General features: G+C 32.0%; 14 protein-coding genes across 17 annotated transcripts; 10 read left to right on the forward strand and 4 right to left on the reverse strand.

Moving 5' to 3' along the window:
• Positions 1 to 2066: 2066 nt before the first annotated feature.
• LOC129903309 (uncharacterized) lies at positions 2067 to 3094 on the forward strand. Its single transcript, XM_055978831.1, has 2 exons — positions 2067 to 2223; positions 2668 to 3094. The coding sequence occupies exons 1-2, from the start codon at positions 2101 to 2103 to the stop codon at positions 2914 to 2916; spliced, it is 372 nt and encodes a 123-aa protein (XP_055834806.1). The 5' UTR covers positions 2067 to 2100; the 3' UTR covers positions 2917 to 3094.
• A 7037-nt stretch (positions 3095 to 10131) lies between these two features.
• Positions 10132 to 22740, forward strand: LOC129902435 (AUGMIN subunit 3-like). Its single transcript, XM_055977669.1, has 18 exons — positions 10132 to 10443; positions 11679 to 11715; positions 12357 to 12460; positions 13267 to 13462; positions 14841 to 14907; positions 15427 to 15530; positions 16508 to 16592; positions 16780 to 16834; positions 17166 to 17297; positions 18952 to 19021; positions 19287 to 19344; positions 19434 to 19489; positions 19722 to 19874; positions 20467 to 20578; positions 20652 to 20793; positions 21602 to 21677; positions 22150 to 22245; positions 22431 to 22740. The coding sequence occupies exons 1-18, from the start codon at positions 10268 to 10270 to the stop codon at positions 22560 to 22562; spliced, it is 1851 nt and encodes a 616-aa protein (XP_055833644.1). The 5' UTR covers positions 10132 to 10267; the 3' UTR covers positions 22563 to 22740.
• Positions 22741 to 23140: 400 nt separating this feature from the next.
• LOC129902436 (vacuolar protein sorting-associated protein 41 homolog) lies at positions 23141 to 25991 on the forward strand. The gene is made up of 8 exons (XM_055977670.1): positions 23141 to 23227; positions 23325 to 23415; positions 24065 to 24142; positions 24231 to 24350; positions 24443 to 24523; positions 24634 to 24719; positions 25081 to 25161; positions 25267 to 25991. Exons 3-8 carry the CDS (start codon positions 24095 to 24097, stop codon positions 25286 to 25288), a joined length of 438 nt encoding a protein of 145 aa, XP_055833645.1. The 5' UTR covers positions 23141 to 23227; positions 23325 to 23415; positions 24065 to 24094; the 3' UTR covers positions 25289 to 25991.
• A 9921-nt stretch (positions 25992 to 35912) lies between these two features.
• On the forward strand, positions 35913 to 41475 carry LOC129902681 (uncharacterized). Its single transcript, XM_055978047.1, has 9 exons — positions 35913 to 36363; positions 37178 to 37364; positions 37783 to 37916; positions 38017 to 38129; positions 38813 to 39053; positions 39805 to 39960; positions 40372 to 40451; positions 40555 to 40604; positions 41227 to 41475. The coding sequence occupies exons 1-9, from the start codon at positions 35956 to 35958 to the stop codon at positions 41373 to 41375; spliced, it is 1518 nt and encodes a 505-aa protein (XP_055834022.1). The 5' UTR covers positions 35913 to 35955; the 3' UTR covers positions 41376 to 41475.
• Positions 41476 to 50569: 9094 nt separating this feature from the next.
• LOC129904315 (uncharacterized) lies at positions 50570 to 56110 on the forward strand. 2 transcript variants are annotated; one of them, XM_055979872.1, is made up of 7 exons: positions 50570 to 50776; positions 51975 to 52015; positions 52509 to 52572; positions 52661 to 52849; positions 54369 to 54440; positions 55408 to 55586; positions 55679 to 56110. In XM_055979872.1, the coding sequence occupies exons 1-7, from the start codon at positions 50627 to 50629 to the stop codon at positions 55800 to 55802; spliced, it is 819 nt and encodes a 272-aa protein (XP_055835847.1). In that variant the 5' UTR covers positions 50570 to 50626; the 3' UTR covers positions 55803 to 56110. The 2 variants fall into 2 exon arrangements, with proteins under 2 accessions (XP_055835847.1, XP_055835848.1); XM_055979873.1 differs by having other exon boundaries at positions 50591 to 50776; positions 52504 to 52572.
• Positions 56111 to 70108: 13998 nt separating this feature from the next.
• On the forward strand, positions 70109 to 75696 carry LOC129904698 (aspartic proteinase 36-like). Of its 2 annotated transcripts, none has more exons than XM_055980276.1 (10): positions 70109 to 70581; positions 71942 to 72071; positions 72178 to 72425; positions 72523 to 72750; positions 73673 to 73835; positions 74012 to 74085; positions 74195 to 74291; positions 74576 to 74642; positions 75010 to 75081; positions 75234 to 75696. In XM_055980276.1, the coding sequence occupies exons 1-10, from the start codon at positions 70337 to 70339 to the stop codon at positions 75404 to 75406; spliced, it is 1497 nt and encodes a 498-aa protein (XP_055836251.1). In that variant the 5' UTR covers positions 70109 to 70336; the 3' UTR covers positions 75407 to 75696. The 2 variants fall into 2 exon arrangements, with proteins under 2 accessions (XP_055836251.1, XP_055836250.1); XM_055980275.1 differs by having other exon boundaries at positions 70187 to 70581; positions 72175 to 72425.
• A 181-nt stretch (positions 75697 to 75877) lies between these two features.
• Positions 75878 to 83567, reverse strand: LOC129904700 (uncharacterized RNA-binding protein C1827.05c-like). Its single transcript, XM_055980277.1, has 9 exons — positions 83456 to 83567; positions 82326 to 82445; positions 80683 to 80797; positions 80505 to 80560; positions 79521 to 79568; positions 79320 to 79417; positions 78365 to 78434; positions 78060 to 78170; positions 75878 to 76268 (listed from the first exon to the last, which is right to left on the reverse strand). The coding sequence occupies exons 2-9, from the start codon at positions 82428 to 82430 to the stop codon at positions 76221 to 76223; spliced, it is 651 nt and encodes a 216-aa protein (XP_055836252.1). The 5' UTR covers positions 82431 to 82445; positions 83456 to 83567; the 3' UTR covers positions 75878 to 76220.
• A 5907-nt stretch (positions 83568 to 89474) lies between these two features.
• LOC129902989 (agmatine coumaroyltransferase-2-like) lies at positions 89475 to 91169 on the forward strand. The gene has a single exon (XM_055978461.1). The coding sequence runs from the start codon at positions 89578 to 89580 to the stop codon at positions 90898 to 90900; it is 1323 nt and encodes a 440-aa protein (XP_055834436.1). The 5' UTR covers positions 89475 to 89577; the 3' UTR covers positions 90901 to 91169.
• Positions 91170 to 96833: 5664 nt separating this feature from the next.
• On the forward strand, positions 96834 to 103180 carry LOC129904203 (uncharacterized). The gene is made up of 5 exons (XM_055979742.1): positions 96834 to 97191; positions 98710 to 99690; positions 101678 to 101725; positions 101857 to 102282; positions 102669 to 103180. Exons 1-4 carry the CDS (start codon positions 96979 to 96981, stop codon positions 102271 to 102273), a joined length of 1659 nt encoding a protein of 552 aa, XP_055835717.1. The 5' UTR covers positions 96834 to 96978; the 3' UTR covers positions 102274 to 102282; positions 102669 to 103180.
• LOC129904204 (magnesium transporter MRS2-11, chloroplastic) lies at positions 102903 to 114690 on the reverse strand. The gene is made up of 14 exons (XM_055979743.1): positions 114118 to 114690; positions 112763 to 112835; positions 112275 to 112345; positions 111948 to 112033; positions 111776 to 111866; positions 111086 to 111154; positions 110584 to 110664; positions 110345 to 110510; positions 110200 to 110245; positions 107575 to 107655; positions 106333 to 106415; positions 104706 to 104749; positions 104483 to 104601; positions 102903 to 103420 (listed from the first exon to the last, which is right to left on the reverse strand). Exons 1-13 carry the CDS (start codon positions 114484 to 114486, stop codon positions 104506 to 104508), a joined length of 1356 nt encoding a protein of 451 aa, XP_055835718.1. The 5' UTR covers positions 114487 to 114690; the 3' UTR covers positions 102903 to 103420; positions 104483 to 104505.
• A 4015-nt stretch (positions 114691 to 118705) lies between these two features.
• LOC129904597 (uncharacterized) lies at positions 118706 to 137253 on the reverse strand. Of its 2 annotated transcripts, XM_055980160.1 has the most exons (5): positions 137031 to 137253; positions 135819 to 135936; positions 135102 to 135163; positions 132778 to 132846; positions 118706 to 118970 (listed from the first exon to the last, which is right to left on the reverse strand). In XM_055980160.1, exons 1-5 carry the CDS (start codon positions 137157 to 137159, stop codon positions 118866 to 118868), a joined length of 483 nt encoding a protein of 160 aa, XP_055836135.1. In that variant the 5' UTR covers positions 137160 to 137253; the 3' UTR covers positions 118706 to 118865. The 2 variants fall into 2 exon arrangements, with proteins under 2 accessions (XP_055836135.1, XP_055836136.1); XM_055980161.1 differs by lacking the exon at positions 118706 to 118970 and having other exon boundaries at positions 132565 to 132846; positions 137031 to 137250.
• LOC129904595 (zeatin O-glucosyltransferase-like) lies at positions 123865 to 125429 on the forward strand. The gene has a single exon (XM_055980158.1). The coding sequence runs from the start codon at positions 123926 to 123928 to the stop codon at positions 125330 to 125332; it is 1407 nt and encodes a 468-aa protein (XP_055836133.1). The 5' UTR covers positions 123865 to 123925; the 3' UTR covers positions 125333 to 125429.
• On the forward strand, positions 127811 to 129751 carry LOC129904596 (zeatin O-glucosyltransferase-like). Its single transcript, XM_055980159.1, has one exon. The coding sequence runs from the start codon at positions 128077 to 128079 to the stop codon at positions 129478 to 129480; it is 1404 nt and encodes a 467-aa protein (XP_055836134.1). The 5' UTR covers positions 127811 to 128076; the 3' UTR covers positions 129481 to 129751.
• Positions 137254 to 137949: 696 nt separating the features above from the next.
• Positions 137950 to 142429, reverse strand: LOC129902848 (GDSL esterase/lipase At5g22810). The gene is made up of 5 exons (XM_055978276.1): positions 142105 to 142429; positions 141189 to 141319; positions 140179 to 140412; positions 138998 to 139253; positions 137950 to 138545 (listed from the first exon to the last, which is right to left on the reverse strand). The coding sequence occupies exons 1-5, from the start codon at positions 142349 to 142351 to the stop codon at positions 138352 to 138354; spliced, it is 1062 nt and encodes a 353-aa protein (XP_055834251.1). The 5' UTR covers positions 142352 to 142429; the 3' UTR covers positions 137950 to 138351.
• Positions 142430 to 143655: the final 1226 nt, after the last annotated feature.

Raw genomic sequence — 143655 nt, forward strand, 5'->3', positions numbered from 1 at the left:
TAAAATAAAAAAACTAGTTGAGTTAGAATATGAGGATCTTTATACAAATAATCCGTTGGATTTATTATTTATTTATTTTTAATCGGTATACATAGATCGATTATATATGATTATATATATGTTATACACAGATTATGTATATATTATATATTTGACAACTATCTTTAATTGAAACGAGTTGAACTTCTATTTAAGTTAATTCTTTTTTAATAATTTATTACATTCAATTTTTAAAACAGACTCAGATCTAATGTTTACACCATTTTTTCCTTTCAATTGACCTCTAAAAATATGGTAAGTTCTTAAAAACCATCTTATTCTTTAGAAGTATAGTAACCGATTATATTTGTCTATGGTTTCTCGGAAACAGCCGTCCTACTTTGATAGAAGTAAAATTTGCGTATATCTTACCCTTCTCAGACCCCACGTTATGAGATTTCACTGAATTATTATTATTATCGTAACTGATTAAATTTATTTATCTCTAGTTTCCCAAAAAAATAATTAAAAAATAGACAACTTACTTTTAAGATGGAGAATTTTAGTGGATAATAATTGTGAGAAAGAATTAAAAAGAGTCAAAAAGTAGAGGTATGACTCGAAGATGATTGGCCAAAATAGTTGTGTGTTTTAGGAAAAGTCTCTGTTTTCTTAGCTCACGCCATTAGACCGACAATAAGCATAACAAATACTCCTTCCGTCTTATATTATTTTGTTCATGTTAATTTAATATAATGATTAAATTTTTTATAAATACATTTTAATAAATTAATTTCATTAATAAGATATCAAAAAATTTAATTTAACTATTATTAATTTATATAATTATTTAATATCAAAAATATATAATAAAAAAATTGTTTTTAATACATAGACCAAATAATATGAAAAATATGAAATGTACAGTCCTACTAAAATAATAAAACATCATGGACCCCAAAACACGTGAGTATTCCCAAATCCCAAGTATCTTGGTGAGAATCCTTGGTTTGGACTAGTTTGTCAATTTAAATTGAAAAATAAATAAATATTCACGCTTTTATATTTATGCTGAAATATATTTAATACACGTGATTACCATTTTTTATTTTTCTATCACAAAAAATCATCATAAATTGTCAAGTTTTACCCTTTTCTTTCTTTATTTGGTATGATAATTATGTGATATGAACTTAAATGAAGAAGTATAAATTCATATTATTCAATTTGTTTAGGATTAAGACATAATAATAATTGTTGTTGATTATCATTTTTTATTATTTTTTGTGATATTTGATTAATTACTGATAAGCTAATAACACTTTTGAATTTTAATTTTTTAATTATTGGTAAATTGTTATTTTAGTGTTTGTGATATCTGACAAATTCTTTAGTGAGTTAATCGTAATATTTTTGAATTTTAATTTCTCAATTATTAACAAAATTTTAATCTTAGTACTTATAATATATAATTAATCATATTTAATTTTAATTAATTAAAATATGCACCTTTAATCTCTTTGATGATGAATAATTTACAATTTTTTCATATTCATTAATTGTCTCACCGCTAAATAGCTAGTTATTTTACTGTATTTTTATCCATATTTATATATGATGTAATTTTAAAATTTGTCTAAATATAGCATATATTTTTTATATAAAAAAATTAAAAACACATATTTTAATCAATTGAAGATTATGTTATATTACGGTCACACTTATAAGTTATCACAAGAATGAAATCAAAGCTTACCAATTAAAATACTTAATTATAAATCTTAAATTACTCATATATCACAAGAATGAATTCAAAACTTACAAATTAAAAGACTTAACTATAAATCCTAAATTACTCACATATCACAAGGATAAGATCAAAACTTACCACTTATAAGACTTAATTATAAATTTGAAAACAAAAGAAAGTAAGACCAAAGGAGTAACATGTAGGTAACACGTGAAACAAAACAAGGGTGTGGAAACAGGTAATAGCCGGTTTCCGGTGCGGTAAACAAGAAAAGACTTGTTGTGTTTTTTGGTCTGGTCGATGTTAATAAATAGTAAAGCCAAAAAGGAAAAGACTTTGTGTCTCTGTTTTTGTATTTGTGTAAGTCTTCAATGACAGGGGAAGAAGAAATGAGTAATGTAACACTTGATCTTCTTAAGAAGAAAATGGATGATTTTGCTAAAGAAAGAGATTGGGACAAATTTCATAGCCCAAGAAACCTTCTTTTGGCTCTGGTACTTAATACTTATTCCCTCTTCTTTTATATATATATATATATCATTTCTTGATTTGTGCGTGTTATATTTGTTCTTATTATGAAATAATCATGTTAATCTTCTCTGCATCGTTTTGTTTGTTTTCATTCTTGGGTTTTTTAGGAATAGTTACCTTATTTATACTCTTCCGTCTCAATTATTTATGTGGTACCAATTATATTTAAAAATTAACTTTTTACTTACTCTTGTTTTTCTTACTCTTGTTTTTTACTCTCATAAAATATCAAAACAAATTTAATATGACACTTTTTGTATTCATTTAATATTGTGCTCACTTAAATATCGTCATACGAAATGAAATAATTATGTAGAATAATATTTCCTATTACTTGGAAAAACATGGCTCCTGGTAGTTATTTTTTTAAAATTTATGTATTTTACTATTACTATTATTACAAACAGGTTGGAGAAGTTGGAGAATTGTCAGAAATATTTCAATGGAAAGGAGAAGTTCCAAAGGGCTTGCCAGATTGGAAAGAAAATGAGAAATTACATGTTGGTGAAGAACTTTCTGATATTTTGTTATACCTTGTTAGGCTTTCTGATATTTGTGGAATTGATCTTGGTCAAGCTGCTCTTCGTAAAGTCCAACTCAATGCCATCAAGTACCCTGTTAACAAACTCAATCAACAAGAACAAGTTGATAATTAAATAGTCCAGCTCCGTACTAACAGGAGGTCTAGTTGGATGTCTTCATAGATAATAGTTCTTTTGGTTTCTCAGTCATTAATAGATTTTAATTTTACTTCATATGATATTTGATTTCAGTTACTTGAAATGTGCACTTTTAATCTATTTGCTTATCAATATATAGATATAGGACTATTAACTATTTTACTGTTTAATAATTACACGTGAATTATGTTAAACTTATATTGTTAATCCATATTTGAAGATGATATACTTTTAAAAATAGTTCAAATATAATGTTTTTTTTACGGATGTGAAGAGACCAAAAACACATATTTTAATTAATTAAAGTTTAAGTATATTGATTCATACTATATCAATAATAATAGCATGCTCATTAATCAGTATGATATCACAAATTGAATCTGAAGAGAAAGGGTATGTGAAAATCTTGCCCCTATCTCGTATGAAGTAAAAAGGATGTGTAAGATAGCTTTGGACTCAAGGATATTGGTTCATATATCTCAAGGACCAAAATTTGACTTTACCTATAATCGAAATACCAAAAGTGTTACTAATTCTTTTGGTATAATCATTTGGCACTCGAAAGTTGGAGCTTTCCAACGGAGTAATATTCATGTTATGTAGGTCTCATAGAATAGAGAATTATCATGATTTTTTTAAATTCAAGGATCGAACCGAAGAACTCTTTACCGGGAAGGAGGGGAAGGAAGGAATTAACTTTTTATGTTATGCTTTTTATGTCATAGGAGTTTAGAGAATAGGGGAGGTCTTTTAAGAGCTACTAGAATAGGCATTTACCATGTGGCTGTACTATATAAAAGCAGCAATATACATTTTGTACAATTGCATTTATTTTGGCAGTTGAAACTCATATCCTTCTTTGCCAATCCATTCAATGTGCTCTCTCAATTATCATAAAAGTTTTTCCTACTTTTGAATCACAAGATTCTTCAGTTGAATTTTAGTAATTTCTTCTCCGGATTGCAAGGGATTTCCTTTCACACGTCATCAGTTTACCTTTTTTTTTTTCTATGTTTGGACTTTTGTATTGAACTACGACTAAATTCAAATTCACGTTGTAAAGTTTCGCATTAGGGTAAATTCTTGTTGTCCATATATTCAATATAGTAAAACAAAAATATTTTTAAGATGAAAAAAAAGACAGTATCCGAGTCCACAAAATTCACTGTGCGTGCTTAAGAAATTTAATCTCCTCACCGAAGTTATGGATTATTTCCTCCCAGAATAAAATGGATAAACTATTAAAGAATAGCAATACCCCTCAAACTTCAATAATTTCAGCGAACTCAAAAGTAAACTACGAAATCACATAAAGACTCAACTTTGTTTGTAAGAAAATAAAAATAGAAGAGGGACAAAAATTGATGCAGAAATCTAAGAGAAAACCTCTCTATTTATAGCAAGCAATGGGTGTGAATTCCCCTATTCAGAGCAGTCTCACTATTCAGTACAGAAGTCATGTCTTTTGAAAAAAGAAATATTTGTTCGGAAGAAACATGTCCTTTAAGAATCCACGAATTTCAAATTAATTAATTCTGTTCTGCAAATTAATTAGTTAATTCTATTTTGCGGGTGATTTAATTAATTCTGCAAATTAATTAATTAATAATTCATCTGATTAATATTAAGAAAAAAAGAAATTAATTAATGAGATTGATAAATAAATTTTGTCTAAAAAACTATCAATCAATCACATTATTTGCCAAAGCGCCTAGAAGGCGACGACGGCGCGAGGGACACCCTCTACTTAACCCTTTAAGAGCTAAATAAAGTGTTTTCTAATATAAGAACAAAACTTTTCTTTTCTTCTGCCAATGAGAGGGAGAAATCACTTTTCTTTTCCCCTTGGTTCCCCCCATTTTTCCTATTCTCATTTCTCAATTCACACCTTACTTAAACCCAACAAATCTTTCTAACTAAGGCAACTCGATATCCAAGTGGTCTCACATTCGAGACTGACTAAGGATGAAAATATATTTACCACTCAACCATAGTCTAAGATTGTGATTAACGAATTTCAACTTCTAATATTTATGGACATTCTCTAAACTCTTTTTATTATTAGTTTATTATAACGTATTATATCAGATAACTTGATTTATTTAATTGTATCTACAACATTTGCAAACAAGATCATATATATATAAGGTAATTACAATTTATTTAGTTATAGAATTAGACGACATCTTGGTAAAGAAAACGATAACCAGTGTGGCACTAGGGTGTTGTATTGTAGTTAATTTAGTTTATTTCAATTGTCCAAGCTTTGCTGATAGAAATTAGTCGAGGATATGCAGAAATTAATCAAGACACAGTTACTTACAAAAAAGAAACTACAATAGATTAAATTACAACGATAAATGCTATATATAATAGGATTCAAATCTCTTTTTAAAAGAACTAAATAAATTTGCCAGATATCATTCTAAATAGGAAGGTCCATACATTGATTAAGGTGATATTATTATTATTATTATTATTATTATTATTATTATTATTATTATTATTATTATTATTATTATTATTATTATTATTATTATTATTATTATTATTATTTGTGGAATCGAATCCTAATTAAGTTTACCTAGTTATTTAATTTATCGATGATGTTTTCTTAAATGGATATTTAGCAAAAATCCAACACAAACGACGTCATTAGAACTGTTTAGCACGAATATAAGAAGCCAGCCAAAGATAGGATGACCAAATCAAATAAATAAAATAATGTATAATGTGTCCTGCTAGTACTATTTTTTTTAATGACTTGAAAAACATTGCAAGTAATAGATTAAGATGTATGGAAAATTAATTGCTCCTTTATATATGGAGAGACTCGTATCCTCTAGACTGATGGAAGATGTGGGTCTGATATATTCGATAAAGTTTTCTTATTCGTAAGATCTTTAATTATGATTTTGATTATATATATTGACAGTGTGATAAATTTCTTTTAAAAATAATTTAATTTTGTAAATAGTTTTTATACAGTCCAAAAACTTAAATTCTTAATCCATCTAATTTCCCTTATGCTAATTAACTGTGTAATTTAACTTGTTATAATATATGTTGTTGATTTAATATTTCAGTTATATAATATAGCAAACTTGTTATGAAGAATTACGTATCGTTATGAGTCAATATTATGTTATAGCGTAAACAAAGTGAGATTTATCTCATTGTAAGAAGTCAGGGAGAGCATAGATCATATATAGTAGCGTCAATATTATTCGACAAAAAGGCCAGGAATTTCACAAGGTAAGAGTAAGATTTGCATACACTTTATCTTCTTCAAATTTCATGACTTTGTAGAATTTTACTTGGGTAGGTTGTTGTTGTCCTTGTCCCACGCGCAAAGAAAACCTAGGAGCTGAAAGACTCAAGGATTAACATATGTTTGACAATGCCAATTGGTTCCATTACATATATACTAGGCAAACTTAAAAGGATGAAGACATGTGTGTTGCTTAAAATAGTAGAATGTGGGGTTATAAGAGCCTAAGATGATAGAAATATTTCATATCTTGTCTCTCTCCAAGATAGATTAGGACAAAATTAGTAGTCTCTTTCAGGGCTGCTAATTATCGGATGGATTGACCGGATAATTATGTTTAATGATTTGGCTTATTAGATATTAATTTTTAAATATATTAATTTGTTAGCCAATTATAATAAGAGATCGGTTGATTCGGTATCGGATTGGTAATTATCAACGATTATTGAGCTGTGTATTGACTCAATTATTCCATGATCCATTCTTTCATTTTCACTCACCAATATATTGATCTCCTATCAAATAAAATAATTTTCTCTGGCTCTATAAGTTGGTAATACTGTAGTTGTGAATCACAATGAGAAATATATGAAAACCTAAATTTTCAGGATGCATGTAAATAAGCATTTATTTAACAAATATTCTCATGTATAACAACTTAACATTTCAAGACCAAAATATAGTTCAAATATACATTTTTATATACAAGAAATGAGAAATCCAACTCACAAATATGTATCAAGTCATATAAGGAGAGACAAAATATTAAATGGGGCTTTAGGGTAAATAATATGAACTTTATATATTAAGGGGTGATAATGTAAGTACATAATTTTTAATGGGTAAACAATTTATCCAATAAGAAATTTGAGTAATCTGTTCTTGCACCGATAAATTATTAAGTAAATTTTTTTAATACGTTAATCAATCGTTAATCCAATAAGTCAATAAGTCAATTTCTTAGTTAGCTAATTATTAGTTATGGTTTGATTTTGAACAACCTTAGTCTCTTCTCAATGATCATATATGAATTTTGAAATGCCAAACTTAAATTGTAAATTTTTGCACATTAATGCTATGAAGACTGTTTAAATAAAAAAGAAAAATAAAAAACAGCACAACGGAATGGACAAGAGGGGTTGCTTAGATGGTAAGCACCCTCAGTTCCAACCCTAAGATTGTAATTTTAATTTGAGTCACTTAGAGAGCAAAAAGGTGATAGAAACTCCTAAGAAGGGATTAAAAGGGAAATTTTCGCACATAGCAACTCAAAAATATCTTAATTATGGTTCATAGCTATAGTTTGCTAATTACAATTCGTATCTATAATTATAACAACGTTTGTATAATTCGCACAACATTTGTATATGTTTATATAATTCGCTATACAATTCACAATTTTTGTATAACGTTGGTATATTTCACTATACAATTCATGCACAACGTTTGTATAATTCGCTGTACAATTTTTAGTGTTTGTATATTTCGCTATACAATTCGATTCGCACACAGCGTTTGTATAAATCGCCTGAATTTTACAAAACTCAACTGTATAATCGCGTGAATTATACAAAACTTAAACTGTAATTGCAGCTAGATGTTTACCACAAGCCATAATTAATTTAAACTATAGCTATATTAGCAAATTAACTAGTATATGTTTGTTTATCCGCATAATTTTTCCTTAAAAAAATGGGATAGACATGATGAGTGTGTTGATTCAGAGCGAGAATACACAACAAATCCTATACACTTTTGGAGGTGCGATGATGGTAAAATAAAATAGACGATTTACATTTTTTGTTATTGTTTTTATCAGTGATATTTTTGGTTGTTCACGTGACGTAAGAAGATCTAACTTTGATGATTTCGTGGCTATGTAATTTGTGAATGCAAATCCTAAATAAACATAATACTAATCCACAAATTACACTTATAAATATGCAGTAAAATTATCTATTTATTATATACTTCTGTCCCTATTGAAAGTAGTTGCTGAAAACTGTGATTAACTCATCCATCCACATCTACACAAATATAATTCACGCACAAATTAGTAAAGTTTCAACTATTTAACATAGTTGTTAAATCATTATTCCTTGAGGAGGTAGAATCGTTGATGACTTTGGAAAAGAGCATAAGGCCTTGCACGTGACCATTTCAAAGCGCAGACTCATAATCAAAATATATTAGCTAGAAAAGATGAATTTATACACGTAAATAATATACTTTTAGAGATGATATTATTTAGTATTTACTGGTCTCTAATATTAAAACACTAATTTCATGGGGACTGTTTATTGATCGCCAACACATTCTCCATTTTGAAAAAAAATTCTTTGATCAGAATCCACATTATGCAAATAGATAGCTGGTTGCACACCAAATTTAATGCTAATGGTGCCACCATCACTTTTCACGTAGAGAGTTCGGTTTCAAATGCTTGAGGAATTGAGGATTGTTGCATAAGGTGAAGTTTATTTTTCACCTTTAAATAAATTTCATGTTGCCATGGAACAAGTAGTGGTAGTGAAGCTTGCATAGTAGTAGTAGCCTAGACTGACCGCTCAAAAATGGGTCAATCCATATATTCTTTTCAAATCATTTAGTGGCATTGTTTATCTTTCATTCTCGAATTTCTTTCATTTCAAATTTATACATTTTTTCATCTATACTTAACAAATAATTAGAACTAGAATCAAGATGTTGAGATCTCAATAAAGAAGCAAAAATAAAGTATTAACACATAACACATAACACATAATGTCAGAACATATTTTCATATGTATCAATACATTCATCTAAATATAAATAAAATTTAAATTAAAGTTGAAAATGCCTTTCTACCTGTGGAATTTGATAGTTAGGAGGTGGGCAGGACCACGATAAATACCTATCAGAAATATATGGTCCCATGCCCAAGTCATTATCAATAAGACCCGAAATCCCCAAAAATATTAATTGGATCTCATTGAAAGGATCAGTTAGTATGTTGTTGTGTTCGCAATAATTTCTAACAAACACTACTATTTCCTTTGTTGTACCATACCAGTGATTCTCCTGCATTTCACAGTTTTCTTCCGAATTCAAGTTGCTGACATGGATCAAAACATTCAATGGAACTATTTAGTTTAATTTCACTAACCTAATTGTCTGTTTGAGGATTGTATAAACACTGGACATATATACCCTCTAGTTTAAAGGTATTGTTCACCCTACTAAAAATATCTTTTTCTGTACAAAGTTCCAAATTGTGGGTGCTCCATACAACCATAATGCGTCTCTAAAATAATAATTAAAACAAATTAATAAAATGACGAACAAAACGAAATGAATGAAAATGTTTACATGAGATTCTCCCTTACTTGAAATGATTCGAGTTAAGAAAGTAGTCGAACAATTCATTTAATTGGTCAACTTCAACAAGCTAAGTATTTATTGTTAGCAGCACTGTAAACTTTTTAAAATCTCTGAAGTCATTTTTAAGACTCCAAAAATCATCTACAAATTTCAACGTAAATAATTATTATAAAAACAAAAATTATAAATATATTCTTAAATTCAAATATTCAAAACATACCATCAAAGAAATTAAAGTTGCTCAATCGAATATTTCCGTCGGTTCCTACGTAAACCCCATCAAACAAATCTCCATGGCGATAGGATGATTTGTGAATTGCCTTTAATCCCCACGTTATTTGCCTAGAAAAAATTAAAGAATAGAATAATGAACAAAAATCTTTAAAAAATTAAATCAACTTAAAAGTATAAATATTATAAACTTACTAAAAAAAATTTTCAAATCGCATTCCACACTTACCTGAATGGGAGTTACAAATGTTGAAAAATAAAATAAAATTGGAGTTACAACGTATATTCAGTTTAAAATTAAAATTTAAATGAAATTAAAAAAGAAAAAGAAGTGGGAAAAAGAAAACAAATATCATTTGAAGCAAAATCTCCCAAATTAGGTCATAGCCAGCGGCAAAAGGCATTTCCCGGCCGGCGGCTTTTTTAGCCAATTGACAACTCCGAACTACACAGCAGCAGTGAAGTATGAGCAGTGCGCAATTATGCACATTGCTTGGGGAATTGGGATACGAAGGTCACGAATCACTTGATCCTGATAGTTTCGAGTGGCCTTTCCAGTACGACGACGCTCGACCTGTCCTCGATTGGCTTTGCTCCAGCCTTCGCCCTTCTAATGTCCTTTCCCCTTCCGAAGTCACACAGTGAAGTCTCTCTTTCATTTTCTTTCTCTTCCTACATTCTGGATAATTGCGTTTGTTTGGTTGTATAATTTAATCTAAGTATCGAAATATGAGATATAATGCAATTTAGAATTCGATTCATTTGTGGATCGGAAGCTGTATTAAGTGTCAAGGTTGTTCTTAAATTTATTTTTTTGTTTTTTCATTTTAAAGTTACTAAGCAATGTCATTTGAGCTACAGTACGTGATTTCTTCGGTTTTGTGTAAATTGAACGTCTCAAGAGATAAACGGGAATTTTACAGTTCTATTTGTTATATCAGATTCATCGGAAGCTGTATTATTTATCAGTTTATTGTGTTTTCTAATTTGCAAAGTTACTAAGCTGTGCCATTTTAACTCTTATGTTTAATCTTTTACATAATTGATTTAGTTGTGTGATAATTTAAGAAGTGTTGAAAAACGTCTAGAAATTCTATCTGGAAGCTGGACTTACTATCAACCTTGCAATCGAATTTGTTTTATATTCAATATTCAATGTCATTTCAGCGTCTTCGCCATCATTAATGGGGATGTTAACATAATTGTGATTAGTTATGCTTTGGCTTTTACTCTTGAATGAATAGGAGAATATCTGCAAGACTCCATCTTCTGTAGTGGACTTCCCTTCTCTCCTTTCTTTAGAACGATATGGCCATAGAATCTTTAGGATATATTGGCTAGATGTAATTGATGCGTTTATAGTTCAATGAGTTTACACAGTGATAATTGTTAGTTTTCTACTGAAAAGCATTTTCAACTTTCATTATCTCTTTAGCTTGCATAGGATTGAGGCGTTACAGTATTAGTTGTATAATCTCTTGAGCTTTCCTTTAGGAATTGCTGTATGCTTTTCATAGTTACTAATATCTTTTAATTTAGTCTCACAGTCATGATTATTTTAGTCCTATGTTCGTTTTCACTTCTTTTCCCTTTCTTGATAAAAAAAACTAGAAAAAAGAGGAAAAAAGTAAAACTGGTCAATATGACTCTATTCTCGTCCTCAATCATTAGAACATGAAATGTTTCAGTTGCTTGAAATGACATCTCTGGACAATGTAGTACTTATAGAATTAATCTTGACTTCACTATATTAGACTCTGTCTACTCTATCCTATCCTTCTAGACAAGTTTTTTCTTGCATTTGTCAGAATTCTCTATTTCTATTGACGGAACACACAATTCATCCTTTTAAATATCATCTTCTCCTGTAACCTAGGTACGAGCATCTTTTACATGAGGAGAAGCTGTTGGAGGTACGTTGTCATACACCCCCACCCCACCCCACCCCACAACAAACAGTAATTAAAGCTGAGTGAAACTATCATTTCATATAAAAATAATTTGCTTCAGTCTGGTTGAAACCTCAAGAATTTGGTGGTATAGTTAAAGGTGCCTTCATGCCTCCAATGGTTTATCTGACAAATGCTGATATATATTCGTTAGGATGTTTGCATTATGCATGCCCCTTATCTCAATTGTTAAGAAAGCTTATACCTGTGGGTATGATGTTGTTTTACTTCGGGTGCTTTTCAGAAGAGAGGAAAAAATTTCCGGAGGTTCATTAAAGTTGCAAGATGAGTTGTAATATCTAGAACCTTTACTATTGATAATTACTTATCATTTGTCAACCTTTAGATTTGTTTACCTCATTATGTGCTTTCATCGTAATTATTTTGGGTTGTTGTTGTTGGGGGTGGGATGGGTGGGGGGACCACTTGACACTATGTATCTACCGTATGTACTTATGTGTATATGCTTATGTTTATAATATATGTACAGATATATATTTTATTCACTAAGAGTTTTCATTTAATAAAGTTGAAGATGTTTGCGATCATGTCCTTCTTGCCACTATGTATATACAATCATCCTCATATGTGCAATGACTTTGCAGGGAGAAGATCTAGACTTTGCTTATGACAGCATTTCAGCCTTCTCAACGAGGAGAGAAAACCAAGAGGCGGTTTTTGGAAGCGAAGAAGGATTGAAGGATATAAGGTGATGACTATTGTCTCTTAGATCTATTGTTCATTATTGCTAAACCTTTTCTATTCTATCTCGAAGTTTGAGTGAATTTAAACTCAAAATTACATTGTTGACGTAATTCTAGTTTCTAAACGATTCACATTCACATTGTGATGTACCTATACTCTCAACTGGATCACTGATCCAGCATTGTATCTACTCATGATGTAACAATAAGTTAAATAGTTCTTAAAGAAATTAGTCAAACATGTTTTTTATCTCATCTCTACTTTTTCTCGTGGTCTGTTTCTCTTTTACTATTTTTTGAGACTTTCTGTGCTCCCAATCAATACCTTCGTTTGGGTACACTTAATAGAAATCTCTCAGATTGCGGGAGTTAGCAGACCCTTAGAAACAGTTATCTATAATTTCACACCTCAGCTGTTATGTTGTGTTTCTGGAAATATTGTGAATGATGCATCGGGGACATGATCATAGGTATGTGAAGGTCAGTCTTCTTGTCCTTACCTCGAATGCAACAGCTGTAGTTTATATTTCCCCATTGATCTGATCAATCATCAGTTCTGGATTATCTTTATTCCATAATTAGAAACTGCATATGAAGAGGCAACTTAGATACCAGAGAGTTGATAAAGGCAATTTAGTGTGCACAAGATGGTGTATCTTTCTCTGAATTCTTTTTTGGGAATAAGTAAAATATAACATTCTTAGAACCTTATCTTGGCTCCTTTGTATATTAAAATGAATTGGTCTCAGAGTATTTTGTTTTTCCATTTTCTCTGTTTTTCTCTGATATTGATGGTTTGCTTAATCATCAGAGATGCAACTTTAGCATTAAAAGCTGAAGAATTGGAGTTACAGAAACAGCTGAGACGATTGCAGTCTCAATATGATATGCTCACTGGGCAGGCTTCTACATTGATTCAGGGAAGAAGGGCTCGAGTCGCAGCAACTTCTGTTCTTAATGGACAGCAGGCTACCACAGACGATAGCCTTTCAGCAAGGAATTTAGAGGTATGCCAGTTAAATGCAACTTATTTTATCTTATTTGCATAATTTACATGCAGTCTATACAAAGAATATCATCTCCTATAATGGCACATGTAAGGTTGCTATTGATGGTAAATCAGTTAATGTGAGGATATTTTAAAGACAGTGAGGCCTGGTGATTATGTAGGCAGGTTCACAGTAAATTCTTCTTTTGCTTTACCTACAACTAGACCAAACAAAGCTTAAATGTTATTTTGACGGCAGACAATGTGGGAAGAGGATCAGAATATTATTAATCTTGGCTTGTTTAAGTGGTAGATTGAAGATGTTAATCTGATAACTGGTTTGTGGTTTTCATCTTCTTTCGCTTGGTTGTTATCCATGATTATTTATTTAAGATGCTAAAACTCCTACAGGCAGATTAAACATATGAGAGATCAGGTGAGAGATAGAAGCAAACATGGAATGTAACACCTTCAAGTGTTTTTAGGAGAATCTGGAAACGGATAAGCGGATTGACTTCTGATAGGGAAAGAAAAGATGCACTTGAAGGATTTGGAAGTGTGCTTGGAAGATCAGGAGTTCTTTACTATTACATATGAAACTTTCCCTATGTATGGGTGCTTGGGTCAAATAATTGGAGGGCTTGAGCCTTGTAGCAATTCCATTTGGTACTTTTCTGGTGCATTAACAAAAATAAATGACATTGATGAAGTAGGTTACCAAAAAAAATGTCATTGAAGTATTGAGCAAAGTGACATAAAAAGAAATTCTTCCGAACAAGTGTTTGTCGTTGAATTACATAAACTCTTAGCTCTTCGATTTATCATTTAAGTTTGTCTTTACATCATATCTCATGGTGTTGATTAACCAGCTGTGCTATGTTTATGGCCATAATGATCAAAATTTATATTTTGCATCAGTGGAGTTGCTTTTAGGAATATATTACGCTGCGCTATTTTCCATTTTTGTAATGTTTGGCACATTAAATGTCTGCATCAGATTTGCCCCTTTGCCTATATTTTTTTGCTATTTCCATTTTTGTAATGTTAGCACATTAACATGTCTGCTTCAGATTGCCCCTTTACATATTAGGCTGCCAATTGTTAGTGTATATTCTGGGCTGGTTTTGGCAGCATGAATGCTATGCAGCTTTTTCAGGGAAAGAAGATAAACTTCGCCAAAAAGTTGAGTCATTGTTAAGGAATTCTGAAATTCTTATTGCCTTTCCATAATCCATATATTTAGCAAATGTATCCACTAAAGAAACTTGCCCACTCTCCAAGTTGGAGGCATCCTATATTTCTTGTCTCTATAATATATACTTCCGTTGAGAAATGTACCTATATTGATACTGTGTAATAGTTTTATATGGCTTCCTAAAATGCTTCACTATACATAGATGAATGCAGTTCTTGGAAGGATGGCTTCTACTGCGCAAGAGTTGGCACACTATCATTCAGGGGATGGTACGTCAATTTTTTTCTTATGACTATTTCAGAAAATTTCTCTTATTGCTTAAAGGGTATGTGTGGTGAATATATTAATTAGAAAGTTTTTTATTGCTTTGAATGTCAACTCACATTCCCACAGATCTTTTGTAAGTTCTAATGCTTACTATGTACATAATGACTACTAAGATCTCCAAAAACAAATGGGATTATACTTTTTCAAGATGAATGCTGGTTGCTGCTTTGCTTTTAAAATGATGTGTTTGTGCACATGTCTTGTGTATACTCTATCAATATGCTGCATAGTTTAATTAGACTAGCTGTAACAGTCTATTGCTTAGCTCACTTGGACGTCTAGGTTCCAACTTGATTAAGATAGCAGGTCAAATGAAAATCTTAATTGAGCAAATTCTGTTTTCCTCTCTGTGCTATACTCCCAGACCCACATCTGGAACTATACTGGGTATGTTGTTGTTATCTATTTCTTTTTACTATTGCGACTATTTCCTTGATATTCCAAATTCTTTTGTATTGTAGAAGATGGAATATACCTTTCTTACTCGGACTTCCATGCATATCTGCTGGCGGATGCATCTTGTGTAAAGGAGTTAAATCAGTGGTTTACCAAGCATCTAGATACAGTACGTTTGAAATATTATTATTTTACTTGGTTCTTTCCCTTGTGAGCATTTTTATCTTCTTAAACCTAGTAATATCACGTATATTTGGAAACTCATCAAACCTTAGACGTAGGACTTGGGTTGTGGAAGCAACATAAAAGGTAAAGCTTGCACACAATTTTGGTATAATGCGTAACTGTGAACTGAATTTGCTTAGTGCTGATACCTTTTGCTTTTTACCTGTTCATTCATCCATGAATTCTTTTAGGTCTGACTTACATAACGCTAAAAAGGTCACTGTAATCTTGATCATTGAATTGTTAACCTCTAAAGTATCAATTCCTTCCTTGGAACTTCTCTTATTTTTAAGATAGAATTCTTGAAATGAGCCACTAAGCATTATATGCTCTTGTTTTGAGTTATATCTTTAATGTTGAGTTTTTTCTCTTCAGCTCTATGAATTTAGGAAGGCTTACTCTGGGACTTGTGTTTCTTGCTGTATAGTACATGATTTGCAATCTTACTTTTAGATGCTGAATTTTATAGTGTCTATGCATATTTAATACCGTAGACCAGTCTGTACCCTTTCTGCCAACCTTTTAAATGTCCCTTTGCCTGGCCAAAGCCCTGATCCGTCCCTTATAATCTGCTCTTCAAGATTATCTTGGATCTCAATGGCTTAATATTTTGTGCATTTATGGTACAACTTGATTTTAGGGTCCATCTGATTGGTTGCTGAGGAAGCTAAGTCAAGTTTTTACCTAAATGACATATCAAATATTTTACTTTTAGTCCTCAACTTTTTGCACACGTAGTGATTATCCCATTTGGTGGGCTTGGCCTTAAGATTGGAAGGCATGTGTTGTCCAGCCAACCATTACAATGGTAATCTGCATAGCTGAAAACTTTGGCCCTACCCATCTGATCTGCACTTTCCAGATCTATTTTATAGGATTTCAGTGTCTTGACTTTTCTATTATTGGTTTATTGTGGTTTAGGGTCCCTACAGATTAGTTGCAGAGGAGGGGAAGTCAAAATGTTCATGGGTTAGCCTTAATGACATATCAAACGTTTTACTACGAGGTATTTACATTCATACACCTCCTTTCACATCAGTTTTTTTCTGCAAGTCGAGTATATGTTTGTATCTGATTTGCTCGTGTACTTATTGACGGAGAGATTTGTTCTCCTTAGAATTGGCGAAAGCTTCCTGGCTATTGTGTCTGGTTGTTAGGTTGATTTGTAAATATTTTTCCTTGTGACATGGCAGATCTGGAAAAGTCTCACCACCAGCGTGTTTCTGAATTGCAACGCCTTCGCTCCATGTATGCACCATTTCTTTTGCTTTAATCTAAGCAATTTATGTTCCTATCAAATGTTTTGGCTTTTATTGGGATGTATCCTTATATTTCGTGACATTCCTGAAACAGGATGCTTGGCCATGTACATTAATTGTCATATTACATCAGAAGTTGAAGAGAGTTTACTTTTTGGTTCCTATAGTATATAAATATAGAATATTAGAATTTAAACTACTTGGAAATACTTCTCCTGTATGTCAATCATGAATCATCTCTGAGAAATTGTCAACCCAGCTTCATGGTTGCCCTTCTGAAATTGTCAACCCAGCTTCATGGTTGCCCTTCTTTGTGACAGATTTGGTCCAAGTGAGAGGCAATGGATAGAAGCTCAAGTTGAGAATGCTAAACAACAAGCTATTCTTGCTACGTTCAAGGGTCAAGTGACATCAGATGAGGCTCACATTCATCTGGACCTTCATTCTCTTCGGTATATGTCATCTACACTCTTCTGCACCTAAAACTGATATATTTTTTGCTGTTCATGTTCATGGTGTATTCTCTATTTGGATTATTGCATTATGATATTAGTGACATATGTTCGTTCTACGAGGCTATGGTGCTTGTCATATGAATGGTTTTGTATCTCTAAGGGGTAACAAGGTGACATCACATCTTAGAAGTGTGTCATTCTTTTTGTAACGGACTAAGTAGGAAATTGTGTCACATAAACATAGCGTTTACTCGTGCATTTTTGTTTAAACCTGCTTTGCAACTCGATTTTTGCTTGAGCCAAGTGTCACGGACTTAGACTTCAACTAAGACCTCCGTGCGGTACTTGACAACTTACTCACGAATCTTTCGCGATCTTGCAGGCTCAAGTAAGCCTTTAAGACTAGATAGCTAAGGGAATGCTAGATTATAAGAAAGACAAGAGAGCTTTTATGAAGAAGGCTTTGTATTACTTGGAAGAATGCTTGATTTCTGGATGGTTTGTTACAAATGAATGCCCCCTCTATTTATACTACTCCTAAGGGGCTTAAGTGTAAATAAAAATTGCTATACAAGTCCTTCCATATTTACAAAGAAGTTCCTACTCTAGAATTCTCTACACACTCTAGAAAATTCTAGAGAACTCTATGGCTTCCAAGACTTCTCTTCCATATTTTACAAGAATCTAGAGTCTTTTATAAACCTCTCCAAGACTCGAGGTTCTTCCTCCTTCAAGATCAAGTGGTGGGTCATAACACAAGGGTCTATTGGTAGCAACCTCTCTACTCCACAAAGATAGGGGTAAGGTCTGCATGCACCCCACCCTCCTTAGATCCCACTTGTTTGACTACACTGGCTATGTTGTTGTAGTAAACATAAATGGTAATAGAGGGAGTATCAAGGATTGTGATCATATCAAGACAATACATGGAAATTTTCATGTTTCACTTCTACAAAATGATTGGTGACGTTCCAATAGAACTCAAGTCCCCTTCCCTCCAAATTCCTCTCTCTTCCGAAAAAAAGAAGAAAATCCTTTGAAACTGGAACTGGGTGTACTTAGAGGGTTAAGAAGCATCATTTTGTTCTACAGATCTTGGATGCTTAGTTATTTACTTATTTTACATTGCTTACGCAATCCCGAATAAATTTCTGATGTCTGAAATGTCATTGCGTGTCATTTGTTGTTCTGTACATCAATCAACTATCACATTTGTGCAGGAGAATACTAGCTTCTATCTGCAGGGAAGTGATTGAGAACTCTCTTTGCTGTATCCATCATAGTTACATTACAATTTCCCTATTGGTTACAATTTCGAGCTTCCCAAGATGAAGCCATCGTATATAAAAATGATCATGATAATTCAACGAACCAAAGAAAATCATAATAACGAGGAATAGATAGAAAAACTTGCAATTGTAAATATGCACTGAAAGCTAGTTCTTGTTCTTTTTTGTGACATCCCCAAATAGTTCTTATTTTGGAATATTGTGGAACGTACTTATCTATAACCTGTTGATAAACTTTGTAGCTGTTGGTATCTCTTTATTTAATGATACTCTGCTGCTTGGTAAACATTGTTGTTCTAAAATTGAATGTTATAACCTTATTTGTGGGCTACTTTATCATAAAATTCGTTATCTCTTTGCAGGAGAAAACATGCTGAACTAGTTGGAGAAATCTCAATTTTATATCGCAAAGAAGAGAAGTTATTATCTGAGGTTTGTCTAGCACTCGTGGAATCTTTTCTGGTTATATGCTAGCTATTTATTACTTAGTCGTGAATCAAGAGAAGATGTCAGGTAGCACCCTTAGAGATAAGAGTTATCATATTGTTGATTAGGTGTTGCTTCAATATCAGCCAAGGTGATCGATTCAGAATGAACAGACATTCTATATTTCAAGACAACTTCAAGAATTCTTTGATGTCTTTAGATTTTGATGTCATTGTTGGGTATATTACCTACTGCAGTTCTTATTTTTCAGACTATTCCTGATCTTTGTTGGGAGCTGGCTCAGCTACAAGACACATACATCTTGGAAGGTAATAATATTGTTGCCTGACCTTGTGATCTTAAAATTTTAGTTAGCATATATTTTTCTGATGAATGCTATTTCTTGTGGAATATGTAGGAGACTATGATCTAAAGGTCATGCGCCAAGAATTCTACATCAACAGGCAAAAAACGGTATGAGTAAGAGGGTGATGTGTTTCCTATACAGTTATTTTCTTTATTTCTTCTACTAATAACCATCATAAGGAGCACATATTAATGGCTCGCTTTTGCTAATTTGGCATGCAGCATATTCTAATACCATGTTGTTCTTGGTTCCAATTGTTAGCTACCTTTGGGTATCTAATTTAGTACATTGATGTCAAGAAATTCTTGTAATTCTTACTTAATTATGGTTTCTCTGCAGTTCATAAATCATTTAATTAATCATGTCGCAAGGCATCAATTTCTGAAAGTAGCATGTCAGTTGGAAAAGAAGACCATGCTTGGGGCATTTTCATTGCTTAAAGTTATTGAGTCTGAGCTGCATGGATACCTGTCAGCAACAAAAGGCAGAGTGGTAAGTATATTCGTAGAATGAGTCATGTCACAGACTTGAATTAAACTTGAAGAACCTTCACCAGCTTGATTTTGTTCTTGTTTTTCCCTTCTCCTTTTTAAGCCTTATTCAACTTTCCATAATGTCCTTCGTCATCCAAACGTCTTTTAACTTGCGTAAATTGAACAATAAACTCATAAAAGGGATGAAGCTGGATTTTTGGATACAAAATTTTCTTTGCAACAAAAATGGCATGTTTGTGTGGGTCTTAAAATTTGACATTTATGGAACAATTTAAAACGTAGCTGAAGATAGTTGAATAGATACAAAGGGTTCATATAGATGACCCCAATTAATTGGGGTTGAAGGTTGTCGATTGATTGTGGTTGATTGAAGTACTTGATTTTTAGTAAGAATCTTGGGAAGTCAAGGTGGGGTTAGCAGTTGCTGCATGTTTAAGAGGCAATGTAGGACGCTGATTGAAATATGGACACGGGATGGTTATACCTTTGAGGCCTCTTAAAAGAAAATTTTCATCTTTAATTGGGACATAGGAGTACAATATTTATCTTTGCTTTCTTAGTTGTCCACTCATGCAACTTTTTTGATTTAGGGTCGATGCATGGCACTGATCCAAGCTGCATCTGATGTTCAAGAACAAGGAGCAGTGGATGATCGCGATACATTTCTTCATGGCATCAGGGACCTTTTAAGCTTATATTCAAGTAATGGATCTGGACATTGAAATATTACTTCACCATTTCTGGATTATTATTCATACTTAATTCGTTTCTTCAGACATTCAAGCTGGTCCATCAACATATGTTTCGGCACCTGGCATTGTGCAACATATATCAAGCCTCCGTTCAGATCTGATGTCTTTACAATACGACCTTGAACACACCCTTCCTCAGGATAGAGATCAATGTATAAATAAAATGTAAGTTCTCAACTCTGTCGAATTATACCAGTCTCTATATAACTCCTCTCCAGTATTCTGACATTATTAATCATATGGGGACAGCTTTGAAGCTTTAGAATAAGATCTCTGCACAATACTCTCTTACGTGGCCCTATATATCACTGCCAACGCATTAGTTTATTCACATTTTTATATTGTTTTTGATCTAAGCGAACACCAACTTATATGAAAATGAAATCCATCAAATATTAGTTTTGTCTACCTATTGATCTGTTTCTAGGTCATTATAATTGTATAAGTTATGTTTGGAACACACACTTGCAAAATTGTCAAGTTGTGTAGTGTCTCTTTCTGTTTTTTATTTTTGACAAGTGGTCAGCCATGTCTTCATTTACAAGTGATTACTTGCTGGAACTACAAGGCCCTGTAACTAGATCCAGTCAACATATTAGTTTTGTAGGATGTATTTGTGAAGTGTCTTGAAAGATCCGTGAGGTCGTGTTTGTAGTAATTGTTCTTGGAAGATGGAAGTTTTGAACCGGATAATCTTTAAGAAAACTGTGTTGAAATTAATACTTCGAACAAGTCCCCATTTTGCATAAACCATATTTCTTTTATCTTTCATGATCTGTTTTGTAGGTTGAGGTCTCCCTGTTTAGTTAATACTTCAAACAAGTATATGTTATCTGAATTCTGAGTTTGCCTTTGCTTTTACAATCTGCACGGAGTTGTACTCCTTCATAATGGCTTTTCATCAACTTAAAAATCAATACTGATGGTGTCATGGTGTGAAAACATCTTATACCTTTCTTACATCATATATTAGGTGCACTCTTCTTCAAAGTTTGCAGCAGCTATTGTTTGCTTCATCAACAACTGCTCAACCAATTTTAACACCTCAGGTAAATTATTTGTCATTATGCGCTTTGCTTTATGTAAATATGGTTTCTATCTCTCTTTTCCCCCTCTTTCTATTTGCTCAAAGGCTTTTGAGGTTTATATTTCTTCCACTGCTTAACTTATCACTGCATCCAAATTGGACTTTTAGATTCTTCAGCTTGGAAATAATACATGGAGAACAATATATCTTGCTTTTGAATAGGAGTATCTGTTTACTTTAACAAAGGAGTTTTTTCACTCTGCCTTTCCATAATGTATGGGTCATAATTGAGTGCCCCTTTTTCTTTTTTGTGGACTTTGATGTACCACTATCTTTTGCTTCCTGGAAAAACATATGTTCTTGATTGCTTAACTTACCTCACTCTTTTGAGTTATATGAATAGTCATATACGTTATAATGAGCACTTCAGTCCCTTATGTTTAATTTGAAGATTTTAATCTCTTACTTCTCATTTTATGTCCTTCCCTGTATAGACACTAATGAAGCAGCTAGCAACATTGGAAGACTACAATAAGAACCTATCCCGTGCCATTGAAGACGTGACCAGTGAGCACTTGAAGAAGAATGAGGTAAGCTTTCAGCTCAAGTCTTCTTATTTCTGTCCCTAAATAGACACCATTGTTAATTTCTGGTACCGTTTTATGTCTCAGATGGTCCTCTGTATTTATTATGGTTTAAGATGTGTTCACACTCTTTTTTATGCTGTATTTCTTGAAGATGTAAATTAATAAATGATATACTCGTCATAAAACAGATTTACAGACATCAAAAAGCAGAGAAGACTATTGAGAGGCGAGTTTTTGTAGATTTCTTCTGCCACCCTGAGCGCTTAAGAAACAAGGTCATGGAACTTGCTGCAAGTGTCGGAGCTTTGCAATCTTCATAGTCGCTCTTCTTTGTATATTGTGCTTTGTACGTAGTCAGTTTCTTCATTTGTGATGTATTTTGTGCATGTATGTAAGCCATGTTTCTTCTTTTTCTACTTTCAGTTCAATATTTTCATCAATAATTTTTGAAAGGCCAAGCTCATACTAACTTCATGATTCATAGTATCATTAACTAAACATTAGCCGTGCACTAATTATCTTGTGTGCAAGTCATGAAAGTGTGCTCTTAAGATTTGAAGAAATATTAACATTTTTTATTATCGAGGGGAATCAACATATATAGTATAAATATATGCAAATATTACCTATCTAATGCTGTTTTTTCAGCAATTGACACCCGTTGAACAAAGGTGATTCTGCCACTATTGATATCTACTGATAAATTTGGAAAAAATGAACTTGGTATATTTAACTATTGGTAAACATAGTTATCGAAGACAAACAAGATATGCGTTGACCATATTCTAAATATTATCCTTGGTTCTTTGAAATTAAAATATTCCTTCTCATGTTGCACGGTTTAGACTATGGAATTGCATCTTATACAAAGTTGTGAACAATTTTATCAAACTAATAGATGAGCTCGCTACCAATGCTCTCCCTGTACATGGCTTTGAGCATTACAAGGCAAAAGATTATTCACTTGCACATGCTCCATTTTCAGGTAATCATTCAGTGTTTATAAGTTTTCATCACTTTGTATTCATTTCGCGCACTTAATAGATTTTTACGAGTCAATATAACATAACCATATGATATAGGTAGCAGCTATGCAGGGGGTCAGTGGGCTGCTGGTGATGAACCCTTATACTACATTGTGTCCCCAAAAGATGTGATTATTGCAAAGCCAAGGTTGGTAAAACTCTTTTCTAATTATCTTAAGGTGTCAATTCCTATGTGATTATGCATATATGCACCAAGCAAAGTAAGGTTCTTGTATGTTATTTGCTGCATATGGTCTGGTTTTTCTCTTTTTTACCAGGATCAATCTCTTCTGAATAATTAGTGCCCGGTTTTGCACTTTTATTTCAAGTGTAACCCATCATGCATGATGCATATATTCTGTGTTGGACAGTGCCATTTTGGTGATCTGTCTTTAAATTTTACAAGTGAAACTTTGGTGATTTCAGGAAGGCATTCAAGTAACTCCTAATATTATAGTAATTCTAGATTCCAAGCATGTTCATTTACCAAAAAGCCATGCATTGTGGAGCTATAGTAGGGCTGCAATGTGGCGTCTTTCATGTTCCATCAGAGAAGCATAACATTTAACTAGCCTAGAAGATATAATTTTGGAAGTGACAAGACAAGTATTTCCTTATGCCTTAAGGTTTTTATGCCCCATTTTTGTGTTTTTTGTCTATTATGTCCATGCTTTCTAATGCATATGCATTTACTTGGTGTATGGACGCCTTTGTTTTGTTTATTTAATTCTTAAATTTTGTGGATTCTATACTGGCATCCACTGATTTTAGTTACTCCTTGTTTATGATTTTCATAGGTCGAGCTTTATGCTGAATATGATCCAAAGATGATGCTTCCCTTTCTCAGAAGTAGCCAGCATTATACACTTGAGAAGGTTTTTGTGAATGAATGGATGACAAGTACCGGTCTCTGGGTTATTTGTTCTTCTTATTGACCTTCTCTTCTTTAATGAACTACGGTAGGCTTATGATATCTGTGTGAAGAGAGATTTATTAAAGGAGCAAGTTTTCATCCTTGGAAGAATGGGGAATGCAAAGCAGGCCCTTGCTGTTATAATAAATAGAGTGGGAGATATAGAAGAGGTGGGTTCTTGCTGATTTGTAGTATTAATATTGCTTTTTTAAATTTGGAATTCAACAGACTTGCCTTATAAGTTATAACTACTCACATGCAGGCCATAGAATTTGTAAGCATGCAACATGATGATGAACTCTGGGATGAGCTGATTAAGCAATGTCTTAATAAGCCTGAAATGGTAAAGCATCACCTTCTTTGTTCCCCTCTTTGTTAGAGCACAGTAGACTGTATGAACATTGTTTTAATGTTTTCCGTTTTGGATTAAGTTGCCTTATTTTTTATTTACAGGTTGGTGTATTGTTAGAGCATACTGTAGGGAATCTTGATCCCCTATATATTGTAAATATGTTGCCCAATGGCTTGAAAATACCTCGGTAAGTTTGTTGATCAAGTAAACTCTCACATTTTCATAGGTATGACGCTTAAACAAGATACATGAAGTTCATTGCTTTTATTCTTTTGGCACAAAATATTTTTATTGCTGGCAAGTCTTCTTGAATAGTGAAATAGGAGGAGGTAATATAATTGTGACTCGACCTAATATTGCTTTTCCATGAGCATCATAAGTTAATTTCTAGATTCTTTGCGACATTTATTGGATGTTGTGGTCAGTATTTATTATGTAATGAGTTAGTCAGATTGGGTTTGAAATTTATGATGCCAAGTGCTGTTAGTTAATCTTGAATCTCTTTGCACATATCTGAATGTTTTGCCATATTGCATTCCATTTTGCAGTCTGAGGGATCGTTTGGTCAAAATTGTCACCGACTACAGAACAGAATTTCTCTTAGACATGGATGTAATGACATACTCAAGGTACATTATTTGTGAGCCTACCTTCCATGGTATCTTACAGAAGATATGCATTTGTTTGCAAGTTGTGATGAAGTAATTCCCTTAACGATTTAATTTCACTGCCAGGTTGATTGTGTCAACCTGCTAGTCAAATACTACAAGGAAGCAAAGTGTGCAATATGTTTGAGCGAGGACGTTGATCAAGCACGCTCCAAAAGAAATGAGCAGAGGGCTTCACATTTAGGAGAGAGAGTCATGAGTATGAAATCCATGGAGGTCTAGTCAAAAACCAGAGGAGGTGGAAGGTGTTGCATATGTTTTGATCCGTTTTCTCTACAGAACGTATCTATTATTGCCTTCTTTTGTTGTCATGCCTACCATACAACTTGTCTCATGGAGTCTACAATTTCTATTGGCGGCGATAAGAAACAGACTGGGGCTTCTTCCAAGGGGATTAATTCATATTATGAATTTGATAATGGTATTGATGACGAAGATGACGACGACGACGATGACGACGAAGATGCTTCTTCAGGTACCCCTCGGATGCGTTGTATTCTCTGTACTACAGCTGCAGGTTGACTATCTGTTGTTTTTTCCGTTTGTTTGTGGTGTACCATAGTTTTGTTTGGTGTGTGCATATATCATGAGCATGTGTTATTATTTATTAGATAGATACTGCTTTCTAATGTTCTATATCTGTATTTTAGGAAATTGTTCTGTATTTATTGATCTGAGTCAAATTCTCTGCTATCCCTTCAATTATTAGGGACGGCTTAACGCATAAAATTCTCCAGATTACTTGTAAGGTGCTGTTCTTTTTGGTTTAATAATTCACATTTCTTCGTCTTCGTCTTCATCTCCTCCCTCTCCTCTTTTTCGGTTTTTGACATTTAGCATTGTGAAAACTGATTATGAAGCTAACCATATCGATGACAGAACAGTACGAAAACACAGTGCTAGTAGTTAGGGTTGTACAGGGCAAACCGATAAACCGCACCAAACCGAACCAAACCGGAAAAAAAACCCAACTAGTGGTTTGGTTTGATTTGATTTGGTGTTTGGAAAAAAAACCCGACCATTATAGGGTTGGTTTGGTTTTAACTAAAAAAAGTCAAACCGAACCCAAACCAACCCGATTATAGATATACTACTTTTAAATTATGTTATACATAAAAATATTTATTAAAATGTAATTTATAAATATTTTTTAAAATTTTTTCATAATTTTTGTTTTCTTTCTTACATTTAGATTTGGATTTGAGAAGCTCATCTAAATAATATACAAAAAAAGCTCATCTTATAAAGTTATATTATAAAGTTAAAACTTCAAACAGTGTTTTGCCTCCATCTTATATGTTGATATTTTGTACTAGAATTCTTTTTAAGAAGTACTTCTCTGTGTTTTTTATTAGATACTATGAAAAATCCGAGAAACCCCAAAAAACCCGAAAAACCGAAAAACCCAAAAAAATCGAAAAACCCGAGAAAAATTGATATCGAAAAACCCGACTTTTATTGGTTTGGTTTGGTTTATAGATTTAATAACCCGACACAAATGGTTTGGTTTGGTTTGTAAAAAATCTGAACCAACCCGGTCCATATACACCCCTACTAGTAGTAATGAAGTTGAATACTAAATAAAATTCCTACATTCGGTGTCCATTGGTATTATTGGTCATATGTATGTTTGGTACGAAGGAAAATATTTTTTTTTATCCATTTACAGGAATCACATGATCATCGGAGAATCATGTCATTCCCGTCACATATAGCCATCAGAGTCTCAAGGGGCTAACAAGCGACTATAGTGCTTATGGTTGTGGGTGTGGTAGCTTCGAGCTTCCCGGGTCTTGCTCGTCATTTTCCCCTTTACTGACCTCTTTTAATTGACTATTTCTTTTGGGAAACATACACAAAATAGATTCAATTTTAAAACTATTTATTCAAATTGGATTCAATCCAAACTATTTACATATCTATTACTCAAACTATTTATCCTCTTACCTCACTTTTTCTTTTCTTATTTTGCGCATGACGTCAACATGATGCGAACACCATTGTAATGAATGAATCCTCTGTAATACTCCATTGGTATATCGATACCATATCGGTATCATATAAGACTGATTTTAATTTTCTGTGATACTCCATCGGTATATTGATACCCTAACGGTATCATATAAGATTGAATTATTTTTAAGAAATAAAAATGAAACAATTAAGAGAAAATTATTAAAGTCACAATCTTATTTATTAAATTTTAAATTAGTAGAAAATATTTATTTGTGATATTTCGTCGGTATATTGATATTATATCGATATCATATAGGTCTGCGTTTAATTCTTTGTGATACTTCGTATCACATATTCATTTTAAAATAAAAGGAGAGTATGAAAATAATGAAGCATTCAAGAGAAAATATTTTCAGTGAAAACCCATTTCTTTTCCGCTACACCTATCCATTCACCAATTGACATCCATAGTGGCTCATATTTAGTTTTTGTCACGAGAAAAAGGGAACATTACCATATATTTTTTAAATATAATTTATTCAGAAGTTCATATCTGACGTGGAAGGTGGAAATAGCATTTATTTATCACTATCCTAAATTGGAGTTTCTTTTATAGTACAAAGATGAAATTGGGGAGGTGCAACATGTTTTTGAGTAAAATTCAATATAAGGCCACACAAAAATACAAATGTGAAAGGCAATTTGGCGAACTATTTAATGACATATTAGCAACAAATTTCGTAGCTAATTTCTATTCTTTTAGTGATTATTGTCATAAAATGGTAAGGTTAATATTAACTACATTCTTTCCTTTTCTAATTAATATTCTGACATATTTTTCTTTTGACAAAATTTTGTTACAGAATTTGTTCACAGCTGGTACAGACACTTCATCTAGTGCAATAGAATGGGCACTTGCTGAAATGATGAAAAATCCCCAAATTTTCCAAAAAGCACAACAAGAAATGGACCAAATAATTGGCAAAAATAGACGTTTAATTGAATCTGATATTCCAAATCTCCCTTATTGGGCTACACAATGTGGCCACAATCTATTGTTTGGCCCAATATGGTGACCTCAATTTTTCAAGCTCACATTGTAATATTGGGCCAAAAATTCTGACCCACATCTATCATTACGGACCCAAAATGGTGATCTCAATTCTCAAGCCCACTTAGATGAAGAAGCACTTTTTGAGTTAAGCAATCTCTCTGGGCTTCTTAAGCATCACCCCCCCCCCCCCCCAAACAGAATATAGACACATCAAAAATTAAATTTGGATAAAAAAATGGATGAGATAATTTTTAGTCTGATATTATGAGTGTACCATGAGGTATGTGTTCACGATAATGAAATATATACAATAATTTATGATAATCTTAGTTAAACATGTAATAACTCTTGTATCTATTTCCAATTAGGTTGAATAATTATTACTTGTTTTAATTCGATTACTCGTTATATATGCAATTAGTTTAAATTAACGTGCATTCCTTCACAAACTATATATGTTGGTTTTTTGGTGTTACATCACAAAGATAACAATATTTGAAAAAATGGAAAAGTCATGATTCTAGAATTATACCTAGATCCAGATTAATTTGATACATACATTATTGGTCCTTGCCATAACCAAAAGGAATATTTAGGTCGTGGACAAAGGGATCTATTTGATTGGTGAGAATTTTTGATGATCAGTAATGTGAATCGTGGTTGCTGCAGATCCGCTTTTGCTGAGAATAAAATTATAATTCTCCTAAACTAATATTTACATGATCGATAACAACCATATATAATTTGAAGTAAACATTGAAGTTTTTATGAAATGATTGCTTGAAAATTTGCTTCATTGCTAAGCTTAGGAACAATTTTTCAGGCATGACTTAGACAACATTCTATCAAATGATTAAATTTTTTTGCAATGTTGCTTTTTTTTTTTATAAAATAAATAAATTGATTAAAATCTGCAAGCTTTTTTTTTTCTTCTATGATGAATGTTCCAAATATATTTTTGGAAAATCCCTTCCAGTCAAAATTTTGAAAACCTCAACCAAACAAGCAATATTTTGCAAATCTTTTTTTCAATAGAACTTCTTACAAAATAAATGAATCGTGAACTCAGTTATTATTGTATGTATTAACTTAACTTTGTTGTAAGAACTTTGTAAACTTTAAATTCTGAATTCGCTTCTATTCTTTGTAGCCCAAAGAAGTACAATGTATTTTTATTTGTTTAAATTACATATATAGCGTGCAATATTTAAATTCTAAATCGGTTACTATTTACTTGTTGTGATTCTAAAGCAACAGTGACTTCCATTAGAATTCTAATTTTTGAGTAAGGGCCCTCTATGCTTTGAATTTATTAATGTGTATAGTGCGCACGTTATTAGACCATCAATTCCAACTTTTGTTATTTTATATAAACGTGCTTTGTTTTGGTCCAAAGATGTATGATATTATTTCAATTGCAACTTTGGAAGAATGCTTTGATAAAGATTGAAATATATGTATCATTATTTTAAAGTTCTTACATCATCACTATTAGTCAAGACGACTTCGAAATGAGTTAAACTATGTTTAACGAATGGTTCAGCCACTTCGTAGGGCCTATGAGCAGTGGTGGAATCAGAAATTTTATGAAGGGGGTTCAAAAAAAATTAAATACGCTAATCAGAAAAAAAATATGTACTTATTAGGATTCGAACCCGCGAGCTGAGACAAGCTAAGGTGAAATATTGAACCTCATTTACCACTAAGCTAGTCCTTTGGCTTATGCTCAAGGGGTTCAATGTTAAATATATACACATAAATTAAAAAAATTATCTTATATATACAGTGTAATTTTTTAACGAAGGGGGTTCGGATGAACCCCCTCACTTGCACGTGGGTCCACCCCTGCCTATGAGCTAGCAGTGGTGAATGAAGCCGATTCAATTGGAATTATTGAACTAAATAAAACATTAAAGAGTTTTATTTGTGATACAAATCCAAATAATTATTTTTCTAATATTTTGTTATGGGGCATGCAATTTTTTTAAATTTAGTTTTAGTTTTTCACTCGATGTCCGGAGTCTGTGGAGCCCGATTAAATTCAGATCGTGCACTGCAGGGCCCATTCGGGGGTGACACTTCCAACAGGATTTTTTTCCATACCTAGGGCTTGAACCCGAGATTTTTGATTAAGGGTGAAACAATTTCACCACTGCATCACAATCAATGTTGGTGGGGCATGCAATTTAATTTAATGCAAAATATAGAATTTTATCAGACTTGAGATGCTGCAAATTCTCTTGAAGGAGAGATGTGCCTTCTAGAATGCATGCAGAATTTTATCAGACTTAGATGTTTTGAATTCTCTTGAAGGAGAGATGTGGCTTCTAGAATGCATGCAAAATTTTATGAGACTTGAGGTGCCGCAAATTCTCTTGAAGGAGAGATGTGCCTTCTAGAATGCATATATATATATATATATATATATATAACGTTAAATTAGTTGATATTAATTATTATTTAAATTTGTATTGTTTGTTCTCAATAAAGATAAATTTATATATTTAAATACTAGAAAATAAATGATCTATTATAAAATAAATTAACTTAGCAATTTAATAAGAAAAAGAGATAGTAAGAGAATGAGAGAATTTCTTGTATTTTTTTTCATTCTGCGCTGCCTTATTTATAGGCAGAAGATAATAATTGAGAGAGGGGACACCACATGAAGGGAGGAAAAGGAAAGAAAAAGAAGTAGAGGAAAAAATGAAAAAAGAAAAGTAAAAAAAGAAAGGGACATTCACTTTCTTTTACAACACTGCCCCTTGGATGTTCATAAATAAAAATTTTAGTGAAAGAACAAATATATATATAGTTATTCTGAACCCCATAGATGTCGTGCTTCATTAAAATCTTACTAAGAAAAACTCAGTGGAAAAAAGTCTAATGAAGGAAAACGAACAAATCTGGTAATACGCCTTGATTGTTGGCTCATTAAAAACCTTACCAGGAAAATTCAGTGGTACAAAACCATGGTTTAGGGAAAAAGAGTACAACGCGTATTTTACTCCCTCTGATGAAAACTTCATTTGATATTTTGGAGACGGCGTATTCCAATCTTATACTTTAGCTTCTCAAAAGTTGATGTTGGTATTGCTTTTGTGAATAAATTTGCAAGATTATCACTTGAACGAACTTCTTGTACATCAATATCACCATTCTTCTGGAGATCATGTGTGAAGAATAATTTTGGTAAAATATGTTTCGTTCTGTCTCCTTTTATGAAGCCACTTTTCAATTGAGCTATGCACGCGACATTGTTTTCGAATATAACTGTAGGTACTTTGGTATCATTTTTTTGAATGCATCTTTCTTTGATGAACTGTATCATCGATCTCAACCACACACACACACACTCTCTACTTTCTTCATGAATTGCTATTATTTTAGCATGATTTGAAAAAGTAGCAACAAGGGACTGTTTTGAAGATCGCCCTGATATAGCAGTTCCTCCGTGTGTTAATAGATAGCCTATTTGCGATCGAGCTTTATATGTGTCTGATAAATAACCTGCATCTGTATAACCAATAAGGTTTGCACAACCTCTGTTAGTATAAAACAAACTCATATTAATGGTACTCTTTAGGTATCGTAAGATATGTTTGATACCGTTTCAATGTTTACACGTTGGAGATGAACTATACCTTGCTAGTAAATTAACAGAAAATGTTATATCAAGTCTGGTTGCGTTAGCAAGATACATAAGTGCACCAATAGCACAGAGATATCGTACTTCAGGACCAAGAAATTCTTCATCCTCTTTTGGAGGTCAAAATAGATCTTTTTCCACTTTGAAGTGATCGAACAATCATTGGAGTACTTAATGGATGTGCTTTATCCATGTAAAATCGTTTTAAGATTTTTTCTATGTAGGCAGATTGGTGGACAAAGACCCCATCTGCTAAATGTTCAATTTGGAGACCTAGATAAAGTTTTGTCTTTTCAAGGTCTTTCATCCCAATTCTTTCTTTAGATATTCAATCACCTTTTAGACCTATTCAGGGGTTCCAATGAGATTTTTGTCATTAACATAAACAGCGAGTATAACAAATTTTGATTCCGTTTTCTTAATAAAAACACACATGGACAAATGACATCATTTATATAACCTTCATTGATCAAGTACTCACTAAGGCGATTATACCATATACGTCCTAATTGTTTTAGACCATATAATGATCTTTCCAATTTGATTGAGTACATCTTCCGAGACTTAGTACATGCTTCAAGCAATTTTAATCCTTCTGAAATTTTCATGTAAATTTCATTATCAAGTGAACCATAAAGATAAGCTGTAACTACGTCCATTAGATGTATTTCAAGATTTTTATATACAGCTAAACTGATAAGATATCAAAAAGTTATTCTATCCATAATAGGTGTATATTCTTTTTCATAATTGACTCCGGATCTTAACATGTGTATATTCACTTGTTATGGATGGAATAACTTTTCGATATCTCTTCAGTTTAGCTGTACATAAAAATCTTGAAATACATCTAATGGATGTAGTTACAACTTACCTTTATGGCTCATTTGATCATGAAATTTATATAAAAATTTCAGAAGGATTAAAATTGCTTGAAGCAAGTACTAAGTCTCGGGAGATGTACTCAATCAAATTGCAAAGATTGTGTTGAAAGTTATATAAATAATGTTATTTTCATGCGTTTTTATTAAAAAAACGAAATTAGAGTTTGTTATACTCGCCGTTTATGTTGATGACATAAATCTTATTGGATCCTCTAAAGAGATTCAAAAAGCTATTGAATATCTAAAGAAAGAATTTGAGATGAAAGATCTTGGAAGGACAAAATTTTGTGTGGGTCTGCAAATCAAACATTTAGCAGACACGGACTTTGTCCACCAATCTGCTTACACTGAGAAAATCTTAAAACGATTTTGCATGAACAAAACACATTTATTAAGTACTCCAATGGTTGTTCGATCACTTGAAGTGGATAAAGATCAATTTCGACCTCTAAAAGAGAATAAAGAACTTCTTGGTCCTGAAGTACCATATCTCTGTGCTATTAGTGCACTTATGTATCTTGTTAACGCAATCAGGCCTAATATAATATTTACTGTTAATCTGGTGGCAAGATATAGTTCATCTCCAACGCGAAGACATTGAAATGGTATCAAGCATATTTTGCGGTACCTAAAGGATACCATTGATATGAGTTTGTTTTATACTAATAAAGGTTGTGCAGACCTTATTGGTTATGTAGATGCAGGTTATTGATCAGATTCACATAAAGCTCGATCTCAGATAGGCTATCTATTTACATATGTCGAAACTGTTATATCATAGCGATCTACAAAGCAGTCTATTGTTGCTACTTCTTCAAATCATGCTGAAATAATAGCAATTCGTGAAGCAAGTAGAGAATGTGTGTGATTGAGATCGATGATACAATTCATCAAAGAAAGATACGGTCTGGAAAATGATATCAAAGTACCACATTTATACTCAATTAAAAGGTGGATTTATAAAAGGAGATAGAATGAAATATATTTCACAAAAATTATTCTTCACACATGATCTCCAGAAGAATGATGAAATTGATGTACAATACATTTGTTCGAGTGATAATCTTGCATATTTATTCACAAAGACATTACCAACATCAACTTTTGAGAAGCTAAGATATAAGATTAGAATGCGTCGTCTCCAAAATATCAAATAATATTTTTATCAAGAGGAGTAAAATACGCGCTGTACTCTTTTTCCCTTAACCAAGGTTTTGTCCCACTTGATTTTTCTGGTTAGGTTTTTAATGAGGCGGCACTCAAGGCGTATTATCAGATGTGTGTACTCTTTTTCCGTCATTAGATTTTTTTCCCACTGACTTTTTCCTAGTAAAGTTTTAACGAGGCACAACATCTATGAATGTTTAGGATAACTATGTATATTTGTTCTTTTACTAGAATTTTTTTTTACACGTGGACATTCAAGGTGGAGTGTTATAAAACTTGTGGATGTTCCACTTTCTTTGTGGAACCCACTTAAAGAAAAAAAAATATACCCTCTCCTTTATCTTTTTGCTCTTGAGGCTATAAATAGCCTTCTTTAGTGAGTAATACAAACACACTCAATTTTCTCAACTCTCTCTTTCTCTTTTACTATCTCTCATTCTTATTAATTTGTTAAGTTAATTTATTTTACAATAAGTAATAATATCTTAATATATATTCACACTTACAAATCAACTATGAATAATGAAAATTTTCATTTTAAAATGATAACCAACGACTGGCTGCATTAATCCACTTATTATCAAGAGATGTAATCCTCCACAATATTTAATGGATACAAAACTTTTAATTTTGAAAGTGGGAGATACACATTCCCTAATTATGATGAAATTGAAGTGGTCCACTTATTTTAGACTTTTTTAAATTTATTTGAAAATTAGTTTTGGATTATGAAATTTCAAATATAACTTCAAATTGTATAGTTATATTTTTTGAAAATTACTCAAAATTTTGTATTCACTTTTTTACTTTCACTATAAATACTTTTTCGATAATATATTTTGCTTACTTATGGAACATCGTAGATTTTAGTAACCAATTCATTCTTTTGACCGTTTACTATATATCTAATTAATTTTCTAATTCAGAGCAAGTATTTATGTGGAAGATAAAAAAAAATAAGTTGCTTATTTATTTTGGGCTATAAAATTAATAGTTCTAGCGGTTAGCTTGTTTCTTTCAAAATTGTTTCTCATAACTAAGAAAGATCATAAAAATAATATACAAGGTTGTTTTATTTAATTGTTATTATTTCAAGATCAATCTATTACTTGTATCATGTATGGATGAAGAATTTCCTTTTTTTAAAAAGGTTTGTTATTCTTTTCTTTCAAAATTTTGTTTTTCTTCCAAATTGCAGTGGCATACTAATTGTGTATATAATAAAGCCAAATTATTGTAACAACCAGACAGTTATATATAGTAATGAACTAATGATAAAGTTATAAAAGTCTCTTAGCTTTATTCAATGAAACTGGAATAGTGGTCATAAAAGGACACACTGAGATTCATGATTTAAAGTCACCTTTTTTGCACAAAAAGAATCTTTTTTTATTTTTAGAAAAAATGCACTTAACCATAAGTATAACATGTTTGACCAAGGTTCTGAGAGACCAAAAAAATTCATTTTTTCCACATAAGAATCCACTTTTATGACAATGAAGGCTACAACAATAATAACATATTCAATAAAATTTCACATATCAATGAGATTTGAGTAGGGTAAAGTGTACAGCCTTATCTCTACCTCTGGAACAGAGAGACTGCTTTTGAAAGACCCTTGATTCATTCTAGGTATGACATTGAATTATATTTTCGAAGAATGATTGTTTGTAATTTTTACTTCATAATCTCTCAGGTTCAAGCCCTAGAAAATAAAAAAAATCCAAATAGACAAAGAGCTTTGCCAACCCCTTCAATGGACCTTAGATATCGCGAATCCAGATTAGCAGGACTAAATGAAAAATCCTGATAGAGAGAGTTATTCCCTTTAATGGATCGTAGCTAGGCAATCTGAATTCAGATTAATTAAATTTCAAAGCAGATATCAGACGACGGATAAGAGAGAAAAAAGAAGAAATTTGTTACACAAATCATTGAATTATGACTCACATGGTAGAGTGAAACACTTATAAATATATCCACAATAAGATATATAGAATCACCAAGAAACATTCTTTTTCTTTACCAAAGTCATTTTTGTTCTAATGAAGATGAATATACTTTTCTTATTCCAATGGCTTCTCTTATTGATCTTCACAAAAACCTCATTAATTTCTTCTAAACCCCATAAAATCCCAAGACTCACACCACTTATTGAAAATATACTTCAAGATTCTAATACCCTTTCTTCTTCAACAACAAATGATCTTCCAAAAGAATTTGAGACTTATTACTATACACAAACACTTGATCATTTTAATTATGGACCAAAAAGTTATTCAACATTTAAGCAAAGGTACATAATTAATTCTAAGTATTGGGGTGGTTCCAATTCAAATTCTCCAATATTTGCCTATCTTGGTGCTGAATCTTCTATTGATGGAGACCCTCTTGGTATTGGATTTCTCACTGAATTTGCCCCTCAATTTAAGGCTCTTCTAGTTTACATGGAGGTAATTAATATAAATTCATTAATTATATTCCATCAGTATATGTATCAATTAAACTACAACTCTCTTATTTTGCTTTGTTTTGTCATGTGTTTTTGGTAACTAAAACTCAGTTAGTGTTTGAGCATAAATTTTTTAAAAAATTATCTTTGAATATCTGTTTGGCCATAATCTGATCTCATCAAATATTTTCGAGTTATCAAAAGCTGGCTAGCCCAGACTAGCTTTTGGGACTTCTCTCACAAAATCTTAAAAAAATTCAAGTAAAATGCATGTCTAAAAACAACTTCAAAAACTCAAATAATCAAGTTTTAAATTTTAATTTTAAAATTTATGATCAAATGAAAGCGTCTTGAAAATGGAAAAAAGTATTATGAGTACTGTTTCCTTATGGTGGAGCCATCCTTACTTAGAGGTGGTGATGGAGTCGGAATTGGCCTTGTTTATATCTTCGATGCAAGAGCACTCGATCAGTGAGCTATATATATATATATATATTAGAATATTGTCCATAATTTAGTCCAAATTGTGGTGGTATATATTCTTGTTTTTGGGGTCAAAATGATTTATTATAAATAGATAGTAGATTTTAAATTTCGTTAACTTCTATCACTGTATATACTATATGTATATGTTACGTTAAATTCTCTTAGCTTCTCTATGCATTTCCTTCTTTATATTTTGATTTCACTCGCTGAAATTCTTGGTTCCGACACTAATACTTTTATTAGTGAATTTGTTAGAACACGAATTTTGATTAGTCGGACCAAAGACTTTTGTGCCTTATTTATTTATTTTTTTGCATACTCTTTTTCAGCATAGGTATTATGGAGAGTCAAGACCATTTGGGACAATGGAAGAAGCTCTACAAGATGAAGATACTAGAGGATATTTCAATTCAGCACAAGCTATAGCTGACTATGCAGAGCTTTTGTTACATATTAAAGAAAAATATTCAGCAAAAAATTCTCCAATTATTGTCATTGGAGGATCCTATGGAGGAAGTAAGAAATAAAAACAAATTAAGATATTTTTCAGAAAATATTTTTTTAAATTTCTATAGACGATTGATCAAAAATTTTATAAAATATTTTCTCTAGAAAAATTATTAAAAATGAGGAAAATGACTTTTTCAGTGAAAATATAGGAAAAATAAATTCAAATTAATTAGTAGCAGTTCAGATTGATTTTGTCATTCCAACATTCAAAGCAACACACTTCATTTTCACCCTATCCTTACCCCAGTACCCCCAACCTTCGTAATATCTATCTAGATTATATACAAATATTTGTAAATTCAAGAAAACAATTTTCATGAAAAATATATATTTAATTTTCTTTCGGTAAAGCACACCCTCTTAAAGTTTGAATTTAATTAAAACTCTTTCTATATTTTTTTTCTAATTATTTATTATTTTGCAGTGCTTGCTTCTTGGTTTAGAATGAAGTATCCACATATAGCTCTTGGTGCTTTAGCTTCATCAGCTCCAATTCTTTATTTTGACAATATCACTCCACAAAATGGATATGATTCAATTGTGTCTAGGGATTTTAAAGTAAGAAAATTATTTAATTTAAATTTTTTTGACTTTTAATAAGTCCTTTATTATTTTATTTTTTGAACTAACATGTTAATTAATTTTTTAATTATTTCAGGAAGCTAGTAAGAGTTGTTACCATACTATAAGAAAATCATGGCCAATAATTGACAAGATTGCTTCTAGAAAAAATGGACTCTCCTATCTCAGTCGGAAATTCAAGACTTGCTCGTAAGAGTTTAAGTTATATATATCATCAGAATTTTTATATTAGTATGTTATTTTTATTTGTCGTAGTAAATTATTTTTCTTATTTACGTGTAGATATTTTTTGGATTGTTTGATGGTGTACTCAGTGTAAAGAGTTTTACATCATTAGATACCTTTATTTATTGTAGTAACCAGTGTTAATATTATGATAATACATTTTTTGTGCACGAATTATTCACACTATCAGCGTGAAAATATTTATACTATCAAGTTATTTTTATCTGTTGTAGCATGCAACCTATTTTATTTTGATCATCAGAAATCCTACATTTTTAAAATACACATCCTTTAAGAGTATAGGAACTTCTTTTTTGCACGAATTATATATATAAACATGCATGTATCGTTAATGTAAGTAATTTTTATACCATCAGTTCTAATTATATTTATTATAGCATGCAATACATGTCTTATATTCAAAAGTACAAATCTCACATTTTTTTAAAACTTACCTATATGATATCATTTGAGTGATCTAATATGGTAATATCTTTTTAGTTCATAAATTGTATATATGCATTAATATTGTTAGTATAAGTAATTCACCATCAAATCACTTTTATATATCTGTTTTAGTGTAATTTTTCTTTAATTCTTTTTTTATTTATATATATTTATTTAGTCTTGATTTTTTGGAATTTCAGGAAGTTGAATGATTCATATGAGTTGAAGGATTATTTAGATACAATATATTCTGTGGCTGCTCAGTATAACAAGCCACCAAATTACCCAGTGACAGTAGTTTGTGGAGGAATTGATGGTGCACCAAAAGGAAGTCATATTCTTGATAGAATTCAAGCTGGAATTGTTGCATTTAAAGGAAATTCATCTTGTTATAACACAAATTCCATGCCTAGTGAAACAGGTTTGGGATGGAGATGGCAAGTAAGTAACACTAATAATTAACACTAATTTATTCGAAAATTTAAGTTATAAACACTGATTCTATAAAGATATATATGTAGTTTACATGTACTATATCAGGATAGAATAGGTTAGTTAGTTACTATTTTTATCAGGTTTTCAATTAAACATATTTATAATTACTTTATAAGTGATCTGATTGTGAACGCCTGAAAATTTGACCTATTAGTCATTTAACGTGGATACTCATGACTTTGGAGATTAGGGTTCAAACTACAGTTAAAACAAAAAATATAGATGATTTTTTTCCATCTGTTGAGTCTTGATAGGGCCAGAGTTGCTCGAGACCTATGATGGGGAGGCAACAGGTACCTAATCATGAGTACCTAAGGCTTAAGGGTGTGGCTTAGAGTGATCAATGAAGTCGGGGCAAATTTTGGATAACATGATCCTAATTAATTTCAGTAGAAACAAAAATATTTGGTGATTTTTTTTATTTGTATAAATCTTGACGGAGCTAGTAATAACCACTTGATTGTATGGACCTAAGGCTACGTACGATAACCTCGAGGTCAATGAAATGGATGCAAATTTCGGAAATTTAGGGGTTTAAACCGTAGCAAATACAAAGAATACTTTTTGATGTCTTCATATATTTGTCTATCTCTTGATAGATAGAGTTATATTTGTTATTATATTAATTAAAAAAATAAGTACTGCATAATAAAATAATTGAGATATGAACAAACTGACTCGTTTTATTATTTTGTAGACATGCAGTGAGATGGTGATGCCTATAGGGCGTGGGGAAAATGACACAATGTTCTTTCCAGCTCCTTTCAATTTGAATGAGTTCAAAAAAGATTGCAAGAGCCAATATGGTGTCTCACCTCGTCCACATTGGATCACAACTTATTATGGAGGACACGTATGTATACTTATTTCTCATACTTTAATTAGTTACATATTGTAATCTCATTTTTTTTTATTTTCGACCTAATGTATAATTATAACACGTGGTGATGCACGTGCAATTCGCATAATTCAGATTCGTGTTATTAGAAAGCTATGTTGCTTGTACTACTACATAATAACGACGGGTGTATGTTAGATTTTTTAAAGATAGTGCATTTTGTAAAGATTTTTAAAAAATTCGAACAATATAGTCAAAAACTTTTACTTTAAAAATAAAATACATTCTATTAAAGGAGACTTTATTCTCATCAAGGCTCGAATCCAAAACCTCTTACAACAATCTTTCATTAAGCTTGTTTTGTCATGTTACTTTTTCTTATACTATATTAGATTTGTGAACTTACTAAATGAGTGAATTTTGCAGGACATAAAATTAATTCTTCATAAGTTTGCTAGCAACATCATTTTCTCTAATGGGCTAAGAGATCCTTATAGTAGTGCAGGGTACGTACACCCCCACCCCTACGTCCACACAATTATTTTTTTCCTTTTTCTATTTGGTTTTATTTATTCTTACACTAATATTTTATTTTATTTTCTAATTTAGGGTTTTGCAAGATATATCTCCTAATCTACAAGCTGTCTACACACGTAACGGTATGCCATTTACTTACTTTCCAAAAAAAGAAATTAGTAATAAAGGAACTCATGTTGTTTGTTTTGGTAGAATTGGAAATGTTATTGAAGGCATCAACATCAATAATGAATTTTACAATTATGTGAAAAAGATATTTACTTCATTATTAGATTACTTATAAGATAATAATAAATAATTTTTTAAAATATCACGTATAAATAAACAAAACTTATGATGAAATGGATAGAATCCTTAATTAGCTTTCACCTGTAATAAGAGATTTTGGATTTATGAATCATGGAAATAATCCTAATAGCAACAGCTTCATAGGAACAACGCCTATTGGCCACTTTTTTGCCAAGTCTTTAAAAAATAGTCATTGTCATAAAATTCAAAAATTTCACGAGTAAAACTCAATGACAATGACTAACTTTAATTTACAAGGGCTGAAAAGTGGCTACTTTGTTAACGTTGCACGAGCACTTCCCCCTTTAATGTGCAAAAAAAAAACGTGAATCTAGATTAATTGAGACCTCCATATAAGTAGTGAACGTCGAGTGGAAAATAAATAAAAAACTTTTTTTTTCTTGGAGATATATGTTGACTCTAATTTCTTCTTATTTCCTTTTTTTGTGTGTGTAGGTTCTCATTGTCTAGACATTCTTACTAAAAAACCAACTGATCCAGAATGGCTAATCATGCAAAGGAACACAGAAGTTAAAATCATGGAAGGATGGATAACAAAGTACTATGCTGATCTTAAAGCCCTAAAAAATGGCAAAATGCACTAATTAATTAAAAAAATTAGTCCATTTATTGTATTTTCAAAAGTATAATTAATATAAATTAAGAAATAAAAAGGAGAAAAAAATGTTCTCTAATATTGATGAATTACATGTTTGAAGCAGAACTAGCAAAGTTGTTCTCTTTATTCCTCTCTAAATTTTACTTCATAATCATCAAGAAATTAAATTAATATATTATCATAGTATTTAAGTTTTATGTAATGATAGTGCCAAAAAACAAATCACACGAGAACTAAATTTTAATTTGTGACCGTAGACTATAAGTGTCACGTATAACGAGATTTAATTACCTATATAATATTGAATTGATCAATTATCTAAATATTTTTTAGGATTTAACTTACAATTTCAGTAGAACTTGATAATTTTAACTCAGACTTTATATTTTGTGTCGAAAAAAATATAAACTACTTTAGGCCATCTGTCACAGCACACATGCACACATAACATTATTAGATGTAATACAATGATATGCTCATGGGGTTTGTCAATTGCACGCCCGCATTCGCACTCAATTAAAGGTCCCAATACACTAAATTTTCACTATGCGCAGAATTTGAAAAAAAAAAGACTATAAAAAATTATGATATGTATTGTAAAAGAAAGTGAATGTTCCTTTCTTCTTTTACTTTTTTTTATTTATTTTTTCCTCTGCTTCTTTTTTTTCCCTCCCTTCACGTGTTGTCTCATCCCTCAATTATTATTTTCTGCCTATAAATAAAGCAGCACAGAATGAAAAGAAACACAAGAAATTCTCTCAATCCTCTCAATTCTCTCACTCTTACTATCTCTTTTCTTATTAAATTGCTAAGTTAGTTTATTTTATAACATGTTATCAGCACGAGCCTCCATCACTTTCAGCAATTTTAACAAGGTAACAAAAGAGTAAGGATTTATTTTCTTAAAATGTCGAATATCTCTAAACTTGAATTTGTTCCTCTTGATATATCTGGAAAAGGCTACTCATCATGGGCACTAGAGGCCGAAAAACACCTAGAATCGATGGATCTGGCACACACCATCAAAGATGACAATACGGCATATAGTCAAGACCGTGCCAAAGCCATGATATTTCTCCGCCAACATCTTGACGGGAGTTAAAATTACAGTACCTCACATTAAAAGACCCTCTTAAACTATGGAAGAATCTAAATGAAAGATATGACCACCTGAAGTTGGTCATCCTTCCACATGCACGTCATGATTGGTTAAATCTGAGATTAATGGATTTTAAAAATATAACTGAATATAATTCTGCCTTATTTAGAATTATATCACAGTTAAATTTATGCGGAGAAGAAATCACTGATCAAAACAAACTTGAAAAAACATACTCCGCATTTTCACCCGCACATATGCTCCTGCAGCAATAATATCGCAAAAAAATTTTTAAAAATAATCTGAATTACTTTCTCACCTTCTTACTGCTGAACACCACAACGAACTGTTAATGAAAAAATCATAATAGTCGGCCCGTTGGTTCTTTGTCATTTTCTGAAGTGAATCAGGCAAACTATAATCAACGAGAAAGAGGTCATGGCCCCATCGTGGTCGAGGTCATGATCGAAGAAGAAATTATAATCATGATGCTCGGCTGGCACCGAAAAAGGATCAGCAATATAAAGAAGAATGAAAAGTCAGAAGCTATACCAAAGAAAAATTCAGAAAGTATATGTCATAGATATGGAGGTATGGGGCATTGGTCACGGACCTGCCGGTCATCAAAACGTCTGGTTCAGCTTTATCAAGCATCCTTGAAGAGGGTAGAAAATAATCTAGAGACAAACTTTATCTCTAAAGATAATATTGAGCCTATGCATCTAGATATAACTGATTTCTTTAATTTTCCAAAATAAAATATGAATATTGATAACTCTAATAATATTTAAATAATTTTTCTTTCATTTGGTTTGTACTAAATAATATGTTTGTATTTTTCTAATCCATGTAAATAAATAAAATTTGAGCCATGTATTAATTATAATATTTGCCTTATTTCTTTTTGAAGAAAAGTATGGATATGCCTCAAATTTTATTTGGATCAATAATCAACCACGAGGATATTTGTGTAATTGATAGTGGAACAACTCATGCCATTTTTAAAGACGAAAAATATTTTTTCAACTTGCTTAGAAGAAAAGCAAATGATACTACAATTTTTGGTAATTCAAAAAAGATTGAAGGCTCCGAAAGAGCTACTATATTTCTGCCTAAGGAGACAAAAATTATTATAGAACATGCATTGTTCTCTTCTAAATCCCCTAGAAACTTATTAAGTTTTAAAGATATCCGCAAAAATAAATATCATGTTGAGCCACTAAATGAAATACATATTGAATACCTTGGTATAACCAAGAGTGTCTCAGGCTAGAAATATATTTTGAAAAAATTATCAACTTTGTCGTCTGGCTATATTATGCAAAAATTAGTGCAATTGAAGCACATTTGATCGTAAATCAGAACTTTACTGATCTAAATACATTTGTGTTATGGCATGATCGGATAGGTCATCCTGGATCAATAATGATGAGACGAATTCTTGAAAATTCAATTGGACATCCGTTAAAGAATCTGAAGATTCTTACGAATGATGAATTTTTATGTGCTGCTTGTTATCAAGGCAAATAAATTGCTAGACCATCAACCTTGAAGGTTGGCATTGAATCTACTGGCTTTTTAGACCGTATACATGGAGATATATGTGGACCTATTCATCCACCTAGTAGATTGTTTAGATATTTTATGGTCCTAATAAATGCATCATTTAGATAGTCTAAAGAGTGCCTGTTATTATTTCGCAACCTGGCGTTTGCGAAGTTGTTAGCACAACTAATAAGATTAAGGACGCAATTTCTAGATTATCTAATTAAGGCTATTCACCTTGATAATTCCGGAGAATTTACTTCCCAAGCTTTTGATGATTATTGCTTATCAATTGGGATAAAAATTAAACATCATGTTGCTCATGTTCATACTCAAAATAGCCTTACAGAGTCATTTATTAAGCGCCTACAATTGATAGCAAGACCTCTACTATAACAACAACAACAACCTAGTGAAATCCCACAATATGGGGTCTAGGGAAGGTGAAGTGTACGCAGACCTGACTCCTACCAAGGCAGGACGGTTGTTTTTGAAAGACCTTTGGCTCAATAAAAGCAAAAAAGCATAAAAGAGGTTAGATAAGGCATATATGAGAAAGCAAATAACGAGAACGACAGGGATAAAATTACCAATTACTATTTGAGGTCAGTCTCAGACTGACAAATTATAATAAATACTCTCTGTCATAATTAGTATTTGGTCATGAGCCAAGTATAGCCCATCAATAAAATTTTGGTTGTGCGGTATACGTGCCTGTATCACTACCACAATAAATACTGTTTGAGATCATAATAAATACTATTTGGGGTCATACTATCTTACATGCAGCAGCACTTGTACATCTCAGACTGATAAATTATAATAAATACTCTCCGTCACAATTAGTATTTAGTCATGAGCCAAATATAGCCCATCAATAAAATTTTGATTGTGCGGTATACGTGCCTGTAGCACTACCACAACATACAAAGATGGGCCCTCAATAAAGGTTAGGTATATATGTTGGGTTTGACTCACCCTCCATAATTCAATACCTTGAACCGTTGATAGAAGACTTATTTACTGCTTGATTTGTAGATTATCAGTTTGATGAAATAACTTTTCCGCAATTAGGGGGAGAGAAAAAAGAACCCGAAAGAGAAATTGCGTGGAAAATTTCATCATTATCTCATTTTGATCCACGTACCCGCATGAGTGAGCAGAAAATCCAAAAGATCATCCACTTACAGAAATTAGCAAATTAAATATCGTATGCATTTACTAATTTGAAATGAATAACTAAGTCACATATCCCTACAGTGAATGTGCCTATCCGGATTGATGTCCCAAAAGAACCATCTACTAGTATCATAACTTCTGAATTCCAAACACGCCTTAAGCGTGGTAGACCATTGGGTTCAAAGGATAAAAATTCTAGAATGAGAAGTGTGTGGATTAATGATCTTGGGAATATTTACGTGCCAATAGCAACTAAAACTCATATATTATTGCTAGATTTGAAAACAAAACTTCTAGAGTTCATATTGTGCATATTTCGTATTATTGTAACTAAATAGCATGTTTAAAATTTTGCAGGTCTAAGTGAGTACAAATGGACATAAGAAGCATAATTTAATGGAAATTAAAACTCAAGGGAGAAATAAAATCACAAGGCAACTAAAATACACTGCAACAAAGCAAATCGATATCACGGAGTAAGAACCTACACTTTTTATTCCAAAACATGAAATGTATTTGCCAAGACAGTGTAGTCTACACCAGGTCCGCGTCGTGGACCTAGTCATGAAGAATCAACAAACGAAGAAAAGGAATTATTTCACGAAACAGTGTTGTCTGCGACAACTCTGCGTCGTGGACCTTGGAATTATGTTTATCAAAATCAAAGCGTGAAAATATTTGACAAAACAATGTGGTTCGCAATAAGTCCGCGTCGCGGACCTTGGTAATATGTTGATCAGAAATTAAAATGTAAAATTATTTATCCGGCAGTGTGGTCCGCGACAAGTCCGCGTCGCGGACCTTGGACATGTGCAAGCTAAATTCGCCCCAAAAATGAGAAAATGAAATGTTATATTGAAGCAAGACAAGTCCCCATCGCACACTTTAGTGCAATTACTTTAACAACGCATTTTCTAGTATAAAGAGCATTTTTACATTTTTATAGGGGGCACTTGTTCTTGTCAAGAGGAGTCTGAAGGAAGACAAACCAAGACCTAGTTTGGTGATATTTTCTCCTTTGTTTTTCATCTTAGATTCAAGTTTATGTTAGAAATGTTTCATGTAATTGTCTCACAAACTATGAGAGGCTAAATTCCCTTGTTCTTGGGTTGTAGCTATAAGATGAAAGTTTAATTCTTGTTTGCTTTGGTTGAAAATGGGTTTCATATGAAGTTACTCTTATACTCTTGTTTTAATTGTGTTAATGCTTGATCACCATTGAAACATATTTGTTGTCTATCATTAACTCGGAAAATGAAAGGAAGATAGAACACTAGAATATAAGGAGCATGTTTGTTTTAGAGTTGTCTAGAACAATTAGTGTATAGAATGATTGTGACACATATCTATACACCTTGTTTGGTTGCTAAACAAGATGAAAAGATAGAGGCATTTGTTTTGGTTCATGTTTATCCCCGCTCAACGATGTAGTTAAGTTGTCAACAAAAATAGGCATTTAGAGATTGGAAAATCATAATTATAAAATAAACCCTATAAATCAGTAATTGGGAACCTCTTGGATGCCAAGGTAATGGAGATTAAATTGGAAATCTTAAATTGCTACAACCCAAGGATTCTTCTTTAAAGTTGATAATTCTATTTGACATCTTTTAAGTAGTTTTCACCTAGTTTTGGTAATATCATTCGTAGATATAAACAAACTCAACTCTTTGAGAAACACACTAATAATTCAATTCATTACAAAGTTAACGAAGCCTAGTTGCATATTCCTTGTGGGTTCGACATTCGACTCTAAAAAAGAGTCACTATATTACTTTTGAGACCACGTATACTTGCATATACGTTTGGAGAGCAACAAATAACAAAAATGATACTACAAAAAAACCTCCTGAATAATGTCAAGATTTGAGTAATCCTGATATTCTCGAAAAATCAGTGAACTTAGACTCAAGTGAATGAAGAACTTTTAATAAGTTCTACCAGTGATGAGATAAATCTAGATCAATCAAAAATTATGGTGGATAATATTTTTGCATCTAATGTTGCAATTAACCTTATGCAATATAGCGAAAGTCTTGAGCCTAAATCCATCGAAGAATGTCGACGTAGATGTGATTGGCCAGAATGGCAAAAGACAATTCAATCAGAATTAGACTCACTTGCTAAACATGAGGTTTTTGGACCTATAGTCTAAACTCTTGAAGGTGTAAAACCAGTTAGCTATAAATGAATTTTTATGCGAAAACGAGATGAGAGAAATGCAATTGTAAGATACAAGGCACGCCTTGTTGCACAAGGATTCTCTCAAAGATCCGGAGTCAATTATGAAGAAACATATTCACCAGTTATTGTTGAAATAACTTTTCGATATCTTATCAGTTTAGCTGTATATAAAAATCTTGAAATACATCTAGTGGATGTAGTTACAACTTACCTTTATGGTTCACTTGATAATGAAATTTACATAAAAATCTAGAAGGATTAAAATTGCCTGAAACATGTACTAAGTCTCGGGAGATATACTCAATCAAATTGTAAAGATCATTATATGGTCTGAAACAATCAGGGCGTATGTGGTATAATCGCCTTAGTGAGTACTTGATAAATGAAGGTTATATAAATGATGTCATTTGTCCATGTGTTTTTATTAAAAAAATGGAATCAAAGTTTGTTATACTCGCCATTTATGTTAATGATATAAATCTCATTGAAACCACTAAAGAGGTCCAAAAGGCTATTGAATATCTAAAGAAAAAATTTGAGATGAAAGACCTTGGAAAGACAAAACTTTGTCTAGGTTTGCAAATTGAACATTTAGCAGATGGGGTCTTTGTCCACCAATCTTCCTACAATGAAAAAAAATTAAAACGATTTTACATGGAGAAAGCACATCCATTAAGTACTCCAATGATTGTTCGATCACTTGAAGTGGAAAAAGATCTATTTCGACCTCCAGAAGAGGATGAAGAACTTCTTGGTCCTGAAGTACCATATATAAGTGTTATTGATGCACTTATGTATCTTGCTAACGCAACTAGACCTGATATAACATTTTCTGTTAATTTACTGGTAAGGTATAGTTCATCCCCAACGCATAGATATTGAAATGGTATCAAACATATTTTGCGATACCTAAAAGGTACCATTGATATGAGTTTGTTTTATACTAATAGAGGTTGTGAAGATCTTATTGGTTATGGAGATACAAGTTATTTATCATACCCACATAAAGCTCGATCGCAAACATGTTATCTATTTACACACGAAAGAACTGCTATATCATGGCGATCTACAAAGCAGTCTATTATTGCTACTTTCTTCAAATCATGCTGAAATAATAGCAATTCATAAAGCAAGTAGAGAGTGTGTGTGGTTGAGATCGATGATACAGTTCATAAAGAAATATGCGGCCTGAAAAATGATGCCAAAGTATCACAATTATATTCGATGACAATGTCGCATGCATAGCTCAATTAAAAAGTTGCTTCATAAAAGTAAACAGAACGAAATATATTTTACCAAAATTATTCTTCATACATGATTTCCAGAAAAATGGTGATATTGATGTATAACAAGTTCGTTCAAATGATAATCTTGTAGATTTATTCACAAAGGCATTACCAACATTAATTTTTGAGAAGCTATGGTATAAAGTTGGAATGCGCCGTCTCCAAAATATCAAATGAAGTTTTCATCAAGGGGAGTAAAATACGCGTTGTACTCTTTTTTTCTTAATCATGATTTTGTCCCACTGGTTTTTTCTGATAATGTTTTTAATAAGGCAGCAATCAAGGCGTATTAACATATATGTGTACTTTTTTTCCTTCATTAGGCTTTTTTCTACTGGATATTTTCTAGTAAGGTTTTAATGAGGCACGACATCTATGGGGGTTCAGAATAACTATTTATATTTGTTCTTTTCCTAGATTTTTTTTATGAACATCTAAGGGGGAGTGTTGTAAAAGAAAGTGGATGTCCCTTTCAGGATGTCCCTTTCTTCTTTTACTTTTCCTTTTTCATTTTTTCCTCTGCTTCTTTTTCCTTTTCTTTTTCTCCCTTCACGCGTTGTCCCCTCCCTCAATTATTATCTTCTGCCTATAAATAAGACAGCGCAGAACGAAAAGAAACACAAGAAATTCTCTCAATTCTTTCATTCTCTTACTATCTCTTTTATCTTAATAAATTGTTAAGTTAGTTTATTTTTATAACAATATGCAATTTTATTCTGTATTTAACGAGTAGTTTTCAAAATTTGAATATGAGATTTCATGGTCACATGATAATAACTTTACTAATCGTTCAACTACTCCAACAAAATAAAAATGGATGCAACTAAGGGTGTGTTTGGTACGGAGGAAAATATTTTCTATGAAAATTATTTTTTTAAAAAAATATATGTTTTTTGGAAAACAAGTGGATCTCTTACTTATTTTCAATTTAGTAAACAAATAAATATAATCCTTAAAATAATTATACGCGTAATCTAGCAAAATAATATGGGGGTGGAAGGGGTGAGGAGTTTGGGCCAGGAATGGGTGGATTAGGGCCGGATTAACTTGAAATGTTCCTTATGAACTTGTTTTCTATACTTCTATTAAGAAAGTCATTTTTCAATTGATGAGAAATATGATTTATTTTTTTCACCATCAATTCCTTTCATTTTTGATTCGGGATGAAGAGCCCAACCTTGTTGGATGTAGTCTTAACCGCCTGGAACTTGAATTGGATAGACCAAAATCTTATATATATACACACACACATATATATTAGTTATCCATTTGTAGACATGCTAATCAAATTATTATAGAATCGTTAAGATATTAATTTTCTGTTATCGATTTAATTTCGTTTAACTGTTACAATTTCATAAAAATAAAATTTTTAATAAAAAGCACTTAGAAACAAAGTGACAAATTAAATGAACCACGTACATAAGTAATTGGCAGATTGCATCTTACTCAGAAGTAAACACTGAAAATATATAAAATAACTAATAGTTTGAGACGGTGAAAAGTAAAAATATGAAACTAAATCCTAAGTGAAGAACTTCATATATCAAAGGATATGATCATAATTTATTAATTTATTATCGAGTTATCAGTTAACCCATTAAGAAAAAAAATCTCAAACAGTTATAGAATCAATAAACCGATAAAAAAACTTAAACCATTATCGAAATCGTTAAATCAAAAATCCATTGTTGATTAACCACTAACATATTTTCAGTTCAGACTGTCGATTGGCTAGTGGGTTCTGTGAATTAAACTATTGTTTTGGGCTACTAGGCCCTAAATATTTGGATTTTTGAGAGTTCTCTAACTTGGGCCTGGCCCGTATGATAGAAAGCCCACAAAACTGACCCGTTTCCTCGTTACTTCCTCAGTCTTCCCCATTTCCCCATTCCCTGTAACCTATTGAAGAAGCACAGAAGAAGAAAAAAATCGCCATTGAAAATGTTGAAGCTTAAGAGATTTAGCTCAGCTGTAACGCCTGCAATTTTCAATTCAAGGAAAAATTTCTATGGAGAAGAGAAATTGATTTCTCTAATAGCTTTACAGAATCCATGTCGATGGACTTCCAAACGCTTCCTCGATATTTACCAGGTTCGTTCAGTAAAACTTTTTTTTTTTTGAGTTCTCTCTATTGCTAAATTAATATACAAAAATCTGTAAATTTAGTTATAGCTTGTTTTAATGATTGTTAAGTATTGTTTCATGAATGTATCATGTTGTATTGGCACCCGGGGATGCGGCCTTGTGGATAATGAACTGGGTCGAGAACTATGAGGTGTCAGGTTCAATTGTCAAAAAAACTAGGTGATTTTTTTAGGTGCTTAGTGGAATTAGTTGAGGTGGTGCAAGCAGGGGCGGACCAAGGCAAGTTCAAGGGTTCATCCGAAACTCTTTCGTTAAAAAATTACACTGTATATATGATAAATTTTTTAATTTATGTGTATATATTTAACATTTAACACCTAGCATAAGCCAAAAGACCAGCTCACTGTCAAATGGGGTTCAATATTTCACCTTAGCTTATCTCAGCTTGCGAGTTCGAATCCGAATAAGCACATTTTCTTTCTGATTAGCGTGTTTAATTTTTTTTAACGCTCTTCGTAAAATTCCCGAGTGCGCCACTGTGTGCAAGCTGGCAAGCTGGCTCAGATACCACAGTTATATAAGAAAAGTATTAGTATATTGTATTATATTGTATTGTATGATTTTATTTTGATGAATATAATGTTTAGATAGATTGTATTGTTTCTCGTTGTTTCATGATGTCAAGAACTAGCAATCTGAAGAATAAGCTTACAATATTTGGAAGCTGAAGTTGTGTTTGAACATGAACTTCAATTCAGAAAATAGCCTACGCAAGTGGAAGATTTCTGATTGAAATCATTAATTCACTTGAAGAAATACTACTTGAAGCATCATTTCAAATTCAACTTTTCTTTTTCTAGTAGAATTTGAAATACCTAGCAAAATTATATCCAAATTATGAAATGTAAAATTATGGTACTGTATTTCAACTTTTTGGTGGATGGGAATTCATATGTCTAATTGGTTGTGGATTCATTCCTGCTTAATTGGGATTCAAAGGCTGTCTAATATTTCTCCCTTTTCGACTTTCCAAATATTAAAAACTATATGAGAAGTCATAAAATTTGCATCTCTTCCCATTGGATAATGCATTCTTCTTCAGAGATTACTTTCTTTTGAAGTGAAAAGAATAACTATTATTAGACAGTAGGAGTACAGTGGAATTTTGTCTTGTATTGAGTATTGAAGATTCATTTGATTACAGCTAGGAAACAAGGAGGCAATTGCGAAAGAGCGTGCTCGGATGTAAGTCTTCTTTTTTCCTTTTCAATTTAGAGCCCGTTTGGATTGGCTTTAAGTTGGTCAAAACCAACTTAAAGCCCATTTTCAGCATTTGGACGTGTTTGCCTAATGCTAACTTTAAGCAGAAAGTTCTTAAAGTCAGTCAAAAATGAAAAGTTAGGATTCCTAACTTTTTTTTTTCTAAGTGCTTAAAGTCATTTTCTTTGACCATAGAAATTACTTTTATATTCCTTATATTTTAACTAAATTTCCAAACTACCCTTTTTATTCTTTTAACCCTAAAATTCACATAATTTTCCTCATTTAAGCACTTTTATCCAAACACTCAACTGCTTATTTATAAAAATAACTTTCAGCACTTTAAAGTTCTAAAAGCACTTCATACATAAAAGTTACTTTTTTTTAAGCCCATCCAAACGGGCTCTTATTGTCTCGTTAAGCCTACATCAAATGGACTCTGAAGTTTATTTTATGTATATTATGTGCTTTAGGGCAGTAAAGATGAGATGAACCGGGGTTACTTTGCTGATATAAATGAGTTGAAGCAACATGGTGGTAAGGTATAACAAAAAATCACTACCTTAGCTGTTGCTTTTTCAGTTTTGTTGACATTTTTGCTGTATCCATTATGGAACTGGCGGAAAATAGATTGGAACTGCAAATAAGATTATCATTCCAGCAATGACGGCGGTGAAGTTTCCTGCATTGGAAGTGAATCTCTCAGATGGTTCAAACCTTAAGCTTCCCATCACATCCACTGCTAATGGTGTTGAGGCAAATAAATTAGAAGCATCAAAGGCGTCATTGATGTGTCTTTCATTCCGCGCAAGCTCACAGGTTAGAGTAACTCTAATTGATTGCTGGTTTCGGGTGAAGTAAAGGTGATCTTTGTGTTTTCGGTTAGCTGATTATCTTTACTTTTTCAGCATGCCTGTCTATGAAAGAACCTGTATCTGCACAGGAAGAAGTCATTTGGTCTCCCTAATTAGTTTGTAACAATATGATGTCTTAACAGAGGCATCATCTTGGACAGCTACAAAGTCCAAAGGACTTTAACATTCCTCGGAGCTTAGGATATTTATCAGTGGTTTATCAAATGATGGGGAGTTTTCATTGGCTGTCTTACGGTTGTTGGTCGTTCGTTTGCATTAACTGTAAAAATGATTTAAAGTTGATCAAAATTAATGCTATCAACACCAGTATTATCAAAAGCAAAAAGCTAAAAGAAGCTCTAAGGTTCGTTGGGGGCCTTAAGCGCAAAACGCAAATAAAGTGTGGGCTTTAATGAAAAAAGGTGCAAAGGGAGAAAAAATACAATATATATGTTTAGTCCAAGACTAATAATTTATAAGCATGACTGACAAATATATAAACAAAGAAATTGAAAAATAATTACGATAAAGTGAAATATCAATTTTTTAGTGTTGTCTCTTTAGAAGAGGTTCATGAGCAAGGAAAAGTATGCCTTAAACTTTGATGACACACTGAAGTGCACATTAAGCGAGGTGAAGCACTCTAGCTCAGCCAGTGGTGGAACCAGGAATTTTATGAATTGGGTTCAACATTTTATTACCTAAAATTAGAAAAAAAATGTGCTTATTTGGATTCGAACCCGCGAGCTAAGACAAGCTAAGGCGAAATATTGAAACCCCTTTGCCACTGAGCTAGTCCCTTGGCTTATGCTCACGGGGTTCAATGTTAAATATATACTCATAAATTAAAAAATCTATCTTATATATATAGTGTAATTTTTTAACGAAGAGGGTTCGGATGAACCCTCTGGACACCATGTGGGTCCCCCCCTGCGCTCAACACGTATTGAGCCTTGCTTTAGGGCTTAAGCGCATTTTAAGTGCGCCTTTGATAACACTGATCAACACTAGTGCTACTAGAATCATTTTCAGTTTCATACCTCAAGTAGATATATTACGAAATAAGCACCTATAAGTAGGTTGATAATTTCGAAGTTTTACCAAATATGAGTTATTGGCAGGATTTTTTTAACGTTTCTACCAAAAGAAAAGGGCAATGTGGGCTCATGCATGTCTTTGTAGGAAACATGAGTAGATTTCACTTTGTTGCTACACATTTAACTAAATTGTTGAGAGTTGAGACTACAACTGCTTAACTATAATCTCACGTATGCTTTACTTTAATCTTTAATATATATGAAATTAAAGCTTAGATTTTAAAAATAGAAGTTTCTGATGCAGCATTTGTGGGCGAAAAATAGTAAAAACTACCTTGTCCCATGCTTATCTTAAGATAATGCATGTTGGTTTAACACTTGCTGTATAAACAACAACTATTTCAGTATATCTTCAGATAGTACTGAAGTTTTGACCACTTTTGGCAGGCAATGATAGATTCTTGGAGTAAGCCATTTCTGGATACATTCAAAGATTCCAAAAGGGTTCAACTCTATGAGGTATCCTCTTAGATGAAAGAATGTCACTTCTTCATGCATGTCTCTTACATATCGGACCTGTTTTAGGCCTTTATACAACTATAGAACATAGCCTGTAGACTCAAGTCTCTGGTGGTTTTTACACCTTCCTCTTATTTAAAATGTTTCTCATACCATACCCTTCCTCTCTTAAGTTACTTTTTGATTGTTGGGGATTCGTCGAGGATTTAAAACTTCATAGGATTTGAATTTCAAATAATTCTTTTTCCTTATATGGGTTTGGGATGTTCTTAGAGTTAATAGTAATTGAGCTAAATGACTCTTAATTTCACACTCAAAGCTATGGTTCTTTTGTGTAACAGTGACATTCTCAAAATTATGATACTGTCGTGAAGTGTAGTGACATTACATGAGGAAACATGTTTCTAACTGCTATGCATTCTTCTGGAAATTAGTTAAGTGTTGAAGTCACAACTACTATCTGTTGCTTCATTTTGTTTTTTAACTTGATATTTTATCGCTATTTTTCCTTCTTGCAACCCTTCTCTAAATAACTTATCTTTTGAGCCGAGGGTTTATCAGAATAGCCTATCTGTCCCCACGAAGGTAGGGGTAAGGTCTGCGTACATCTTACCCTCCCCAGGCCCCACTTGTGGGATTACACTGGTTATGTTGTTGTTGAAGTCAACAGCAAATATGAACTGATAAAAAATAATTGGAATCTAGAGAAGCAAGTTCCTGTAGATAGTATGAGACAGATGTCCTATGCTGAAGGAAGAGGTTCTCTTCTACAGCATGCTTTTAATTTCTCTATGACAAACCTTGGGGATATTTCACACTTCTTGAATGAAAAAAGAAGTGGTTAGGAATAAACTATATAAACACCCTTTTTTAAGGAACAGATGCATGTAAAATGCAGTGATGCCTGTATTTCTGGTTTTCATAATAGAGTAGACCTTGAATATATGAATCTTTAATTTGTTTGCAGATCTCCTTGATAGATTCGTGGTTTTTGACACTCAGTCCTGTAAAGAAACTGCTACTTCGGATGATGAGGAAATCTAACCCTCATGAAAGCAAGGATGTACTGCATAGACAGATTGTTTATTCATTTGGTGACCATTACTATTTCCGGAAAGAGCTTAAAATACTGAACCTTCTGACTGGGTATGAAGTGTTAACGGTACCTTTCAGTTTCCTTATTAACTAAGCAGAAGAATTGAGTTACAAGTGTTTTCCGTTCTGTATCAAATTTACAGGTACATGTTCTTGGTCGATAAATTTGGTAGAATACGATGGCAAGGTACTGGATTGGCAACAGAAGAAGAGTTGTCATCGCTTCTCTCCTGTACGTCTTTTCTCCTGGATGAGGAATCGAAGTAAGAAAAATCAACCGGCATATGGAGGGGCTTTTTTGTGAAGTGGATTTTCAGGTTCCTTCATAAATGTTCCATGTTTGTGCTTATTCTGTACCTCGTTCTGTTTTCGGAATCGTTTTAGTTTTCCTAAAATTATATACATTTTTGGTGATTCTACCTTCTGGACAAGTTCCTTGAGCTGAATTGGCTGTGAGCCATGAAACATAGATGTTGTAAGCACTTTCTTCAGTGTAGCATAGGACTAGCAATAATGGCTTCCATGAAAAATCATATATTAATTTTTTGCATTTTCTGATAGAAGAATGTTAAATATTTCTCCTCTGGTTGGTTTTATTGGATGAGACTACTAGTGATAGACTGATAGTTGACCACATAGTAGGCGTTGCATCAACGATATTGGTTACAGGTTCGAGTCATGGAATTAGGCAGTAATGCTTTACGAAAGGTATACCCGACATACTAAGACTAAGATGAATCATCACAGTTCTTCAACAGGCTTAGTCCCTAAATTCCAAAACTAAATGAGAAGCTTATAATTGTGATCATGTCGTATCAGCTCTTTCAATTACTACTACATGTGTCGTGCCAACAATAAACAGAGAGTTTGATAAGACTCTCGGGTAAGAAAAATCAATCCTGAATAAGCTTTAGTTGATTCTCACTATAAATCTTGTTGTAAGCAAGGAGCCTGTGTCTACATAGGCTGCCCACATTACACCCTTTTGGATTTCGGCCGTAATTGTTCCAAGTAAAGTTCACCACCAATCTTTTAAAGCTTTTTCCCAGTAGAAACAGACTCACGATTTCAACTTCAGACTTGATGGTTTGAAAATGATTTTGAGGCGGTTAAACTTTAAAACTTTCATCTGAAGATAGAAAGACTATTTTTGATAGACTATCGGTTCAAATATCTATTAGGACTCACCTATGTTACATAAAAAGTGCAACATACTAAAGAATTAGTAATTTTTAGACCTATACGTTCCAGATAGATCAAACTTCAACCTCTTAATTTGTTGACCTTACTTATGTTAAAAGAAAACAAATAAAAATTAATTATTTGAGAAACCAAAATTAGGATGATCACTGATGTACCACTACATCTAACTTTCACCTAACAAAGGTTTTTAACAATCAAAGTAATCTACCAACTCTATTGCTACACACCCACAAAAAAAAAACAAGGCCAAACTCTTCATATCATTTTAATTGTCGCCAATCAAAGTAATCTACCAACTCTATTGCTACACACCCACAAAAAAAAAACAAGGCCAAACTCTTCATATCATTTTAATTGTCGCTTTAATCATTTTTATGCTCATTAAAAAAGGAAGATAATGTATATTTTATTAAGTTAAAGATATTATTGAAAATAATTATCAATTTTATTATTATATTTTTTAAAAATAACAATTATTTTGTGATAAATTAGTTGAGCGAGTGTTAATTTGAACAAAGGAAGTACTACACAGCTAAGCGCATAGACGTGCAAAGCAATAGTTCAAAATGAGGATTTTTGCTAACGAAAATCAAAATATAAATAAATTATAAATATATAAAGAAGTTAATATGATTTAACATATAATACAAATGTATAATATTATTTTTACCTATCTACAGTTCTAAATTAACGTTTGGGTTTTTTCTATTAATTAATTACTTTATACACTATTATTGTAAACAAATTTTATATTATTAATGTGATTTTACCAGCTATAATAGGGTCATTTAACGTGTTCTCTACGTAATATCTCATACTTGTACAGTTGTATTTGTTATAAAAGGTTATCTCTAATTGATTTGAATATAATTTCTTCTTATAAAATTTAAAATCTAATTCAACCTTTTAAGATTCTTAATATTAAATGAATGCGCAAATTTTATCCGTACTTCATGAAAATAGAGAAGTTTTCAAAAGTCTAATTCAGGTAAAATATATCAAAAACATACCAAAGAAAGAAAGACAAAATTAATACTAGAGGAAGCATTACATAGTATGGCCATGAAAATGAAACCGTAATAATAACAAATAATGTGATAATCAAAATATGCTTAGTCAAACACGATTATATAAATTGAAACCCAGAGAGAGTATGAGTATAATTGTTATATTAACCAAAATCCAACTTGTTTTGGATTTTTGGTTCTATATGACCTTGTATTTTTTTGTTTTTTTTGCAGCTACTTAATTCTAGTCAATTTCAATTGTAATTTTCATTGTCCAACTAAAGTTTTTGGACTCTCTCTTCTTGAAATTCAATAGGAAGCTTCCTATATACTATTAATATCTCTAGATAGAGTACATATATACAGAGGAGAGAGTATCGTTACAGTTATATATGTTCGATAAAATTCAATAATTTCACTTCAAATCTTACATTTTTTTTTATAAAATTTGTTTAATATATATAAATATTTTATTCAGAACTTAATAAATTTTTAAAAAAATGTGATTCAAAATTCACAAATTAAAAATTCTAATTTCATCGTTACATGTAAATAAATTGTCTCTTTCTTTATTCAAAGAGAGTGTTGTTGAACAAACATGCAACGTTCGTGGGACTCATCATGTCATTCACAGACAGATTTCTTTTCAACATTTGTCATTTTTCTTCAACTTAGAAAAAGTCAAGATGAGCAAAACACTATTTCCCTTTTTCTAAAAAAAAAATTCATTCAATATCCATCCTGAGATTCAATTAATTTAAATTTATACCAAAAGATTTTATATTGAAGGAAAAAATATTTTTTATCAAAAGCGACTCTATATTTAGAATTTAAACCCGAGATATTTAATTAAAAATAAAAAAATAGTTTATTTCTATAGTTATTTAAAGTCTTATGATTAATAAAATTTATAAGATTAATTGTTATTCATATTTTCTAACCTTACCTTCCACCTTATCCATCAAATGAGTTGGCCCTGAATTCGTTCGCAAACTAATAAGCAACTTCAATTTAATTTTTTTCAGGATTCGTACACCTATATACCTATTTACGAACTATATAATATTAATTTGTATTTTTTTCATTTCAAAATAAATAATTTTTTGAGGTGTGACACAATATTTAAAGAAGTTTATAGAAATTCAAAGTAAAATATGTATTGACAGGAGTAGATCTAATGTCAGCTATTAACGGAGAACAAATCTAAACTATTTTGCAAAATTTCAAAAATAAATTGGGACCTTCTTACATTTAAATTTTATAGTATAGTTCCAATGACTATATTATTTGTTAGGTAGTAGAGTTCTTTCTCAATTATTCTATGTCCCTATAGCTCTGTCATTTTTTTTATTGTATTTTCAAAATATCCTATGTGTCTCTCTCATTAATCCTAATTATGCTATCTTCCAAATTTTCTTTTTTGTTTCTTCACCCCTAAAAAAGTACAGGACAAGACTTTAAGTGAAATTTCTTTTTTTTTTTGGGTATTCGATGTTTGATATCAACTTGATCGAAGGTTGAATTAATTAGAATTTATGCGGAAAAATTTAATTTTGAGAGGTCAAGCAAGCATTGTCAAAGGTGGTTACGCTTTGGACCAAGTTGAATTAGTCTTTGATATGAAAAAATCAATTTTGGAGGTAAAGAGCGGATTCTTAAAAGCGATTTTATACTTTGGTGTCAAATCGAAAACTTTAATTAAAGATAAAAGAGTACTTAAAAGTTATCACTATATTATAACCTTTGATGATGTGATCTTTAAGCAGTGTCGGATCTAATAATTTTAATTCAAATTTTATATGTATCTTAAGAAATCTGTTTAATATGTATAAATTAAATCATGTTGCAGCTGCATGAGCCTTTCCTGCATGCCACGAATGAAATGCAAAGAAGAAGAATCCTACAACAAAATAAGAGGTAGATAACCAACTTCTAGGAAATACATAATTGACTACGTTGATTTCGATAGCTACACCATCTATTAAATTTAAAAAATCTAAAAGAGCATGAGTCGTATATTTCGCGGAACCGTTCCCAGTTGTATGTCTTTTTCATCTCTAATCTTAAGTGAATTAGATATTATTGTACGGGGGTATATGTTGACCTAATTGAATTATGTCATTACATACGTGAGTCTTTTCACCTATTAAATTTGTTTTTATGTAAAGAAACAAACTATGCAGCTGCGTGTTGAAAATGCAAAGTCGTCATGAATTAGAATTTAGATTTTAAATTATATGTATAAATGGAATAAAAATAATATAATATTATGTTATTTAAGAAATAATTATAAATACTTTTATTTAATAATATATATTATTGATTAGTAACGTAACTTAAGATAAATAATAGGTAATTTATTATAACAAGTTAAATTATACTAATAATCTATTATATTATATTGTTTAATGTATATACTTTTGAATTCTAGAAGGTAATTTCTTCTCTTTTTATTTGTTTTATTTTACTTTTCTTTTCTTTGTAAGAGAATTTTGACTAATTAATATATTAAAGAGATAATATAGCAAGGGTTGAAGTAATTTGGTCTAATAATATTGAAACTATTAACTAGTAAACTTATTAATGTAAGTTGATTTGAGTGTTATCACATTTTCTATATATAAAAAACTTCATTTAATCATATTGTTTTCTTTTTTGAAAAATACTTTTTAGATGCAATAGATCTTCAATCATCTTTAGATAGATAAATAGCTAAGCCTTGTTATGAAAAGTAAAAGTAGTGGATGTCCAATCTTGTGGATCCACTTTACAAGAAAATTGTACCCTCTCCTTTATCCCCTCCATTTTTATGCCTATAAATAGCCTTACGCGGAAGAAAAATAACACACTAAAATTCTCTCTGATATCTCTTTTTCTTTTACTATTTTTTCTTCTTATTAATTTGTTAAGTTAGTTTATTTTATAACAAGTTATCAGCACGAGCCTCCATCACATTGAGCTATTTTAAAACGGTAACAAAAGGATAAAAATTTTACTTTATTAAAATGTCTAATATCTCTAAACTTGAATTTGTTGCTCTTGATATATTTGGAAAAGGTTACTCATCATGGGCACTAGATACCAAAATACACCTAGAATTGATGGGTCTGGCAGACACTATCAAAGATGACAATATGACATCTAATCAAGACCGTGCCAAAGCCATGATATTTCTCTGACACCATCTTGACGATAGGTTAAAATTACAGTACCTCACATTAAAAGACTCTTAAACTGTGAAAGAATCTAAAAGAAAGATATGATCACCTGAAGTTAGTCATTCTTCCACAGGCACGTCATGATTGGTTCAATCTGAGACTAATGAATTTTAAAAATATAACTGAATATAATTATATCTTGTTTAGAATTATAGCACAGTTAAATTTATACGGAGAAGAAATTACTAAGCAAGACAAACTTGAAAAAGCATACTCCACATTTCCACCCGCGAATATGCTCCTGCAGTAGCAATATCGCGAAAAGAATTTTAAAAAATATTCTGAATTACTTTCTCACCTTCTTATTGCTGAACACCACAACGAACTGTTAATGAAAAATTATGATAGTCAGTCCGTTGGTTCTTTGTCATTCCCTGAAGTGAATCAGACAAACTATAACCAACGAAAAATAAGTCATGGCCCCAGTCGTGATCGTGATCGTGATCAAAGAAGAAATTATAATCATGATGCTCAGCTAACACTAAGAAATGATCAGCAATATAAAAAGAAGAGTGAAAAGCCAGAAGTTATACCAAAGAAAAATTCAGAAAGTATATGTCATAGATGTGGAGGTATGGGACACTGGTCACGGACCTGTCGGTCATCAAAACGTCTGATTCAACTATATCAGACATTCTTGAAGATGGCAAAAAATAAACTTGATAATATTTAAATAATTTTCCTTTTTGTACTAAATAATATTTTATATTTTTCTAATCCATGTAAATAAATAAAATTTATATAATGAGTCATGTTTTAATTATAACGTTCATCTTATTTCTTTTTGAAGAAAATATGGATATGCCTCAAATTTCTTTTGGATCAATAATCAATCACGAGGATATTTGTGTAATTAATAGTGTAACAACTCATGCCATTTTTAAAGACGAAAAATATTTTTTCAACTTGCTTAGAAGAAAAGCAAATGTTACTATAATTTCTAGTAATTCAAAAATGATTAAAGGCTCCGAAAGTGCTACTATATTTTTGCTTAAAGGGCCAAAGATTGTTATAGAAGATGCATTGTTCTCTTCTAAATTCCGTAGAAACTTATTAAGTTTTAAAGATATCTGCAGAAATGGATATCATGTTGAGACACTAAACGAAATGAATATTGAATACATTGGTATAACTAAGAGTGTCTCAAGCCATAAATATGTTTTTAAAAAAATTATCAACTTTATCGTCTGGCCTATGTTATGCAAAAATTAGTGCAATTGAAGTACATTTAATCGTAAACCAGAAGTTTACTAATCTAAATATATTTGTGTTATATCATGATCAGATAGGTCATCCTAGATCAATAATGATGAGATAAATTCTTGAAAATTCAACTAGACATCCATTAAAGAATCTAAAGATTCTTACGAATGATGAACTTTCATGTGCTGCTTGTTATCAAGGCAAATTAATTGCCAGACCATCAACTCTGAAGGTTGGCACCGAATCTCCTAGCTTTTTAGAGCGTATACATAGGGATATATGTGGACCTATTAATCCACCTAGTGGATTGTTTAGATATTTTATGGTCCTAATAGATGCATCATCAAGATGGTCTCATGTGTTCCTCTTATCATCTCGCAACCTGGCGTTTGTGAAGTTATTGGCACAAATAATAAGATTAAGGGCGCAATTCTCAGATTATCCAATTAAGGCTATTTGCCTTGATAATGCTGCAGAATTTACATCCCAAGTTTTTGATAATTATTGCTTATCATTTAGGATAAAAAATGACCATCTTGTTAATCATGTTCATACTCAAAATGGCCTTGCAAATTCATTTATTAAGCGCCTACAATTAATAGCAAGACCACTACTTGTGAAAACAAAATTGCCGATTACTGTTTGGGTCATGCTATCTTACATGCAGCAACACTTATACGTCTCAGACCGATAAATTATGATAAATGCTCTCTATCGCAATTAGTATTAGGTCATGAGTCAAATACAGACCATCTATAAATTTTTGATTGTGCAGTATACGTACCTGTAGCACTCTCACAACATACAAAGATGGGTCCTCAATGAAGGTTAGGCATATATGTTGGGTTTCTCACCCTCCATAATTCGCTACCTTAAACTGTTGACATGAGACTTATTTACTGCTCGATTTGCAGATTATCGATTTAATGAAACAATATTCTCGCAATTAGGGGGAGAGAAAAAGGATCTCAAAAGAGAAATTGCGTGGATTATTTCATCACTATCTCATTTTGATCCACGTCCCCACACATCAGAGTAGGAGGTTTAGAAGATCATCCATTTACAGAAAATAGCAAATCAAATGTTAGATGCATTAACTGATTTGAAACGGATAACTAAGTCACAAAACCCTATAGTGAATATGCCTATCCGGATTGATGTCCCAAAAGGACCATCTACTAATATCATAGCTTCTGAATCCCAAACACACCTGAAGCGTGGTAGACCATTGGGTTCAAAGGATAAAAATCCTAGAAAAAGAAGAGTGGGGAATAATAAAGATGATACTACAAAAGAACCTCCTGAAAAAGTTCAATATTTGAGTAATCCTGATATTCTTGAAGAAATCAATGAATCCGAGACTCAAGTGAATGAAGAACTTTCAATAAGTTCTATCTGTGATGAGATAAATTTAGATCGAACAAAAATCACGATTGATAATATTTTTACATATAATATTACAATTAACCTCATACAAGATGGTGAAAGTCTTGAGCCTAAATCCGTCGAAGAATATCGACGTAGATATAATTGGCCAGAATGACAAAAGGCAATTCAATCAGAATTAGACTCACTTGTTAAGCGTGAGGTTTTTGGACCTGCAGTCCAAACCCCTGAAGGTGTAAACCCAGTTGGCTATAAATGAGTTTTTGTGAAAAAATGAAATGAGAGAAATAAAATTGTAAGATACAAGACACGTCTTGTTGCACAAGAATTCTCTCAAAGACCCGGGGTCAACTTATGAAGAAACATATTCACCTGTTATGGATGGAATAACTTTTTGATATCTCTTCATTCTAACTTTACATAAAAATCTTGAAATACATCTAATGGATGTAGTTACAGCTAACCTTTGTGGTTCAGTTGATAATAAAATTTAAATTCTAGAAAGATTAAAATTGTCTGACGCATGTACTAAGTCTCGGTAGATGTACTCAATCAAATTGCAAAGATCATTATATGGTCTGAAACAATCAGGGCGTATGTGATATAATTGCCTTAGTCAGTACTTGATAAATGAAAGTTAGAGCCCGTTTGGATTGACTTTAAGTTGGTCAAAATCAACTTAAAGCCCCATTTTACCTTTTGGACGTGTTTGCCTAATGCTGACTTTAAGCCATAAAGTTCTTAAAGTCAGTCAAAAATGAAAAGTTAGGATTCCTAACTTTTTTTTTTCAAAGTGCTTAAAGTCATTTTCTTTGACCATGAAAATTACTTTTATATCCCTTATATTTTAACTAAATTCTCAAACTACCTTTTTTTATTCTTTTAATCCTAAAATTCACATCATAAGCACTTTTATCCAAACACTCAACTGCTTATTTATAAAAATAACTTTCAGCACTTCAAAGTTCTAAAAGCACTTCATACATAAAAGTTACTTTTTTTAAGCCAATCCAAACGGGCTCTTATATAAATAATGTCATTTGTCCGTGTGTTTTTATTAAGAAAACAAAATCATAGCTTGTTATACTCATCGTTTATGTTGATGACATAAATCTTATTGGAACCCCTGAAGAGGTCCAAAAGGCGATTGAATACCTAAAAAAAGAATTTGGGATGAAAGACCTTGGGAAGATAAAACTTTGTCTGGGTCTGCAAATTAAACATTTAGCAGACGGGGTCTTTGTCCACCAATCTGCCTAAACTGAGAAAATCTTAAAACAATTTTGCATGGATAAAGCACATCCATTAAGTACTCCAATGGTTGTTCGATCACTTGAAGTGGAAAAAGATCCATTTCGACCTCCAGAAGAGAATGAAAAACTTCTTGGTCCTGAAGTATCATATCTCAATGTTATTGGTGCACTTATGTATCTTGCTAACGCAACCAGAACTGATATAACATTTTCTGTTAATTTGCTGACAAGATATAGTTCATCCCCAACGAGAAGACATTGGAATGGTATCAAACATATTTTGCAATACCTAAAGGGTACCATTGATATGAGTTTGTTTTATACTAACAAAGGCTGTGCAAACCTTATTGGTTATGTAGATGCAGGTTATTTATTAGATCCACATAAGACTCGATCTTAGATATGCTATCTATTTACATACGGAGAAACTGCTATATCATGGCGATCTACAAAGTAGTCTATTGTTGCTACTTCTTCAAATTATTCTGAAATAATAACAATTCATGAAGCAAGTGGAGAAGTGTGTGGTTGATATCGATGATATAGATCATCAAAGAAAGATATGGTCTGAAAAATGATGTCAAAGTACCCACAGTTATATACGAAGTTAATGTCGCGTGCATAGCTTAATTGAAAGGTGGCTTCATAAAAGGAGACAGAACGAAACATATTTCACAAAAAATATTCTTCACACATGATCTCCAAAAGAATGGTGATATTGATGTACAACAAGTTCGTTCGAGTGATAATCTTGCAGATTTATTCACAAAGGCATTACCAACATCAACTTTTGAGAAACTAAGATATAAGATTGGAATGCGTCGTCTCCAAAATATCAAATAATGTTTTCATTAGGAGGAGTAAAATACGCGTTGTACTCTTTTTCCCTTAATCAAGGTTTTGTCCCACTTGGTTTTCCTGGTTAGGTTTTTAATGAGGCAGCACTCAAGGCGTATTACCAGATGTGTGCACTATTTTTCCTTCATTCGGTTTTTTCCCACTGGATTTTTTTTTAAAAGGTTTTAACGAGGCACAACATCTAAAGGTGTTCAGGATAACTATGTATATCTGTTCTTTCACTAGAATTTTTCTTTTACACGTGAACATCCAAAGGGAAGTGTTATGAAAAGTAAAAGTAGTGGATGTCCATTTTGTGTTACCCACTTTAAAAGAAAAATTGTACCCTCTCCCTTATCCCCTTCATTCTTCAGGCTATAAATAGCCTTCCGCAGAAGAAAAATAACGCACTAAAATTCTCTTTGATCTCTCTCTTTCTTTTACTATCTCTCCTTCTTACTAATTTGCTAAATTAATTTTTTTTATAACACTCCTTTCATTTAATGCATCTCTAGCACAAATATGACTATTGTCACCAAAACATTAGCTTTTTCTTATTTCCCAAGGATATTATATCATATGAAACAAATTTTATGTCATCAAAAGAGTTATTTTTATTGACACTTTGGTTCCCAAACTTTTATTTGAGTAAAATTTCCCCTTCAAATTTTTATGCTTTGCATTGTCATAAATGTCACCACTTCTAATCAAGGTAGATTGTCAAGTGATATAAGATAAGACAGGTCTCAAACTATGATTGACTGCTTTTTCTTCCTTTTCTCAAACTTCAAGAGGAAGAGATAGTCAGGTTTAACTTCCACTAGTAATGGCGATTCCTTCTTGAAAACAGTATATTCAGTCGAATCTGAATATTCTAATAATAAGATTGAATCAAATTTTTATTTCACTCTCGTGTCAAAATTATCTAGTTTTTTTTTACGACTATATGAATGAAATCTACTAAATTTCATGTTCAATTGGAACTTTTCAAAGAAATTAAACTTTAGGGGGGCAAGTGATCATTCTCCAATTCAAAAATAAGTTGAGTGGGTAGTCCTCCTACTCCACTAGTTCTCTTAAAAAAGAGAGCCCTCATTTTGTAAAGCACAAAGCAAAAGAAACTCGAGAAAAGGAAGAGCATTTGGTTTTCGAAATTACAAATAAGTCCATTATTATAGCAAAATCTTGCAAAGCTACTAAGGGCATAGTAGTCACAAGAAGTGGAAAATTAGCCAATGAAGTCATAATACATCCAAATCCATTTAAATTTAAATTGATTATTGACGGACGTGGTTATTGACAAGAACTTATTGAATCCATCGTTTGGGCTCATAATAAATTAAAAGTTGCTCCTCATCCATTTATTAACTCAGCTCTTTATAAGAGATTAAAATTTGGCCTGATATCTAGCTCAAATACAATTTAATTCGTCCATTTGCCATAACTTTACAAAGCTATCAAAGGGCACAATAGTCATAGAAAATTTAAATCCTACTATTTCTTTGAGGATATAATCCCACAATTGCAAAAGTAATGTAAGATAATGTAGAAAAAGTATATTGAGATTTGTGGCTATTAATTTTTTTGTTTCTTCTTTGAGAAAAAGCCAAATAAAGTGGCTAGAAAAAAGTTAAAACTTGAAAATAATTGAGCAGTTAGTTTTATTAAAAAGCTAAGTAGTCAGACACCAAGAACAAAATTTGAACTTGGGTTGAAAACACTTTAAAGTACAATATGTTAAAGAAAAGTTCTTTTTTTTTGGTTAATATGGAACTCTATTTAATTATAGTAAACTTTTTTGAGCTTTGAATTGACCATTTAGATCAAAGTTTAATTTCCTTAGCATGGAGGGTTTCCCCCCCACAAATCACAATGAGACTAAATAAAGGTGGTCCAATACACTAGTAGCAACAAGAAGAAAAAAAAAACATTTAGTCACATCTTTCATATGTTAACTAATTAATTAATTTTTTTAAAAAAAACAATTATAAAACCTCAAGCACAAACCAAAAGAACTTTCTTTTAGTTTGTTTGAAAAAAATATATTATAATATATATATTTTTTGAAAATTATTTAATTTTAGTTTCTCTTGTTCAGCTCGGATCAAGAAAATAATATTTTGAGTTTTCACATATCTGAAGTCGGTAGAAACTTTATTTATATTCATAAAATTAGAGGGACAAAGATAAGTGATGTCATAAAAAAAATACGAGAATTAGAAAAATTGGTGGTGTAGATAGATTTTCATAGAAGTTTGAAAGTACCTTAAAGAGATTAGAATATTACAACAGTTTATCAAGATATTCAATTTTTATACTAAAAATGATAAGATTCTGACAAGTGGAAAAAAATATCATAATTTAAATTTATAAAAACAAAGAAGGTATTCAAAGTTGTGCTACTATTGCTAATAAACTCATGATCATGAATCATATGATAATATTCTGAAAAAGAGTGTTAGAGTATAAACTTAGGTCAATAATAAAAGTTATGAAGAATCAATTTGAATTTATATCAGACAGTCTACAATGGAGATTGGAGGGTGTATTTTTACTAGAAAAATTAGTTCAAATTTATCACACACACGGAAAAAAAAATCTCTAACTTAGAAATGATATAAATGTCATAAATAATATTTTAAAAATAAAGAAATTTCCTTTAATAATATAGGTTAAATGGGAATTTCCAAGAGGACTGTCATATGAAATTTTCTTTAATATTACTAGTGGATTGGACTGTTACATAATTATTATGTATGTTTTATTATTTGTTCTTCTCCTATATGTTAATGTTATTTTATTATCATATACTAGCTAGTTTTTTTTTAAATAAAAAAAATTGGTTAGTATATGGTGTAAATTAAACAAACAAAGCATTTTGACTGTCTTCTTCTTAAGAGTATTGTGAAAGATAATTATAGATTAATCATGGCTGTCAAGCTCAACATTTCCACATTTGAGTTGTTTCATAAATAAATAATTACTATAATTATATTCCTTAATAAGGAACAGCTCATGCAATATGACAATTTAGTGGAACAATGATATTATATTTCTCTTTGGAGCAAGAAAAAAAAGAGTATTAACTTTAATTATTTTTATGTTGGACAGATAACATTTTTTATACTAATAAATTCCTAATTAAAATGCATTAATTTTCAACAATATCCTACAAACATCTCCCATGTAACATCCCTCCTTTATCCACGTTATTCATTTTACATATGATATAAATTTAGCTTTTTTTTTTCAGGATAGTCTGATGCACAAAATATTCTGCGTTAATAGAATTCAGATGCACTTTAAAAAGTGTGATATTGATAAGTCAATAACTTATTCTAATGTAAATATTAGTAATTGCTTCCCCAGCTCGAACCCATAATAATATTAAATGAAATTATAGATAAATAAGAATAATTTTGTTAGTTATTATTTTCTTAATGAGCGTATAAAAAATAAACATGACAAGTAAAATGGTTAAAGCAATATTAATTTAATTCTCAAGATGCAAAAATAAAATAAAATGCATAAACATAATGATCATCCTTACAAATCTCTAATAAGAAAAAACAAAATATTCCTGCTCAAGCAAACAAGAAGTCATGTTGATGTAGTTTACAGCTATTTTACTTTTATTGATTGTTTAGAGTTAAAAAATATATATTTATTAATTATTATAATGTCTACTAATCCAAAGGAATAAAAGAATAAATTTCTAGAGATAAGAATCTCTACGATCCCAAGGTAATTAAAAATAATATAGAAATTTCTTAGAGTATAATTTAATTTACTCCCACAAAATGAAGCCTTTCCCCAACAAACGCAAGAGGAATAAAGGACCGGAATAATAATTAAAAATAATAATAACTCACATGCACTTGATAAATAAATAATAAAAAGTTTTAATTATGTACAACATCAATTTAAGTACTTTATATACTATTAAATCATATTTATATATTATTATAAGTAACATATTTATATATTATTATAAGTAACTTATCTTATATTTAAGACTATTACTTCTACATTCATATAATATGTAACATAATGTGAACAATCAGTTTCAATGAAAGTCAGAGGACGCGGTTATTCAAAAGTCCAATTTAGGTAGTTTGTTAATACACAAATTATTATAATTAAATAAGATAATATATTAAAATTAATTAAAAATAATATTTCTATCCCCATAAAAGACCGTAATAAGATATATGTACATTATATTCATCTTTTCCAAATTTTATTTATGGATGGTCAAATATAATTTGAAAGCTAAACAGTGAAATCTAAAATTTTGTCTGAGGAAAAATAGAAATGCCTCGTATATTACTCATCATATTTGAAAATAATAACGTAATTTCATAGAGTTATTCAATGTGATATTACATTGAATACGTTAGTATCGACATAAGATAACGTATTAAAATATTATATATATAAGTAATTCAACCATCTGGGAAACTTCTGTTATCTTTCTTTTCTTTTTCTTTTTTCTCTCAAAAGCAGCAAAAACAGAGAACTTTTTTTTTCCCTCTATTATTCTTCTCTTTGTTCTTCTTTATTCATACAAAAATATTTTTTTAAAAAAATCATTCTTTTATATATAATACATAAAAAAAATATTTTTTTTCTGTTGATTCAACAATTTATAGATAATATTTTTAGCTGTCGGTGAGATTAAAATTAGGTAGAGTATGTTGTCACCGGTGGTGTTTTTGGTGTTTCTGTGTGTAATTTCTCCGGCGATGGCGGAGGTGGTGGGTGAAGGCGGAATGACGATGACGTTGCAGTTAGAAAGGGCTTTTCCGACGAGTCATGGAGTTGAATTGAGTCAACTCAAAGCGCGTGACCGAGTTAGACATGGAAGAATCTTGCAGCAATTTCCTAATGGGGTTGTTGATTTTCCAGTTGAAGGCACTTATGATCCATTTCTTGTTGGGTAATTTTTTTTAATTTTTTTTATATATACATATATATTTTTTCTCTAGTTTGTGTTTATTTATTTGCATATTGTTGATAATAATGTAATTTTTTAGCTTCAACTGTTCTGTTTCATGAAATTTAGCTAATGAAGTATTTGTTTTGTTGATGATTTGGTTAGTAGTGAATACTTTCTTTGTTAGAAATTTATTGTTGAAATTGGGTAGTTCTTTTTTTAAAGATTTAAGGGAAAACGTAGTGTCTTGGATTGTATTTTTGCTATTAATTTGCATATTATTGATGATATAATGACTTTAGCTTCAAGAACTGTTCTTGACGATCTGTTTCATGAAATTTAGCTCATGAAGTATTCCTCCGTTTCAATTTGTTTGTCGTTTGTCTGGTTTTGACATGGTATGGAGTTTTTTTTTAAAAAAAAAAAGTTTGGTGCACTAAGCTCCTGCAATGCGTTGGGGGTCCGGGGAAGGACTCGACTACAAGGGTCTATTATATGCAGTCTTACCTTGCATTTCTGTCATAGGCTATTTCTTGTGGTATGGAATTTAAGAAAGTAAAAAGATTTTTGAATCTTGTGGTTTTGAACTAAAGATATTTAGCATGTACCAAATTGTTCTTTAATTTTATGGTTTTAAACGTGTCACGTAGAAAGTTAGAATTAGAGAGTGATCAAAAAGAGAAAGAGACATTCTTTTAAACAGACTACAGAGGAAAGTAAGACAAACGGAGGGAGTAATTGATTTGTTGATGATTTGGTTAATAGTGAATATTACTTTCTTTGTCAGAAGTTTATGTTGTAAATTGGGTAGCTCTCTTTTTTGTTTCTTTTTTTAAGAATTTAAGAAGAAAAGAAGTCTTGACGCGTAATATTGATGGTATCGTATTTTAGCTTCAAGAACTGTTTTTGACGATCTGTTTCAAGAAATTTAGCTAATGAAGTAGTTGTTTTGTTGATGGTTTTGTTAATAGTGGATACTTTCTTTGTCAGAAATCTACGTTGGAAATCGGGTAGTTCTCTTTTTTTTTTTCTTTTTTTTTTTTAAGAATTGAAAGGAAAAAAGAAGTGTCTTGAACTGGTGGCATTGGTTATTGGTGAAGCTTGTTTCTTTGATTATTTATTGGGTTTATTAGTAGCATAGTACTGTATTAATACTTGCACTTTATCCTTTTTTCTCAGTAGGTTGAATATGTACTAAGGTGGATTTGTGGCCTTGGAATTCTTCTTTACGTTGTCTTTCTTGGTTTTTTGTCACTTTACTGATGTAATGGCATTAATCATTTTCTCTAGCAGTTTTATGATTGATTTACGAGTTATGTATCCATCGCAGTGAATGTTAGTTGAGGATATGATTTTGTTTCAGGCTTTACTTTACAAGAGTTCAGTTGGGTTCCCCTCCAAAGGAATTCTATGTACAGATAGATACTGGAAGTGATGTGTTGTGGGTTAGTTGTGCATCTTGTAATGGTTGCCCGACATCTAGTGGACTTCAGGTTTGGATATTAATATTCCTGCAAATTTTGAGTTTGTGGGAATTTTGTTTTTTCGAGCATACAGTTGTAAGAATATCGCTTGATTAAATTTTGATTTTCATAGCAGATTCAGTTAGAATTCTTTGATCCATCAAGCTCGTCAACAGCTCGACCGATCTCATGTTCAGACCAAAGATGTGCTCTTGGAGAACAATCTTCTGACTCTGGGTGTTCTACTCGAAATCAGTGTGGTTATACGTTCCAATATGGTGATGGCAGTGGGACATCAGGTTATTATGTAGCAGATTTAATGCATTTTGATACAATCGTGGGGAATTCTTTGACGGCAAACTCGTCTGCTCCTGTTGTTTTCGGGTGAGCTATTATTCATTTTTACAGTTTGAGATAGCATATGTTACTTCCTCTACGTGTCAGTGTTTAACCTTATTGCTGTTGGAATTTTATGAGACAGATGTAGCACATCACAGACCGGTGACCTAACTAAGCCCGACAGAGCAATTGATGGGATCTTTGGATTTGGACAGCAGGGCTTGTCGGTTATAGCACAACTTTCCTCCCAAGGAGTGACCCCAGATGTGTTCTCCCATTGCTTGAAAGGAAGTAATGGCGGAGGTGGTATCTTGGTGCTAGGTCAGATTGTGGAGCCAAATTTAGTTTACACTCCACTTGTCCCATCACAGTATGTTGTCTCTTTCATGGTGGGCTTGCATTACTTCATTTATCTTTCTAGATAGTTCGTGACCATGTTTCCTATTTTCCTTTGCCGAAAATTTCTTGCAAAGCTATCTGATCTGCACCAAATATGGGCATAGTAAAGGTATTCCTGGTAGTCCTTTAATCAGATCTCATTTAAGATAATAAAAAGAGAATCAACGGAAAGTTACACATTTGGCTAATAAGTTTGCTTGCCCAGATATCTTTATGTGAAGTTTCTTTTCTTTGATTTATATGTAAAGTTTTTGAGTTTGAGATCTAAAAGTTACTTTTTAAAATTACTTTGTCCCAATTTGTTTGGCACGGAACTACTAAAAATCCCCTTAGTATAAAAGTATTTGCTTTTGTGCCTATTGGAGTCTACAATAAGCCATGTCGATTCTAGTAAGAACATATCATCAAAGGCAAAATAGGGATGTAAAAATTAAATAATTGATGCTGGGAAGTAGAAAATTTGCTTGACAATTTAGGTGGGGATATGTTTGTTATTTCTACGACTTTAGTAATTTGAGCTTTGGTTTTCCCATTAATCATGCAAATATCTGTTCCCAGGGAGCTAACTATGCACTCCTCGCTCCTGATGAATTTATAACCTTTGTCTCTATATGGACTCTTGAACTGATCGAGCTTCCAATAAAATGCGATCAGATGGTATATTTAATGTATAAGTGTATGCTAATAGAGCTTTGATTTTCCCTCTCTTTGCCCCAAAGTAAAATATGGACAACCTGAGTTGTGTACTTTATCCTTGTGGTTGGGTATAAACAAGAATTGGACCGACCATTTGTCACCTGCCTCTGTGTTTTTTCATAAATATCCTGACTTAATGTTAACCTGTTTCAAAAAAAAATAAAAAATCCCGACTTACGTTTTTTCTCTTTCACCAGGCCACATTACAACTTGAATCTTGAGAGTATTGCTCTCAATGGGCAGACATTGGCTATTAGTCCACAAGTATTTGAAACATCAAGCAACAGGGGAACCATAGTTGATTCCGGAACAACTCTGGCATATCTTGCTGAAGAAGCTTATGAAATTTTTGTTAATTCTGTAAGTTATATCATTCGACAGATCTTCTGATTTGTTTGCACTTGAGATTTAGATCATTCACTGTGTTCATCTACTAATATTGGGAAAAACATCACTTGAATCCTTTTCACCAGTACTCTTATCAACTATATCATGGTGAATGCTCCTTATAACTCATAATATTTTTTCTCGTGCAGGTCAGTCAGGCTGTTTCACAGAATGTGCGCCCTCTTGTTGCCAGGGGAAACCAGTGTTATCTAACCACCTCCAGGTTCTCTAAAAAAATTGAACTTAGGAGCTTCCAAGCTCATTTCTTTCTGATGGTTTTAGTTTAGTTTGTACTGAAATTTTGACTAGTACTTTTTTTTTGTTTTGCGCAGCGTTGGTGATATATTTCCCATGGTGAGTTTGAACTTTGCCGGTGGTGCAACAATGGTATTAAGGGGTGAGGATTACCTTATACAGCAAAACTCCATTGTAAGTCAAATTTTCTCCAAACTCGTTAATGATGGTATATGTTAAGCATGTTGACCCTGCTCAAAGCTTTACTTCCAATTGTTGTTTAGCTATTCATTTTGAAGAATGAGAGATATTAGTAAATGTCACTACCTATTACTTTGTAACGTATTCTATTGCAATATGTTCACCAACCACACTGTGGCTAAAGTTATTTAATTCTTTTAATGCCCACAATCTAGTTGTGAAAAGTAATCTATCGCATTAAAATAGTTTTGCACTGAGTACAGTTTTTGCTTTTGTAGGGTGGTGCTGCTGTCTGGTGCATGGGCTTTCAGAAAATTACGGGCCAAGGATTGACAATTTTAGGAGGTAATCCCCTGCATCTGATCTCATTTTTATCTCCCTCGTTTTGGGTTTCTCATTACACCATCTCTTTCATTGATTTCGGCTCGCTGAGGTAAAGCGGTTAATTTAGAAGATTCGTTTACGTCCTGTAATTTCAAAGGACTATCAAAGAAAAAACTTTAGCATCAGAAGAATCTGTGCATAAAAACGTTAACGAGTTCACCTGGTAGATGTTTTGTGTGATTTCTTTATCATTTCATGACTCATAATTCGTATTCCAGATTTCACATTTTACAAATAAAGCATTTACTTTAATGATTGCACCATTCTAGATGGACGCAATCTTCTTGTCCTCTTTTTTGTTGATTCATATGTTTATATTTCTGTGCAGACCTTGTTCTAAAAGACAAGATCATTGTTTACGATTTGGCTGGACAACGGATTGGATGGGCCAATTACGATTGTAAGTCATACTTACCCATACAATCTTTGACCTAAGTTAATAGAACACATCATAGGCGAACTATTTCGTCTCTGGTATATTAAAGTATAACTTCAGTCAGCTGTCGAGTTAAGCTAAGACACGTTCCATTGTCCAATGTGTTTAAATATCAGGTTCGCAGGCTGTTAATGTTTCTGCTACCACAAGCAGAGGGAAAACTGAGTATGTCAATGCAGGACAGATCGGTAACAGTTCATTGCGGAACAACCCTTACACGCTGTTATTAAGTGGCATTCTAACTTTCGTGTTGCAAGCATTAGTCTTTGGCACTTACTCATTCTTGTAACAGTTTGGTATTGTGGAAGTCAACTGCTAAAATTCTTTCTCATTTTTGTATAGCCCGCTGTCCTATAGTTATTTATTTACCGCGGTCGATAAAAGATTTAGATTTCTTTCATAGTAGTAGAGGCTTAGATTTGTTGTTTGTTCAGACAATGCCCTAGCTCCACATATAGCATACTCATGTAGTGGTTAAATTTCTTGTAAAGTAGATTTCAACACATCTGTATTACAACAATATTATCCCATACAGAATTACATTTGATTTTGAATGAAAATTTTGTTAACACTGGTCAATTATAAGTTTTCTTCATCCATCAGTGTTTGGCTGATGTCAAAGTGTTGCCTTTTATCTCTCCCAGGCCGGTTTTTGAAAATGACCCGCGAACTTACAATTTAAATAGAAGAAAATAACCTTACAAAAATTTCCTGTGCTCGAATGTCTGAAAGGAACACTCTGGTGTAGTGATGAACGAGCTAATATATAATATAGTTTTTCAACTCACAAAATAAAATGACAAGTGCTTTACAGTAAATTGATGACAGATAGATTCACGGTATACTATCAATAGATAAAATTGTCAAATTCTTCCTCTTCTTCTCTAAAGCTACAACCACTTTCTCTCTTCTAAATTTTTCAAAATCAAAGAAATCCAATGTTATGATAGCCCAACGAGCCTTTTGACAACATCATAAGTTTACACTTTGGCAAAATAATGTGGCCGGTCACCTGCCAGGTTCAGCCAATACTCAAGTCACACAGCACGCGCATATACTAATCTGCTTGCTGCCATAGATACTATTTTTGTTCTTAGAAAGATCTAATCCGCGAACCTGATCTTCTTTGGTGCAGCTTGAATTGCACCCACCTGCAAATCACATTGTAGATTAGTGCTGGCAATCCTAACCCATTTTTCGCTAACCCGCCCATATTTAAATGGGTTGGGTGAGTGACTTTTAATAATGGGTCAAATATGGGCTCTACCCATATCAACCCACTGAAAATGGGTAAATCACGGGTAAAATATGGGTAATATGAGTTTCTTCTATATTCAGATTGGGTATCCAAACTTACTAGACATAACCATTCTTACAATTAAATCTCCTTCACCACGTAAAGGCTAGTCCACTTTTTAACTTAAGATATTATTTGTTTATTTTTTACTGTTATATTAATTACCTTTATATGTAATGTGTTTTATGATAAAAAATGAAAGTATATATGTTTGAAAAGTTGTACCTCTGTCAGCCTTTCTATTGCACAATTTTATCTACTTTTCTTTTTTACTGAATTACGAGTTTTATAAATTACTCTTATGAAATTAATCAAACATAAAAAATAAATTTGTTTTATCTTTTCACATAAATTATATTCCAACAATTAAACAAATATTACCCTCAACAAACTTAAGGTGGACATGAAGTGTGTGTATATATATACACTTACTTTCGAGGCATGACTGATAAAGTGAAAACTAAAGTATAATGCTAGTGCTAAATAAATAGTATATATATCCGACGATTCTTATTGGTCATTTAAAATTGTCATATCATTAAGGATGTAATCGAAGAAAATAAATACTTTCTTCATTTTGTAAAAGGATAAATATTCTAATCTTTTTTGGTTGTTGCAAAAGTAATAGATAAAAAGGATAAAAAAATTAATTAACACAACTAAACCACCCAGGCAACTCTAATCTTTCTTGAAATTCTTACAATTGTTGAATTTTTTTCTTACACTATAGCAACTTTGATTGAGAGACATAATTAAATCCTCTTCCTAAAGCTACATTCCCTAATAAGTCACAAATTCGCTTTAGGAGATCATAAAAATGGGTTAGGATTGTAATTTACCCGATCCATATTTTACCCAACCCACTTTTTACCCATATTAATATGCGCGGGTTTGTCAAACACATTTTTAACCCGCCCAAATTTGACCCAACCTGTCCATTTGCCACCACTATTGTAGATGTTAAAATTCACTTTTATGCTTCTCTTTAGACTAATTCCAGAAGTGTTGCAACTGCCTTGCTCTTTTTTGTCTGCTACACGAATAATGGAGGTCTCATTTCTAACTTCTCTACCCGGAACAATTCTTATGCAATGTTTTATTATACAACATACAGAGTTGTCATGTACTAAGTAACATCTCTGAAAACCTCTTCTTTTTAATAATGGTTGTGTCCAACTTGTCCACAACTCAATTATGCTTTTTTGGTTCTGACAAAATGTGGCTATCTAAGAACAGATTTCTCAATCACGATGCCTTCTTTGCAGTGATAATATGTTTCTCATGGAACTTGTTTTTTTCTCCTCCTCGAGTTTATACAAAAAAAATCCTCAATTGATGGATTCTGTCTTCTAAATCTAATCCTAAATTTGGATGTTCTGTAATTCTCTGATAGGCTAGGAGATTATCTTGATATGCATGTAAGATACTTGTGTGGATCTTCCTTCTAATTGACATGTTAGGCACTTATCTCCTTCCTAATACCATGCTCAACAACATTAGTCATTTCTTATGCAATGGAAATCCTATTAAAGTAATTGTCAAATTAGCAACAGGTAGTTCCTAGACCAGTTAGTAAACATGAATAAATAAGTAGAATTTGCAGCACAAGATAGTGCAAAATGTAATAAAGAACATTTGCTCTTACCATTTCTGGGCACTCATAATCAATCCCTGCTGCCTCGATCCTCTTTCGCCTCTTTTTGTCACGTTTTAGAATTCCTCCAACCAACTTATTATACTCTTCCAATGTTCTTTCCTGGATAATTATCAGCAAGTTTCACATTTAAACAAGTTCAAATAGAGCTCATAGAACAACAAACCATGTATCTCAAACTTTGCACAATTATGTAAAAGTGAATGGGAGCCCATATATAACTAAAAGCAATGTATCTCAATTTTTTGCATATCATGTAAATATCTGTATCTCACACATGCAAGATCAAACACTACCTTGTCCTGACGCTTCCTTTCAATTTTAATCCAATCCAACGGTTTGTACCAGCGATTCACACCTTTCCACCTGGAACCAAATATATAAATTAGAGCCATACCAAAAAGGAGGAGAGAAAATAAAGACGATAAACAAATCATCAATTCATGCAACTCCATGCTAGCAACAAACTTCATTCATGTAAATATCATCTTCATGGTCGTTCTAAGTTTAAGATTGTTAAGGATGCTAAAATAATTCCTATATTTGCTTCCTTACATATACAAGTCAGTTTAGTCTAGATACATTAGCGCAAATAAATTTCTTAACTACACCACTTACATACGCATCAGATTATTCGGTGACAAACTCACTCACAATCATAATGCAGGAAAACTTTGTACGAAAAATATCATCATTTATACATACTAAAACATTATATGTAACATAATGGTAAATTGACCCATTCCTTTTAGAAACACATCCCTTTTATACTTGACCCAGCCACAATATTGCTGATTGTCATCAGGTCGCTTCTGAAGGTGGAATATTTCAGGTTAGTCTTTTCCATTGATAATTTTCAAGCATTTCAACAAAACCACCCATAAAACTCTTATCCATCTCTTGGTAAAAGTTATACATCACTTGGAATAAGAAAAGAGTATTATCCATCAATTAAACCACCACTTCAGCAAGCTGCTATAGTCGTTTTTTAACATGTCTTTTGCAAGCCATGACCATCTCTAAGCAAGGAGTCGAGGACGGGGAGCAGATTCAATTAGATACAAAGTGACAATATTCCAGGCTAGTCTCTTACTAATTTCAGGCTCCCCCCACCCCCCAGAAAAAAAAGGGAGGGGGGAGGAACGAGAAGAAAAGAATTTTACAGAACTCTTAAACTTAGCGACCCAAGAAATATGAAATTTTAAGATGAATTTAATACATAGCAAATGGCTTAAAAAATGAAACCCTTACAATCTGGGATGAACATGCTCAGGAGGAACAAGACGAACTTGCAACAAGTGCTCAAATAACAGATAGTTATGCATAGTATCCGCAACTACTTTAGCAACCTGCAATTGTCCAGAAACCCAAGATAAAGATAAATGGAAAGACCAGATGGATTCTCTAAATATGGGTGCATAACACAATAAATTACTCAGGAATAGGAACAACCTCGGGGGACTCAAATTCTATGAAACCAAAATGCTTTGATTTTCCTGTCTGTCATGAGGAAAAGACACAAGAAAATAAAAGGAAATAAGCAAAGAATCAAAAGATTACCACATTGAGAGACAATAAGAAAAGTAGAAGTGTATTATGGACTTAGAAAATTGAAGGATATATCCAACACGAAGCCCTTTACTCCAGAAGCCTGTTGGAAATTGCGGACAATGTTCTTGACACACCTCAAGCTACAAGAATTTATGTGTAATTTACAACAATTGGACCACAATTTAAATACTTTGAAGATAAACATATCACAATCTTTACGCGGAACTTAACAAGTCCAAAGCCTCTGTTAGCTTCACCGATGACAGACAACAAGACCCCATAAGGAATGGGAGGGATATATCTATTCTATTTTTTAAAGAAGAAAATATCTGGTGAAGACATGCTTTTTATTAGAAAATGTGGCTGAAAATAGTGAACATTAATATTCACATGCAGTGGCGGAACCAGGATTTTTAATAAGGGGATTCAAAATCTGAAAAAGTAGACACACGAACTAGCTGAAGGGGGTTCGACATCTACTATTTATACATAAAAAATATTTTAATCATGTATAACTAGTATAATTTTTCGCCGAAGGGGGTTCGGATGAACCCCGGACACCATGTGGGTCCGCCACTGTTCACATGTAGAATCATACTGTAGTAAAGCTCCACGGCATATCATATGCTAAATTCTACAGTCACTGCAACTATCCATTTTTAAATACTATGACTAATCATTAGATAATTAAAAAATTGCCATCACTTTTAGGTACTTGAGTGAGCCCATTTCCAACCAGCTTGGGTCCTTCTAAGACTAAAGTTGTCAGATGATCAGATCGTGACAACAAGCATATGCATGAAAGTAGGTCAAGAAGACAAAACCAGACAAAGATTTCAAACTACACTGACTAAATTACGATAAAGAATTAGTTGGAGTATTCACCTTTTTATTCCTTGCAAGTCTAAGCCTCTTAATTGTACCAAATTGCTTAAAGAAACCTAAAGACAATAGCAGAAAATGGGACAACAAAAGTTATTTAACTTTGTAATGCTACAAAGAGATATAAAAGCTAAAAAGGCCTTGAAAGGGGACTAAAAAACTCAATGTAAGAAATGCAAACCTTCCATTTCATTCTCATAAAATCCATGTGGAATCCTTCCAATATACAATATTGTCGCTTTACTTTCTCGTACTTCAGTATCTGGAAGTTTTCTAGCTGGCCCACCTTCCAATGGCTATTATGTATAAGGAAAACAAAAGTCAGAGAAAGCAAGCCATCACCAAAAAAGTCAACTTCTTTCTTCTCTTCTTATACAACAGAACTGCTGATTGACTACAGTAAGATACCATAGTTTGCTACAGAAGACAAAGGACGACATGCGGTGCAGTTTTATATGATCCAAACAACTCATACTCTTGTATGTGGAGAATAACTGAGCATGAATTGATACTCGTTGGCTGAAAATTACATACCAACATCGCCGCATCTATTTATGTGTGTTCCATGCTTATAAACACTTAAAACCAGCTACTCCCTTTGTTCCAATTAATGTGACATAGTTTGACTCGATATGGAGCCTAAGAAAGAAAGGAGGACTTTTGAATTTTATGGTTCTAAGTTTTAAACATGTTATACCATTTGTTTGGCTATAAGGCTTTTGATACTTGTGGTCTTAAATGTGACATAGCAGTTGTTCTTTTCCTTCTTAAAAAAAATGATATTAACATTTGCGAGGCTATACAAGATTCTCGTTAAGGGAAAAATGAGAAGTTTAAAGCTAATTTATTTTCAAATATAGAATGTGTCATTTTTTTTGTATGACCGAATAAAGAAATAGTGTCGACATAAATTGGAGCAATCAACGAATTCCGGCGAAATAGAAAACCAAGGGAGTACTAAATTTGAATTAATGCATGCTAAATATTTTAGTTATCTATTCCTATTCAAAAGTAAGATTTACGTTATTCAAAAGATGTTCTAGTTATCTATTTAGTTTTCCATTATTATCTCCAAATGGTTTTTTTAATATCAGGAACTCTCATGAGAGTTCCAGACCAACATTCCCATTACATCACTCTTGTAAAAAACTAAAATATTTCAAGTAATCCACAACATCTTCTTTTAAATAATGGTGTCTATGTTAGCTTGTGCCAAGATTCCGCCATGTCTGCAACTATATCTTTTGTTCTAGACCATGAAGCACTATTAGAGGAGAGCCAGGAAAATATTTTTCTTTTACAAATGTTCTAAAGTCAACAATTCTATCTCAATTGTAAGATAAAGAATTTACATGCTTTGCAAGGATTTTATATGCATATAGGCTACTTCTATTAGAATTGACCAATAAGTAATTAAGAAGGGTGGCTAGTTTCATCAAATGTCTAGAATCTATTAGCCAACAAAGCATTTACTCCTTTTTTTCCTTTAAGTTCCCTTTCTTGTCCTACATAGCAAAGATCTTCTAACGACACTCCCAACAACCAAATAGATCGTAAGAGTTTTCGACTATCACAACACATATTGAGTCATTTCAAACAATAAATCCAATGTAATCCACAAGTGAGGTCGGGAGAGGGTAAAGTGTGCAAACCTTACCCCTACCTTGAAAAAGTAGAGAGGCGGTTTCCTATAGACCCTCAGCACAAGGAGGGAAAGAAAGAAACTAAAAACATAAAGAACAAAATTGTTCTTAACGTTTCTCTCTTTCAAGAACTTCTTGAGCATTGAGGAGCTTTACTAACTTTAATATGGCATAAACATACCAGAAAGTCAGCAGCTTTATCTTTAGAAGCTGAAGTAGCAGAGAATTCGCTAGCACCCTTCTTCAACTTCTTAGTTATGCTTTTCTTCCTCCCTTTAGCACCCATCTCTGTCAAAATAATCTTGGTAGACCCAAAAGAAAACTTATTACTTACACAGAAAATATTACATATGACCATTTTAGACCCATTTATCACATGGGTAGCAAGTAAAACGCCAAATAACCTGTAAAACTACTTTAAAAAATTGAAAAAAGAGCCACTATTATTCACATAGGTAAATGCAAATTTTACCTAGATAAAAATCATTGTTCAACCTAAGAAGCTTCATTAGTTTTATTGGAAAGATTACCAATCACAAATTCCAACTTATTTATCATATGGATAGCGGTGAAAATGAAAATTAACACATAAAAATCTCAAACAACTATGGAAAAAGAGCCACTAATATTAACCCAGGTAGCCAAAAAATGAAAAATCTACCTAGATAAAATCCGTGGTCGACCTAAAAATCTCATTAGAAATATAGCTGTAAAAATACAAATTAACCTGTAAAAACTACTTAAAAGTATCAAAAAAGAGCCACTATTACCCACACAGGTAGCAAAAAACAATAAAAAGAATGTAAACTCTACCTAAATAAAAATCCTTAGTCCATCTAAAGAGTTTCACTAGAGATATTACCATTCCCAAATTTCAGCCTATTTATCAAATGGGTAGCAAGTCAAACATTCAAATAAGGCATAATACATAAACCTACACTCAAACTTAGTTTCAACTGCCAAGTAAGCACTCCAACTTTGAGACTGCACATTGACAACTAAACGCTCCAACACGTTCCCACACACCCCACGCTGGAGGTGTCTAGTAACAAAATTACAGTGTTCAACTGCCACAGTGGAGTCAAATTGAAATGCCTAGACGTGCATAATCAAAGTTGGAGTGTTTATGTGACAATTGAAATCAATTTTGAGTGTCTATTTATGTATTCTGACATCAAATAAACATGTAAACATCATAAACAACTACGAAAAGAAACGGCCAAAATTATTCACATTGGTAACGAAAAGAACATAAATTTAACTAATTTTAAAAAAATACAGCTCCATTAGCTTCGGATGACACTAATTTACCAGAATTTACGAAGCTGAAGAAGGAGCTGTCGGCCGCCGGAGAAAGAGATACAGACGGAGGAGCAAAGCGGAAAGAGGCGGTCGCCAATATCGAGACCTATGTTGTTGAGTTTTGTGTGCAGTCGATATGGGCTTTATGAATTTGAATTCTATTGGGCTTGTGAATGTGTTATTGGGTCTAGAGACCTAAACGGGCCTTTACGATGAGCAAATACTCGAATGTAAGAGCATGGAATTACCCAATAAATGGACAGCTCAAAAGGGAGGGAAACAAGAACCATGCTTTTTAGAGGTCTAGCCTAACCCGATTTGAATCTTATCTGAATTGCAAGAATAACTAATTAAGTTGTGTCATAAGGGGTCATTCTACAAACGGGATGAGGTCACACTTTTAGGTTGCTTAAGTATGTTAAGTGACATATCCACCAAAGATGAATTTACACAAAATGAGCGAAAAAAATAAGGTAATGATGCAATTACATTAAATCGGTTGTTACACAAAATAAAACTTTTCGTCGTTATCTAAAGAACGATAAATTTAACGATAAAGGGGCAGCCCGGTGAACTAAAGTTTTCGCTATGCGCAAGGTTCGGGGAAGGGCCCGACCACAAGGGTCTATTGTACGTAGTCTTACCTTGCATTTCGGTCAGAGACTGTTTTCAAGGCTTGAACTCATGACCTCCTGGTCACATGGCAGTAACATATAACGATACGATACAAAAAAAAATTGAATCAAACATTATATTTAAACTAACATCACAATACAATACAATAGGTTATAATCATCCAAACAAGTTTGACATATGGTTAAACCACTAAAGTTCGGTCATTTTAATTTGCTTGAACCTTGGTCATATATAATTCTAGACACTACATATTTAATCTAACTAAAGTTATTTCGAAGTGAATAAACATATCAAAATAATTACATATATAAAAAAAATACAGATTAAATAACATTGTCTAAATAAAATACCATGAAATTTTTAAAAGTAGTATTTATCATACTAAACCGATTTAATTAACTGCAACTGTATGAACAAGAGAATTAGCCGCAAGTAAAACTGCATAACCCAAGTATATCAAGCCAACTAAAATTAATATGATCATTATATATTGTAAAATAATAACAACAATCAGTGCTAATTGCCAAAATTGAATTTTATAATCATTAGTTCATAAGCAAATCACGATTTAAAATTTATGAAATTTCAGCGACCTGAAACTAAAAAAAAAAAAGAGAACTTCAGTGTAAGAACCTGTTTGAAATGACTTTTTTTAAGTAACTTATAAGTTGAAAACTATTTATAAATTAAAAAAAATAAGTAGGTGCAGCCCAATTTTATTTTTTTTGACTTATAAGCTGTTTTCAACTTATAAGTTACTTAAAATAAGTTCATTCAAACAAATCCAATTATTTATTGTGGCTTTTTTTAAGCACAAAATAACTTTAATTTGACCAATCAAACAATCAAAAAAACTAAAAACAGCATATAAATAACTTATAAGTCAAACCACTCGGGCTCTAAGTATTCAAGCGGAAACAAATCCTCATTGAGGAGACAACGGTTATGCAGGTTCCAATTTTACTACTAGATCAAGAGTCTACTTTATTATTGAATTTCTAACGAATATTTTTTATATCTTTAATAAACTTTTTAATATAAATACAAAGTCTTCACAAAAGTTATTGAATTTCCAGAAATCGTTCGATAGCCTAGATTTGCCCCTACCTTAATCCGTATATTAAAATATATGAACTCCAATTAATCTAAGTGCTATCAGCAGGGACGACTCTTGCTTATAAATTTTAAGACATATGCCTTAGGCCCTCAATTTTGGGGGCCTAAATTTTTATAAATCATGTGTTAATTTTTTTATAGAAAACAATAATTACTTATGATAAAAAGTAAAAAAAAAAAAAGTTATATTACTTTATCCTTCTTAACTTCATTTAAATAGAAGAAATCAAGAAAATATTGTTTTGTCTTCTTACATTCTCTTTGCTAACACTCACATTTTAAAGTCCTTTTGCACTCTCTTTTTTCAAATCTTTAATAAATTAAAGTAACACTCTGTCAAAAATATGAATCGATAGTCAAAAAGTGTTTAACAGAGTGAATTACAAAAAAAAAAATCTTCTTAAATTTTCAAACTTTACAACAAACATATTAGAGCAGGGTATACCAAGTCATCAACTTCTTGAATCAGATTTTATGGTTCTAACTCTTATTCTTATTTAAAGTTGGTCAATTTATTACTTATAGAATTATGTTAACAATTCATAAAACAATTGCCCAAAAAAAAGATATTTTTCAATATTAAATTGATAAAAATCATACCTAAAATTAATAATTAAAAAAAGGTATTCAAAGAAATTATTTATAAAATTTTAATTAAGTAATAATATGCATCTAACTAAAAGTTTAAAAAATAAATAAATACGTATGAACTTTATTTAGATTTTAAGCCTGACTAAAATTTTATTTTAGAAATTCAATTACATTGAGCGTCCTGGTGCTATGTTTGACTTTCACTTCAATAAATTCCTAAAACCCTACGCCAAGAACAATGGATTATATTAATTGTCAACTTTATATATAGTGCTTTATCTGTTCGTACTCTTAGCCACCCCTATTGAAAATATTTTAAACAGAATATATATTAGTGTGTGTATATATATATATAAGAAAAAATATTTTAATTAGCATATCAAAGTCAACACAAGGATCTACTTAATGTCAAATTAATTGTTTCTTGCTAAGTATTAAATATAAAATACAAAAGCAATGATCCATTAGTTTGATAAGAATACATCATTGATATGATAAATAAGAAAATTGAATCAAATAAATTGAACGATAAAATAATAACTTTTACTTGTATCTCATGAGTTTCACACGTGTATATCATCTTTTTGAATTTTATATCAATTTCCAGTTAGGATTGCCCTTTTTTAATTTATTATTATGTAATAGAAGTGAATCCACTTGACCCATAACTTATCTTTTTTACGGTACAAATTTCATAGCAATTTGTATATAGCTATCGTGTCCATAAGAACCTTTTTTTATTGTATTAGCCAATTGATTTTTTGATAATATGGTTTTTGATTATTTTTTTTGCAAATATAATATGGAAAAATTATTTGGATAAGTATTTTTTAATAAGTAATTAGTAATTTTAGTAATTTTTTATTTATTATCGTTTATAGCAATACATAGTAATACTATAATAAATTTGTTATTTATTAAAAATGAATTATGCAATATAAATGTATTATAAGTGTTTTAAAATATATTATACTTATTTAGTAAAAAATTGACAAAATGTATTATAAGCGTATTAAAGTGTATGATAAATATATTATCCATGAATAAAACTTATTTTATATGTATTTTATAAATTACTCGGCTAATATTTATTATAACTGTATTGTAAATATATTATAAACGTACAATAAAAAAAATATTATTGCTATAAATGATAAATATTTTTTTAGTATAACATATCTATGTAAATTTGGTATAAACAAAGGAGGAGACGTGTGAGATTGAATTTGTTGAACTAGTGGTAATTATCGAAAGTAAAACTTAAATTGAACACTTGTATATATATCAACATCAGGCAAAATTTTGTGAAATTCTTTTTGAAAATGTAGTCTCACCTAAAATATTCCTACCTACTTGGAGAAAAAGAATAACAATATGCTTTTCTAATTGATTTTGATTGAAAGTGACTTTTTATTGAAGAAATTGTAAATTTTAGAGTTACTTTTTTTCCAAGTAAATAGAACATGCATAAAATGGTTGATTGTCTGATATGATGTAGTATGGAGAAAATTTGAAAACCTTTTTCATGTAAAAATCACTAATATTTATCTTATTAAGTTCATTTTGTCTGATTATCAAAGAAAGAAATTTGATATAAGTAAATAAATGAAACTTGAGTCTAATTCGACCTCAAAAGTTAATTTAAGATATAAAATTGTTCAAATCATATAAAGATACTACTCACACGATCTGGTAAGAGTTTGATGTGGGACTCTTCAGTGGCCCCTCGCATCGCACGCCTAGGACTGCACATTTGGGAAACCAAGATTTCGAATGTGTGATACTTTGATATTTTGTAAAAAAATAAATAGAACTTGAGCCTAATTTAACCATAAAAGATAGTTCAAAAGGTGAAGATTACCTAAACATTATAAAGGGATCAGCCTATCGATCCCGCAAGAGCCCGATATGGGACTCTTCAACATTAATAACCATAAAAATTATTACGGAGAGGTAAATATTCATTCATTCTAAATTTGAGGTAATCTTATTTTGAATCCTAAGCGTGTAGTCACTTTTATAAGGAGCATTTTATCCCTGAAGTAAAATTTTGCGATGCAAATTTAAATAGTCAAATCCTCAAAATAAATATTAAACATTGAGTGATAAATTAAAAAAGGAAAAAAAAGAAACGGGAAAATGATAAGTAGTTAGTAAATTCAATTTGACAAAAGAAGATCATAGTTAGATTTCTAAGAGACAATATCCCAACTACTGTTTATCATGTCTTAATTAACGTTGTGACGTTGTTTTTCTATACACAGTAAGTTATTGGAGAATTTATGTCAATTTTATGCAACACGACAAAAAAATTTTATGTTATTTCAAAGTCTTTCTTTCTAGAATCTTATATGTCCAATTTCTTTTGGAACTTTCGAGAAAATCTGCAGTTTTCACTTTTTGGATATGCATTGAGTAAATATATATTTGCACATACAATAGATATGGTGTATTAGATAAGTTTGAGATAAGAAACTCGATTGGAAAAAGGTTAAGTAGAGAAAATGAATTTATGACTTTCCTTATGACATACTACATGTAGCATTACGAGGCGAATTTATAATTTCTAAAATATGGTAAACAACACAATATTTAATTAAGTATATCATTTTTAATCTTCTTAATATAACATGAGTGTTAGAATATAATATTATATTAATTTCTTAATATATATATACAATACCTAATAGAATATTTAAGTTGAAAGCATTACTTTTGTTGGAATGTGGGACTCTCTAGCTTCATATACAAATAAATTATTTTTTGTGTGAGACTGCTCATCCTCAGTAATCGTATTGTCCGCTTTTTTCATTGATTGTACAGCTTTCTCTAAACAAGGAATTTCTAGGGAGTCCTCCCAGTCGGCTAAAGGCGCAATGACCCTAATTTTTGATGATTTTTTTTTATAAAGAAGGTTCAATAGAAAATTTGAATAAAAATTATCCTTCATACAAGTGCATGGTGATTTACAATATAGGTTGTCACTTATTATGTAGGAGATTTTTGGAGCAATGAAAAAATTATTTTTCTATTAATTAATACGATAATACGTTATGAATTTGAGTTATAAAATTAATCAGTGATATTTATATCAGATCATAAAGAGTTTGTCTATATATTATACAACTTTGAGATCTTTTTTTGAATCCTTCGTGAATATAAATATATATACTTTATATGTTGAATTTTTTTAATCAATTATATTATTAATGTTTGTGTCAAGAAAATTACCTATATAACACTTGAATCGATTCTTCTTCGAACCCTGTGTGAATACTTGCTTCTTTTCTTTTTCTTTTTTGTCATTTATCATGTAAACAACTTATTGGTACAACTTTAACATATAGGCACTATATCAAATGGACTGCATATATATTACACAAATGTAAAGTTGGCAAAAGATAATTGCAAAATAATTCAATTAAAAATACCATTGTGATAAAAGTCAAACAATATGTTATCACCTTAGAATTAAAAATGATGACCGACTAATTACTTGGACACAAGCTAATTAGTAGTTGATGAGTTTGAACATCCCATTAACTAACACATCCAATCTCTTATTTTCATTTGTTTTTATTTTTTTCTATGCCAACTTTTTTTTTCTTTATGTACAGGAAAAACACGTCTTGATTGAACAATCAAAAGGTGAATAGGAAATGCATAATATATTTCTATAAATACTTAAGCATGCCCTCACCAATAACTCAAACAAAAAGAAAACTTTTTTGTTCTCTACTTTCTTATTTTCTTTGTCCACTTAGCCAAAAACACAAAAGGAAAAAATCATGAAGATTAGAATAGAAAGTTCAAGAATTATTAAGCCTTTCTATGAACACACCCCTCCTCCTCCAACAACAAGTCACATTCCCCTCAGTGTCTTTGATAAGGTCACATATGATGCTCAAATTGCCATCATATATGCTTATCACCCTCCCACCCCACCAAATACCGCGATTGAATTAGGTCTTCAAAAAGCCTTAGCTGTTTATCGAGAGTGGGGTGGAAGATTAGGTGAAGACGAACATGGAAATCGTGTCATTCTCCTCAATGATGAGGGTGTTAGATTCGTCGAGGCATCGGCTAGTAGCACCCTAGATCAAGTAATGCCTTTCAAACCTTCGCCTTCTTTGCTTAGCCTACACCCTAGCTTGAAGGATGTGAAAGAATTGGTGCAAGTCCAATTAACTAGGTTCACTTGTGGCTCCTTGGTGGTTGGTTTTACCGCTCACCACACGGTGGCTGATGGTCATTCCACTAGCAACTTCTTGGTTTCGTGGGGTCAAGCTTGTCGAGGCCTCAGAGTCAATCCACTTCCTCTACATGATCGTACACTTTTCACCCCTCGAAATCCCCCTCTTATTGAGTATCAACATAAAGGGATTGAATTCATGTCTAAGTCGAAAAAAGAACATTCACTCAATGAGGTTCATCATATATCTGAAGATGTGGTAGTACACAAAGTCCATTTCACAATTGAGTTTCTCACGAATCTTAAAGCAAAGGCTTCTTCCATGAATGGAAATAACAAGCCTTATAGCACCTTTGAAAGTCTCCTCGCGCATTTATGGAGGGTTCTAACCAAAGCCCGCGGGCTAAGTGGATTTGAATCAACCCAAATAAGAATCTCAGTCAATGGTAGAACGAGGTTGAACCAAAAAGTACCTAATGAGTACTTTGGTAACTTGGTCCTATGGGCATTCCCAACAACAAAAGTAAAAGACCTATTGCGAGAGCCTCTTCCACATGCAACAAAACTCATTCATGACGCTATTACAAAAGTAAACAACGACTATTTTAGATCGTTCGTTGATTTTGCTAGTACGAAAGCAAAGGAAGAAGATCTTATCCCTACCGCAGACATGAACAAGCACATACTTTGCCCAAATATCGAGGTGGATAGTTGGTTAAGATTTCCATTTTATGACCTAGATTTTGGTACGGGATGCCCGTACATTTTCATGCCTTCGTATTTTCCTACTGAAGGCATGATGTTTCTTATACCGTCCTTTGTTGGAGACGGAAGTATCGATGTCTTCGTTCCTTTATTCGAAGACAAGTTGTTCCTCTTCAAGAAAAATTGTTATTCCTTGGACTTGCTTGAAGATTAAAACCTTCAAATTATTAATATTGCCATTACTTTTTTTATAAAAAAAAATTAATTAGTTTTCTTCATCAATGAATGTCATTTTTGTCACACAAATCATAGGAACTGTTTTAGCCTTAAAATCCCCTACTTGTAACATTTTTTGTTTGCAAATGAGATGTCAATATTAATTATACACAAGAGACGTACTCTCTCCGACTCTCCGTCTCAATTTATCTCTCGTGTTTCTCTTTTACATGTCCCTTAGAAAAACGTTAATTAGGAATTGGTTTAGCCTTAAAACTCCCTACTTGTAACAATTTTTGTTTGCAAATGAGATGTCAATATTAAACACAAGAGATGTACTCTTCATCTCAATTTATCTTCTCATCCGGCTCCTCGCGAGTGAAAGGATTGAATAGATACACTCATGTGTTTCTATCTGTCCCTTAAAAAAAGTTAATTAGGAGGAGTTTTTGATTATGTTAACTCTTTTTTACATCTTAAGGTGTAATATTTCTTCATTAAATATTTACTCTATTGAGATGTTTGTAATTTTCAAAAATAATTACTACTAAGTATAAAGTGAAAAAACAAAATAATTAATTTTATTTTAAATTTCTAAAAATGATCAATAATTTGAAGCGACTATTTTTAGAAATTATAACAGATAATTTAAGAAGATTGAGAGTGTATATTTACACAATGACACATACTATCAAAAATCTTATTTTCTTTTCTTTTTTCCAGCAAGTTCTGGATCTAAATAATTTGTTTTGTCAATATGTAAAAGTAGAGGGTTGTCATGTACTCACGTAGATATATAGATTTTTAATTAATAATGCATGTGCATATCATAAAAATTATTGCTTGTCTTAATACTTGCCAGCACATCAATATTCTGTGGCTTACTCTATAAGGCATAATTGCAACTAATTAATGAAATTCGATTTGTGCTGTTGGAATGGAGAAATTATTGGTAGAAAACGTTCATTTCTTAATAAATTAATGCAACGCAAATTTAAATTACCTAAATATTATATTAGTCAAATCAATGAGTATTACAAAATCTAGATGGTTAGTTACTTTTCATTTACATCTCATCTTCAAAAACTTGTTAGCTTAGAAGTTTGTTAGTCCTATTTGATCTGTCTTCACCGACTTGCTCTCCATTTGGGGGACATCACTTCTCTTTTTAGTTAATTTTACACAATGTAAATTTAAATTAATAAGAACCTCAAATTAAATATCAAATATTGAGTGAGAAAAAAAATGTTATCAAATTTCTACGATACTTTGACTATAGTGGTGTGGAAAATAAAGCTCGTATATTGAAAGAATTTGGTACGTTTTCAACTACTCCGATCCAAGAATGTGATGATAATAATAAGTTGGTGAATGTGTAGGAATTCATTGACTTCTGTCACCAAAAATAAAAGTGTATCTACACTAATACAAAATTCTTTAAATTGACAAGAGATTTTTATGTAATGACCTCATTACATGCATCATTACAATTTTTCTTCTTACATGTTAAAATTTAATCTCACAACATTTGAGAACTTATTCGAAAAAAAAAAGAATTAAAATGCTTGGGAAACATTTGTATGTGTATAACCTATAAAAAAGAATAAATAAATATATTGAAGCCTAAATGTGTAAATAAAAGTTGAACACAATTTAGATTAAAATTAGATCTTCTTTCTTTGATTTGGTGCAAGCCATTAGTTTGCTTTCAAAAAATTTGTTGGCCACGAATTAGTTCGTTCTGCACTGCTATATTAAACTCCATAGTCGGTAGCAAAGGGAGGATTCAAAGTATTGTTTATGAATTTATAGGAACTCAATAATTTTTTTCTCAAATTCCGCATATATGTTAAACTCTAAATAATTACAAATATCTCAATATAAACACATTTATTATTAAAATCAACTTAAAATTATTACAGAAATCAACAAACTTTCAACTCTGAATCCTGATCGACGTAGAATTTATTGTCCCTTTCTAACAATTTTTTTTCTAGAAGACAAGTGTGATATTTCTCGAAATTCCTAACAAGTCAACAAATGTGATTCCATTTTCCGCATCACAATTGAACAATTCTTGCTATATATGACTTATAAGTAATAAAAAAAAAACTCTAAAAGCTACTATCTGCTTATGTTTTTAAAATTTTAAAATTTTAAAATTTTAGATTAAAAAAATGAATAATTATTAGATTGATATTAGTCAAATCTCCTCACCTAATAGTTGGTTAAACCCCCACGTGCATGAGCCAAATGGCATGTCCAAAAAAATAAAAAGAGATAGTTTAGCATAATAATTCATGGGAAATTTTCATAAACGTAGTACATTAAGAAAATATTTACCATTTATAGCAATAATATTTTTTTCACTGAACACTTATAATACAATTTTAATACATATTAGCGAGAATAATTTATAAAACTCATATAATACAAGTTTTATTCATGGATAATATATTTATCACATACTTTAATACACTTATAATACATTGTGTCAATTTCTTACAAAACAAGTATAATATATTTTAAAACACTTATAATACATTTATATTGCATGCATAATTCAATTTTAATACATGATAAATATATCATAATATTACTATAAATGATAATAAATAAAAAATATTACTAAAATCAATAATTATTTATTAAAAAGTATTTTTTCTAATAATTTTTCCATAATTCATTATAATATGTTGCATCCAGGCCCTATCTCTCGGAGGATTATAATACGAATAACTCATTTAACATAAAGTCAATGAGTAGGTAAAATTTCAAACTATTTATAATTATATGAAAAATTGTCTAATAATACAAAAAGTTGTGCCTTTTTTTTTTTTTTTTAACCCCCCATTTTTGGAGGATTTATAGTGTTTCCACAATTCCCCTCCAGTGTGACTCGAACCCAAGACCTACCAACTGAGCAAGCCTCACTTGTCACAAAAAGTTGTGCCTTGCGAGTTGCGATGACAAAATAATGTCGCAGCTACTAATGGACACATTGGAATTTTTTGTCTGTTGTCCACCAAGACATAGAGTTAAAGGTGGAAAGAAATTATTTATTGTAATTTTTTAAAAATTTTGTATTGAAATTAGAACTCTGAATTCTGACCACGATATTTCATTTTAATTATATTGACCATTAGCTAATATCTTTATTTCAGCTTAAATTTGAATTCTGATTAAATGGTCAATTTTAATTTTATTGAATGTTAGAATGTTGCATCCATGAATGCATAAAAAAGTGGCTAAATTCTGATTTGTTTTGTCATATTATCAAAAGAAAAGTACAATATCAACAGGTTAGATGTACATGTGAATAATGCAAACACTAGAATAAAATCCCAAAATGCCCTTTATTTCGATCTCAATTTTTGGAAGCATACGCGTCGATAAGATCGTGCTTGCTTCATCTTAACTCCCTCTTATATAATAACTAATAAAAGAATAGAAGTCGTAAAAATGGCTATTTGTGATTTTCTCCCACAAAATTCTCATAAAACAAGAAAATTAAACCCATTACTTTGAAAATGGATGGTCTGCCTTCAAGGTCAAGGGTTAAAGGGGGTATTTAAATGGCCAAGCTCATCTAGATTCATCACAAGAGGTATTTAATTCAAGGGGTAAATGGAGATTTAATTCTCTTGAAAAGTTATTAAAAAGGCATTTAAATGTCCGTATAGTTAAAATGCTAAAATAAATTTTGCTGTCAAATTCAAAAATAATTTAATATATTTTTTCAAAATCAAAATTTGTTAAACTTGAAGTTTTACCCATGAAACAAATGGAGTCAAAAGTACAAGACTGCCAAAGCCATTCTTGTAACTCACCCTCTTTAAGATGTGTTGGCCCAATATAGAATAAGGCCCAACCCCAGTCTTGACATATTTATGAGATGCAATATTATTATGAGTCAATTCATTTAGATTCATGTAACGGAAAAATTTCATGTTGGGGTAAATCGCTCTTGTGAAAGATGATTTTATTTTTATAACTCAAATTCAAAATCTCTAATCAAAGCTGGGGTACTTATTGTCCACCATAACCTTTGGTGAAATTTGTTTTATACACTTCCATCTCTTGATAATACCAATTTCAATTTACAACTTTAAGATATTCTCGAGATAACATGACTACCTACACTACAACAAAAACAGTTTTTAGCGACAATAAATATACATATTAACAAAGAGTGCCAAAACTTTTATCGGCATTACTTAATTGTCATTGGATCCAACATCGTTATAGTATTAGGGACATTTGCAAGAGTGTTAATTGCTACTAAAAATACATATTTAGTGGCAGTTAAACTATTGTTATTAATTAATTATCGCTAAAGATCATTTTTGATGTAGTGTTAAAGATAGCTGTCCCATGGATATTCCCCTAGATTTAGTTACTATCTCTAGTTTTAAAATTTTGATCTCCAAAGAAAGGTATAATAAAACATCTATAAGACAATCCTGTTTCTAATTCTCTTTGTGAATGTACGTGTTTGGTAAAGTAAAAGTCGTTTTTCAGATTTTTTTTAAAACTAACATTTGACTGATAAGTGAAAAAATATTTTTCAAGTTGATCACTTTTATTGTCTTATCTCCTTCAAGTTATGCAATGAACAATCAACACTTTTTTTTAGCAAGATTCCTTGAGGAAGACTCCCATTATACAATTTCTCAATCCTTAAAAAGTAATGAACACCAAGAAAGATGTTTACATAACAGCTGAAACAAATATTTTTCTTTTTTTTTTTCCCTATTAATAGTGGGTGTCTAAATCAAGACAATTTAACTATTCTATAAGATATTTCTTTATCTTTTATTCACTAATATAGGTATCGTGTAATTTTATAAATTTAGACTTGGATAAATAGGCGAAATTATCTAACAATTAACAACTAAGTTGCATCCTCAATTCCTTCCTACAAGTAATTTTTCTTTTTAAATAGGTCATTAGGGTCGAAGTTTGTTTTCTTATATATTCAACATATCTCCTTTTTCTATAGATTCAACGTCTCGTTTTAGTTTGTTCACCATTAATTTAAAGCTATAAGATTTATTTAAACTCAATTAAATATTGAAATCTGCTTCAGTGCTGCCCAAGGTTATATGTCAAATGATTTTAATATCATTAATAACAACTTAACCACTAATAATATCATTTGCTTCGGATTTAGATTGGCATGTCTTAAAACATACTATTAGTAAAATTTTATAAAAGCAAAAATTTATAACATATATCAAATGTCATTATATCATAATTATACTATCAAAAATTTAGATATTCGATATCTATAAAAAAAAATTATCCACACCCATAATATAATACATAATCCCAGGGGCTACACGTCGTTTTCACCAGCTTTCATTGCCTTTATTTTCCCGGCAACACAAATCCAAAAAAACAACTCATTTCATTCAAAAGCGAGGGAAAAATAAAATAATTTTTTTGGTGAGATTGCTTTATCTTACGCATAATACATAAATATATCATTTAATTTGATCTCATTTCATTTTTATGGCCTACAATTTTAAATTTATACAAATAGATACTTAAATTTGTATAAAATTGAATAATTAGACACACCTGTCCTATATGGTACAATATACAAAAGACGCTAGGTAGGACATAAAATTACCATATCGGATACCATATAGGATAAATGTGTTTATTTATTCAAGTTTTAGATACTTAAAGTGCCTATTTGTGCATCAGTAAAGTTAGAGTCATAATTGTCAGCTGAAATCAAATTAAGGGCCATATTTATTTATTATATTTTTATATTAATTAGAAATTTTGAATTCAAGCCTTGATATAATATAATTTTTTTTTATCACGAGCATCGCGATTTGAATTTAGTTGGATACAGGGAAAATAATAAAAATAAAAACAATACCAAACTCTCTTCCTTTTCTTCTTTCTTCCCTCAAATTTTATTCTATATAAAATAAATCCCTCCAAATTCTTACCTCTCATCTCCAGAATCTTCTTCTACTACTACTACGGCTAGGGTTTTCATTTCTCCGTTCTCGCTCGCCGGTACTGATTTGTCGGAGTACGGTGGTTGTTGGATCTGCCGATGGCGGAGGAGGAGGAGGAGAGGAACGGCGGTGATCGGAGTGAGACGAGTGACTACACATCGGAGGATGAAGGTACTGAAGATTACAGGCGTGGAGGTTATCACGCTGTTCGATTCGGAGATACATTCAAACATGGACGATATGTAGTACAGAGTAAACTTGGTTGGGGACATTTCTCCACTGTTTGGCTCGCATGGGATACGCAAAAATCTGTGAGTATTTCTATACTTATCTGTTCGCATTTTCGATATACTTATTATTCTGCGATTACTGTAGTTTACTGTAACAATTTTTGCATTTTAGACTTGTGATTTTGGTGTTTGAGTTTTTCTATGTATGCCTGTGTGTGTGAGTGAGAGAGGAAATACTTCGATATATTACTCGTTATCTGTTCTCATTTTCGATACAGCTGTGATGCTACAGTTGTTGTACTTGCATTTATTGTTTGGTTTAGCAATTTATGGTTTATCGTAGCAGCTTCCACATCTAAACTTATCTGTTCGCATTTTCGATATACGTATTTGCTGCTATTGTTGTAGTATTTGCTCGTTTTATTAAGCAACTGATACTTTACTGTAACAATTTTTGCATCTTTTGGCTTGTGATTTTGGCGTTTGAGTTTTTCTCTGTTTGCGTGTGTGAGGGGGAGAGAGAGAGAGAGAGGAGATACTTCGATATTTTACTTGCTGCCTGTTTGACATAGATGTGATTCTGCGGTTGTTGTACTAGTTTTTATTGTTCGGTTTAGCAATTTAAGGTTTAAGGTAGCAATTTCCACATCTGTGAGTATTTCTAAACTATCTGTTCGCATTTTCTATATACTAATAAAGTTATTATGCTGCATTTGTTGGTTCTATTGTTTACTAGTATAACAATTTTTTCGTGTATGGACTTGTCCTTGCGTATGTGCCTATGTGGTGTTTGGGTTTTTCTCTATTACTGTGTGTGAGGGAGGAGACACTTCAATATAGTGCTTGTTATCTGTTCGTATTTTCTATATACTTATTATGCTGCATTTGTTCTAGTATGTGTTCATTTTATTTAGCAACATATTGTTCACTAGTATAACAACTTTTGTATTGTGTATGTAGTTTTGGAGTTTTTCTCCTGCACGTGAGAAAGAGAGGAGATACTTCGATATTGTACTTGTTATCTGTTCACATTTTCTATATACTTATTATGCTGTGTTTGTTCTAGTATTTGTTCATTTTATTTAGTAACCTATTGTTTACTAGTATATTTTTTTTTTGTATAATGGACTTTTGTATGTATTGTGTTGAGTTTTTCTCTGTCTGCGTGTGTGTGTTTGAGAGAGGAGATACTTTGATATAGTACTTGTTATCTGTTCGTATATTCTATATACTTATTATGCTGCATTTGTTCTAGTATTGTTGTTTTGTTTAGCAACGAATTGTTTACCAGTATAGCAATTTTTTTTTTGTATATGGGCTTGTGTATGTAGTGTTTGAGTTTTCCTCTGTCTGCGTGTGTGTGAGAGAGGAGATACTTTGATATAGTACTTGTTATCTGTTCTCATTCTTGACATAGTTGTGATGCTGCAATTATTGTAGTTATTATTGTTCGATGTAGCAATTTATGGTTTATTATAGCAACTTCCATATCTCTGCACTTGTGTTTATGGTGCTTCTGAGTTCTCTGCGTTTTTGCAAAATTTTCTTTGAATTGCGGATTGTCTTAGCTAATTGTTGGTTATGTCGTGTGAGGAACAGAGGTATGTTGCTCTAAAAGTTCAAAAGAGTGCTCAGCACTATATGGAAGCGGCTATGGATGAGATTACCATATTAAAGCAGATTGCAGAGGGAGATCCAGACGATAAGAAGTGTGTGGTGAAGCTATTGGATCACTTTAAGCATTCCGGTCCCAATGGCCAGCATGTTTGTATGGTATTCGAATACTTGGGAGATAATCTTTTGACTCTAATTAAGTACTCAGACTATCGAGGGCTATCGATTCACAAGGTTAAAGAAATTTGCTTCCATATTTTAGTGGGTTTGGATTATTTACATCGTCAGCTTTCTATTATCCACACGGACTTGAAGCCAGAAAATATTTTGCTATTATCAATGATTGATCAAAGTAAAGATCCAACAAAGTCAGCCGTTCCCCTTATTCTCCCTTCGAGTAAAAGTAAGATTCTCTCCGAATCTGGGGCTTCTATGGAAGTAAAGGTTTTAAATGGTGACCTGACTAAGAACCAGAAAAAGAAAATTCGGAAGAAGGCTAAGCGAGCAGCTCAAAGATGTACGGACAAGGAAGCTTCTGAGGAAACAGAACAAGATAATGAAGCCAGTAGTCCTGAAAAGTCTAATTCTGATGAGAAACCTAATAAAGACTCGGTTAAAGGGAAGACTAATACTAAAGCAAGTGAGGATGGCTCAACAACAGACGAAGCAAGGGATGGACAGCAGAGAATTCAAAGACCTAAAAGAGGCAGTCGATCCACGAGGCAGAAACTATTGACTGATGTGGACCTTACGTGCAAATTAGTTGACTTTGGCAATGCATGCTGGACGTATAAACAGTTCACAAGTGATATCCAGACAAGACAGTATAGATGTCCTGAGGTTATCCTAGGCTCTAAATATTCTACTTCAGCTGATCTTTGGTCCTTTGCTTGCATTTGCTTTGAGCTTGCCACTGGTGATGTTCTTTTTGATCCACACAGTGGTGACAATTATGACAGGGACGAGGTATAGCAACTGTACTTTTAATATTTTAACCATTTAGATGCATGCATGTGCAGATCTTTATTTTAGGAGTTTAATTATTATTTGATTCCATTTTTTTCCTAATTAATGAATTAAGTTCAAGGAAAGGAATTGTATTGACAAGATATATGCTCCATTATGCTGTTGGGTTTTGTAGACTTGATGTACATGTGATACCTATTTTTGGGCGCTCATTCTTCTAGAACATTAATTTAAAAATAATACCTCTTCAATGGAAAGGGGAGGGTATTTATCCCTGATGATGACTGGTACCACTGGAAGGGAAGTAAGAGATAATGGCTTGCTTCTATCTGCCAACTTGTGGGGTGTCACAGTTATCAGCCAATCAATCCAGTGTTGTCATGCAAGCCTTAAAGTGAGGCTCAACATAGGCTTGGATGCGGAATGCTTTTGCGAAACTGCTAAGGGGATGAGGTGTAGATCTTAGAAAAAACATGGCAACCAGCTATTTCTATAATTAGATTATTTAGCAATAGTGAACAACACACATAGTTAGCAAAATGATATATGAATTGTTAAGTAAACTTTTTGGATATATATTGGCGATTAGGGATATGAAATTAAAAATTTACAAAAGAAAACTAGTCATTTGATTTGAATTAGAAACTTAGTTGCAACTTTGCTTGTGAATCTGAAATTTAACATGGTATTTGAACATGATTGAGTAATTGACGTAGTTTTGCTTTAGTCAATTCATCTACCCATATAATTCTTGTTTTTGGGTGTAAGCATATTTTTTAAAGCTCTCTTGTTTTAATTATGCTTGCAGTTAAAGCTTAAAAGACATTTGTGTGTTTGCCCTTTACACCTTTGACAATACTGAATCAGACAATTAACGTCTCAATCCCAAACTAGTTGGATCGGCAATATTACCTTTTTTTGGTTTGCGCTATTTGTAAATAGCTTGGGATTGAGGCGTAGTTGTTGCTCTATATGTAAATAGGTGTCTATTAAAGCCTTTACCCCTCAAAAGAGAAAATGTTTGTCTTTCATGTCAAATAAGGGTTTCTCTATCTTATCCCTACCCAAACCTTATGTAAGTGTAACAACAACATAAACTTATCCAACTAGTTGGCACCGCCTATATGGATCATTTGTTTACATCCTATTCTATTCTTAGCTATGTTTGAGCTGATTCCTAGAAAGTATGGATCTTTTGTGACTACTTTCCTCTATGTGATTGTAAGTCTATCTCATCTGTTTGTAGCTCCTTCAATCGCCATAGTGTCACACCTACGAGTTGGTGCATTTGGAGGTATAGCCTAAATTTATCCTTTGTGCTATTTGTAGCTTGTATTCAATATTGTTGACGGCATATCAGTTTTAACATCAACATTTCTATGACACTCATCTTGGGAACTTCATGCTCCTTCTCTTTACTTAAATTTCTCTTCAACCAAAATGTTGTAAATGTCCTCAACTTTAAATTAAAACCAACGGAATAACTTTTACCTTCTCTTATGCACCCTACTGCTAATTGTCATTTTCACTCCAGCAAATATTATTACAGTTGATAGTGGAAAAGGTTCTTTCTATGAGGACTAAGTTATCAAAGTACCAGCTAAGCTATTAGTCTTCTGTGATCTTTTAATTGATCATTTAGTTGAGTTTGTGGATGATGAAGCAGTCACTTTCTTAGTGAATCACAATATACTGGTCCGAAATGCACATCACTCAAACCAATGATTCATCTGTTTTAGATAAATGCCAAAATTTACATGTCACTCATGGCATTGAGTCTTGTTATTGACATTCACATGATTATATTTAAGATGGTGCAAGACCAGTTCATTTGTGAGCATTCAGTCAAGTTGTGATGCCACAGTTTGTCTTCCTTTTGTTGGATTACTTTTTGCCAGGTTTTGTTCATAGATATAATTTCTAGTTTAATGCTATCAATTTGCTGGTTCAGTTCAATGATATTTTCTTTGTTGCCCTTTCTGCACAGGATCACTTGGCCCTTATGATGGAGCTTCTTGGAATGATGCCACGCAAGGTGATTTTTGATTTCTGGTTCAAGCAGTAAATAGCCCATATCTTTCTTGTTGAATTTAAAATAACTTATTCAAGTAGGAGAGCGGATCTTGTCATTCAAAAAAGCATAACTGATCTTAAGTTTGTCTGCAGATTGCCTTAGGTGGGCGTTATTCACGAGAATTCTTCAACCGATATGGAGACCTGAGACATATCAGACGGTTGCGGTTCTGGCCTATAAATAAAGTGCTTAGGGAAAAGTATGAGTTCAGTGAACAAGATGCTCATGACCTGACCGACTTCCTTGTTCCAATACTTGAGTTTGTACCTGAGAAAAGACCTACTGCAGCTCAATGTCTCAGTCATCCGTGGATCACTGGACGCCCTCGTGATCTTTCTCCTTCTACAACTAATTCTACATCCCAAGCAACTGAAAATGGTGTCTTGGAGAAGAAGAGGGAGAAAGATGAGAGGGAGGCAATGGAAGCTGGAGTAGGCAATATTGTGATTGATGGAACCCCAAAGCCAGTCAAGGTTTTTCAATCCGTAAACCCAGCAAAGCAGAGTTAACTGATTCAGGTTGTGGTTTTTTTTTTGGTTCCATCTTGATTTAACCATTAATTGCCTCTTGAGAAAGTTTGCAAATGGACCATGGGGTACTTTTGGTTCCCTTTATAGCTTTTTCATTTGCCTCTTCATTCTTTCGAGATGATCACTATTGTATCATTTTTGAGGCATTATAAGATTGAGTACACCCTGTATTAGTGAGTATCACAGTATTCTTTGCGAAAGTTGGATATCCCGTCCTTTCTTTTGCCTTCTTGGCAAAGTTTTGAATCTTTGATTGCTTGCATCTCGTTATAGTAAGTTTGTCAGTGTGTTTCTGTTGATTTGTGCGCATACGATGTTAGTGGACAGATTCTCTGGTTGATCCAGCTGATGGACTTGTTTTTGAATTTCAACAGCCATGATTACCCCGAAGGCAAAGTGAACTTGTGCAGTAGCGAGAGATTGGAGTTGATTTCAGCGAGGGAAACTGTATTTTATGGTTGAAGGCTTTTGCTGACATTTATCCATTAAACTGTGCAGTCGTGAGAATTCTTGTTGCTGATTGAATTTTCCTCTTACATTTAATTGCCGCATATTTTCTGTTTCTAAAAAAATTAGTGTCCAGCATGATAGTAATCGGGAGAAGAAGATGAGAATACAAACCACAAACTTAACACGATAATTTGAATCAAAAGGGGTTCAAATATCAATACATAAATTGGTTATTGTCCACACTTGGCTTGGAAAGGAGAATGATAATTCAAATAAGCCAGTTGAACTCTCTCAAAGGGTACCCCTTTGTTCAACTGAGTGGTGGTGGTGTGATTATTTCTGATAGATTTTCGGTGCAAGTAAAAGCTTTTATGGAGGCAATACCTTTTATTTCAGAATGTGGAAGTAACTTATAGTGGGAGATGATACTACACTACATAACAAGCTGGTAATAGAGCGATGGCTACTCCAAATTAGCACACTTGGTATATAATTTGAGGAAGATTTGACTGCCACCTTCTCTCACTATTCTTATGGATCTTGATTGCGAACAAATTGCATACCTATGGATCGCTTCGTAAACGTCTTATTGCTGCACCCAGTCATGCTGCAGAATATGCTAGTATCCAGCAATTTTTGGGCACTTACTGCAGTTGCAAGCTGAATCTTGGTCAATCTGCACACAACAAACAAATTCCAAACTCATGATATGAAACAGATGTACTTTGACTTATAGAGTCAGCCACATAGGTCGGCAGTGAGCTACCAGCCGAAGTGAAGAATTAAGAGTACAACATATGGTTAAGTGGAACCTAATAACTTTTTGCTCCGATCTTGTTTATATATATATATATATATGTATGAAGAGAATCTACTACATATCTACTCCAGTAGTAATAAATATTTGACTGTAAATCTTTATCCAAAAAAAAAAAATTGAAAAAAAAAAAGAAAAACTTTGTCCAAAAAAATATTTGACTGTAAATAAATACTTCCTCTGTTCCAATTTGTTTTTCTTACTTTTTTTAAATTTGTTTTAAAAAAAAACTTTACACGTGGTATGTTCAAGACCATAAGATTAAAAAATATTTTGGTACATTTTATATATTTTTAGTTTAAGACCACAAGATTCAAAAGTCTTTTTTATTATCTTGAAGTCTGTGCCCAAGTCAAAAACACACAAACAAATATCTTATTGTGAATCCAATTATTATTGTATCTTGATAACTTGAGGTCACTATAGGACCCAGAAGTTTCAAATCATATGCCTCTCTAGGTTTGATACAACTGGTGATAGATGGAAGTCTTTTGACAAGTAAGTTATGCCCAATGGCAGGCCTACTTATCACTGTTTTATTACACATTCCTATTTCTACTAGAACTAGAACATCTGAGTTCTACGCTTCTAGCCAAGTAGTTCATCACCCTTTATCCATATTTCCACCTACACGTACTTATGAGTCCAACAAAATGATTGTTTCATGTGAACTACAAGAAGATAAGTCAGCAATACTCCCTTGTCCGAATTTATGTGACATACTTCTTATTCCGTCCCCAAAAAAGTCATCTTTCTATAATTAAAAAAACTTAACTATAAAATTTCCCTGTTTACCCTCGATGAAATTATTTATAACCATAAATTTCAAAGGTCTTACACTTTCTTTCTTAAACTTTGTGCGAAGTCAAGCAATGCCACGTAAATAGGAACAGTGGAAGTACTAGTGTGGAGGCGCTATACCTGATTGCGGAATCAGCAGTTGCTTACAGTATTTTCCTTGTTCTCAGATACCAGTACATGAGATAAAAGGCCAGAACAGCCCCAACCATTATTCCTGCTGTTGTAAGCCAGAATGCAAACTGCATTTAATTAGACAGATTTATGATGAGAAGACAAAATTCTGGAAATATTTCCCAAGATGAGGAGATATAGGTAATGAGCTCTTGAGATCTAAGAAACATACCACATGTTCCTCTAGATAGGATCTTAAGTTCATGCCAAATATACCTGTACAAAAGCCAAAGTGGATGTGTTATAACATGTATTAATAGTATACTGTGTATCAATTTGAATATATGAATATTATCCTTTAATACAGATGACAGCACAAGAATAGAAGAAGAAAACCATCTTTTATATTCTATAATCCAGTTGCAATCCATTCTCTACTTTCAGGCTCTCTAGAGATTTGTACTAAATAAGGCTGTATATTGTCAAGATGAGACGCCAAGATAAATGTATGGTCATACAAGATTAGATAAGATTAAAAATGACCATATTCTCCGAAAGATTTATGCATCAAGTGGTGCCAAAAGTTTTATTTCCATATCATTAACTAGGCTTTATTTGGAAGCATTTAATACAAACCAACAGTAGACATAAAAGATTCAGTGATATACACCAATATCAGCTGCATAGACTACACTAACTACTTGCAAAATTAATCCTATATAAAATATTGCTGACGAATCTACAGAGAACATGCATGAAGAATTTAAATAAGTAAACATGAACAAGTACGAATAACATTACAACCACAAAAGTAATAAATATTATAGGAGCACACATTTAGGATATAATGAGTGAAGGTTGAAATAGATGGTTTGGTCATGTCCTGCATCAACCTACAGATGCACCGGTTCATAGGTGTGAAATTAGGGTTTTTGCCTCAGAAAATGTACAAACTATTCATTATGATTTATGAGCGACAATTTTTCCAAATTTCTCATGTTCAGTTGGTCAAAATATTTTTAAAATATATATCTTTAGGAAACCAAAAAAAAATGAGGAAAATGATTTCCTTAATGAAAGTACGGAAAACAAGTTCTACAAGTGACATTTTACATGGATTGTGTCCGTCTCACCCTTCAACACACCTCATCCTCACCCCCACCCATCCCCACCCAACCTCCACCTCCCATAGTATTTGTCTTGATTATACATAAAAAAATTTAGAATAATATTTTTTTCCTTACCTACCAAACACAAGAAGATAAGTAAGCAACCCACTTATTTTTCTAAAAATTACTTTCTAAGAAAACATTTTCCGTGAAAAACATTTTCCTTCGTACCGAACACACCCTTAAGGTACTCTCCCAGATTCCAGAAAAAAAGCATCTGAAAACAATTCCATTAAATTGTGTAAATACATATTATTACACATTAAAGTAAGACATCAAGGGCACATGTATGATCTAAAAAAACCTCCACCACCACACACACCAAGAACACCGAAACTAAGAAGTGTTAGAGAGCCATATATTTACAGAACCTATAAGTCGAAAAAAGTGAACTCTAAGTGAACTCAATACTGGGGCTATACCCATTGCATGTAAAACAAGATGAATTAGTAATCCCAAGTGAGTGAAGAGCAGAAGTAATTATCATAAATGTAATACATCTGTGCCACTAAAGCCCTGTGAATTCTACAAGCACTATGTATACCTTAGTTGGATATATATGCATCACCAAAAACGTCTTAGCAGACAAAAATGAGGGGCAACAACTGATTCTCATGAAGAGATATCAAAGAAAATAATACTGGATATGTTTTGACTTGTTTTTCCCATTTATATTAGTTGGATAAATACCTGCTACCAGAGCACCCACGGCTACACAAAATGTTCCAACCTGTAGAATCAATTCGAATCTGCTCACCTCAAGCCTTCGAGAACTGAAAAGGACAAACAAAAATTTTAAATGAAAATCAAGGGTGCTCACTTATAATATTTTCACAGATATGCATCAGTAGATCACAATGAAGCCAAAACACGATGAAATCAAGCGCAAATTCACCAATTGAAAAATCTGATAATCTTGTTTCAGTTGCAAGCTTTTACCTAATCTGTCAATTACCAGTGACAACCTTAGTAGATATTTCATTGATTTCTTGTATGCATTTATTTATAGAAATCTTAGTAGTTTTAGCAAAGAACCATGCTTTTCTGCTGTAGGAGCACCCTCTTAGAAATTGTTTAGTCAAGGTACGAAGCCAAAACACGATGAAATCAAGCGCAAATTCACCAATTGAAAAATCTGATAATCTTGTTTCAGTTGCAAGCTTTTACCTAATCTGTCAATTACCAGTGACAACCTTAGTAGATATTTCATTGATTTCTTGTATGCATTTATTTATAGAAATCTTAGTAGTTTTAGCAAAGAACCATGCTTTTCTGCTGTAGGAGCACCCTCTTAGAAATTGTTTAGTCAAGGTACAACATCACAACAAAATTTAAAAGAAAAAGGTTATCAAACGTACGGCATGGAATTTATGATTGCATGCTTTCGTCTACTTATCTCTTTCTTTGTTCTTTAAATACTTTTTTCATTCTTAAGTGGGATAATGAGTTTCTCACAGAGTCATTCTTCTTAAGCAGTTTCACACAGTTATTTTTCTTTTTAAGACATAAAGTACATGGTCATTCCTTGAAATTTCAGTTAACAAGTTCTCATTTGTGAAGTCATATATAGAAGTTCAATGCTCTATTTCATTTGGTTGATTTCTCGTTCTCACAACTGAACAAATGGCTCAAGGATCAAGAACACTAGCAGAATCTGTTAGCAGTCCATCAATACTTCTGGCTAACGCTAAATTTATCTGCAGAATGAAATTAGCTTATAACATGTCTTCCAATATGTTTCTAAAAGCATGAGAAATGTTTCAGAAAATTCAGGGGATGAAATTAGATAGAAGAGTTATTCAAATGAACAAGAGCAACTTGGACCAATTTTCCCTACATATGCACTGATATCGCTTTTCAACTTTACATCACCCAGTTCACCAACACAAGGATAAAGAGCTATAGATGAAAAGTAATAAGACATGTACAAACCTCAAGTTTACAGCAATTGAGTCTTCCATTTCTTTTGCAGAATCAAGGAGCCTTTCTGCTTGACCATGGCAAGATTCACATCTGCAGTTGGATATACAAATGGAGACCTGTTTCAGTAACTTAGGAGACTAATATTTGGTACACACAAATCAGGAAAGGATGGCTCAAGATTGTTTGTGTATGATCATTAAAATTTGCTTTAAAATGGACCAAAAATTTGATTATTACGTTTAAATTTTGATTGTTGGACCACTATGCTCAAACTGTCATATAATTTGCCATGTAAAGATACTATAAGACCACCAGTCCATTCCAGAGCCATATCTTTACATGGTATCAGAACTATGTCCATCCTCGTTTGGGCTCCCGGTCCACGCTCCAGTTGGGCCTGGGCGTGAAGGGGGGTCTTAGAGTGGGTAAAAAGTCCCACATTGGTTGGGGAATGGACTGGTGGTCTCCTTATATGAACTTGGGCAATCCTCCCCTCATGAGCTAGCTTTTGGGATTGAGTTAGGCTCAGGTACTATATCTTTATAAATATAAAATTCAAAATGAAGTGTGACTGGTATGTATAAGAAAACAATGGATTGCTTAACGATTACCTTCCATGCATTTCAAGGATATCTTATGCAGGAATTTCTCTCCAGATTCTTATCTATCACTATCAACTGTCTCTTGTACTTCAGTTATCGCACTATTTTATTGTAGTTACTATTCTTTGTGCAAAATGTTTTGTCATGCTTTTTATAGTATTTTGCCATGATTTCTTAACCTTCGTTATTCCTTTTTTCGATCTGCTTTAATATGTTTTTCCTTGAGCCGAGAGTCTATCGAAAATAGCCTCTTTGCCTCCCAAGGTAGGGGGTAAGGTCTGCATACACTCTATACCTTCCCCAGTCCCTATTTTGTGGGATTACACTGGGTATGTTGTTGTATTCTATTATAAGAATATAATCATAAATCCTACTCAGTTATACACTTATATAATTAACTGAGACACATAGTCAACTACTTTCCGTCCACTAAGGACTTATTTATCTTCTTTTTCCAACTTCAGTTTTTCTTTTTCTTTTCTTTTTTACATTTGTAGAGATTATCTATTAGTCTGTCCTAGTTTATAGAGTTTAAGAATGTTAATTTTGACATATTTATAATATTATGATAGTGAAGAAAATATTAGTGCAGTGGTTAAAGAGTTAGTTTTGCGCTCTAGAGAGCAAGGGTTTTAGAATAATTAGAAGTAAGACAAAAGATATGCACTTTAGGTTTAGCTCCCATAAGAAAAATGAGATGAAGTGGAATTCGTGGGATTGTACTGCCTAAATGCAAAGAATCAAGATATCTAGGTTTAGTGTGCAGGACAAAAGCATAATAGGTAAAGATGTTACACATAATTAAAATAGAATGATTAAACTGGTGGTGCCACGATATTCGCATATGCAGTTATAAGATGCCTACCGAAGTAAAAGCGAGTTCTATAAAAAAGTATGAGATTAACAATGTGATATGGAGTTGAGTGGCAGGTCAGTAAAGCCCAACATATCAACAAGATGAGGTTATATAGAAGAGGATGTCAGGATGGAGACAAGATTATAAGTGATCACATTCGATGAAAAGTGAAGGGGAGCTTTGTGGCGTAACTGGTAAAGTTGTTGTCAGGAGGTCACGAGTTTGAGCTATGGAAACAGACTCTTGTAGAAATGCAGGGTAAAGATGCCTACAATAGACCTGTGTGGTCTGGCCTTTCCCCGGACCCCGCCCATAGCCGAGCTTAGTGCACCGGGCTGCCCTTTACATTCAATGAAAAGTACAAGTAGCAAACATAGAGGATAAATTGGGAGGTTGCCGAGGATGATTTGGCCATGTCCTACATAGAACTTCAAAATACACCAGTTTGTAAGTGTGAAAATGAGACTTGTAGACCTAAAATCACAGGAAGAGATGTTGACCTAAAAGACTTACAACCTCACGACTGGTGGAAACTATAGCAAAGAATAGGACACATTAGACACAAAGATCCATTCAGATGATACCGACTAGATGGGATAAAGACATAGTTGTGTTGGTACACTTACATTATTGGGGTGTTTGGCAAGAGCCTTTTTAGTTTATTAGGGTTCAAAATTTGAAGTTTATGAATGTGAATTTATAAAAGTTATAAAAATGTATAGAAAAGAAATGTGACAAACAGTTTGGGATGTTTCAAAATAGAAAAAATGTCATATGAATTGGGATGGAGGAAGAATAATTTAAAAGTTTGTGGCGATATTTCGCTATAAGATCCAGGCAGTCAAGAGCAAATGAGAATACCTTACCTGGAATTTGAAATAGGCCCTTCCATACACCAAAAAAGTTATCAAGACTCGTTCAGAGATTAAAAAAAATTAGTTTACTTTTCAAGATTTAATGTGAATTAGTGCTCAATAAAATTTCTGGATTCTTTTAAGTTTGTTATTGACTCCTTATTCTGCATAACTTCATTTGAATCTGACAGCCCAACCAGATCCCAACTAGTGCATGTTGCTTGATTATGTTATTGCAGAGTAAATATATAAACTAAGGATGCAACAATTTATGAGGAACACTATCTACACTAACAGAGTTGAAATAGCACCAATAGACAACCTCTGAAGATAATTCTCCAAAAGCATTTCAATTTCCTCCTCTTCTTCTGCAAAATAGAAAGACAAATAAGCAAGTCTTAGAAGCATAATTGATCTGGTATCTCCATATGCAAGTAAGAGTGAGTATGAGAGTATTATAAGCACACCTTCAGCAATCTCCTTATCTAGGGGCACGGAGCACTCTATCTCATCGTTTTCTTTCTTAAGTACACAATTTCTCCCGATTATACAGATGTGACGTACTTCATGAGTATCCTCTAGAATATCAAGTAGCATTTGCTTAAGAGCCCCTGCCCTGGAACCCAATTCCACCTGTCACAAGCAAGAGAAGGGAAGTCGTAATAGTATGTACCAAGACTAATTGTATAAGGTATAATTATCGTACCAGTTTCTGTTTACTGATACGAAGTTCCTCCAATATGTCTGCAGTTAATCGGTTAGGCAAAACCTCAAGTAGTGCTTGGACCTGCACCAAGCGAGGCAGAGTATTTCTAAAATTGAAAGTAACTCCACCAAGTAAGGTGGAAAGAGAGATGTTCAATTCTAAGGGGACCACTCTAGAAAGTAGGCAAGCATGTTACATTGAGAGAGATTAATTAGAACTGCTTCACATATAACAAGCTCGGGACAACCCTCTAAAATGTTTTTTTGAAAATACTTTAGTTAGAACAGAAATAATGGATAGAAAATTTGAAGGGAAGTGATAAAATTGCTAGCGTTTTCATTCCCCCCTCCCCCAAAAGATAATATTGCTTACAGAGAGAACTCACTTTGATTTCAACATATAGTCAATCGGTGGAAGAAGGTATACGCAGGAAACGGAACAATTCAAATAAAGAAGAAGAAAAACAAACATTACATATGTACTCACTATGTTCCATACTCACACGTGGTTCTAAATCCCACAGCCTATGTTCCAATCTTTGTATCCGTGAATGCAGTGCTGCTTCAACCACCTGAAATTTTCAGAAAAAAGTCCTTTTACAATCTTCAACCATATCTTACAGTTGACCTCCAGCTCCATTTAGAATTTCCTTCTATGTGTTGTGATTCTTGTTTCTAATCAATTACATAACATGAACAGGCGTCCACTTTAGATACCTATATTGCTAAGCCCACACTAGCACTAAATCTAAAATGGTGAGCCTCTTAGGATGCCCAATAACCAAATTAAAGACATCATGCTTTAAGTCATTCAAATTTGATATCAAGAATCACATCAAGTTCCTTCTACATCACCAAGTGAAGAACATAAACCTACTTTTCCATTTGATTTAATGGATCAAGCCTAACATGGATAAAATTACAGAATTGATGCATATTAACAATTTTTGTCTGCAATTCCCTAGGGATCATTGTGTTGGTATTTTAACTGTAGTAGTGGCCTTCAAGCAAATTTTCATCACCTATGTGATGTAGCATTAATGACAAGAAGTTGATTCGGGTCACAAGATAATATAAAATCCATCATTTTGCAAAGTAATGAAACTATTACAATGGCAGAGACTATAGATCAAATTGTGTGGATAATTTACAATTCTTTTCAATATGTAAAGCTGCTGATTGGACTGACTAACCTCCAATACGAATGGCATAGATGGCCCTCCATTTGTGCTTGTAGGATTTAGCCGTGGTAATAATGAATCAATGAAAGCCTTTCCTCCTTTACTATAAGCAGACCAATTATATTGTTAAGTTCACTGCTAAATCAGACCCAAAACGTTTAGAATATCTAGTATGAAATATTACCGGTTATAATTAAATATAAGGACTCGTTCTTGCATAACTATGGCCCGTAAAGAACCTAGATTCAATAGAATTGCATGCTCACGGACCTGGAAGAAGATTTGTAAATGAAGTCCATCAAAAATAGCTAGTAGAGAAGTCAAAAGCTTAAGTTGAGCAAGAAGTTAATCTAGAACTCTTTAGCACAAATTATGATAGAGAATATCTTAAATTAAAAGGTAAGGCAGAACTGCACAACTTGGCTAATCTTCAACAGTATCTCTATGAAATCTGAGTAACAAACAGTGATCTTTTTATGGAAAAATTCATAGTTGATAGCAATTGGAATACCAGCAAAGCAGGCATTGAATTTGTCAACCACAATGATGGATCAACACTCCTGATATCTCGAGGACGCAAACCTGTTTTCAGCATATTAGGGAAACCAGTGAATGTAGATGAGAAAGAGGCTTTAATATAGGGATTTCAGATATTTAACTGAGATATAGTATCTTCAAAAATAAAATTAGAAGGATCCCAAGTATGATCAACGTTAAACATAGAAGTAAATATTTTTGAGTATTAATTCTTTGAGATGATAGTAGAATGAAAAACTAACTAGAGACTTTTATCAGATAGATTTTTAAAGAACACAAATGCACCAGGTAATTGGTATCAGTAAACATTAGAACTGAATGTTTTCACACAATTATTGATAGATGGAGTTACTCTCAAGTACAAACTTTTTTGTGAGTGCATAGTCAGTTGCATCATATAATCTCAACTTTATAGGTAATAGAGGGAACACATTTTGAGATAAAAGAACAGAAAAGACTCACCACTGGACTTCAGCAAGTGCCTTCTGTTTATTTTCCTTTTTGCTACCGTCCCACATGTCTTTACCTCCACTACCTTAAGAAAAGAATTGAAGTATTATCAATTACTTTTCCATCTTAATTCACTTTGAAGGAGGATGGGAATTTTCCAAATGTTGATACAAAGAATCATCAAAGTAATTGAACAAATCAACATTTATGATCACCTAATGTGAAGAGACGCTTCACATATTAATAGTGAGATAACCATCATGAAGTTCTCACATAATTTAATAATGTTCTTCTTCTTGTTATGAAGGTATAAATGACACGCATTAACAAAGTGAAAACAATGTCAGGCTCTTTCTGGTGTGCTAACTAACGTAATCAAGAAACTGAAATTAAGAGACAGGTGTCTCTCACATCATAGATGTCTGTGCAGTAGCAGATGTAGCTTCATCAATATCTCTAAATTCAATGCTTTGATCGACATTTGACAATCTGGAAACCTAATTTTCCATTCATTAAGAATATTCAAATCGCAATGCAGTAAGTTGCATTCAACTTCTCTCCTTTCATCTCTGACTGACATAGTTTTGACTACTATAAAGACACCCGAAGTTAACCAGAAGTTTCTTCTGCCTATTGAGTTCCTACATTAGTCCTATAGAATTCACTTTTTATTGCATATTAAACATAAGAAATCACAACCATAAGCAAATATGAATGTCTTTTTAAGCAGCTGAAAGATCTCGAAACATCTTCCTTTCCAGAATCTGTCATTCCTGATTTCCCTTATTTTGCCTAAATAATCATATCGCGAACTCCCTCAAAGGAACTAGTTACAATTGCATACATTTATGTTTAACCATTTGTCACTGTGCAGAGTAAACATTAATGTGGCCACCAGAATAACTTATCTAAACTAAAAATGATGCATCAAATAGATTGACAACAGGTATAAATTTTCCAATAGCTCCACAACTCTAGGGCGGATTCAGAGTGTTGCATGCGAGTTCTAGGAAATCAAATTGCTTTTGCTCAAACCCGGTATATATGTTAAAATATTCACTAAATATCTACAAATATTTACATTTACTATCATAAGGTATTGTAGCAATTCATGAACCTCAAACTCTGAATCCGTCCCTGCTCCAAATATCTATAAATATTTGAGTAGTTACTCTTGTATATTAACTAGAGGTTGTTGTTGGAACGCATAAATTTCAAACTCGTAGTCAATTTACAGTACAACTAATCCGTCAACCAACTCAATTTTTGCGTATTATACTAAGTTTCGAGTTATAAGCAAAATTTCGAGTAAATAACTGGCAACCAAAATTGTGTAAAATGACTAAATGATCACTAGAGTTAAGCACCTCATAAACAGGTTCACGGATTCCAAGGGACAATGAATCGCCACCGGAAGTAGAAACATTCCTCTGCGAACTAACAGAGCCATTAACAGAGTCTCCATGAGCTAAAACCTTATCATCATTTTCCCGAACCTCATCGTCATCCTCATTATCATCATCGCCGCCGTCCTTCACCAAATCTTCTAGCTCAGTCGATTTCGCAACACACTCAACTCTCAACTTTCGAGCTCTCAGAGGAGTCGCGTAATTCTTACGCGAGAACGAAAACTCCAACCGCGACCGGAAAATTTCGTATCCGCCGGTTATCAGAACTCGAAGCTCCGGCGATCGAACCGGTAACTGAAGTAAATGAGGAGCAGCAGTTGCCACCATTGCAGAGAAAGGTGCAGGAGATCACGCTAAAATTGAGAGATCTCGAGAATCTTCTGGAGCTTTGCTCAAGTCATATGGATAATGTGGATGATAATGGTGTATATATAGGTGTATGTGACTTTGTATAAGAAATTTGAGGGAGGATGAAGCTGGTGGTTGTGATTTGGAGAAGAAAACATGTGAATGGTTTGGTTATAGGAGGGAAAGTGAAAGAGGAAAAAAATATTTTATGGTGAAGATTGATGCCACCTCACTCTATAATATCCAACGACCTTAACGTTGACTCTTTTTTTTTTTTTTTTCAAATACTTAAAAAAATATATCTAATCAATAATATATTCAATGTAATTTTATAATTGAGGTCCAACAAAGGTGACATATATATACTTATCTTTACCTTGTAAAGATACATAAATTATTTCTGATAAACTCTCGAATTAATTATAGAAATATTGAAAAATAAGTGTGTACAACAAATATACCTGCGAAAAAGGTAAATAATATAGTAACGGGAGAAAAGAAAACAAGAGGTAATATTAAGATTGAAAAAATAAGATGGTAAAAGAGTAGACTAATTCTCAACTATCTATTAATCGTCAACTCTAATTCTCCTATGTATCTTTTTATCTATAATTATTTCACTTATTGCCTCAACTTATTTTTTGTGGCTTATAATCTACTTTAGATAAGCTAAGGCAAACAGGCCCAATTATTTTTTTTGAGCTTATTTTAAGCATGGTTTTAAGTTGCCAGTCAAACACTCAAAAAAACTAAAAACAACTTATCAACTTATAAGTCAATCCTAACTGACCCTTAATTTAACTAGATTCGACACGTGCATTGCACGTGGTTCTTTAGACATCAGTAATTTCATTTCGTATATAAATATAGAGATGAACATTCTCTGTTTAGTTAGTGTCGTTAATCATGTATAATCTTTGTTGTATACACATGTAATGAAACTTTTTTTACATATTACTTCTTTATAGACTATATTGTGAGTGTATATTACTTCACCCAGATATTTAATGTACCAAATTTGTTTTAAAAAAATATAAGGCCAAGTGATAAGATCTTGTTTTTGGCCACCGATTTATATGACCTCGCCCTGATGGAAGCTTTAATTATTTTTGTGATACGAATTTGAGGATGTAGTTACAATTGGGCATAGATGTGTTTAAGGGACAGCAGAAATTAGTAAGGTATACTAATAAAATCTTGCTTTAGGCCACCCATTTAGTTCAGCCACTCCTGATCAAAAATATTCTTTTTTAAGTGATACGAATTCGAGTCTTGAAGCTTAACTGAATATAGATGTGGTTAAGGGATAACATTAAGCAATATGAAGATGTACTCATCTAATATTAGTTTAGATAAGTAACGGAAGGAGTGTGTTATCATAAAATGTAGTCGACAAACTGATGAGCAATGTGGTGTTATTTTTTTTATTTCGTGGCTGAAATTATGTCAGGTTTTATTTTGTCAATTGCTAGAGGATCGTAAGCATTACCTCCAACTTCGTGGAGCATGCATCTTTAGGTATTTAGTCTCTGGAGAGTAAGACTTCAAAATTGGAAACATTGGACAACCTAGTGACTGTCTTTATCTGTAACTAATTGTAAATGATTATCTATCAAGCATGTTAAAGTAGGACGATAATCTTATAGGCCGTTAGCGTTGTAACGATTTGCCCATTTATGGAAATGGGTAAGAGTACGTAAGCTTAGTATTTTACTATCATTTCATATTGGGTAGCCTAACTTATTTTTTTTTGATTTATAAACTGTTTTAGATAAGCTAAGTCAAACATGCCCAATTATTTTTTTTGAACTTATTTTAAGCACAAAATAGTTTTAAGTTGGCCGGCCAAACACTCAAGAAAACTGAAAACAACTTATAAATTGTTTTCATTAACTTATAAGTCAATTCTAACAGACTCTTAATTTAATCAATAAGACAATACTCTTTCTGTCTCATTTTGTGTGGCACCGTTTGACTTGATATGAAATTTAAGAAAAAAGAGAATACGTTAAAAAATTGTATTTGTGTTAGGGGTGAACGTTCGGTTCTTCGGGGTTCGGTTCTGAAAAAGTGTGCACCATATTCCAAATCAAGCTAGATCGGTTCGGTTTGGTTCAGTTTTTTCAACTTCGGTTCGATTTATTTCGATATTTTTCGATACAATTAACTATGATTATTCTATATATGGCTTACTCATTAGTCAAATGGAGAGATCTGTTGAATCCAAGAGTAGCATCCATATTTCTTAGGTGAAATTTATTGGATACTTGATAAAAGTACAATATTGGTAAACTATTTTGATTATGTCTTTGTTCCAAATTAGTTATATAGGTAATCTATATCTTTTTCACTATATTCAGGTAATTTCAATATTTCATAGAGTAAATTGAAATATACAAAGACTAGAAATATAAGTACTAAAGCTCAAAAATAAAAAAACTAGTCTTTTGTAATGAAAGCAAGAAACTTCAGTGGGTAAAATAAGCAATGGAGAGTGGAGAGTAAAGAGGGAGTGAAGCCTAAAGGCAGAGGGGCTGCGGGGTCAGCAATGAGCATTGAGCCATAAATTTTGTTTAATTTAGGGCTCTAAAATTTGGGCTAAAATTTAAAATGGGTCATTGGATTTGATAAACGTTAAAATATTTTGGGTTAAAATATATAAGTAATATAAGTTAAAATATTATTTTAAATTTATTTAATAAAACTTCGGTTCTATAGTGCACCATGATTTCGTGATCCTTACATAGAACACCGAACTGAAAAACCAAAGTTTTTGAAAAAAAGAATTGATATCGAACCGAAAAATTGAATAACCGACACCGAAAAATTGAATTAGTTCGGTTCGGTTTTCAATTTTATGGTATTTATGCCTACCCCTAATTTGTGTAGTTGTAAATCATTTCATTAAGTCGTTTGGTAGAGTGCATCGGTAAAAATAATGCATGCATTAACTAAATGTATTAGTAGAACTTTGTTTGATCCACTTTTTCATGTTATATATAAATAATGATTGCATTATTTGTACAATCTATTTTATATTAAGTTGTGTATTACTAATACCATGAATTTTTAGATATTAGTAATGCAAGGGGATTTAATGCATCAATTAGCATGATTTAAGACCTAATTGACCAAAATGGTCCTTAATGTATGAGTAATGCTTTATTTTGGTCTTTAATATATTTCACTTGATTGAAATTGTCCTTAATGTATAACAAATGTGTTCATTTTGGTCTTTAATATATTTCACTTGATTGAAATGATCCTTAATTTATTACAAAAGGTATTCATTTTGGTCCTTTACCCTAAACCTAACATATTTTATCCTCAAAAAAGTGCGAAATTTAGTTGTGGACCCCACGTGACTTACAAAATTTACTATTGTTGGCTTCTTTGTTAGCTCCAAAAAAAGAATTGATGAAATCCAACATCATTATCTCTACTTTCTTTAACAAAATTTCCTATTTTCTCTGGCTTAAAACATAAATTTTTATTAGGTCGGTGAAATAATATTTTAGGAACGAGAAAACGGTAAATTTTGTTGGAGAAAATAGAGAAAATGGTGTTAGATTTTATGGAGTTCTTTGTTTGGAGCTAACAAAGAAAACAACAATGGTAGATTTTGTTAATCACGTGGGTTCAATAGTTAAATTTAATATTTTTTTTATAAATCTGTTAGGCTTAGTATAAATGACCAAAATGAACACCTTTTGTTATATATTAAGGACCATTTCAATCAAGTAAAATATATTAAGGATCAAAATGAACACATTTCCTATGCATTAAGAATCATTTCAATCAAGTGAAATATATTAAGGACCAAAATAAAGCATTACCCATACATTAAGGACTATTTTGGTCATTTTCTCTCTTTTCCACCATATTTGTAGAGAGTATCTTTGTAAATAAATATTTTTAAAAAAACTTATGCAATGCATGTTATTTTTTATACACCAAACCAAACAATACATAAACAATATCTCTTCATAATTAATGTGAGCATAGCTAATACAAACATCACTAATGCAAACATTACTAATACACTGTATTTAGCATTATTTTTATACATTCTACCAAATGATCTCCCAATATATAATTTTATGCAAAAATTATAAGAGATGTTTATACACCCATATATAATACAGTAAATTATTATATAAATATTGACTTTGTTTTCTTTCTTGAATCCAAATATCAAATCCATCCAAAACACCTTATAATTCATGCCAAATCACTTTAAATTTCAGATATATATTCTTCAATACATACTCAATCTTTTATAATAATACCCACTCAAAACTAAGCCAATTTATAACAATTCAATTTTCAAATTATGTAGGAAATTGATTGGTATAAAGTCACGACAGATCAAATTGATGAGCAGTGCAGAGATCACACAGGCAGCAAAAGAGCTTTGGAGAAGGCAATTCACGGAAGGAACTGGGCTTGTAAAGTTTCTCTTTCTGCAGTTGGATTAATGGGGTGAGGTCTTTTTAGGAAGAAAGGAAAAGGGAAAATAACATTTGTAATCAAAAAAGGAAATTATTTATAAGCAGTTATTCATTTATTTCATACATTTTCTATTTTTAATTGCTAATCCGAGTTTACTATATACTCTGATGGTATCAAAGAGAACACTACTCAGTTACTTTTTAATATTATTATTGTATATATATAACAAACAGTGTTTCAGTGAAAAAGTTATTCAATACTTGCTTGATACCATCAAAATATATATATATATAAATAAAGTATATAAATACCATCAAAGTGTATATATATATATATATATATATATATATATTCCGATGGTATCAATGATGAATAAGCAGTGGTTTTGTAAATAGAATAAGGAGGCACTCGGATAAATTATTTGAAACGTAGATTCAATTCGAATAAATAATTTGGATTGGATCCAACTTGAGTGAATGATTTGCCTAATATGTCCAATTTGTGTAATATTCCCATAAAAGAACTTGTAACATTGATTTAAATTGAATAATATCACACTATTGAATATCTTTGAATTATTTGAGCTCAATAACCAATTTTAGAATTTAGAATTAATGATTTGACGAAATAAGCGTGGATATGATAGAGAGATAGTATAGGGACCGATTTAATGTCTTTGTCCGTCTAACATTTATCAACTACATCAAAGACACGTATAATCCATAAATTTTGTTGGTGGTCATAATACTAGGTTAAAGAGGACGACACAAATAATTTTCAAATTAGCCAATAAATAAAGATGAGTCGTGTGAAACTTAATTAAAGAGAGAGATTATTGAGTGTATATGAACAAAGTCCGTATCAATAGTTGAAAAAAGATGTAAACTACTTATAAGATATTGAATACTCATATTTTAAATCTGAACATATGAATTAAAAAAAATTCACCAACTTCTAAAAATTAAAGAGGGTTTCAACTAAAATATTCTTAATTACTCCCTTCCTCGGACCCTGCGCATAGCGCGAGCTTTAGTGCACCGGACTGTCATTTTTAATTATCTCAAAATAGTTATTAATTTAAACAATAAAGAGAGAATTAATTATATTTTTTCCAACTCTACCCTTAGTATTAATTATTCTAGGATTAAAAGACACAGAAATAGATAAAGATCAGAAAATTAATAAGAGGTATATTAGTCAAATAACGCTTCTAATTAATGTTTTCTTAAGGGTTGTGCAAAGCCTTATCATGACAACTAAAATAGGACGGATGAAGTATAATTTTATTGTCTTTTTAGGTTAATCACGGATATTATGAATGTGTTAAAGGACAATTTTATAAAAATATCAATTGTTTTTAGATTGATTCGAAAGAATAAAATATTATATTTTTTTTGAACTTTTCATTTTTCGAGAATAATTGAATGAATAGCATACATATGCACTTTAACCAAGAATTTAAATTTAATTACTACCACGAAAAAGATGGTTCTTCACATGCATGTTCCTTATTACGTGCTGGTTTGCAAATTCGTCGATACTCTCTATGATTATTTACTTTTATTTTGTATTGATATTTAATATTCGTATTTAAAAAAATTAATTTAAATTTATAGGAGTATTATATAACGTGTAGTTCCATTTGTGGAAAATGCTTTCTATAGGAAATTTCATATTTAAGATTCGTAATTGAGTTTATGTTAAGAAAAACATAATCTCATATGTTACATTATATACTTTCTATTGTGTTTGTTAATTTTTTATTTTTTTTATGTATCTTAATAAAATATTTATAATTTCAATGATAAACATAATTTTCTAAATTATCATTGGTTTGTTCCTTAATTTTAATTTATTGCTATTCTACCTATAACATATATTTGATATGCTTCCTACTTCAACGAATTAGGCAAAATCCATCGGTGGCCCCCTAAAGTTGGCATCAACTTTCATTTAGACATCTTAACTAGGCTTTATTCATTTTAGACACCTCACGTAAAGTTTTGATGTGTCATTTTGACACTTTTTTGACAATCATTCAAATATATAAAGTGTGTGTAATGCACTCATCAATGACGTGTCAAAATGATGAATTAAATGAAGACACGTGGCATATATATATATATATATATATATATATATATATATATATATATCAAAAATAATTATCAAATAATAACTTTCAAGTAGAAAAAAATAACTACTAACTTGATGACATGTGACATTTTTTAATCCAAATAAAAAAAATTAACAACTTCTATTAACCCCCACCCCCACACCCTCCTAGCAGTCTCTTCAGCACCACCCACCCCTCCCGTCGTCTTCTCCAACCCCACCCACCCCAACCCCACCAGATCTTCTTCTCCCCCACACTCACCCCAACCCTATCCATATCATCTAAAGGGAAGAAAATGGAGTTATACAAGAGTTCAGTTGTAGAAGGGAATTTAATCCAAAAATATACATTAAATTGGGTCAAAAAAATCCGACGAACCTCCATTTTATCCGGCAAGACTAATACAAATCTAAAATTATTTTTTTTGAAATTATTAAAGAATTCAAACCTTAAAAAATCCACAGCACAAAAAATATCAACAAATCTTAATTGATGTTTGAGGAAGAGATTGAAATAGGAGGAATGACAGCTATGATGTTGATGAAAATGGGTATAAAAAGGAGGGGATAGGTAGAAGCTATGGTGTTGATGGCAGAAATATATTGCAATCAATGCTGGAATCTATTTCACTTTATATTTGGCTCAAATCTATTTCACCATAGATGAAAAATGACAGCTAGAAAATGGAAGAGAAGAAGAAGAAGAAGAAAAAAATTAATAAAAAAATATATTTAAAAAAAAACCCTCTTCACACGTTCAAAATGGATGCAGCACACACAATGTGCCAAGTTAGCACAAAGTGTCAAAATGACACATCGAAACCTTACTTGAGGTGTCTAAAATGAACAAAGCCTAGTTGAGATGTCTAAGTGAAAGTTGATGCCAATTTTAGGGGCCACCGATGGGTACATATATATGAATGTATTATGTGCATGCATATTTAAGTTTCATTTATTTCTTAGGCATAATACATTAACGTGCTATTCAATTTGATATCAACTGACATTTATGCTGTCCAGTTTATAGGTATGCACAAGTAGACATTTTAATTTGTATAAAGTTGAATAAATAGACACACACGTTTTACACATAGCATAATATGTGTCTTACATGACATAAAAATCAGCTCGAGTGTATCTCATGTGAATTGTCATGTAGAACGTGTGTGTCTACTTGTTCAACTTTACATTAGTTTAAGTATCTACTTATGCACACTCAAAATTGAAGGGTGTAGATGACAGTTGAAGCCAAGTTAAAAGGGCACGCTTATGTAATTATGCATATATCTTATTCTGTATTATCTAGGTAAATAAATAAATTTTGATTGTCCTTAATGAAATATTTTCTAAATTATAATTTAAAACTTGTGTACAATATAAATATATAATCTCTTAAAATATTTTATGAAATACATCTTTATTTTTTATTACTTACATCAAAATATATTTATAAGGTTATCACATTATAGACTCCGTTAAAATGTATAATATTATTTTATTTTGTTCATTTATTTCATTATAGAAGATATTAAATTTATATACTCGATCAATATTTTTAAATAGAATTTTTTTTATCGATTAAAAAATAAAAAATATCCTAATTTCTAAAAAAGTATTAAAAAAAAGATAAAAGCTGATAATAAAAAGATAGAATAGATATTTAAAATAGTCAACTGGGAAAAAGGGGAGAGAATTATTATTTCTCAAAAAGGGGAGAAGAATTTGATCTCTAATGTAAAATTTAGAGGTGTAAATGATTTTATTTTCTGATGCCTTCTGCAAAGACTTCCTATTTTTAATTAAGAAAGGTGAAAATTTGTTGTTATAGAGTAAAGATATTTTGAGGGACATTCATTTTCTTTTCTTCTTTTTGTTTTTTAAAATACTTTTTTTAGGAGAAAAGAGGTTTGCCTTAATTGGCACAAATTTGATTAGTGTAAATATCTCTTTATAAAGTACATGGGGTGCTACAGCCAAAAGGACACGTTTTTAAAACAAACAAAAAAAAATGAGTAGTTGTCAAAAAAAATTATTAAATAAAAATAAATAATTTTATTATAAATTAAATCAATATTAAAAATAAATAATTTTTAATATTTCTCCTATTCTTATTTACTTATCAAATATTTCCTACATTTTAGACAAATCAAAGAACAATTTTTTTCTTCCTATTATACCCTCAATTTATTAACATAAAATTAATGTTTTTAAAAAAGATAGCAAGTAAATATATTTAAGACTCTATCAATTAATAGAAATAAAATAATATACTTATATATCAATTACTATTTTCTTAATAGATGTATCAAGTTAAATTTTAATAAATAAAAATAAACAGAAAGAGTATCAAAGATAAAATAGACATAAATGAAAATTTAAATAGTAAATAATTCTTATTTATTCACAATATTTCTCATGCACTTTTCGGTCTTTTAATTTCTTTTACTATGTACTGTTTATTATACTTTTACTATCACACCATATTATTATAGTTACACTATTTCTTTTCCCAAAGTACTTTATTATGTTTATTTTTGCCATGATTTGATCACTTATGTTTTTTTCTTTTTTTATTTCCTGTAATATGTTTTTCTTGAAATAGAATCTATTAGTCACTCTACTCTCCACAATAGAAATAAATTCTTATCCATCTCTAAACTTCACTTATATAATTATATTACATATGTTATTATTATTATAATATTTTATTTTTAAAATTATTAATTTTTATTCCACCTACCAATTTCACTAAACCAAAAAAAAATTAAAATTTGCACTATAAAACTCACCTGAGCTTAACAAAAAGCATCTAAAAAATTCTATCTCTTCCCTTCCATTCACACATCTAGCAATGGCAACAACAGACCATGTTGAACAACAACACGAAGTCGTTGTAGTGGTGGTTCCTCTTCCTGCACAAGGCCATCTCCACGCAGCCATCGAACTCTCCCACCGTCTCTCCTCCGCCAACATCCCCGTTTACTACGTCAGCACCGCCGCTCACGTCCGTCAAGCTCAGTCGCGTGCGGTAGGCTGGGATCCACTGAAAACCAAAAATCTCAACTTCATTGATTTTCCGGTGACATTCGAGGTACCTCCTCCTAACCCAGATGCATCTATCAAATTCCCTTCTCAACTTGTCCCTGCTTTCAATTCTTCTCTGCAACTGCGTAATCCAGTTACAGATCTGGTTAATAAATTGGCTTTAATATCAAGGAGAGTTGTTGTGGTTCATGATTTTCTTACGTCTTGGGTTGTTCAAGATGTACCCAAAATACCTAATACAGAGTGTTACTGTTTACACACTGTTTCTGCTTTTCTTGTGTTTTCATATGTTTATGATGCTGCTAGACCACCTGTACCTCCTGAAGCTGAAGTTGTACTTAAACAACTTCCGTCTCTCGATGGGTGTAATTCTCCTGAACTCGAAGAATTTGCTAAGAAGCAAATAGGTGCAAGGATTCAGGGTGCTGGGAATATTTTCAGTACATCTCGAGTTATCGAAGGATTGTACATTGATTTACTGGAGAAGATGAGTTTTTCTAAGGATTTTAAGCATTGGGCTCTTGGTCCATTCAATCCTGTAGATCTGGAGTCTGTGAAGAAGGAAACCGCCATCGATCGCCATTATTCACTGGAGTGGCTCGACAAACAACCACCTAGCTCGGTGATTTTCGTTTCCTTCGGATCAACTACTTCGTTATCCGAAGACGAAATCAAAGAGCTAGCAATTGGGCTGGAAGCGAGTCAGCAGAGGTTTATCTGGGTCCTGAGGGACGCAGATAAAGGAGATATATTCTCCGGTGAAGTTCGAAAATGTCAATTGCCTGAAGGATACGAGAAGAGAGTATCGGAAAGAGGACTTGTAATGAGAGATTGGGCACCACAATTGGAGATTTTAGGACACCCATCAACTGGTGGATTCATGAGTCATTGTGGGTGGAATTCTTGTATGGAGAGTATTTCCATGGGAGTTCCAATAGCAGCGTGGCCAATGCACTCTGATCAGCCTAGAAATGCTCTGTTCATAACTGAAGGACTGAAAACCGGGATACCGGTGAGAAAATGGGAGCAAAGAAATGAATTGGTTCCGGCAGAAACTGTTGAAAAAGTTGTAAGAACGTTAATGGCCTCTCCGGAGGGAGAGGAGATGAAACGGAAAGCTACAGAGCTCAAGGAAGCAGTGAAGTTGTCTGTGAAGGAGGGTGGGTTAACTCAGAAGGAACTCGAATCTTTTGTTGCCCACATCACTAGATAGATATTTTTTTTTTCATTTGTGATGTTTGTGATAGTTTGTGCGTACTAAAACCTTTTGTCGTGTATTCAAATAAGTATTAAATAACTCTATCTATCAATCAAGTATGTTTTCCCTGTTTGAACTCAAGTAATTGCTCAAGCTACCTAGACTGCAGCCTCTTGAAATGCAGTACTTTCTGAAACTTGCATGAAAGGTGAAATGTTTCATGCATTAATCTTTTCTGAAGGAAGACTTCGGAGAAATGATATAATTGTCTTTGTTTGACTTATATATCACACGAATTTAAGGTTGTGAAATTAGTTATTCAACGCTTGCGCCAAAGTAGATGGTCTACGTAATATCTTTGGGATGCAGATTTTTTAAAATTTTGTGCTTTATATATAGATTAATTTTTTTGGCCAAGGATTTTGCATTTACCTATGAACAATAATTACATTAATTCCCGTCCCCACAAAGTCTGAATATGTCGTATATGTCTTTAGCCAAGATTAAAGATAGACAAATCTATTGTGACATGAGGCGTGGGGCGATGGAGGGGCTGGGATTTGGTGGTTGAGTTGTTCGAGGGTGTTGAGGAGACCGTGCGACTTGTTTTCTTGCTTTCGTTTTGAAATTATTTTCCGTATTTTCGTTAGAACAATTATTTTTCAACCTTTTCAATCAATCAAACATGAAAAGTTAAAATAATATTTTTCAAAAAAGTATTTTCCCTCCTACCTACCTAACACACCCTACACTTCTTGAAAATATCTCCAATTTTAAAGTATGAAACACATTTCTAAAAAGCCCTGACCACAAAAAAACAAACAGAAAAGGCCTGTCCGCCCCCCCCCCCTCCATAATCTTCATACGCCCTCCCCTCTGTTCATCACGCCTGTCAAAATCAGCTTGACTTGTGAGGTCGATCCATTCAATTTTTAAATTAAATAGGATTGGGCTAAATTTTTTCAGTTCATTTAGTAATGAATCTTTTTAGCTCAGCCTTATTTGTCAGCTAGCTGCATAGGCTCAATCCGCGAGCCTCAGAAACTAGCCCGTGGATTGTGAATTTTATAAATATTTATTATATATATTTTAATTACTATTTTATTTTGTCTTCAGCAACTAGGCAATTGAAGTTATCATAACTATGAATCTTTGACCTCTTTTACTTTTGTGTTTATGTCTAATTTTTTATTTTTCATTTCTTGTCTAGTTTATTAAAAAAATGATAATATAATGCATGTGAATTGATGTTGTCAATATTCGATAGTCTTTCTAAAAGGTCAATGTTATTCATCTTTTGATTGAAGGGTCAACTCATCCCAACTAGTAGACCGATTAAGGTTGGGTTGGACTGCTATTTTATAGGTCCTTTAGTTAAAAGGGTCAGTCCGTCCTAATCCATTTAACCCGTTAGCCCTTTAGGGTTGAGTTGGATTGGTGTAGCCCATTTTGACAGTTCTAATCACGCCATTCCTTTTTACTTTTTTGGCTTCTCTATAATAAATTTCGTTAAAGAATTTAATACTATTATAACACATTATCAAAACAAATAAAAAAAATATTTCATAGATTAGATGGTTCATTATTGCCATTTTTGCTGATAAAGTTTACCATGTATGAGCCCGTTTGGATTGGCTTTAAGTTGGTCAAAACCAATTTAAAGTCCCTTTTCAGCTTTTGGATGTGTTTGCCTAATGCTGACTTTAAGCCAGAAAGTTCTTAAAGTCAGTCAAAAATGAAAAGTTAGGATTCCTAACTTTTTTTTTCTAAGTGCTTAAAGTCATTTTCTTTGACCATGGAAATACTTTTATATCCCTTATATTTTAACTAAATTCCCAAACTACCCTTTTTATTCTTTTAACCCTAAAATTCATATAATTTTCTTCATTTAAGCACTTTTATCCAAACATTCAACTGCTTATTTATAAAAATAACTTTCAGCACTTTAAAGTTCTAAAAGCACTTCATACATAAAAGTTACTTTTTTTAAGCCAATCCAAACGGGCTCTATATAGTTTTTTTTTCTTTCTATAACATTAATTAAAATACTTTTCTAAGATCTTAACTTTTAGAAGTCGAAATCCAAAATTTAATTGTAGAAATCAAAATTGTCTTATTTTCATCAAAAAATTAAATTCGATGATCCTACTTTTCTTTATAATTTATCTATCGATCACACAACTATGGGTGTTGTGTGTGCGTGTATTACAAATTTAATAACTATTTTTATTTTATTTTTTTGCCATGAAAGTGCTACTCTATCAGCTCCATGAATATGGAGGAAGAAAAGAAAGTAGGGAAATTACTTTTCTTTCACTTTTTTATTCATCTCTTTCTCAATACATTGAAATGACTATTTATAAGCCAGTCATTACTGTTGCTATAGTAAGCTTGGGCACCAAAATTAGCAACTTGGATTAAATTATTTACAAGAAGTTGATGAATTTAATATTATAACACAATTAATATAAATATTACTTTTTGTCCTTTATTACTCAATTTTATCTGTATCGCTTTTGTTATTTGTATTATTCGTTATTTGCTTTTCCATAGCTCACTTTGAATTTTTTAGCCTTATCTGACCTCATTTTATGCTTCTTTTGAGCCGAGGATTTTTCGAAAACAGTCATTCTATCTTGACAGAAGTAAGGTCTGCGTACACTTCGGGTTTCATAGATTAGATATTGATTTCCAAATTGAGCTAACCAAAAACGCAACTAAAAAATTTCCCCAACATTTCTTACTCTTCCCTTCCAAAAATGGCAACAACAAACCATGTAGATCAACAACACGACGTCGTTGTAGTTGTAGTTCCTCTTCCTGCACAAGGCCATCTCCATGCAGCCCTCCAACTCTCCCGCCGTCTCTCCTCCGCCAACATCCCCGTTTACTACGTCAGCACCGCCGCTCACGTCCGTCAAGCTCAGTCGCGTGCTGCCGGTTGGGATCCACTGAAAACACCAAACCTCAATTTCATCGATTTTCCGGTTACATTCGATGTACCTCCTCCTAATCCAAATGCATCCATCAAGTTCCCTTCTCAACTTGTTCCTGCTTTCAGCTCTTCAATGCAACTACGTGATCCAGTTACAGACCTAGTTAATAAATTGTCTTCAATATCTAGAAGAGTTGTTGTGATTCATGATTTTCTCACGTCTTGGGTTGTTCAAGATGTATCCAAAATACTCAATACAGAGTCTTACTGTTTAAACACTGTTTCTGCGTATCTTATGTTTTCATATGTTTGGGATGCTGCTAGACCACCTGTACCTCCTGAAGCTGAAGTTGTACTTAAACAACTTCCGTCTTTCGATGGGTGTATTTCTCCTGAAGTCGTAGAATTTACTATGAAGCAAATAGGTGTAATTCATGATGCTGGGAATATTTACAGTACGTCTCGAGTAATCGACGGATTGTACATCGATTTGATGGAGAAAACGAGTATTTCTAAGGATTTTACGCATTGGGCTCTTGGTCCATTCAATCCTGTAGATCTGGATTTTGACAAGAAGGAAACTGTCCTCGATCGCCATTATTCACTAGAGTGGCTCGACAAACAACCACCAAGCTCGGTGATTTTCGTTTCCTTCGGATCAACCACTTCGTTATCCGAAGACGACATCAAAGAGCTAGCAATTGGGCTGGAAATAAGTCAACACAGATTTATCTGGGTCCTGAGGGATGCAGATAAAGGAGATATATTCTCTGGTGAAGTTCGGAAATATCAATTGCCTGAAGGATACGAAAAGAGGGTATCGGAAAGAGGACTTGTAATAAGAGATTGGGCACCACAATTGGAAATTTTAGGACATCCGTCCACTGGCGGATTCATGAGTCATTGCGGGTGGAATTCTTGTATAGAGAGTATTTCCATGGGAGTGCCAATAGCGGCGTGGCCAATGCATTCCGATCAGCCTAGAAATGCTTTGTTCATAACTGAAGGACTGAAAATCGGGATACCGGTGAGAGAATGGGAGCGAAGAAACGAAGTGGTCCCGGCAGAAACAGTTCAAAAAGTTGTGAGAACGTTAATGGCGTCTCCGGAGGGAGAGGAGATGAAACGGAAAGCTACAGCGCTCAAGGAAGCAGTAAAGTTGGCAGTGATGGAGGGTGGGGTAACTCACAAGGAAATGGAATCTTTTGTTGCGCACATCACTAGATAGATTTTTTTTTTGTGATGTTCTTGCTAGTTTGGGTGTATTTAAACCTTTTGTCATGTATTGAACTAAGTCAAGTATGTTTTTCCCTTTTTAAACTTGAGTAATTATTTAATGTTCTCAAATACAATCTCTTTTATTTTTAGATTTCAAATTAATGGTAGAATTATGTCTTCGTGGCTTATAGGTTACTAATACCACGAAACGTAGTTGTTGTTATCAATGTATGCCACTTATATTGCACCCTCTTGAAATGTGGCACTTCCTTAAACAGGTGGAATGCTTCATATACCGATCTACTTTTGAAGGGATGCAGAGAAATGATATAATTGTCTCTGTTTGATATATCACAAATTTGAAATGTGAAATTAATTATTTAATAATGAATATTATTTAGTTTCCTTGTTTAGTTTTAGAATTATTTTATTTTACTATTTTAATATAAATAATAAAATAATTTACTCTATATAAAAGAAAGAAATAAAATAATTTTATGAGGTATCCTATTATGAAATATCTTATTTATCCTGTCCCACCAACCAAACGACCCTCTTGTTCTGAATAGTTCTATGTTTTCCTCTCCTCTATTCTTCTACTAAAGGAAAATGTGCAAAATTTGTCTTGTACTATTTGAAATTACTTGAACATTGCTATCTCCGTTTTAATTTATCTGTTTAATTTTGACTTAATACAAAATTTAAGAAAGTAAAAAATAATTTAAATTTTATAATTTTAAACTAAAATTATGTAGAATGTCCTAAAATAACTTTAATCTTATTATCATAAATTTGAAAAATTAAAATAAAATAAGTGCCAAAAAAAAGTTGAAATTATATAACTGACAATTTAGTCAATTTGGTCTTTTAAATCAAGTCGCAATGACATTCACATGTGCCTTCTAGTTTGGGACTAGTTACTTGATGTTTTAATTCTAATATGAAAAAACAAAAAGAATTGTAAAAAAAAAAAGAAAACACCAGACCCTACTTTGTAAGATTTCACAAATATATTGTTGTTATTGTAACAAAAAGACATTTTTCTAAATAAAATTTTAAAAAATAAGACGACCAAATTCAAAACGTAGGAGGTATTTTTTTTGTTTCACCTTAATGATTCATATCTTCTTATTACTCCCTCCGCCCAACAATATTTGTCCACCATTGACTTTGCACAATTCTTATGAAACTATAAATAGAAGGATAATTGTACCATATTACCCTTTGAATAAAACAAATAAAATGTCTTAAAAAATGTAATAGAAAAGTGACTACTAATTAATAATAAAGATAAATTAAGAACTAAATGTAAATTATCTCTTAATTTCATAAATTGAACGAATATTACTGAACGTCTATTTTTAATATAGTGTAGAAGTAAAATGGACAAGGAATAGCAAAAGGAAAAATTACTTGATTAAGTGTTTTTTAAAAATTAATTACTGATTTTAACAATATTTTTTATTTATTACCATTTATAGCAGTACTATGATAAATCTATACTTGTATTAAAAGTGAATTATGCATACAATATAAATGTATTATAAGTGTTTTAAAATATATATTATGTTTCTGTAGTAAGAAACTAATATAATGTATTATAAGTCTATTAAAGTATGTGATAAATGTATTATCCATCTATAAAACTTGAATTATATATGTTTTATAAATAGTTCTCTGCAATATGTATTAAAACTATATTATAAATGTATTATAAGTGTTCAGTGAATTTTTTTTATTGTTATAGATGATAAATATTTTCTTAATATTATATATTTATGTAAGTTTCCCATAGCAAAACGTATCAATTCGTCATAAGGTTTCAAAATTGACCAAAGCCTCAACTTCTTCTATGTAACACACATTGCTTAGCAATGATCAAATTAAACACTGAAAATGTGTGGGCTTTGTACTTCCACAATTGGCCCTTTTTGTCTTATTGGACACGGGATGGTGAAAGAACGAAGTAATCCTTAAAAATATAATCCTTCCGTTGCAATTTAACTATTCTGTTTTGACTTGACACAAAATTTAAGTAAAGAGTTTTTTTGAATTTTGTTATCTTAAATTAAAGATATGTAAAATATATCAAAATGTTATTTAATTTTGTGTTCTTAAACATTCCATGTGGAAATACAACAACAACAACCCAGTAAAATCCCACAACGTGGGGTCTGGGGAAGGTAGATTGTACGCAGACCTTACTCCTACCAAGGTAGGACGGCTGTTTCCAAGAGACCCTCGGCTCAATAAAAGCATAAAAAAGGGTCAGATAAGATTAAGAAATTCAACGCGATATAGAAAAATAAATAACGAAAGCGGCATAGTTAAAGTAGAATAATCGAGGTACAGAAAATAATAAATAATAACAGAAATAGCAGAAATGAGAGCATAAGAAATTGTAATGCGCTCATGCGCCTACGAATAGGGAAGATATCAAAATGTTATCTAATCTTGTGTTCTTAAACATTCCATGTGGAAATGAAATTAAAAAATTGCTAAAATAAAGGAGACATTCTTTATTCTTTTTTAAACGGACTAAAAAGGAAAGTAGACACAAATTAAAATAAAGAGAGCAATAAATTCATTGTTTTGAAAAATGCAAAACACAGTTTAATACATTATCTTTTGATGAATGAAAATGAAAACATCTTCAGTTTTAAAATATGAAACACTTTACAACAACACACCCAATATAATCCCATAAGTGAGGTATAGGGAGATTGGGGTGTGTGTAGATCTTACCCTACTTTTGTAGGGTAGAAAAACTATTTTTGATAGACGCTCGCCCCGGCTCAAGAAAACCAAATATTTCTGTTTTACCTTGCTCTATTTCAAAATTTAAATCAAGAGACTATAATGTTCAGTAGCACTACGCTTGTAAGGAATAACTGGGGGAGGTGTTGCCAATGATTCGTAGTATAAGTAGTAGAAAGTTAGAAACAGGAGAATCAATACAAGTACTCCCTCTGTTTCAATTTATTTATTTGATTTTGATTTGACATGAAAATTTAAAAAGTTTTTGAACCTTGCAGTCTTAAATATGTCATGTGGAAAGTTGGAATTAAAGAATCGCCAAAAAGGAAAAGATATATACTTTTTTAAATGAACTAAAAAGGAAAATAAGACAAACACATTGAAACGGAGGGAGTACAACATAACTGCCTCTAAAAAGGTTATTAGTAACATTTTAACTAGAACTCCACTTGATACAATCACACAAGATATTGTATGATGCCCCTTTTCCGGCTGCCTTTTAACTCTTTAATTACTCTTCAAATAAAGGTTGGTAGAAGAGTTTAAATACCTCAATAACTTCTAGGTACCACATCGATTCTCGGTCAGGAAGTGGCGAAAGGTCAACAATTTTGTGTATCTGAAAAGGGAGAAGATGCTTAGGAATATCGTATAAGAAAATACAACCAAAACAAGACATCGAAAACCTAATACAGCAATGTATATTCACAGAGGGCTATGTTAATACACGATGATTTAAGAACGAAATATACTTGCCCTGCAGAGTTTCGAGTAATAATCCGCTAACAAACAATCTGTTTTCAAATCTTTCACAAGGTTTAAAATCAGCAAGCAAGCACCGCTCAGCTAATAATTTTTTGATGGTAAGTCGATCGCTGTCTGCTCTTGCTTAGTGCAGAAAGGTGTGGAAGTACTACATTCTAATAATATTAAGGAGCCTGAAGGCTAATCTTCCACACACATTCTTTCATGTTGTATACACTTCTTTAGGCTGAGCAAGCAATCTTACTTCTTGGCAAATAGGTTAATTTGGTGATCTAGTTTGTAAACTGCACACATTCTACCTCAGTGAAGGAATGGGTACAGAAAAAATGGCCTCCTATCAGATTGCAGCATGAATGCTTCTTCAATACAAGCCACTGGACAGTTTGATTTGAATATTGACAGGTCAAAACAGCTGAATTGAAATGGTCTGAAAATGCTTTAGTTCCTGTTCTATCAATACTAATAAAGATGGCTATTGTTTCACCCAAGTGTAAGTTCATGTTTAATGCAAAAAAATGAATCTACAATTGATCTATACTGCTAGAAGACCAACAATCAATGAGCTCAGAATACCTTTACTCTCTTCCAAAATCACTCTAGTTACTACTTCAGTGCAATGGATGTGTGGGCATGCTAGGAGAAACAGAATTAGAAATGAGCATATCCAAAACAAGATGAGGGAAACGAGGTTGAGATGGTTCAGACATGTCAAGAGGAAACGCACAGATGCCCCAGTACGGAGGTTGGCTATGAATGGTTTCAGGAGAGGTAGAGGTAGACCGAAGAAGTATTGGGGAGAGTTTATTAAATATGACATGTCACAATTTCAGCTTATCAAAGACATGAATTTAGATAGGAGGATGTGGAGCACAGATTAGGGTAAAATGTTAGTAGGTAGCAGTACGTTGCCTTGTGATCCATTTGTATTTATAGTTTTAGTATTGCTATAGTAGTTTCTTGTCCTTCGATTTTTGTTACTATCTGTTGTCCCTCGATTATCATAGTTTATGTTTATTACTATCTGTTGTTTTTTGTTATTATATGTTGTTTCTTGTAGTTCCATTACTTCTTTTTCTGGATTGCTTTGGACTATTTTTTCTTGAGACGATGGTCAATCAGAAACAACCTTTCTACCTCTAAGGTGGGGTAAGGTCTGTGTACACTCTACCCTCCATGGACCTCACTTTGTGGGACTACACTGGATAAGTTGTTCTTCTTCTTGTTGTGCAGCGTCTGTCGTAACAAGAGTGGCAAATGAAAGATCGTTCAACAACAAAGACAATTGATTCTACCACTAAGTTTTCTGGTCAGCATCCTTCTTGTGCCATTTACAATATTTCAGGAGTGACAGCTAAACCATTCCATATAAAGTTGACCAATCTTGCCTGACGATAAAGGCATAGAGGATATAAAGGAGTTCAATATACCTTTCTCTCTTTCAAAATCACTTTAGTAATAACTGAGGGCAATGTTTACAGTTACAAGAGTAGGGTGGAATAGATGGTTCAACGACAAAGACAAACTTCCTACCACTATTTTCTCCAGACTTTCTCATCATTAATGAGTCTCTTATTCAATTGAAAAAGAACATGCGACTGCTGGAGTAAAAGTTACACATTTCTCGTTACCCCTCCCTCAAAAGCAACCCCCACATTTGCCTTTTTGTCTTTAGGGACTAGATTTACTTGTGCAGTTGTGCTTCACAACCATTGCTTTTATAGGTTCCTACCATGCTATGCAAGCAGCCTTAACTGCTTCGGTTGAGAATAAAAGTAAACCTTGATGTTGTACTAAACTAATAAAATTTCAATATTAAAAATCAGGATTAAGAATCCAGGGATTCAGGAGCATTACACCAAATGCAGAACTTCCTTTCATAGTAGATTGGAGATGAATTTAGAACATATGAAAAGATTTCACTGTTAGAAACAACATTGCTATTAACAGATTTAAGAATTTAATCAATTGATGCAGTCAATGACACAACACTCCGAATAAGCTCAAACCAAAATGTTCAACCACACAAAAGCAAGTTAACACAAGAAAAAACCTAATTTAACATGAATGAAGTGGGCAGTCACTTAGAGGGAAAGGCTTATCCTTTTTTACCTTAATTAAGGGGAGTCCGCCTTTCTGGACAAAATACACCCCAACAACCATAACGTACATTCCTGTTCAAAAATAAGGCAAGTACACAATTTATTGGTAGAGAAGAAGAAGAAGAACAACAACAACAACAAACCCAGTATAATCCCACAATATGGGGATTGGTAGAGAAGAACTGTAAAAAAATACTAGAAACATAATAATAAAGGGATAATTAGATATGATCCCACGAGATTTAAACCTTATCATAGAGTTCCCCATGATTCTAAATATTACACAGACCTTCGACAGTTTATAAGTAGATTGACTAGCCGCTTATACATTAACTTAATCATATTAGATCAAGAATCTAATCCTTTCAACCACGCATTTGACTTTTCTCAAATAACTCCAAATTCACGAAAAATGAAACTCCAGAAGTAGAGTATAGCTAAAGTATCTACAAAATAATCAGGGAAAGACAAGCTTAAAATAGAGCAGGAAATCATTTGAAGGAGTTAAAAGCGACATGAAAAGATTAAATAGAGTTACCAATAGTTTTGTTACTAAAAATTTTAAAAAATCAAACCACTACCAACAAATCTGTTCACTAGTGGATCCAATGATTTAACTTCTACAAACAAAATATGTCTAACACACAAAATTTGAAGGAAGGGGTTTGTTGTGTAATATTTGAACCCTCATGGGAGGTATGGGTAATTTCCCTTAACAATTACTGACCTTTCTCCCAAGAAAGTGTGAGGAAGTCGCCGAGAAGTTGGAGTTCAATGACCCCTGTGCCATCATCGAGGAGGAATCGGCCAGAGGGGTCAGTAGTCGGCGTTGAAACCAGAATACCCTGCAATTAAAATGGGATCTTTACACAACTAGTTGGCTAGAGCTTCCCAAATACTACTATCAAGAAAGAGGCTAAGATCACTTAATTAACTTCTAGCTCGTTAGATGTACATTTTTCCTTCTAGCTGGTCCTTCCTAGCCGGTATACATAGATTATACACTTATTACAACAACAACAACACAATTTAGTTTTCCTTCCTAACCGGTATACATAGATTATACACTTATTACACCACCAAAAACAACACAATTTATTTTTCCTTCCAAGCCGGTATACATAGATTATACAATTATTATTATTTAATAACCGTGGTGTATCGGGTCCATCTTGCACGCACTTTGACTAATTCCACAGACTACCTACAACCTACCACATGACTTTGTCCATCAATACTAACATGGATAGGAAGAAATCACTTAGTGTTTTTGACTCCGTTGCTGGAATTTGAACTCGATATCTCATAGTTCTCAACCCAGTTCATTGACCATTAGGCCATACCCTGGGTGCAATTATAGTTATTACAACAACAACATACCCAGTGTAATCCCATGGAATACTTGTCACCTCCCCCCAACAACAAGTAGCACGTAACTTTGTCCACTAAGTCTAAGATTCATAAGAAGAAGTCACCTAGTAAACATGAGATTTCATGGTTCTCAACCCACTTCATCGACCACTAAGTCGCACCTGGGTGCAACAATACAATTATTACAACAACAACATAGTTTGTTTTTCCTTCCTAGCCAGTATAGATAGATTATTCACTTGATGGAACAACAACACACCCGGTCTAATCCCACAATTAAGTTTTGTGGAGGGTAAGATGTAAGCAAACCTCGTCAATAGACACTCGGCTCAAAAATTGGGCTCTGGGATGGTTTTCCATCTGTTTACAAACTTTTTGTTTGGTTTTATCTCCTTTTTACAAGTGATCTTCGTTTTTACTATCCGAAAAGTTCATTTTCTTCCATTCAAATGGTAAGCGGACAAGAGATCTCATTTCCTCAGTTGTTGAAGCACTGTTTAGATTAATTCTTCGGTAAAAATTGGGAAAACAAAGCAAATTAAACGGGGAATATGAGGAAGAATGATACCTGGAGCCAGACACGTTGAAAGAGAATGCCGGAAAGAGTGAAAGCGGGCTGTGATTGTTGAGTTGTGGTTGCTTTAGCGTTGTTTAGCTGTGAGCAAAACACTTTCAGTGCTGCCAGATTGTAGTCCATCTTCTTCTTCTTCCCACAATGAAATGTGAAAATTCGCCGGGTTTTCTGTATTTTATACTCTTCCACTTTATGTGTTCATAGGGTTAATTTGGATGTGAATTTGAATGTAGATTATTTTTTAAGTTAAGTTTTTTTTTAAAAAAAAAAAAGTAAAAGGAGAAATGCTAATTTTTTTATTTATTTATGTGTGCATTTTTTTTTTTTTTGATATAATAGATAAACAGATATTTAAATTTGGTCAAATTTGAAACCCCTCTACATTTAAGAGTGCATATCTAGACACTTCAACTTGGTCCAATTAGCAATTAAACGCTCCAACTTGTCCTCTAATGTGTCTCATGGGCACATGATGCTGACGTGATACATAAATTTTGAGGTGTCTAAATGATTATTTCGTAAATTGGAGTATTTAATCGTCTCAGTAGATACAAGTTGAGATGTTTAGATTTAGATACTCAAAGTTGAAGTGTTTATTTAACGGCTGAGGTCAAATTTGAGTATTTATTTAAATATTATGCCATTTTTTTTAATTCACTTATAACAGTATGCAAGTATACTTTTTATATATAATTAATTTTGTAAATATGGTATGCTCCAATCTCCACCTTGATCAAAACATTAATTGAGACATAAGGAAAGAAAATCTGAGATTATGCTAATAACAATTGAAGTATCTTTGAATAATTGCATCAATATAAAAACTTTTACAAGTATAAACTAATACAACTATATATATCTATATATTTCATTAGCAACATCATATAACCAAAATAAAATACAAAAAAGGGAATGAAAAACTAAACAAGAATTTATTATAACATAATGTGAGTCCAACCAACAATATTTTTTTCAAGACTTTGTTATTTGCCACTAAAGAAAGAAGGGCATAATGCATAGGAAAGACATCTTAATTTAGCCTTAATTTACAACCAAATACGTCAATTTTGAAAATGCTCATCTAAACATCTTAACTTGGTTTAAGTTGGCCTTATAAACACCTTAACTTGAAGAATACACATCTAGAATGCACCTCCTTAGAGGTGCCTAGATGTGCATTTTCAAAGTTAAGGTGTTAGAGAAACACACTTTAATCAAGTTAAAGTGTCTAAATGGTCACAATAAAAATTGGGTGTTCAATTGTCAGCGGAGGCCAAATTAAAATGTCTATCTCTGTATTGCCAAAGAAAAAAGATCAAGAGATGAGGGATATGCCACTGGCTAGCAAGTCATCAGATAAGACTTTATTTGCAGCTTCTGTTGGGTGAAATCCATCCCAAAAAACATATTCAGATGCATTTGCACATGTCCCTGGAGAATTGGCATTGCACAATATGGATGTTTCTAGCAATCCTGTGCCACAACATGCCTTTCTTGCTTCAAAAAAACCTGCATAAGAAGTAAACATTGAACAAACAACGTATCTCGTGTAATCCTATAAATAAATAAATAAGACATAATATATAAATATGTCTCTTAACTTGGCTTTAGCTGATAACTATAATCTCTAATTTTACTAGTGCACAAGTAACACTTTAACTATCCAAAACTTGAACAAATAGACACATTCATCCTACATGGCAGTTTTGTGTCCTACGTGGGGTCCCACGTGTATTATGCCACGTAAGACATTGTGTCTACTTGTTCAGTTTTATACAAGTTTAAGTGTCTATTTGGGCACACCTAAAGTTGGAGGGCATAAATGTCAGCTGAAATCAAATTAAAAGACATATTTATGTATTATGCCAATAATTAAATATACAATTTCTAAATATTGAATTTTCCGTTATTTAATTAAATCGTTTCTCTCCGTCACTTATAGTTATATTTTGAAGTATTACCATTATCAGATGGGTGGGTGACAAGGTCAATGAGGGGTTGGTATATATCTAAGATAACAAGATTGAGACCAAAAAGCTTTTTTTGCAATTTGATTGATGTGTCATTGAGCTTGTTGTTGAATGAAATTGCTACTTTGTTCATCTTCTTGACACAAATGTTGTTGTCTTTGCCAAATATTGTAATGGATGCTGGTAAACATCCAAGTGGTGGTACTGTTGTCACTCCAATCTTTCTTGCTCCCAATCCATACAATTCCTATCAACCACAAGACACCAAAATTTAGTATTTAAACAAATAAACAATAACTAATAAAAATGGATTTATCTTATATACACTGACATTTTGTAAAGAATTTTGACAATTTGAATGTGTCTCAACATATTATAGCAAGTAACGTGTCTTATTGTCAAGTTATTAATACAACTTTTATGGACAATTACATGTTTTATCATTTAGACGACATGATAATGTAATTATCCTTTTACATCATCGGTGTGTATATAAGGTAAACTCATTAAAATTAAATTTAAGTTCTATATCTAACGATATGAATTTATCATATAATCATCCTTTTATATTATTGGTGTATATACAAGGTAAACTCATTAAAATTGAATTTAAGTTCTATATCTCACGATATAATTTTTTTTACTTAATCAGATTACTTAGAAAGTAATGGTAAGTATATTACTAAATAGCATTGATTGGTAACCTAGAGCAAATGGTATGTAACCTATTATAACATATTTACATTATTGTAATGGTGTTAAAAAAAATTAGCATATTATCAATATATATAACTTAAATATTTATTAAAAATAATTCCTATGAGTTATATACAGTTAGTATAAGAAATACTTACACCACCAAATAACGTTTACCCTTAGTAGCAAGTAAGTTATCGTAATTTCAAAATCACAAATCTCATATTTTAAGAAATATAATTTTATCCATAAATATCCTTTGAGTGACTAGCTTCGACTAATTACATAGACGGTGTGCATAACTTAAAATTCTTAAAAGATTTTTTTGTTTAACAACAACAACGACAATGACATATGCAGCGTAATCCTATTAATGAAGTCTGAGGAGGATGATGTGTATGCAGACCTTATCCCTATTTTGTGAAAGAAAAGTGATTGTTTTTTATAGATAGATAAAAGAAAGAAAAAGAATATACCAATATGAATTTAGTGTAGGACTTGATGAGGATATCTGAGAATTGATCTGGAGTGTAAACTTCGTAAAGCAAAGGATTAATATAATAATTCTGAATAAAATCACTACTTCCAGCACTGATTAAGTGAATTGAACCATTGATTATTGCTGTAGAATTTACTTTTCCTGCAATTACCACCAATTTCTTCTGATATTCTTTGTAATATTCAAGCTGTTTGCTCAAAGGAATTGCATCCTGAGAAAAGAAAAAGAAAAAACAGATTTTCTCTGTTCAATTGCATAAGATTTTGGAAACAGAATCAATAGAAAATTTAATAAATAATTAACTATTATTTCTCGATTTCAATTTATGTTACACAATTTAACTAAACACATAATTATTACTCCCCCGTCCCTTTTTACTTGTCAAATTTTGACTTGGCACACCTATTAAGAAAATAATAATTGGGATAGTGAGTTTACCATTTTACCCCAATTAATTGATAGAGTTTTTAAACATATTTATTCACTACATTTTTCAAAGACATTAACTCAATGTTAATAAATTGAGGGTATAATAGGAAGAAAAAAAATTGTCTCGGTTGATTTGACAAAATTGACAAGTAAAAAGGGAAATCAAATAGAAAATATTTGACAAGTAAATAGGGACGGAGGGAGTATTTTTTAAGAATAAAATTTTGAGATTTAAAAATAAAATAAAAAACATGTTATATCGTTTGTATGGTTATAAGATGTGTGAAACTTATGGTCTAAAACATTACATAACATTTGTATTACTACAAGAGTTTCTCATTGACGGTAAAATGAAAAATTTAAGTTAAAATCTTTCCCAATTTAGAAATGTATCAATCTTTTTAGATTTGACTAAAAAGAAAATGTTGTCATATAAATTGAAATAGAGAAATCGGAGGGAGTATTTTTTTCTTTTAGTATGTTTTATCACTCAGTTTCTGATACCTGAGATCTCTGATTATTTTCAAAACTTGAATCCGAAATAGGACTATTACTTACATATAGCTTAGCAGTAGTATCATAGTAACCAGATGAACCTGAGGCAAAATTGGCTCCAATCAATAGATTTTTGCCTTTGGCTTTCTTGCTAAGATAAACTGGTGGATATGAAGTAAACCCAAGATTCTCAGCTGCATTGTTCAACACAAGGACAAATATTATTATTTTTTTCATTCGATGTTTGGTATTTATATTGTGTGGCTTGATTAAATTTGAATTCGCATGTTACCAATTTAGTTTTGAAGGCAACAAAAAAATTTCATTCTCAAAACTTAAACCCGAAATCTTTGATTATATATACTATCTATTGTACAGAATTCATGGTAAATATGTCGCTAAATATCTTCTAGCTAACAAAAATTCCAGATAAGTTGTCCTTAATCCATTGCTCAATAAAATAACCCTTAAATTTTACTACTTAACTATAAAATTCAAATTTGTATTTTTATAGTAATATCAATGGCTTCTTTATGGGCAAGAGGTTTGAATCTTTGATAATTCCCCCACTTTTTGTTATTTTAACATTTAGTGTATCAAAAATAAATAAGAGAAACACAAAATAAAACGAGAATTTTTTGGAAAAAAAATATGTGTATAATATAAAATAAATAAAAGAAAAGAGTTGGTAAGGGGGCATTAGTTTATTTTTTTTACATTAATAAAAAATAAGATTACAATAATTATTACTATAAAATAATCAAAATACTAAGTGTAATATTTGTAAATCATAAGAAGATTAGTATTTACGAAACAAAACCTGAGAAGTCTCTGAAACTATTCCTGAATATTAATCCATAGTCCAGTAAATATGACAATTAAGTAATATGATACTATATAACATATTAAACTACATGTAGTATATCTAATAAAAAAAAATTGTTGATGTATATAATTTAAATCGAAGAAAAATAAGTACCTGTGAAATCTGAGGCAAGTTTTCCATTGCAAAATCTTCCAGTTGGTATTTGTTTTGGAAAATCTCTTCCATAAGGAGGAAAATTTGCTTTGACAATTGTTTTAAGATAATTATTATTTCCTGCATCAACAACTGAATCCCCAAAAATAAATAGTGCTGGAACTAAAGGCTGCCCATTAACAATATTAATCAAAATATCCAAAGCTAATACAAACAAATTAATACTCAAAAGAATTGAAATTCCCATTATATATAAATAAAAAATAGATATAAAAAAATTGTATGTGTTTTTTCTTCTTCTTTTGGTTCAATATTTTAAGTGTTGTTTGTGGAGATGAAAAATGAAAAGAGTTGGAGGACTATTTAAAGAGGCTAATTGGTTGAAATGGTTACATCAATAATGATATTTATTTCTTATTTAATTAATTCCTTAATTCTTTTATTTTTCACATATCTCTGATAATGCTTTGAAATTCTGATTAGTTCGAATTTGTGGTTGTGTAAGACTGATTATAGAGGGAATCGCTTCTTATCAGAAAAAGAAATTTCATTGCATCTTGCACTACTTAGAATTCTGACTTATTTGGATTTGCGGTCACATAAGACCGATTAAAGAGGAATCGCTCTCTATCAGATATTTTTTCCTCATTTCTAAGATTCAAACTCGAGACATTTGATTAAGGATCGGAGTAATCCACATATCCCACCACAACTATGGATGATAATTGTTAATTCCTCAACTTAAGACAATAAAGTATTCAACCATATATACCCTTTTGTGGAAGTTAAACTTGATTATAATTCGTCATTTTATATAAAACTATAGAAAATAATCAAAATTAGTTATAAACTCCATGGCTAATCCATCACAAAATTGCTAATAGCTAACAAAATTTGTGCCAATTCATCGCCAACTCATTGCCAAATTGAATTAGTACTAAAATTTTGTTGTTTAATTATAAAATTTATTTGTCGATAATTCCTGATTTTTTTAAGTAGTGAAAAGAAATGTTGAAGGATTTGAACCATTCTATTCTTATTACTCTTTCTTTGAATTTTTATTGTTTCCCATAAGCTATATGGTTGAATAACAGCCAATCAACAACTACTGGATTAACAAAATAATTTATTATCTTCTTTTTCTATGGCAAAAATTTGGAAGCTTAGTTAGTATTAGTATAAAGATGAGAATATGATATTATATATAGGCAGTAGTTACAACTAAAATTCACTGGCATAACTTGTTCACGTAAAATGTTATCTGTCTTAGGGAGCTTGTTTGACACATATTTTTTATTTTCTGTTTCTTGTTAATTAAAAAAAAAGAATTAACTTAAATATTAGCAACCTACCTAATCATTATATTAAAAATAATTATCCGATATATTATATTATATATATATATATATATATATATATATATATATATATAGAATTAATATACAATCTATATATACCAATTAAAAAATGTATTTATCATGAATTCGACCGATTAGTTATGTAAAGATAAAAAAAGAAAAACTCTTTGTCCTTAAAATTTTAGTTTTCATC

This window comes from Solanum dulcamara, chromosome 9, assembly GCF_947179165.1.
Source record: "Solanum dulcamara chromosome 9, daSolDulc1.2, whole genome shotgun sequence".
In the NCBI taxonomy this organism is placed as follows: Eukaryota; Viridiplantae; Streptophyta; class Magnoliopsida; order Solanales; family Solanaceae; genus Solanum; species Solanum dulcamara.

What these genes read in the sequence shown, in the direction of transcription:
- LOC129904204 (XM_055979743.1), bottom strand. Translation starts at nt 114,486, where the DNA reads ATGGTGGCAACTGCTGCTCCTCATTTACTTCAGTTACCGGTTCGATCG. An exon ending in CTTATATTTAATTATAACCG is followed by an intron (nt 111,867 to 111,947) that starts GTAATATTTCAT and finishes GTCTGCTTATAG; the next exon opens with TAAAGGAGGAAAGGCTTTCA. An exon ending in TGTGGGATTTAGAACCACGT is followed by an intron (nt 110,665 to 111,085) that starts GTGAGTATGGAA and finishes CGCTTGGTGCAG; the next exon opens with GTCCAAGCACTACTTGAGGT.
- LOC129902436 (XM_055977670.1), top strand. Translation starts at nt 24,095, where the DNA reads ATGATGCTTCCCTTTCTCAGAAGTAGCCAGCATTATACACTTGAGAAG. An exon ending in AGCATTATACACTTGAGAAG is followed by an intron (nt 24,143 to 24,230) that starts GTTTTTGTGAAT and finishes GAACTACGGTAG; the next exon opens with GCTTATGATATCTGTGTGAA. An exon ending in GATGTAATGACATACTCAAG is followed by an intron (nt 25,162 to 25,266) that starts GTACATTATTTG and finishes TTTCACTGCCAG; the next exon opens with GTTGATTGTGTCAACCTGCT.
- LOC129902435 (XM_055977669.1), top strand. Translation starts at nt 10,268, where the DNA reads ATGAGCAGTGCGCAATTATGCACATTGCTTGGGGAATTGGGATACGAA. An exon ending in GATCAATGTATAAATAAAAT is followed by an intron (nt 20,794 to 21,601) that starts GTAAGTTCTCAA and finishes ATCATATATTAG; the next exon opens with GTGCACTCTTCTTCAAAGTT. An exon ending in AGCACTTGAAGAAGAATGAG is followed by an intron (nt 22,246 to 22,430) that starts GTAAGCTTTCAG and finishes GTCATAAAACAG; the next exon opens with ATTTACAGACATCAAAAAGC.
- LOC129902848 (XM_055978276.1), bottom strand. Translation starts at nt 142,351, where the DNA reads ATGGGAATTTCAATTCTTTTGAGTATTAATTTGTTTGTATTAGCTTTG. An exon ending in ATACTACTGCTAAGCTATAT is followed by an intron (nt 140,413 to 141,188) that starts GTAAGTAATAGT and finishes TTCTTTTCTCAG; the next exon opens with GATGCAATTCCTTTGAGCAA. An exon ending in CCTACACTAAATTCATATTG is followed by an intron (nt 139,254 to 140,178) that starts GTATATTCTTTT and finishes TGTGGTTGATAG; the next exon opens with GAATTGTATGGATTGGGAGC.
- LOC129902681 (XM_055978047.1), top strand. Translation starts at nt 35,956, where the DNA reads ATGAAGATGAATATACTTTTCTTATTCCAATGGCTTCTCTTATTGATC. An exon ending in CTCTTCTAGTTTACATGGAG is followed by an intron (nt 36,364 to 37,177) that starts GTAATTAATATA and finishes ACTCTTTTTCAG; the next exon opens with CATAGGTATTATGGAGAGTC. An exon ending in TTGTGTCTAGGGATTTTAAA is followed by an intron (nt 37,917 to 38,016) that starts GTAAGAAAATTA and finishes TAATTATTTCAG; the next exon opens with GAAGCTAGTAAGAGTTGTTA.
- LOC129904698 (XM_055980275.1), top strand. Translation starts at nt 70,337, where the DNA reads ATGTTGTCACCGGTGGTGTTTTTGGTGTTTCTGTGTGTAATTTCTCCG. An exon ending in TTATACAGCAAAACTCCATT is followed by an intron (nt 74,292 to 74,575) that starts GTAAGTCAAATT and finishes TTGCTTTTGTAG; the next exon opens with GGTGGTGCTGCTGTCTGGTG. An exon ending in AGGATTGACAATTTTAGGAG is followed by an intron (nt 74,643 to 75,009) that starts GTAATCCCCTGC and finishes ATTTCTGTGCAG; the next exon opens with ACCTTGTTCTAAAAGACAAG.
- LOC129904596 (XM_055980159.1), top strand. Translation starts at nt 128,077, where the DNA reads ATGGCAACAACAAACCATGTAGATCAACAACACGACGTCGTTGTAGTT.
- LOC129904203 (XM_055979742.1), top strand. Translation starts at nt 96,979, where the DNA reads ATGGCGGAGGAGGAGGAGGAGAGGAACGGCGGTGATCGGAGTGAGACG. An exon ending in CATGGGATACGCAAAAATCT is followed by an intron (nt 97,192 to 98,709) that starts GTGAGTATTTCT and finishes TGTGAGGAACAG; the next exon opens with AGGTATGTTGCTCTAAAAGT. An exon ending in ACAATTATGACAGGGACGAG is followed by an intron (nt 99,691 to 101,677) that starts GTATAGCAACTG and finishes CTTTCTGCACAG; the next exon opens with GATCACTTGGCCCTTATGAT.
- LOC129904597 (XM_055980160.1), bottom strand. Translation starts at nt 137,159, where the DNA reads ATGGACTACAATCTGGCAGCACTGAAAGTGTTTTGCTCACAGCTAAAC. An exon ending in TTCAACGTGTCTGGCTCCAG is followed by an intron (nt 135,937 to 137,030) that starts GTATCATTCTTC and finishes TTTTAATTGCAG; the next exon opens with GGTATTCTGGTTTCAACGCC. An exon ending in CACACTTTCTTGGGAGAAAG is followed by an intron (nt 135,164 to 135,818) that starts GTCAGTAATTGT and finishes ATTTTTGAACAG; the next exon opens with GAATGTACGTTATGGTTGTT.
- LOC129904315 (XM_055979872.1), top strand. Translation starts at nt 50,627, where the DNA reads ATGTTGAAGCTTAAGAGATTTAGCTCAGCTGTAACGCCTGCAATTTTC. An exon ending in GCTTCCTCGATATTTACCAG is followed by an intron (nt 50,777 to 51,974) that starts GTTCGTTCAGTA and finishes ATTTGATTACAG; the next exon opens with CTAGGAAACAAGGAGGCAAT. An exon ending in AAAGGGTTCAACTCTATGAG is followed by an intron (nt 54,441 to 55,407) that starts GTATCCTCTTAG and finishes ATTTGTTTGCAG; the next exon opens with ATCTCCTTGATAGATTCGTG.
- LOC129904595 (XM_055980158.1), top strand. Translation starts at nt 123,926, where the DNA reads ATGGCAACAACAGACCATGTTGAACAACAACACGAAGTCGTTGTAGTG.
- LOC129902989 (XM_055978461.1), top strand. Translation starts at nt 89,578, where the DNA reads ATGAAGATTAGAATAGAAAGTTCAAGAATTATTAAGCCTTTCTATGAA.
- LOC129904700 (XM_055980277.1), bottom strand. Translation starts at nt 82,430, where the DNA reads ATGGGTGCTAAAGGGAGGAAGAAAAGCATAACTAAGAAGTTGAAGAAG. An exon ending in TAGAATTTGAGTCCCCCGAG is followed by an intron (nt 79,418 to 79,520) that starts GTTGTTCCTATT and finishes GGACAATTGCAG; the next exon opens with GTTGCTAAAGTAGTTGCGGA. An exon ending in ATTATGAGTGCCCAGAAATG is followed by an intron (nt 76,269 to 78,059) that starts GTAAGAGCAAAT and finishes TGTGATTTGCAG; the next exon opens with GTGGGTGCAATTCAAGCTGC.
- LOC129903309 (XM_055978831.1), top strand. Translation starts at nt 2,101, where the DNA reads ATGACAGGGGAAGAAGAAATGAGTAATGTAACACTTGATCTTCTTAAG. An exon ending in GAAACCTTCTTTTGGCTCTG is followed by an intron (nt 2,224 to 2,667) that starts GTACTTAATACT and finishes TATTACAAACAG; the next exon opens with GTTGGAGAAGTTGGAGAATT.